Raw genomic sequence first — 134,514 nt, 5'->3', positions numbered from 1 at the left:
ATGATTAATTCTATATTTTTTATATTTAAAAGGCAAAAGGGTATGTAAGAGTCGTAGCAATTGGCGGTCCATTGTATCTGCCTACCCCCATGGGAGACAGGCGTGAAGTTATGTATGTATGTTAAAACTTAAAAGGCGAGTTTCCATTCGCAGAGGCTTTTTTAATATCTGTGCCATTTGACAGCTGTCAATGTCATATACACTTGAACTGTCAATGTCAAGAAATAGTAATGCTATGCTCGTATTTATGTATGTATGTATACAATTTGAAATGTAGTTTTGTTGATATTTTAAGAGGTCCTAGTGTACTGTAAAATGGGGTGAATAGATATGGAAGAGGGGTGAATAAATGTTGGGAAAAACATCTATTCACCCAAGTTGTTCTAACATCTATTCACCCAATTCTTGTGTCTGGTTTATTTGAGCCAGCCAATCAGAGCTCCGAACGCACTACTTTAAACATAAAGCAAACTCATACTACGTATAGTACATTGACCTCTCAAAATATCAACAAACTTCTACACATCATATTATATAAAGATATTATACCATATCACATAAACTCATTTCATATAATATGTCATTATTCCTTAAAAACATTTGACGTAGGATCCGACTTTATGTTGCTATCTCTGTCTCGCTCGCACTTGTATTTTGTATAGTGTGAGAAGGATAGCAATATAGTCAGATCTATCTCTTTTAGTCTCATTTTCACGTACTTAGGTATCGTCATGAGCTAATGTTCACATATAAACAGCAGCTCATGTAGTGCAGAGATTGTCCAGTCAACAAGCATGTAGCGTAGACTGTCCAGGCGACACACGTACTTAGGTATCGTCATGAGCTAATGTTCACATGTAAACAGCAGCTCATGTAGTGTCGATATTTCGTGAAAGCGAGTCTAAATGATAACTTTAGTATTTAACATTACATTTAGGATGCTTTTCCACCAGAGATGTGCTATGAAGCTATGCTACGAAGATGTAATAGCTAAGCTGTGAAACTATGTGACCGTTTCCACTGATACTAAGTTATGTAGCTGTGCGAAGAAGATATGCAGAATCGAGTATGCAATGTATCGAAGGTAGATGGGAAGCCATCCATAGCAGGCATGTTTTCATATAAAAAATATATCGTAATTGAGTCCGTTTCCACCAATGCTAAGCTATGCCGACCAATGGATATGATGTGGAAGCCAAATGCATCTACAGCAACGTAGCATAGCACATCGCTGGTGGAAAAGCAGCCTTTTCAGGTGTAGTTTAATTCGTGAGTAATATTTTAAATTAAAGTTATGCTAATGATACAAATGCCACTATGTATAACTGTAAATCTTGCAAAGTACCCCCTTTCCCCCTGTTACGATGGTTTGGACATTTACAAAGGATGGATGAAGGCAAATTTACGAAAGAGCGCATATGAATGGAGCCGTCGGTAGAGGGCGCCCTAGATGGACATATAGCGACCAGATTGGCGATATATTAAAGAAGGGCCAAATTAAAAGAACCCTTTAACCGACGAGCATGCATTAAAAGACTGATGACTGTTGATGAAGCGAAAGAGGTGTGTAAGAGCCGTAGTAATTGGCGTTCCATTATCTCTGCCTACCCCCACGGGTGATAGGGGTGAGGTTATGTATGTTTGTATCCCCCCCCTCTGAAAAGGGGGTTTGTAATAATCCCCATTCTTGGCAGACGGCTTAGGGATCACAAATAAAGGATTTTTGACATCGCAATGCATTTAATATCTTTAGTAGAGCATTAATTTCAAATATGTTACTCAAAAATTAAATTACACGTCCTCTATATAATCATCTTATATAAAACACAATGTATCGAGTATTTTGTATATACATATATATAATATTGTGACCAATGTACTACCTAAATATAAAAATTTACACCTTAAATGCAAAAACTGATGAGACGACTTTGTACTTTAACTCTATAAACATAAAACTCATTTTCGATTAGCAACACTTAAATTAGGACCTATTCAAAGAGCCATCAGACCACCACAGATGGGGCCCAGTAGGGCTGATGCCTGATCTGGAGCTGCGGACTACCTAGCGGGTTTACCGAGGCTCCGGCTCGAATAGCAGGGGTAGGAACGGGGTGGTTTTTAGTCAGTAACAGTCTGACACTCCCTCTCGCCTCGCCCTAGGCGAGAGAAGTCATTGGATGATTTTCCCCCCCTCAAAAAAAGGACGTATTAAAAGGATTCTAGACTTTATCTTGTAAGCGGTAAAGTTGAAATTAGCTCTTGATGCCTCGTCTCGTTAGTTTTTGTTAAATAAAATATGTAGTAGATATTAAATCGTGAAAAATGTTCGCATTAACAATATGCATTTTGTTTTCAGCTATGAAAAATGGAACCGTTATTTTATTACTATTTATTATATTAGTTACTTTAAATACTGAAAATAATTAAAAATTATAATATATAAAGCACTCATTCATTGTTATATAGAAGAAATTTAATTATATTCAAATCTTTTATTTACTTATATATTTTATCGTAAGACAGTAGGTAAACAACAAAAATATCACGGTTTACTCACGTACATTAAGAATGTAGTGTGCGCGACGTCGCTGCGTCTGCGCACGTACTGCTACAGAGGGCGCTCCTTATCATGATAAAGAGTCCCTCTGTGTCTCGAAACTAGTAGAGCTTTTCTCCATTTATTTACGTGAGTAAACCGTGATCTGATTAATTTCGTTGCGGGATCCAAGACAGTCATTCATGTCCCTGGGACGCGCCGGACTTCAGTGTTCCGGTGTTTTCATGTTTGTATCTACTGTAGATCCTGGTGTACAGGAGTTGCGGTTTTGGGAGGTTGTGGCGGGCTTATCCTATAAAAAATGTAGAAAACATATATTTTCCTGTGGCTTTTCTCGCACGAATTTGCATTTCTCATATTTCATATAACATATCATTAAAAAATCTATAATTTATACCATATCTTAATCTAGTCGTCCATTTTCGTCGAAAGCGCCCTCTATGCACAGAAGAAATGTAATTAATTTTGTGCCTTATCTTCTTGAGTTTAAAGTCGATTTTAGTTTGAATTATAACAGTTATTTTTGTCGGTTTTTCTATGTAACACTGAATGGGTGGAGTGTAACTCGTTTCCTAGTTTAGTTATGAACTATTATCAAATTTTCGTTGTAAATTATCATTGAAATAAATATTTGTTAATTACTTATGTGAATATGTTGTTTTTATTCGTCTTAATTATAAAAAGTACCCTTAACCCCCTTCCCCATCTTCCCAATCCCCGATCCGCCAACAATCCGACACAGAAAACCGACGTGAAACAACGCTTTCGTTGTGTGAGTGAGGTTACCGGAGGCCCATTTCCCCCATTCCCAATCTTCCCAATCCCCGATTCCCCGTAATTGGACCTCCGGTAACCTACACATTACGCAAGCGTTGTTTCACGTCAGTTTTCTGTGAGGCCGTGGTATCACTCCGGTCGAGTTGGCCCATTCGTGCCGAAGCATGGCTCTTCCAAATAATGATATGTAATTACAATGTATAGTGGACAACATATTTTCAGTTTAATAGACAACTAACTTTCAAATGTAACGCCGGCATTAAAATGAGTAATGGTCACGCGTTCACGCAAGCATCGTGTAAAGAATAAATGGTGAGATTTCATTGAAGATTATTGTGGTTTCACTTGAAATCTAGCGATTGAAATCTAGTTTTTTTTAAACGTTTGTACTAATGTTAATGATCTCTTTTCTGAGTAATTTTCATAATACGTGGGAGAGCCATGCTTCGGCATGAATAGACGGCTCGATCGGAGTAATACCAGGAAACAGTTTTTTATGTTATAAGCCTGTAAACGAGCTTACAGATCACTTGATGGTAAGCAATCGCTTCCTCCCATAGACACCCGAAACACTAGAGGCGTTATTAGTGCGTTGCCGTTTATGGGAGTAAGGAATTGAAGACTTGTCGACGAATCGGGGATTTGGAAGATTGTCTCGTTTACCCCCCAGATAACCTCGCTCACACGTTTCAAGCGTTGTTTCACGTCGGTTTTCTGTGAGGCCGTGGTATCACTCCGGTCGAGCCGGCCCATTCGTGGTGGTGCACAGCTCTCCCACATCTTTTACTATACAATATCATAAATGCGAATGTTTATATGTATGTTCGTTACTCAATCACGATCAAAACGGCTGAAGGGATCAAGATGAAATTTGGAACATGGGTACATTATGGTCTGGAATAACACATAGGACATTTTTTATCCCACTAGACCGCGGGCAAATCCGCTGGCAGAAGCTAGTTTAACACATTGAACGCCGTGGTGGTCACCGGTGACCGACGTTAGCGGAGGATTTGCCTTCAACAGTTTTCTATTGGCAGTCAAAGACTTAAACATATTTCGATGACTACCTCATATTTACATGCAAGAACATCTCCGTCTCCTAAGTTATTGCCCCGAAGGAGAGCAATACTCTTCACCAGTCAACCGCGACACACGCGAGCTGCCAACGACTCACTGTTTTACTTTTATAGTCTCTGCTAATTTATTACTTGCGCTTTCGAACTCCAAGTGAGATAATGATCTGTGGTAATTAATACTGTAATCACGGTTTACTCAAGTGCATTAACATGTTGACTGTCCGTGCATTAGGGTGTTACCACACCTATCGATCGATAGTCCATCGATGCCATCGATAGCATTTTTTTAAACTTTGCCCCACACTAGGGTTTTCTCCTGTGTCGTGGGTGCGTTTACAAACATACAAGTTCACATACACATGACACCCAGACCCGAAACAACAATTTGTGGATCACACAAAGAGTTGCTCCGTGCGGGAATCGAACCCGCTACCCGTTGCGCGGCAGCCAGTTGCCCAGCCACCGCACCAACCGTGCAGTCAACGACATTGATCGATTGGTGTGGTAGCTTTAATTGATCGACGGATACCGGTCGACTTAGCAGTCGATCGACTGCTGGTCGATGGCAGTGGTCGGTAGATTTATTATATTCCGGCTAGAATCTATCGATCGACATCGACTAATCCATTCCACCATCGATCGATGGTATCTATCGGCTATCGATCGATTGGTGTGGTAGAAACTATCGATCGACGTCGACTAATCCATTCTACCATCGATCGACCATCGCTCGATTGGTGTGGTAACACCCTTACATTTAATGCATTGTTGATCGGACTGTGACGTCTGTGCATTATATGTCATGCACTAGTCAGTAGCAATTGAACTGCGTTTACAGCGTTGTGCGTGTGAGCTAGAACTTAAATTTATCGCATCAAAAATTTTTGCTTTTTTAATCAGTACAACATTTTAAGTTCCATTGGACATACCACGAGATTATCCTAAATAGATGGGACACTCAACGTATTAATAGAAAAAAGCTCTACTAGTTTCGAGTCACAGAGGGACTCTTCATTATGAGCAGCGTGCGCAAACGCGACGTCACGAAACTAGTAGAGCTTTTCTCTATTAATGTACGTGAGTAAACCGTGATTTTTAGTTAATTTAGTATGTCTCATGATAGTTATTTTAAAAATACTGTCTTGTTTGTTGGATTTTCGAGCGGTCATTAGTGCGACTATCGAGAAAGAGGTTTCGTATTCCGTTCCTGTGTTGGGTAAGGTATTTTTGAGGTTATTGTTCCTATATCTCTTTTTTCCTTTTCTTTTAGTTTTAAACGAGGTTAAACATATAAATTCACATTCACATCACACCCGGATCCAGAGAGAGTCGAACCCAGAACACGTAGCGTAGCAGCTGGATTTCCAACCTCTGTCCCTAAATGGAATTAATTGTTATTCCTATTCGCTGCAGCCGTTTAGGAGTTCACATACATATTCACAGAGTAACAGACAAACAGAATAATTGTTACAAATCCATGCAAGCTACTGAGATGGTAATTTACGCTAAATGAAACTTTCTACAAAACATTGTGGCATGTGGCCGTTTCTCGAAGGAAGAGACACGATTTGACTATAAACATCTTGTTTAACTTTAAATCCTCTATTTAATTAGGTTATAAGAGTGTAAATCCCTCTTCTCACACGGAAAAGGTTTGGGCATTAATTACCACGCTTGCTCAATGCGGGTTGGTCATTTGGAAATTACAATTCGAAATTATAAGTCCAAGTTTCCACACGACGTACACGTACACAAGTAGCCATCAGACCACCACAGATGGAGCACAGTAGGGCTGATCCCTGATGCGGACTACCTAGCGGGGCTCTGGCTTGAAAAGCAGGAATGGGAACGGAGTAGTTTTTAATCAGTAAGAGAAAACTCTTACGGAGTCTTAGGGAGTGTCAGAACACTCCTCACTTCACCCAAGGTGAGAGAGAACATTGGATGATTTTCCCCCCACAAACCCAAAAGGTTTCCTCACGATGTTTTCCTTAACCGTTTGTCAGTGATGTCTAAATAATCTTAGAAAGTACATATAACTTGGAAAAAGTCACATTGGTACTTGCCAGGTTTCCAATTCTCATGCTTGAGAAGCGAGTGCCTTAACCTCCGGGCCACCACGATACTAGACTAATATTTATGACGTCAAAGAGAAGAGTGCTACCGATGTACCGAATGGACATATCCTGTGGTGGGGTCCGAATGATTTATTTTGATTGATAGTGAAGCGATCGCGGTCGCCTTATGCAGGGCCGTATTTAGCTCAGAAATAAAAAAATTACGTTATTAAATTATGTATGGACTGCCTTGTTGGTCGATAATAAAGGGGTGACACTATTGCCTTATACTGGGCACAATTCCAAACTCCATGCTACTCCAAAGAAATATTCGAAAAGCCAAAAATGCCCAGTAATAATTTGCTAACACGGAAATCGAACCCGAGACCTCTTGTCCGGCAATGCAAACGAGGTAATCGGATGATAAATTTTATTTTGTGTAAAAAGAGGAATTCTACATAACTCTATTACATGGGACCATATTAACATAATTGTTAATGGAATGTGCCTGACTTTGACTGCACGGTTGACGTGGTTGCTGGGCAACCGGTTGCTGCGCAACGTCTAGCGGGTTCAATTCCCGCACGGTGCAACTCCTTGTGTGATCCACAAATTGTTGTTTCGGATCTGGGTGCCATGTACATGTGAACTTGTATGTTTGTAAACGTACCCACGACACTAGAGAAAATACTAGTGTGTATTTACTGCGGACTACCGCGAAGCTGCGGCCTACTGTTATGCATGTCCACATTTTACCGGTTTTGACTAACGTGAAAACTGGTAAACAAAGTATATCTTATTGTTATGAAATGTAGTAATTAAACGGCAACATGGTGTTGAGATGAATGTTCACAGATAATGTCTAGATGGAGTCCGCGATAATAATTAAAAGAAAGTGAGATTATGTTCGATTCAAGCAAGATACAAGATACGGCCTTTTGAGGGTTAGTAATTTAATGGTTATTGGGGAATCAGGGATTGGGAAGATTGGGGTAATTGGGCCTCAAGGCGAAAGGGAGTGTCAGACTCTTACTGACTAAAAACCACCTGTTCCTACTGTTTTTCGAGCTGGAGCCCCGGTGACACGCTAGGTAGTCCGCAGCTTCGACTCTCATGGATGAGAAGCTGTCTTAAACGTCCGGGCTACCACAACATTTTTTCTGTCTATACCTAATGGAAATAAAAGGTGCATTGTGTGCTGTCTCAGTAGTTGATTTTAGGACAAGCCCCCACAACCTCCCATACCGCTGCAACTCCTGCATGTCCTGCAAGTCAGGATATACAGTAGACATAACCATGCAAACACCGGAACACTGAAGTCCAGCGTCAGGGACCTGAATGACTGTCTTGGATCCCGCAACGAAATAAATCAGAAGATATTATTAGAGGAGAAGAAATAGAAAATGATGTTTCAATAGTTGTCAAAAATGTATATTTTATGTAAAATCCACGCAATGGTTGCGAGTGAAATTAAATTAATAGGATTAAATAGAAGTATTTATTTATAAGAATCTCTAATACTTTAAATAGGTACTTATCAATTGCAAAAGCAGATTACTTTTAATTCAAGTATAAGTTGACATTTAACATTTTTAACAGCGCAGACGCAAACTGCACGGTTGGTGCGGTGGTTGGGCAACTGGCTGCCGCACAACGGGTAGCATGTTCGATTTCCGCACGGAGCAACTCTTTGTGTGATCCACAAATGGTTGTTTCGGGTCTGGGTGTCATGTGTATGTGAACTTGTATGTTTGTAAACGCACCCATAACACAGGAGAAGATCCTAATGAGGAACAACGTTTATAAAAAACCAGAAACTAGAAAGTATTGGCTTCTATTGCGTGTTTTTCGTGTTTAATAAAATCCTATAGACTCACCCTTATTTTCAAAATGGGGCCTAAAATTTGGCATAAAATAAGTGCACCTGCCTGCTTTTCTTCAATATCTAATCTAAAATTCTTTTACCAATCATATTCATTGATGCGTGCTATGGATGACTTCCCTACTATACATCGTACACTCGAGCTATGCCTCTTCCTCGCACAACTACATAGCTTAAAACCAGTGGAGACAGTCACATAGTTTCACAGCTTAGCTATTACATCTTCATAGCATAGCTATATAGTTCATCTCTCGTAGAAAAACAGCATTAAGCCCATTCATAATTTCTGCTACAATTTGAATACATACCTGTACCTACTCACGTGTCATCTGTCAAAGTTGATTTTTTCTTTTATCAACAACGAGATAACTATTTTCTCCACTTTCTAACATTTCCTAACATGTCATAAACATAATAATAAGTCAAGTATTTCATAACGTTACTTACAAGTTAGTTAGCGTAACTGACGGACAAAATACAGCTACGGTCAGTTGACTTCACACGCGAAAATAACTCTTAATACATTGTAATAAGGACGCTATTATTATAAAAGAATAGTTTAGTTGATTGACAGAATTTTTAAAAACAAAAGATGTAAGCAAAAACAATATCGCATTGTTTTGGTAATTTAAATAAAAAAACGGTTGAAAAAAAGATGGACGCGTTCTCAAAAAAATAAACTTTCACACATTTTCTTTCTTGCCCTCCAATTTCCATTAAAACATCTACATTTTAAAGTTTAAATCGGACAGGATATGAATTGTTAATTTGTAAAAGGGAAAGTGACTCGCGTTGTTTTATTTTACTCAGCCAAACAGCCAATGAGTCAACCATCTTGTTTCGACCATAGTGAAAGAAGAAATGGGTTACCGACCTCTTCGCGCGCTCAGTTTTGACCGCGCGTTTGGCGCGAAATGTCGCTTCACGGTGCTATTTTCCCGCGCGTATTTATTTAAAATTACGATTGTAACACAAAAATAATACAAATGATGGATTTAAAAGAGATAATAAAGTGGTTTATCCCGTGTTTTCATATATTGCTAATGAAAAAAGTGAAAATGTGCCGATTTATATTTATTTGTTTGTTTTTACTTTTTATTTTGCGCCCCAGTTATGCTTCGGACGCGAGTAAGTTAGTTAGTGGTGGTGATGATACCAAAAATGCATTTAATTATTATAATTTAGACAATAAATTAAACCAAAGTGATTATTTTGATGTGAAAATGGAGAGTGGAGAGAGAAGCCATGATACGTCTGTCGGTTAGTAAACAATTTTACATTTTAAGTATCTTTTTGACAATTATAATTTATAATAATAAAATATTTACTACTTAAAAATAGGTACCTAAGAAGCAATAAAAACTAACTTAAATCGTTGAAAAAATTAGCCTAATCGGAGTGGTGAGGTATGGTGCCCAAAAGACTGTCAGCATTTCCACATTGTTATATTTTAAATTATAAGATTCTTTTTGACGTGATGTTTTAATTACTCGATATATTTATTTAAAATTCTCTTCAATTATATTCTTAAATACTACTTACAAAATCCAAAAAAATTCAAAATATAAAATTAGGAGCCGACTAGTAGCGGGAGCATGGTCCGAGCTACCGGTGGTTAGGGCTCCAGAGACAGAAACCTCCTTATTAATTATTTATTCGTATTATTAAGGAGTTTGGAATTATTATATCTGGTACTTATATTGCAATAAGCTCTCTAAGGACTCTTGCAAAACTAACAAAAAGATAAACAAGTGCAGATCACCTCTTTTAGGAAATACCACGCATTTGGTTATGGTCAACTTAAACCTATTTCTGAGACATTGTTCTGCCAGCGGCTTCGCCTGCAGTCCCGTGGGATAAAAAGCCTATGTGTTATTGCGACAAGCAGTAGGAACGGGGTAGTTTTTAGTCAGTAAGAGTGTGACACTCCCTCTCGCCTCGCCCTGGCGAGAGAAGTCATTGGATGATTTTCCCCTTAAAAAAAAAGACCATAATCAATATCTGGACCAAAGAGCCCGATCACTTCAACCGTTTTGACGTGATTGAGTAACAAACATACACGCAAACATAAAACTCACAATTTTCGCATTTATAATATTAGTAAGATTTCATCTTTGAGTTTAAAATTTTCGTTAACACGTATTTAACTGAGTACCTAAGTACATATTGGGATTGTGTGTGTATCATTGATTCAGATTTCAGAGGTTAAAAGTACGGTTGTTTAACTCAACGTCCTAGAGTCTCCTAAATATTTTGTTAGTTATAATGAGGAAAAGTGTCCATTTTACAAATATTATAAATGCAAATGTTTTTGCCATCGACTCCGTCCGTGGTCCCGTGGGATAAAAAGTAGCCTATGTGTTATTTCAGATCGTAATCTACCCCTGTTCCAAATTTCATCCCGATCACTTCAGCCATTTTAACCTAATTGAGTAACAAACATACACACAAACGTTAAACTCACAAACTTTCGCATTTATAATATTAGTAAGATTCAAAGAAAAATACCATGCGAAACACAGGTTCTTTTGTTATTTTTTTGCAAGGGCTCATCTTTTGAAATAATAGCTAGGTATAGGTTAGTTTAAATAGCAGCGGTTTAATTTTATTTCAAACAATATTTTTGTTTGTTTTAATAACTTTATCTTGAGAAAGGTCGTTAGACATGTTTGGAGTAAGGACTCCAAAACTGATGGTGGATTTTTTATTGTATAGACCTAGGGATCTGATGGTAAGCAATCGCCGCCGCCCATGGACACCCGAAACACCAGAGACATTACAAGTGTGAGGCCGGCCATTTGGGGGTTAGTAATTTAAGGGGAATCAGGGATTATTAGGAAGATTGGGAACCCCTTCCCACTCTTCCTAACTCACACAACGAAACTCAACGCAAACGTTGTTCCACGTCGTTTTTCCGTGAGGCCGTGGTCGAGCCGGCCCATTCGTGGCATAGCATGGCTCTCCCACACTTGAAATGAGTTAGAGTTATTAAGTTATTATAGGTAACTTTCATGAGCCATACTAAATTGATTATTATGTTTTTCGGCTCACTTCACATAACTATTTGACGAGGAACTCGACTAGTTTCTAGCCATGCTAGAGGCTCATATTCATTAGCAGATTTCCGCCACAGTCGCGTTGCTGTCGCCGCGTCGTGTGTTGCGGAATGCATGTGGACAGCATGGCTTGAAACCAGTCGAGTTCCTCGTCAAAAAGTTACGTGAAGTAAACCGAAAAACACAATAATTACTTAAGTTTTCTTGTGTGAAAGTTTAAAATGTACCAAATCAAATCATCACACACTTTCATATTTAGAATTACACCAGATAGAATCTAGACAGACATACATATATTCTTATTTGATACGGTGAATCATTACTTCGCGGTTAAATCCTTTCGAAACGGTCTTCACATACATATACTATGTTCTAGGTACCGATCTACGCCTTTTTGCTTTTCTCCGGTCTAGATTTTAATTTAATTTAGATCACGGCCAGTTTTCACTAGCCTAGCTTCTACAGGAGCTATTACAGTCTACAAAAGTATGTGTTGTTAACTGTTAATAATACAGGACAATAGGCTAGTTTCCTACTAGTCAAATTCAATACTTTTTTCGAAACGTCAATAACGATATTTTCTATGAACTTTGTATGAAATACTCTATTATGACGTCATAAGTTTTTGACGTCAAATAGCAGACTTATTTCTAGAAATTTAGCTAGAAAAAATCGAAAATTAAGTAGTTCATCAAATTTATGAGTGAGAGTGTGATTATTTTTAAATATTTTATTGTATTGAAAAGTTGTAATAATTTATTTTTGACCCAGTTATCATCCCTATTCTCCCTTCCCTCACTCTCACGACATGTTGGGACGTCATCTGACAGAAGAGGGGACAACCTCCTACTCCTAAGTAGCTAGCCCAGGAGATATTACAGTACACAAGTCACAATTTTTTTATCATATAAGCTGGTAAACGAGCAGGTGGATCACCTGATGGTAAGCAATCACCACCGCCTATGTACATTATTAGGGGTTAGGAATTTAAGGGTTGTTGGGGAATCGGGGATTGAGAAGATTGAGAAGGGGAGTAATTGGGCCTCCGGTAACCTCACTCACACAATGAAACACAACGTAACGTGTTGTTTCACGTCATTTCACACTATAACTCCGGTCAGGCCGGCCCATTCGTGCAGAAGCATGGCTCTCCCAAACTTTTCTCTTGCTTGATAATAACATTTGTGATTACATTAAAAAATCTTAATAATTAATAAACACTCATCAACTTCGCTCTGGTGACTTGGACAACGACACAGTGAACGTCCAATTGTCCAAATATGTGACGTCTCGAATAACGGGGCAAAGACATTGAACTGTCAAATAATCCGTTAGTTTTTCCTTCTCATTGCTAAAACCGAATTCGTAGCTAAGTATATTAAGATTAGGTTTAAAGGTCCTAATATGACGCTTATTTTATGTAATTTTCAATTTTCACCAGTTATGTTATGAATTCCTGTCAGGGGCGTAGCTAGCACCGTATCTGCCGTATCAATTATGCAAGGTCCCCGGGCTCCAGTGATCTCCAACGTGCGTTAGCAAAATATAAAAATTTACCAATTATTTATTTCATTTCATTCAAATAAAAAAAAATGCGTAAAGCATCATTTCCTTCCTTTTTCGCGTAAAACATGCGTTCAAAAGTTGGCAGCAGCTTTCGTCGTCGTTAGGGCCCTCAAACATGGGCTCGCTGTTATAGCATCGGTAAGTCCCCTCTTTGAGGCTTGAGAGACAGAGCGAGAAAAGTCATTGGATGATTTTCCTACCTCAAAAAAATGAGACAAAGGGGGCCACTTTGTTTCACTGTTCCCCTTTTCTAAGCATTTTTATACGGAGCCCAGTCAAGTAACGTACGCCACTGGTTCCTTAATAATAGCGGCACAGTTCCAAAGCTATTAGATAATGAGAAATATCTGAAGAAAAAACTAATGCTTAATACAGGAAATGTACCCATGACCCTGTGCATCATTTGCACTTTGTGTTAAGATGCTAATCACAGTCAAAGTCAAAGCTTTTAATGTTAGACCATTAATTTGATTAATTTTGACAGTCAACATTGTATAATATACCAACAGCCTGTATAGAACTCCATGGTTACTCTTTTTCTTCGACATTCACAGCAATTCTCAGGTTACCATTGTTTCGATTTTCATATGTAACACATATATCCGAGACACAGGGTTGAAAATGGCAAATACCTAAAGCCTAAACTTTTTGTCCTCGAGGCTGGAAATCGAACGCAGTCTGGAGCTGACCAGTCCCAGTTGCACAGCAGCCCGTTCACCTAACCTGACACGCACCAGCACCGTGCAATCCTCAACCATAGGGCATGGAATCGAGCGGATCTAATGCCAATGCCACCGCCAACCGCCATGACAACTCCAAGCTTGAAAAGCATTCCAGTAGCGACACAGTTACAGTTTTAAGCTATTAGATAGTGAGAAATATCTAAAGAAAAAACTAATGCCCAATACAGGAAATATACCCATGCCCTTGTGAATCATTTGAATATTTGTGTTAACATGCTAATCATAGTCAAAGCCAAAGCTTTTAAACAATGGTCTAACACCATTAATTTGATTAATTTTGACAGTCATCATTACACATATATAACTAACTACCAACAGTCTGTATGTGGAACCTTTCCCAAGAAGTTAGTAGCTCATTTCAAAGTTCTAGAAATTTTCAAGTGTGGGAGACCCATACTTCGGCACGATTGAGCCGCTCGAAAGTGAAACCACGGCCTCACAGAAACCCGACGTCGAAACAACGCTTGCGTTGTGTTTCGTATGTGTGAGTCAGGTTGGACAAGGAGGCAAGGGTTTGGGTCCGAAACTGCCAACGACAAGTACCAATGTGGCTTTTTCTCGAGAGAGCGGATAGTAATCTAAAGATTAATTTGTAGTTCACTAACAAACGTTGAAGGAAAACATCTTGAGGAAACCTGGTATTTAGTAGCCAAGGCAGTTAGATGGTAGTTTTAATCAGTAAGAGTCTGACATCACCTCTTGCCTTGTCCATAAGGCGGGAAAGAGAAACCATTGGAAGATTTTCCCCCCTCAAAACAAAACTCAAGTCAAACACAGCTAAATTAAAATTAAAAATGGGTCGAGTAACGTTACGATAATTAAAATAATTTAAATATTGAATCAGTCTGTTGGACACGGAGGCAATTTCTCCGCTGCCACAAAACAATTGATTACACTCGAGAGAGCGGATAGTAATCGAAAGTTAATTTGTAGTTCAGTGTTATCATTTCTCCTGGCCTTTTGCCAATGTAGTTGATAAGCCTCTAAAAATAAAGGTATCTTAAAAAAAGGTCTCGGCCAAGGTAACTCGCAATTTTACCGCTACAACTAAGCTGTGCACCAGAATCTACAGTAGATACAACTATGAAAACACCGGAACACTAAAGTCCGGCGCGTCCCAGGGACATGAATTTTGTGTCTTGAGTCCCGCAACGAAATAAATCAGAAGATATTATTAGAGGAGGAGAAAATTGTTGTAATATAAAATGTTTGATTTCTTTTTCTAATCTCAAGGAAAGAAGGAGAAAAAATCTTACAACATTTTATACTTAACTACCTACTCCCGTGCGGTTTCAGCCGCTCTACTCGGTACTTATTAATTGTAGCGTATGTTTTATAACCTTCCTCGATAAACGGACTATCCAACACAAAAATAATAATTATTCAAATCGGATAAATTTGGCTTCGCGTTTAAACAGTACCTAACCAAACCTGGTACTTTACTCACCAGCCTCTCTTGCAGCAATTAAACCCACAACACGACTAATGATATAAAACAAAAACTTTAACACACAAAGTGATATCTCTAATTTGACGCGAGATCCAACTTTTTACATAAAGTGTAATTAAGGCCAGTGGACCACGGTTCCTGGTTTGATTCTCGGTTGGGGAAAGCTACCAGACGGACTGATAGTAGACAATACTATTAAGTTTTTCTATTTTATGACAGTCGTTGTGGCTTAGGTGTAAAAAGAGAGGTAAAGTTGTTTTTTTTTTATGAAACAAGCCGGTAATCGAGCAGACGTATTACCTGATGGTAAGCAATCACCGCCGCCCATAGACACTTGAAACACCAGAGGCGTTACAAGTGCGTTGCCGGCTTTTTGGGAGTTAGGAATTTAAGGGTTGTTGTTCGGGAATCGGGGATGGGGAAGATTGGGAAGGGGGGAATTGGGCCTCCGGTAACCTCACTCACACAACGAAACACAACGTAAGCGTTGTTTCACGTCGGTTTTCTGTGAGGCCGGTATCACTCCGGTCGAGCCGGCCCATTAGTGCCGAAGCATGGCTCTCCCACACTTATAAATATAAGGTTATAAAGTGGAGAAATAACACAAATTGAAAACGACCCGGACATCAAACCTGTGACTATCTTTACTCGACAATTAGTCCACCCGTGGCAGTCCACTGCTGGATAATATATAAGCCTCCTCTACATCATAAAGGGGTTTGCACTTACGACACTTATGGAAACGAGTCTTATTTACCCCCTTTCCAAGCTCCAATACCCGAATCAACAATCCTCTAATTCCTAACCCCAAAAAACCGGCAGCGCACTGTCCGTAGCCGGTGCTTACCATCAGATGATATCCCATATAAAACTCACGTAAATATATTGAGAAAACCAAACTATTTTCGAGTCACTCTAGTCGAGTACTCTGCGCGACATCGCCGCATCTGCGCATACTGCTTAGATGACGAGTCCCTCTGTGACTGGAAATTAGTAGAGCTCTTCTTGATTTATTTATGGTAGGCAAATGAACAGACGGATCACCTGTTGGTAAGCAAGGCGCCACATGTGTGTTGTTGGCCTTTTGGGGTTAGGAATTTAAGGAATTGGAAACATTGGGTGGGCAAACAAGGGGTAATTGGGCCTCCGGTAGGCTCATTCCCACAACGCAAGTGTTTCGTCGGTTTTCGTGGTATCACTCCGGTCGAGCCGACCTAGCAGTGCCGAAACATGGCTCTCTCGCACTTAAGTATATTTACGAGTGTGAACTGTCGTTTATAGTTAATTTAGCAGGAGTGCTGATACTTGATGTATTCCACTCTGCTGCCACCACACTACATTTTGCATATCTCCTCACATGATAGTATTTGACCCTGTATCCCATGACCATGATCATTCACGGTTAAGTACCTCGCCAAATAAAACTCAATATTTGTTTTTTACAAAGTCGGTTAAGAATTTAAACACTTTAACTTATCGTGTCATCATTAACCTTTGTCACTGTTCAAATATCAAATCTCGCGAATATTTATTTTATTGGAGTCTTTAGTCAAGTGGCTGTTCAGAATTCGATATGTGGGTTGGGTAAATTGTATTTCGACTTTTTCGAGTTTGAATATACCTTCTACGTATTATAGTATAAAAACAGTTATAAATACGCCCTGGAAATTTATCCTATTGTTTGTGTAACATAGATTTCCACAATATAACGCCTGATTCTATTCTATAAAAAAAAACCTCTACAAAGTTAGGAATTTGTATTCCTAACCCCCAAAATTTCCCAAAATCATCAAACCCCAAAATCAGGGTTTGAGAAACTTGGTAATTGGGCTTCCAGTTACCTCACTTACACAACTAAACACAACGCAAGCGTAGTATTACTCCGGTCGAGCCGGCCCATTCGTGCCGAATCATGACTCTCCCACACTTATACAAACTCTACTTCTAGAATGGGCAAAAACATTTAGTTTTTTGACGTAATAGTAGCATTGTGTGTCCATAACATAGGCAGATCTTATAAATAAAGTGAACAGACTCAATTCATTGAAGTAGCAAACACCGACGTGTGACAGTAACCGGTTCGAATCTGGTACGGCTTGCGAACCACTTTCCTTCCATAGTAGCGTTGTAATAACTTAGTCATTGGGCTATAGGCATTCGCAATAATGATAACAATGTTATACTAAATTAATTAAAATAATGTATCAGAGATATTGTAAAAATAATTTTTCAAAAGAGTAACGATGGAGTTTCTTGCTCGTTCTTCTCCATTCGAAGCAAAACTTTGGAACGAACGCCTAGCTTCACTGACAGACAGACTGACGGATAATTTAATTTAACGTTTCAAAAGTGCCTTATTTAGGATTAATTGAAATAAATGCTTTGACTTTGACTTTGACTTTAAAAATCACGGTTTAACCCACGTAAATAATTAATGGAAAAAAGCTCTAACTGCGTGCGCAAACGCGGCAACGTCACACAGCCTACTGAAGAGTCCCTCTGTGACTCGAAACCAGTAGAGCTTTTCTCCATTAATTTACGTGAGTAAACCGTGATTTTTAGTCAATTTAGTATGTCTCTCGATAGTTCTTAGGGACCACTGCTAACCAAAAGGCTTTTTCTCATACGGAGAAGGCATGAGTATTAATCATCACCAAGCTTACTTAATTGGCGATTGCCGCATTGAGCAGGTGTGGCGGTGATGGTGCTCAAAACTTTTCCGTGCGAGGAGAGGTCTTTGGTCAGCAGTGGCCACTTATAGACTGTTGATGATGATGACAATACTTTATACCCTAAGCGAGCGAAGTCATTGGCAGAATCTAATCAATATCTAAACCTCTACCTAAGTCTTTAACAAAATAAAAACCCACGATGATACACGTCACTCACAAACAAAAATTTTCAAATATGACTGTTATTACAATAGTGATACCTCACTATTTACCTTCTAAATTTAATAGAGCGTAAGCTATATTGTTATGTCCAATATCATGAGGCTTGATGGTACAAATTACTATGGTGTTCTTATAGAATCTGTCATGGTTTTTTGAGTAATGGTGTTAAATGTATGGTTAGAATGATGGTTGGAAGATTATGGGCTGTTGGTTTTTAAGTAGGAAAGTGTGTAGTTGAGGTTTGCGGTTTCATTTTTTAGTGTGTTTGGGATGGTTGTTAAAAAACTATGACATAGGTAAGGTCTACAGAGTCCCAAATCAAATGTTTATATTATCACGAAGGTAAAAAAACCATGACAAATTCTATATATGTACTAAATTAATAATTATGTGATACGTCGGCCAGGCGTTTGCAAATGTTTTTAAATAAAGTAAGTGCGCTCTGACCCCACGGGCTTAAAGTCTTAAATCCAAACGGCTCAAAAATATAATAACCAGCAAGAATATTATATTTGCGCCGTTTGAGGTAAGAATATAACCATTGCCATACAATGTGGCAATACTGCCATCCTCCTGGGCACTTTCCCTGTTGACGTCGATGCGGACGAATTTTTTAATGCATTGTAATTAGTAAATATTTTTTAGTTTTCTTTTACGTTTTAGCAACCCTTAGTGTGATCCACAAATAGTTGTTTCGGGTGTCATGTGTATGTATAATTGTATGTTTGTAAACACACTCTCAACACAGGAGAAAATGGAAGACCGGGGCAAAGCTTTTTAAAAAAAATATTACTATAGTAGATAAAATTCTAATAATGCCAATTTCCATCCATTTACCTTCCAGAGCAAGCAAAAAGACATACCTACTTCACGACTTCATAATCATACACAAATAGCCTAATAAAAACCAATCTTTCCTATCATTTTCCAGGCCGCACCTTCGGTAGACCTCTGAAGAAGATGGTGCAGGCTCTCATCCCGCTGGCGTTCCAGATCGGAGCGGCTTCCACGTGGGCCGTGGTGGCAGCCCTGGTGGGCGTCAAGACACTGCTGGTGGCGCTGGCTATATTGAAGCTGTTGCTCATTGCTGGCGCTGCTAAGGTAAAGTCAAAGTCAAAATTATTTATTTCATATACACTTTTTTTTTGAGGGGGAAAATCATCCAATGACTTCTCTCGCCTTGGGCGAGGCGAGAGGCAGTGTCAGAGTCTTACTGACTAAAAACCTCCCCGTTCCTACTCCTGCTTTTCGAACCGGAGCCCCGGTAAACCCGCTAGGTAGTCCGCAGCTTCGGATCAGGCATCAGCCCTACTGGGCCTCATCTGAGTTCAAATAGACTGGGAACGGACTTTTGAACGTCATAACAATATAATATACAAAACAACAAAATATCTGTCTGTCGCTCAGTCCTCTAGTTGCTCTATTTGCTCGTTCCAAAGTGTAGATTCCTATGGAGAAGAACGAGCAAGAAACTCCATAGGTTACTCTTTTTCAAGAATAAATTTGTCCCATAAGTTTCTTTGCCTTATGCAAAAAAAGGCAAAATAATCTGTGACACCTGACACACTATATTTCTAGACCGGTTCTTAGACAATTTCTAATCAAAATCAAAATGCCTATGTGATGAGATGAGATTATAACGAGTGGCACACATCAATATGATTAACCTACAAGCTAAGGTCATTAACATAATATACGCATTTCGCATGATTTGCGCGTATACGCATGAGCTGATGAGGTCGTCTACGCAGGTGTGTTCCGTAAGTAGAGTAGAGAGATAAAAGTTTACTATAGGCTTCATAAAAATATGCTACCGTTACTCATAATACCCCCTCTTTTTTGCGCGCCCCGAATTCGGCGACAGGGGTCATTGGATGATATTCCCCCATTAAAAATGTTATAATTATTTAGGGTATTATTATTATTTGATCTACCAAGAAATGTATTTGTAGAGCGTTAATCAAAACCTAGCGGTTTTGATTTCAAATTCTTGGTCGGAAGGTATTTTATATAATCCCGATATTCGCAGTCAAAATTCAGTCAAAAATTCTAAGAAAATCCAAATCATAGGTTCAAAAGATGCAAATATGCAAGGAGGGAGCAGTCTGATCTTGAAACAAGCAACAAAAGAATCAATAAAGTAGTAAAAAGCGAATAAATAAAGTAGGAAAAAGTACTGAAAATTTCTCAGCAGTAGCACGGAGGCTGGAAATGTGCCCGGTATATGATAAAAGGCTCGCCCCCTATTAAATGGGACTTTGCAACATACATAGCGAAATGTGGGTGTACATTGTACAGTGGCAATCCGTGCCATAATGTGCACCTCTGCCTATCCCATCAGGGGGCATAAAAGGCGTGACAATATATTAAAAGAATAATAAAAAGCCGATGATAAATAAATCTAGCGTTCCCATCTACATATTTGCAAATTAAAATATGATACGTGAACTTCCTAAAAAACCTACAACTCTACTGACCCACTGAACAACTCAATGAAGTAGACATTCTTCCAACCATTTCTTTAATTCCGTTAACAACTATGTCTATCGCCGTCCTTGTCTATCTATCTCAAGAACTATCTCCATCCCTCTCTGCGATCCGGTTGAATTTACTTTCTCTCGTATCGATGTGCGTGCGCAAATACCTAGCGGTGTTTGTGTTTATAGCATTTGACCTTGAGTGGTATATTTATGTGGTTAGAAGAACGATGAACCTTTTATTCTTTTGTAATAGGACAATGCGTATTACTCCGGAGCTGCGAACTACCTAGCAAGTTTACCGGGGCTCCGGTTCGAAAAGCTGGTGTAGGAACGGGGTGGTTTTTAGTCAGTAAAAGTTTGACACTCCCTCTCGCCTTGCCCAAGGCGTGAGACGTCACTGGATGATTTCCCACCTTAAAAAAAGCCCGCCAAACCCTCCCGAAACCGCTGCAACTCCTGTAAGCTAGGATCTACAGTACAGTACAGATACAACCATGCAAACACCGGAACACTGAAGAAGTCCGGTGCGTAGGGACATGAATGACTGCCTTGGATCCCGCTAGATCTATCACGGTGGCCAGTCTGTCTAACTAAACTAAGTTTGTGCGCAAACACAGGTCACACACTCTCTGTTCCCTCACTCTCTAAACCCGATGGGCCGCATACCGACACGACCGGAGACGTGTCAGGCGCAGGGCAAATAGTTTTACATGCTTTCCGAGCCACGGGGGTGAAAATGCCATAACCGCTTGCTACACATTACCAATGAAACTGCGACACGTTGCACAGCAGCCGGTCACCCAACCATAGCACCAACCGTGCAGTCCTTAGGGTTACCCAGACCTTAGGGTGATTCCGGAGCTGCGGAAGATCTAATAGATTATACCAGGGCTCCGGCTCAAAGCTGGAGTAGGAACGGGTGGTTTTTAGTCAGTAAGCGACTGATACTCCCTCTCACCTCGCCCAAGGCGGGAGAAGGATGGATCCCCATAAAAAAAGGGTTATTCAAAGAAGTGTACTAGTAACTGTACTATAAGATTCTAAAAAAAAAAAACAATTAATATAACTTTCAGAAAACATTAAACAATAATTATAAAACAAAATTACATAATAACTTTTACTACTACTACTACCATTCTAATTTATACTTTCTTCGTAACAAAAATGGAAAGTACCATGATATACATAATGTGTAATAATTATGTATTGTTATTATGTTACAACTGTTATAATAATATATGTTATTCAACGAGAAAGTTTCTCGTTAAACTGTTATTCAACAATATCCAGTTTAAATTCAAAATATATGCAGAAACGACTGCATTCATTTCTGAATACATTTTGTTAGAGAAATAAGTAGAGTGCACGGTTAGCGCAGTGGCTGCCAAGCTGGGCAACTGACTGCCGTGCAACGTGTCGTTTAGATTCCCGCACGGAACAACTCTGTGTGATCCTTAGTTGTTGTTTCGGCTCTGGGTGTCATGTGTATGTTTGTAAACGTCCAAAACCACACAGGAGAAATCCAAGAGTGGGCAACGTTTATTAAAAAAAGTACATACCGTATGGATAAGACTCTTATACAATTTTTTTCTACCATATTTATTATCGTCTATACTGACAATGTGCAAAAAAATGAGCCAAAATGGCCCAGTAGTTAAGCCAAAAATTGCATTTTTCTTTTTGAGCAAATGTAACCACTCTTTGTAAACACGACACGGGTCAATGACTGCACTACGACGCGACGTTGCCGCTCTTCTGTTTTGGTTCGCAAAATGGGAAAAGAATTGGTAGCTATTATACCAATTCTTATAACCTAACTAGACCCAAAATAAGATTATACGTGCATCATCGTCCACCAATCCGTATTTTATACGAAATGATCGCAATAAATCTTTAATTAACATTGTAGGTACCAAATTAAGTTCTTTACTCCATTTAATTTGAAAATAAGAAAACGCATTTCATAACCTGTGTGCACACAACCTGCAACTACAACTAGTTACAATACTTTTATTATGACAAGAACGAATAAAATTACCTTTTTGGGTTACGCCTAATCCGGGCAAACACACACACACACATCCGTCTTTAAAATGTTTTCTTTAAACGACAACGTGGATTTCTCACGTATTTAATTCATTAAATACCACAAGCACAGAGTTTACTGCCACAAATTTTCATAATAATAATTAATTTACAGTTACAATCACAATTTAAGTATTTACTTGCACTCAGAAAACAAATCATAACAAAATTCCGCGTAAAGCTCAAGTTTAAACTGTTTTGTTTTCAAACAAACTACGAAGTAGTTCCTACACCAACCACACGGCAGCACACGAATATCGATGATGTACTTACTAGTTCGGCATTTTTCCATAGATGGCACTTTTACCAATTCTCCAAATTATTAATCAAAATTAACTAAATTATGAATTTCTGTATGTTTGACATTCGTAACGAATTAATGAGTCAAAGTACGTATTTATTTACGTTTCTAACTAAGCTTTTATAGTATAAACTGTTTTGTTTTCAAACAAACTACGAAGTAGTTCCTACACCAACCTCACGGCAGCCCACGAATATCGATGATGTACTTACTAGTTTGGCATTTTTTCCATAGATGGCACTTTTATCAATTCTCCAAATTATTAATCAAAATTAACTAAATTATGAATTTCTGTATGATGTTTGACATTCGTATCGAATTAATGAGTCAAAGTACGTATTTATTTACGTTTCTAACTAAGCTGAATATGACACATGTAAGAAAGAGAAGATAGCGATAGTGCGAATATCGTCTAGTTGACTCGCACTCGTTGTCAGTAAATAATGAAGCGAAGTAGTCAGTTTTAATACCCTTATTCATCATCGGTAATTCAAAATATTATTGCAACCAAATATCGGGTAGATAATAGTTATCAAGAGTAGCCACAACGGCAAATAACACCCATGTCTACCTACTTGTAACTCATTCGGCGTTGAGGCTAGGGTTGCCAACTTCTTAACTTAGGAAAAAAATGTATGAGAAAAAAAGGGATTTTTCAAATTTGATGTTTTTAGCGCTTAAAAACTTTATCACAGTAAATGAATTGTGATAGGTTTACGTTTATTTATTTTTTTGTATCCTAGAATGTAAGTGTTTTGGCTCCCGCTGTAAACTTTCATTTTGATGTTAATAAAAATAAATAAAACTTGTTTGATAATCAACATTTAAATTGAAAAAAATAAACAAATCGTTTTTAATTAAACTTTTGTCTACCTGCTGCCTACTTTAGAATTATGTCTGCACAACTTTTTTAGTGAAAGCTGACTATTCACTCGCTATCGACAAAATTGTACAGAAATGAAATGACGTGGGTTTTGTTTTATTTCATTTATAGCAAGTGAATTGAGTGATATTTGTATAAATGTCACAGTCTAATATCATTCTCAGTCATTCTAATATTTCGTTTAATGATTATAAACTATTAATGCTAAAGAAGAAAAAAAACTTTAAGTAAACATAATGTGTATTTTGTTTATGCATCACAGTAAAGGTTGAAAATAAAGTATTTTTGCAAACTTTATTTAAATGTAAACGCATAAAGTATAATTACCAAAAACAAAGTAAGATACGTTACGTTATTAGAAAGTATGGTAGGCAACCCTAGTTGCGGCGGTTGTTCCTTGGCGACGCCGCCGCGCCGGCGCCAATTGATGAAACGAACGTTCGTTTTCCGACCTATCCCATAAAAAATTGCGAATATTTATTTTTCAAAGATCTTTAATAAATTAGTAATAATTTTACGTAAATAAATAGAAGTATTAACATCAGAGAAACAAAACTGATAGGTAGTAGATACATTGGCCAGCAGATCAACCTACTCCAATATGTCAAATGGATTTTCGACTTTATGTCAATACAATAAAGTTGAAAATGTAACAGAGAAAAGGATTAGTAGAAGCGCTGTGCGGTCGGTTTCTTTTGACGGCTTTTCGCGGAAGACAAGCGGCGCGCGCGGCGGCATCGTAAAAGGGGTATGTACCCTTTCGGTACGCCGCGTTTGTTTTGAGTAAAGCCGCCACGCCGGCGCCGTGAGCTTTTGGCACGCGCCGATTCATCAGTTCACTGCTAGCCTTCCGGGATAGTGTGTGTGCTTTTCGCAACCTTCGGTGGATTACGCGCGCGTTGTGTTCAACTGTTGTTATTAGTTTTTCGTTTAGTTCTTAGTTTTATTATTATTTAGTTTTTTTACTGTGAAATAGACACTAACATTAGTATTTTAGTTAATTGTGTAATTTAGGAAATTTTCGTTTATTTTACTTTTTAGTGTGTGTGTGTGTGTGTTGTGCCGAAATGCCGCGACATTATTACAGTGCTGCAGAGTACACGGACATGATTTTGATGTACGGTGAATGTCATCAGAATGCAGCGTTGACTCTGCGGACTTATCGAGAGAGATACGGAGCATCTCGTCACTGCCCGACTGATGTTCGTACAATTATTAGTGCTGTACAAAGACTTAGAGACAATCAGCCGCTGATGCCTAATACCCATGATGGAGTTGCTGGACAGCAAACTTCATCGAACTTGGAACAAAGGGTTTTAACCCATTTTCGTAATAACCCAACCTGCAGTCTTAGGCAAGCAGGGCGTACGTTTCACGTGCACCATCGGACGATACACCGAATCCTTAAAAAGGACAAAGTACGTCCGTACAAGTACTGTAAGGTGCAGGCGCTGCTGCCACGTGACAAGCCCGTGAGAGAAATGTATTGTCGCTGGGTGTTAGACCGGATTGCTCAAGACCAACATTTCGTGAGAAATGTGTTTTGGACAGACGAAAGCACATTTACTCGAAACGGCATGTGGAACCGACAGACCATGCGACACTGGAGCCATACCAATCCCCACTTAATAAGGGAATCAGCGCATCAGTACCGGTTTTCCGTAAATGTTTGGGCCGGCATTCACGGAGAAAACATAGTGGGTCCGTTCTTCATTGACGGAAATCTGAATGCTCAGAAGTTCTTAGAACTCTGTGACGGTCCAATTTCTGAGTATTTAGATGGATTGTCTGTGGCAGCAAACTCAAGGGTATGGTTCCAGTTGGACGGAGCTCCTCCACACTCCGTACTCCTTGCAAGAGAGCGGCTGAACATAATGTTTGGTGACCAATGGATTGGGCGCTTTGGTCCCCAAAGATGGCCGGCACGATCACCCGACCTAACACCCCTGGACTTTTTTTTATGGGGATTCATTAAAAATGAAGTATACGCGAGGGTATCAGAAAGCGAAGCTGAGCTCCGAACACGGATTGTCGACGCTTTCGATAAATTAAAAACAATGGCCTTGGATCCTGACCGAAATTTATTGCGCAGGGTTCGACACAATATCGTACGGCGATATAGCTTATGTGTCCAAAACCGTGGTGGACACATTGAACATTTAAAAATTTAACTGGGCCATTGCTTAATTGTGGTGTGTGCAAAGAAAGTGGCGAGAAATCGCATTCGCAAGGGTAGCCTCCAAAGATAATCCATGATCATTCATCACAACAACTCAATAAGCAGAGTGAATGAGCCGGCATGTCATCGTGTGTGTGTGTGTGTCGCCCGAACGCAGACGCCACGTTGCCGCTCTTCTGGGGTCAAGGTACGTTGATACACGGAGTGTTACACTTCTTTGAATTTATTTTACTATTTGTTTTGTTTGAAAATTTCACTTTTTTAATTTAAGGTTTTTGTTTACATTTTTGTTGGATTGTACTTCTATGTAATAGTTCTACTTTATAGTATAAATTATTGTATAAGAGCGATACACATACTGTATATTGTTGTTTAGTATAGTGAAATTCCATGGCGTATTGTACTTACTTATTTTTTTTTTTTCGTGGGATAGGATGGGAAACGAGCTTCCTGATGGTAAGCAATCGGCGTCGCCCATGGACACCCTCAGCATCAGAAGAGTCACAAGTGCGTTGCTGGCCTTTTAGGAACATCTGAGGATTGTTTGTAGAAAATATGACAAACTAGCAAACCCGGCGAACTCCGTTTCGCCACCACGATTTACCCTTTTTTTCTTGAAATTTTTCCTGAACTTTCTTTGCTATAAACCCCACGGAGCCCGAGAGCTTTCCAACGAATGCAAAACCGTGCAAATCGGTTCGTCCGTTCTGGAGTTATAGCGTCAGGAAGAAAAACCTGACTTATTTTTATATAATAGATGATCTAATTATTATGGTAACAGACAGCCGAAGTGTACAGATCGTTTCCATGAGAGGCAGTAGACGTCCTGTGTAGCCAACTCAAACTTATTTAAGTCTTTGACTGCCAATAGAATATTGCTGAAGGCAAATCCTCCGCTAACGTCGGTCACCGGTGACCAACACGGCGTTCAATGTGTTATTTATTATTATTTTCTCCATAATTCCAGATTGGAGCCCTCTTCGGCCAGAAAGCACATGGTCACAGCCAAGGCTGGGAACCTCCTCATCAGAAGGAGATCCACCTCCACATCCACAACGGAGGACATTCTGAAGTTCATGATGAGCATGTCTGTGAGTAGAATTTTCTTTTCTACATTGTAATTTTGTAAGAGTAACCTATGTCCTTTTGTGTGGATAGTGGGAATATTGTGTAGAGAGAATCGTTATTTTGGTACAAAATTAACACCACTTTTGATATAAAGCAGGGCTTGATATTATAAATAGGTACGCAATGGCTGTATTTAGGACGAAAAGTCACTCTCGCAATGTCATAAAGTATTTAGCCTTAGGCATGCTAAACTTTGGGAAATTAAGTGTGGGAGAGCCATGCTTCGGCACGAATGGGCCGCGTCGGCTCGATCGGATTAATACAGTGGCCTTACACAAAACCAACGTGAAACCACGCTTGCGTTGTGTAAGTAAGAAGGCCCAATTATCCCCTTCCCAATCTTCCAATCCCCAATTCCCCCAACAACACTTAAAATCCTAACCCCAAAGAGGCCGGCAACGCACTTGTATCGCCTTTGGTTTCGGGTGTCCGTGCCTTCAGGTGATCCGTCTGCTCGTTCATCGATTGATATCATAAAAAATACAGAGAAATCAGTTTTATAAAACTAAAAAAAAAACTACTTTTTTGAATCATCACAATATGATCAGCTATTCAGTTGTAGCACGATTGAATTGTACCGACTTTTGAAATGCTTTCAATTCTAGACTTTGACTTAAAATATAGAAAGTAAGCTACAAAAACATGTCTACGTCTCCACAAATCTTTAGAGAACATTATCTTTTTTTTGTTATAAGCCGGTAAACGAGCAGACGGATCACCTGATGGTAAGCAATCACAACACACTAGAAACGTTACAAGTGCGTTGCCGGCTTTTTGAGAGTTAGGATTTAAAGGTTGTTGGGGAATTGGGGATTGGAGAGATTGGGAAGGGCGGTAATTGGGCCTCCGATAACCTCAGTCACACAACGCAAGCGTTGTTTCACGTCGGTTTTCTGCTCGGCCGTGGTATCACTCCGGTCAAGCCGGCTCATTCGTGCCGAAGCATGGCTCTCCCACATTTATTTATTTACAACTGATGATAAGAAAACTATTAATTTAGATTTTCTGGTATATAATATTGTATTTTAAAACCATATTATGTTTAGTACCTAGTTGGAAGCAACTACCATACCAGGCTCAGGTAAAACCACTGGAAAACGGCTACTATTACAACCCCCCAGTGGCCCCAACGCAGGCCACAAGAAGGATACTAAATATCAAAATCTAGAAGCATCTAGAATGTTCTGTAAGTCAATGGAAGCATTTTCAACCACCGAAGCTTTTGGTCTTCACCTCTTTCTTTGGTTATTTCTTTCAAACTGATTTTTGCTCTCAGTCTCATCTACAAGATTAGCATTCTACTGCCTTAATTCTTTCGTTATCTATGGTCCAGGTTTATACATATGCTACTGGATATTGGCCCCATTTATGTCTGTCATGCTTTTCAAACTTATGTTGTATTCAAGTAAATAAAAATTTAACTAATAAGGATTAATATTGTTAGCCATTTGAGGCCAGTCTCACATATCTCTTTTTTGCAATACGGAATCAAAAATGTGATACTCGTAGGTAGTTAATTGTATAGTTTTAAAAACTTTTGCTTTCTTTACACATTCAAAGTCAAATCATTTACCTATTCTTTTTTCGACGTTTTTAGTTAGTGTTTATTTGTTTTTAGGTATTTTTTGAGTTGCAAATATGTTAGTCAGAGTTGTTATCATTATTTAGTTTATATACTTAAATTACTGACTGCCTCGTTGGCCGAGTGGTTGCAAGTGCGACTGCCGGGCAAGGGGTCTCGGGTTCGATTCCCGGGTCGGGTGAAGTATTACTGGGCTTTTTTCGGTTTTTCGTAAATTTCTCAGTAGTAGCACGGTGTCTAGAAATGTGCCCGGTATATGGCAATAGGCTCACCACCTATTACATGGGACTTACAACATAAATTGTGAAAAAGAGGGTGTACACAGTGGCATTACATGCCACAATGTGCACCTCTGCCTACCCTTTCGGGGATTAAAGGCATGACGATACGTTGTGGTTGTTTACTTAAATTATTGTAATTTTCTGTATTTACAAAAAACTAAACCATATATGGATCTACCATGACAAAGAAGGAAATACTCTCACATACATATTAGGTACTTACTTTACTATTCTACCTATATACATGCCCACACACACACACACAACGTCACGCCTTTTATCCCCGAAGGGGTAGGCAGAGGTGCACATTACGGCACGTAATGCCGATATACAATGTACACCAATTTTTTACCATTTGTGTTATAAGTCCCATGTTATAGGGGGTGAGCCTATTGCCATATCCTGGACACAATTCCAGACTCCGTGCTACTACCGAGAAATTTTCGAAAATCCGAAAAAAGCCCAGTAATACTTTGCCCGACCCGGGAATCGAACCCGAGACCCCTTGTTCGGCAGTCGCACTTGCGACGACTCGACCAATGAAGCAGCTATCTACATACGTTCTTTAAAAAATAACGAAAGTAAACCCAATCTGGGGCTTTTCGCTGACGCATGTCAAAAAAAGACATCGATACGTAACTACTTGTACACATAAGTAGTGAAAGTTCTTTTCGTTGATAAGATTGTGCTACGTTTCTTTACGATAATAATAAGTACATATAAGTAGGTATACACTATAGTTTCACCTGCTTACCTCGATACTTTGTTTACTGCTATCGGAAATACTAAAATGTAGGGTCTTATCGTACTACCTAAGGGAATATCGGGGCTCCGATTTAAAGAAGGAGTAGGAACGGGGTGGTTTTTAGTCAGTAAGAGTCTGACACTCCCTCTCGCCATACCCAAGGTGGGAAAGGTCTAAGTCTAAGTCTACTATCCCCGACGCCCGGAGTGTCTCTCGCGACAGCTAGGGCGATTACTGCTCGCCTGACGTCCAAGACAAAGGCACTTCAATGACGAAGTTAAAAAAAATGTAAGCATTTTACCGCATTAAGATAATAATAAACAAAAAATGTGCTTAGATTCTTTAAAATCCAGGTTTTATTTGAATAAACAAATGTAAACCTAAAGGTAGTCTGTTGACTTTTAAATTAGTACAAATAGTATAGACTAATAACTACTCCTCCATTTATTTGATGCAGGTTTTAACCTTTCCAGGAATAGAGTATTTTCTCTAAAACTGTTATTTCTAAACATTTTACCTTGTTGTTTCGAACTTCTAAGAACTTGATTACGTATTCCGGAGTGTGGGTTAAGACATTTAGCTAAATATAAACTATTTTCTTTACTTGGTGTTTTTTTCCTAAATTATGTTTTGAACAATATTATTTTACCATTTTCCGCCTGACTGTACTTCGGACTTTGGTGTGCATGCGACATCTATTGGCGAATAGCACAACTATTTGTAGCGTATCACAACTGTTTTACTTTTCATGACGTAAGCTAGATGGCGTTGCACGTTTCTAAAAACAAAATAATTTGTTTTTCTTTACAAACTATAAAAAAATCTTTTAACCAATGTCTTCATTAGATATATTTTTCTTAAATTAAACTCTTAATAACTTTTCTGTTATTTACAACAACTTTCTATTACAACTACTCGCTACTAGATGGCGTTTAAACCAACTACATAATGTTACAGCTGCCTGGAACAGAGATGGCGCCGCCACCGCTACTGCTGACAAGAACATCAACTTAGTTATTAACCCTTACGCCGCCGCAGCGGGCCCTCAAACTATAAGCACTCCTTATGGTAATTACGTAAGAGTTGACAATCCTAGTGCGATATCAGCACTATCCAGTCTTAATACGTAGTATTCAAAATCAAAGTCAAAGTCAAAATCATTTATTTCAAATAGACCAGGAAGGCGCTTTTGAATGTCAAAGCAAATATAATAATATTAATAACGTCTGTCTGTCGGTCAGTCCCCTAGTGAAGCTATTTGCTCGTTCCAAAGTGTAGATACCTATGGAGAAGAACGAGCAAGAAACTTCACAGGTTACTCTTTTCGAATCAGATTCACAATACAATACTTGGTTACATTGTTTCGATTGCTTCAACTATGTGAGAACAATGTAAACCTAATATACAGTCCAAGCGACAGAAAAAGAAAATAACCTAGAGGACCTATTTATGCTAAAATGTGCGTATGTATGTATGTTTGTTTTGTCACTTTATGTATGTATTCAAAAACCAGTGATCGCATTTTTGATAATACTTTAGTCTTTAGTACGCTACGTAAACGCTACTCAATTTTAAGTTGTACTTAAATATCGTGCTATCTCTGTCATTTTATAAAGAATTGATAGTGACAGAACTACATTTGAGAGCGTCTTAAAATTGAGTAGCGCTGTGTTCGGGCATAAGTATGATATTTTGTATATAACTAAAAATCACGGTTTACGCACGTAAATTAATGGAGAAAAGCTCTACTAGTTTTGAGTCACAGAAGGACTCTTCATCATGAGCAGCGTGCGCAGACTTGCAGCCTATATTCTTAATGTACGTGAGTAAACCGTGATTTTTAGTTAATTTAGTATGTCTCAAGATAGTTATTATAAAAATATGTTTAATAGCATCAATCTCTGAACGAATTTGCTAATTCCTTTTAATGTAAAGTTAGAAATTAGAATAAAATGTCATTAATGAGTGTTTGTGCGTTTGGATTTAAATTATTTATTTATATTAGTATTAATTACTTAATAGTTATTTCTTTAGTCAACCAATCTCGCTTGATTATAGAAATACTTTCTCTAATAATAATTGTAAAACATATGTATGTTGGTAACATATACAACACATATTACTAAGAAAAAAAGAAACGTTAGCTACGTTAACCGATAACAAAGTCAAAATCAGAGACAAAGTCAAAGTAAAAGTCAGTCAAAGTCAAATCATTTATTCCATTTAACCCTTTAACCGCCGCAGTTGTATATAAACAACTTAATATTTTATAGTTGCTTATATTTAACTGCGGCGGTTAAAGGGTTAAACTATAAATAGGTAAGCAGGTACTTTTGAAATTACATGTCGTAATAAGCACTTCTGCCTACCCCTTTGGGGATAAAAGGCGTGACGTTGCGTTGCTTTACTTTTGAAATGTCAACAAATAAAGAAATTAATAATATACGGTCAGTGAAGCTAGGTGCAAAACATAGTTTTGATTCCCGGATCACACAAACCAGTACCTAACAAGAGGGGTAATTAGGCTTCTAAAAGAATTATTTCAATTAAAATGTTACCAACATAGTATATGTATTGTGCTTAAGCTTATATAGCTTTGTCTAATGTTACCAGTAATATAGGTAAACTTTTATTAAATAAGTCTTATCGCCGTACTCATAATCATTTAAGTCTTTGACTGCCAATAGAAAACTGTTGAAGGCAAATCCTCCGCTAACGTCGGTCACCGGTGACCGCCACGGCGTTCAATGTGTTAATGGTTACTTAACCCAGTCCTTAGCAATTGTTTTCGGGACAAAATCGTTACTAAGGAATAGTTTAAGTAATCATTAATTGTATCTGAGTACGGCAGTTAGTTTATAGTTAAAAAAAACATCGTAAGATTTTTGTAATGTATTTATTTATTTCTACTTTAATGTAGTTGTAATAGGGATATTGACAATAATAGGAAAATAAAACTATTATTAATTGACTGTCATAATCTTTATTGTACATTTAATATAACACATAAGTAATACATAATAGGATTTATGTGAAAATAAACTATTTTTTTTAATGCAATTTTTTTTCATTTTATACCTTTACCTGTTTACCTTTGAATAGACAGCAAAGTTAGCGCAGTGGCTGGGCAATTGGCTGCCGTGCAACGTGAAGCGGGTTCGATTCCCGTACACAGAAATTCTTTGTGTGATCCACAAATTGTTGTTTCGGGTCATGTGTGTCATGTGTATGTGAACTTGTATGTTTGTAAACGCACCCACGACACAGGAGGAAATTCTAGTGTGGGGCAACGTTTAAAACAAGGTGTTAATATTAGAAGTACCTATAATATATCGCGGCAGGCCCAGAAGGAGATGGGGGATGAACTTGACACCTACAATAAGGATTGGCCACAGAAAGCTCTAGGCATAGAGAGGAGTGGAAGGAGGGTAGGGAGGCATTAGCCCTGTACCTCTACCATGACTTTGAAGCAATAGTATTTGTCAATAGTCGCATCGTCGACGTGCATTTTTTGTAAAAATTTTACAACGCCTTTACCGGCCATCTATAAAACTTAAGTCGTCGCTAGCCTAAATTTACGACAAATACTATTGCTTCAAACTCCTGGTAGAGTGTAGTGGGACGATCACGGCTAAAAATTAAATAAATAAGTATTAGAAGAATAGTTGAACAGTGTCCGTTGTTGATCTACGTAACTAGCGAACTGTCTGCAAATATTAAAGTTAAATATTACCAATCACTGTCTATTTATTCTCCAATAAAGACTAATAGAAAGAGTAAGACATTTTATTTTCTCAAACATGTGAACTCATTCAGAATTAAAATAATCTAAACTTACAAGAGAGGTATACTTATTTTATTAATTTTAATAAGATATTAAATTATTTCTAAATGTCCTTTTGCGAATTTTTATACTTTGCTGTGCCCGACAGGGTTCATAATTGTGACTAAATACTGTATTTTCCAACATCTGTGTTCATTATGGATGCAATAAATACTAGAATTCTTTCTGTACATAGGACTCACCATATAACTGGTGAAAACTGGGTATCACAATATATGCACCTCTACTTACCTCTTCTACATTTCTGCTTCAAAATATACATCTCTGCTAACCTATCGTTGCTCGAAACAGTCGTGATGTCATGTCTAGCGTCACCTTGATAGTCCAACTAGCGCCGGCTCTATCAGCGGTCAGACCGGCTCCCCTTGACATAATCACCTTGAATATATATCTATGTACTATTTATATACCTAGTACGATCAAAAAGTTCAGCTCGCCTATATTACCTGTTTTGTATGTACTGGGTTTTATTATACTTAGAAATATGAGATTATTATATGTACTACCATTATTATATATGTATTATGCAACGTCACGCCTTTTATCCCCGAAGGGGTAGGCAGAGGTGCACATTACGGCACGTAATGCCGCTGCACAATGTACACCCACTTTTCACCATTTGTGTTGTAAGTCCCATGTAATAGGGAGTGAGCCTATTGCCATATACTGGGCACAATTCCAGACTCCGTGCTACTACTGAGATATTTTCGAAAATCCGAAAAAAACCCAGTAATACTTTGCCCGACCCGGGAATCGAACCCGAGACTCCTTGTCCGGCAGTCGCACTTGCGACCACTCGACCAACAAGGCAGTAATTTAACAAAAAAAAAATATTAGAATAAAAAAAATAATGTCGAAAAGTATTCCTAATTCGTCCCCACCTGGAGATTAAACCTACAACCTCATAAATACCCTATTTATCTATCAATAAGTTATATCCGTCACTTCCTCTAAGATATCGTCAGTGGTCACTGTATCATCACATTAGTCATACCAGGTAAAGTACATATTACCAAACTCTAATATACCAGCATCGTTATGTCATCATTGTGACATTGAGTAGCTTCTACTTAAAGCTACGAAAACTGAGCCTTTAGCCAAATGCCGCTATGATGCTTATTTACTATTCGGGGCTACGGACTACCTAGCAGGTTTACCGGGGCTCCGCTCCGGCTCGAAGGCAGGAGTAGAACGGGGTGGTTTTTAGTCAGTAAGAGGCTGCCGTGCGACGGGTAGCGGGCTCGATTCCCGCACGGAGCAACTCTTTGTTTGATCCACAAATTGTTGTTTCGGGTCTGGGTGTCATATGTATGTGAACTTGTATGTTTGTAAACGCACCCACGATACAGGAGAAGATCCTAATGTGGGGCAACGTTAAAAAAAATCTGACGCTACCTCACGCCTCGTCGAAGGCGAGAGAAGTCACAGGATGATATTCCCACCTCAAAAAAGTTCGCTGTAATCACACGGTTTGCGGAAGATGTGTAAATATCTCCAAAAACAAAGGTATTTAAGTGAATATTTTTGTAACAGGATGTGTGGATGTGTGCTCAGCAATCATTTCTTAATTGTTAGCAGATAGATAAACCAAAGGAAGATTTCTAGTTTGAGTGATGTAATGAGAAGTGACTATGCTTAGGCAAATAAATGGCTAATTTGAAATTGTAACTTGCTTTACAAATAGTAAGGTACGAACTTGAGCCGCCTCGTTCCTACTCCTGCTTTTTCAGCCGGAGCTCTAGTAAACCCGCTTGGTAGTCCGCAGCTCCGGCTAGATAGACGGCAACTCACAGTGCGCTAGAGTAGAATCTTGTCACCACTCCTTCTCTTCTCGCGGGTATAAGCGACATTACATTATTATGCAAGAGGCTGGAAGTCGATGTCGTTTCCTATGAAGGAATTAAAAGAAGATTGGTTTTGCTGTTGATGTTTTCCAAAACTAATAATTGTGCTGTGAAATTAAAATGAAATCAAAGCTTAGTATTTAGGTATCAGTTTTACTTTTACTTTAGAAAAATATATTATTTTAGAAAAAAATAAAAAATCGAAATTCTGTAAGCAGATGTTATTCTACGCGGACGTAGTCGCGGGCAACACTTACTAGTCCAAAATTATAAGAAGCTGGAAGGCAAAATAAATATACTTATATTAAAAATGTCTATCTGTCAGTCCTCTAGTTGCTCTATTTGCTCGTTCCAAAGTGTAGATTCCTATGGAGAAGAACGAGCAAGAAACTCCATAGGTTACTCTTTGCACTCGTATAAACAATAAATTATGTACACCTCTGGCCTCTTACACTCTTTCGGAGAATCACTACGGTCACAAATAAAATCAAACAAACAAAAATAGTTTTATTACATAACATAAGACCGCCCATGGACACCTGCAATACTACAGGAGTTACAAGTGTGAGTTACACGGAATTTGGGTGTACAGAATTTAAGGGTTGTTGGGGAATCGGGATTGGGAAGTTTAGGGACATACGAAGGTACTTACCTAATATCACAGTTTCGCTTACAGTTTTCCACCGCTTAGAATTGACTAGTTCTTTATACCTTTAGAAATACTTTTATTAAATGTAGCCTTTTTTGAGAGGGGGAAATCATGCCTAATAACTTCTCCCGCCTTGGGTGACAGTGAGTGTCAGACTCTTACTGACTGAAAGCCACCCCGTTCCTTCTCCTACTTTTGGAGTCGGAGCCGCAGTAAAGCGTAATAGAGGCTCCTTTTAATGCTACCCGCTAGGTAGCATTAAATGGAACCTATATTACTCCCTGAAAAATAAGCTGTACAAAGGTGAATTGTTGAAATCTGTCCAGCAATTTCGGAGCATATTCTATACAAACAAAATTAAGTGATCAAACATTTCATCTTTACATTAGACATAGATACATAGACGCGTTGAAAGCAAAATAATAATAATTTGTGAACAGGTAACAAACTACATATTTGACTTTTAAATTATCACTGTTCATGTGTGCTCCAAGGGCGACTGGGGGCGTGACGTCATGCGCCCGCGCAACCATCGATCTTGATATTTAAAAGATTCCAAAATTAAAACGTTTTAAGATCAAATCGTTTTTATTTATCTGAAGGTTACAAAATGACAGTTGATGTAACAAATGTTGTTAGTTTATGGTTGTTTGTGAATAATTTTGAATATTGAATAATTTTTTAAAATAATATATAAAATGTTCAAGTCGTTTCTGTTGTCACGAGAAGTTCGCGTGAGTTTCTTGCTGTCGCGCTCAGAGACATTTAATGATTACTTAAACTGTTCCTTAGTAACGATTTTGTATTGAAAACAATTGCTAAGGACTGGGTTAAGTAACCATTAAATGACTCTGAGTGTGTGCGGCGGTTCAAGTATCAAAGTATCATGAGTCGACTGAACTTTTGTAAATGTTAGTTAATACTGTCTGGAATCACGTATAATAGTCATATTATAGTAAGAGCTGTGCCCGCGACTTCGTACGCGTAATAATGTTTTACCGCGTAAATCTCAATACCGCAGGAATTCTGGTATAAAAACCCTTTTTTATGCTCCAACACCTCCTTTTCTACAAAATTTGGATATATACCTATGTTACCTACGTCAAATTAAAAAAAAATCAATTAGATAGAAACAAAGAAGACATAAAAATACCTAAATACATCATACCATATTAATCATAATAAATAATTAATCGATACCTTAATTGGCAAACCAGCTAACTCCTTATGAGCAAAATTTTCAGGAGACACCTAAAACTCTATCTTACTTTTTGTCCCATACGATGATTTAAAGATTTTTTTGTCGAAATGTAGAGTTGGCTGGTTTGCCAATTACGATATCGTAGGTAATCATACTTTAATTAAATTCGTACAGCGGCCACCATAGAATTTCTAAACAAATTAACAAAAATTAATCTTCTTCACACAAAAATATCATAAAACCATAAAAAAAAACAATCTAAAACTATTATTCTCTTAATTCTTCTTCATCTTCTACTGTCTTCTCTTCTTTTCTATTCCACCGTAGAAACGAAGGGATAAAACGTAACCTCTATCAGGCTATGTCTGAAACATCGTTCCGATACAGACAAAGCCAAGGAGAGGCTAGGTCAACATCCCAGTGTTGGCCGTGGGCTTGTGATGGTGTTGGGCGTGGGCTTGTAATGTTGGGCGTGGGCTTGTGATGGGGCTTCGGTCTTCTTGATGGTGCTGGTGTTTGTTTGTAAGTTGCGTGCAATAATGAGTAAGGATTTTGCTAAATAGAATAATAATATAATAAAATAAAAATACAGACTAAATACATTTAATGATTACTTAAACTATTCCTAAGTAACGTATTTGTACCGAAAATTAATTACAAAAGACTGGGTTAATTACTTAACCCATTCCATGGCTCTGAGTACGGTGGTAAGTTACTTGTAGACTAACGGTCTTACTAATAAACATTTATACAAGCTGTATACACGCTGTATACACGTGTTATAGCATATTCATTACTAATAATCAATGTATAGGGGTTGTCATCTTATACACCCGTTATAACAGTTGTATAGTGTATGTCATTTTACACAATCCTTATTCAGTCAAATAAGCTTGTTTAGCGTGTGAATAACCAACAAATAACTTATTGTCGTGGTTTATCTCGTAATATATTTTAATTTAGTGGTTATGATGGATTATTCGAATATCTGCGCCATTTTAATATTCTTGAGTTGGACAATGAGGAACGACCAAGAAAGACAAAACCTTATAAAACACGTATTGATTTCTTTTCTTTCGAAAAAGATGAATGTAAACGTAAATACAGGTTTACTAAAACCTTATAAAACACGTATTTGATGCCTTTTTTCGAAGAAGATGAATGTAAAGGTAATACAGGTTTACTAAGAGATATGTCAGAGAAGTGGTGGACTTGATCCGAGAAGACATAGAACAAACAAAGAAGGTTGGCTGGCGGCTTCTTTGTGGAGCTTCAAGTTTGTGTAGCTCTCAGGGTATGGGCGCAGTAAGAAGTACAAGACGATGCAACCAACATACATGGCAAGAGTCAAAAATTAAACATTTACTTCCTCTTGCTGTACTGTAAATTCTTTAAATGTTTGAAACTGGTAATCAGCCACCATTTCATCAACAACAGAGTCAGGCATCATACGATATTACTGGACAAATTGCAAGACAATTGTTTATAAGAACACAGTTTTAACAAACATTTCCTTAAAATAAAAGAACAAGTTTATACTGAGAATGTATTTTATTTATTTGAGTTTCTAGTCAAATATTTTGTTATTTTAAATTTCTTAGGTCTTGTTCAGCTCGCGTCCACTCATAGGCTTCTAGCATGTGTTTCTTTGTTACCTCATTTTCAGTCTACGACAGTTCTCATTGAGGACTTGATTTCTTATCATCTGCTCATCCTTATGCTGAAACAAATAGGTAGTAATTTAAAAAAATATATAGTTTTGAGAATTAACTGGACTAGAATTTGGTAAATAATACTTACTTTACACCTAATCACAAGGGATCCCAATTAGTAGCACGCTTCCTCTTCTTTGCTACGATACAAACGACTCCATTTCCCATTATTATCAATAATAAAATGAATGCATAAGAAATATAAATACGAAAAACAACACGACCTGGGTTTGTATTTATCTTTTTACATTTCTTGCGGAAAATGACATTTGACGTTTCACAGCGCGTTCAAAACATGTTCTTCTTTATAGATGACATTTTACTGATTGGAAAATGTTAAATAATATAATTTAAATATCTACACGTATGTGTACTGAAAATATTTTGTAATAAACAGAAATAGTTCATTTCTTATTTTCTAGTCACTGGTAAATAAAATCATGTAAATATGAAAGAAAAATAGAAAAAGAAAATGTGGGTTTTTTACGTTTTATGGTTTCGGAACACTTCTCAAAATGTTACCAGCGGTTAGTGTTATAACAATTAAATAGTTACTCAAGGCTTATACACTGTTTATTAGTAAAGTAGTGTATATCTAGCTATTCACGCCTTATTCATTGAATAAGTAATTAGACGTTAAACAGTTGTTTAACATATTTTTATTAGTAAGACCGTAAGTTATTAATAAATATCTACAATATGTAACGATTTACAAATTGCAAATTGGAAAATTCTAACAGACGATAAACTTTTCGAACTTAGAAATACATAGTTGTAGTACATAAATTAAAATTAAAGTTTTTTTTCATAATTAGCTATTTTAAAATGTAGGTAGAACGTGGGTGAAGTCGCCGGCTGAATCTAGTAAATAATAAAAAGAATATGTATAAGCGGAATTAAAACTAAAAATCGAATATATTTTTAGTGAATAAAAAGAATGTATGTCTAAATTCTCAGTAGCGTTTTAAGTTAAGTTTAATGTTTTTATATAACTATTATAACTAGGTACTTATTATATTATGTACTACTTGTCCTTCAATAGGTCAATGTACTCATGTGTACAAACAAACAATATTTATCATTGAACTAAGTATTAGGTATATGTATAACCGCTCGACGGATTACAATATAATGTTTAAATTTATAAATGTTTAAATTTTAAATTCGAAATACTAGAATTTTTTAGCTTATTTTTTTAATAAAATTCTAAATGTTTTGGTTAGCAGTCGTGGTTTTGAAGAGGACAGAAATCAATCTAATGGCTTCTCCCGCATTGGGTTAGGCGAGAGGGAGTGTCAGACTCTTAGTGACTAAAAACCACCCCGTTCCTACTCCTGCTTTGAGCCGGAGCCCCGGTAACCTGGAAGATTGTAAGTATCCCCAGTAACAAAAATAATAATATAGACATTTTAAGCATTTTATACAACGTTTTAAAATTAAAATAAACTTGAATTAATGAACACATAGACTTATTTACACAGACGTCCAGTCTCCCATATAAAAGATTTCAACGCGTTATTAATTGAATTAGTACATACATAATAAAATGTATCTTACTACTTTTATATACATGTTTCTTATTAAAATTTTGCTCATTCTCAATATCACGGAGGTTGAGATTGTTCTTTGTGTATAGCAATAGGTTTACCCCCTATAAAGGTAAGTTTCAAGGGAGAAGGAAAATATCATGAGGAAACCTGGGTTTATAATTTCTTATTATAAGTTTGAAGTCGCATTGAGCAAGCGTGGTGATTAATGCTCAAACCTTCTCCGCGTGAGAAGAGGCCTTTGGTCAGCAGTGGTCACTTATAGGCTGTTGATAATGTGTATGCGCTACACATTATCAACAGCATATGTCTGTTTTACATTTTTTAACATAAATATTTCTGTCTTCCCCCACAAAGCGCAAGCACAAGAAGCGCTATACACTTACAATCAATAATTTTATCATCAACGCCATCTATGATCACGAACCGGAATTAAATTCTTAAAATATCTTAAATATAAATTTAATCAAGTCAAGTCAGGATTCGTAGACATTTGAATTTAGCTCATTATCATATATTAATAATGACCAATTTGGGTTGACATTTTGCTCGAACTTGGTTTCCCCCCGCGGGGGCCTTAAAATCTATGAACAGAGGGGGGCAGGGTATGTTAGAATAACTGGTTGAGCTAAGAATGACTACACTCAAGGTGTACCAGTACTTTTCCACACAAACTCAACGTTTTTTCTTCGTTATAAGAATATTATTCTCTTGAATTTAATAAAGTTTGTGATTTTCGTCAACTTAGAAGGGATAGGCAGAGGTGCATATTACACGTAATGCCGCTACACAATGTACACTTACTTTTCACCATTTGTGTTATAAGTCCCATGTAATACAGGGTGAGCCTACTGCCATATACTGGGCACAATCCCTAACTACTGAGAAATTTTTCGAATAAAGCCCAGTAATATTTTACCCGACTCGGAAATCGAACCCGAGATCCCTTATCCGGCAGTCGCACTAGCTACCATTAGACCAACGAGGCAGTTTGTGATTTTCGTTTTGTATATTACAGTTTTATTGGAAAAATTGATTTAAAAAAGATTAAACATAAAAATCAAAACTAAAGCGGTTGGACTCGTCTTCAGCTAACGCTGGTTTTTCATCTTTTCCAGTGAAATTAACTAAAAAATCACGGTTTACTCACGTACATTAATGGAGAAAAGTTCTACTAGTTTCAAGTCACAGAGGGACTCTTCATCATTAGCAGTGTGCTCAGACGCGTTGACTGAGTGACATACATAATTACCATTAAATATCTATTGTCCGAATACTCAAACGCTACTCAATTTTAAGACGCTCTCAAAACTAGTTCTATCACTATCAATTCTTTATAAAATAACAGAGATAGCACGATATTTAAGTACAACTTAAAATTGAGTAACATTTCAGTATTCGGGCATATTATGTCTGAAAAGCGCTAGAGTTATCACTCGAGTACGCTCATTTGGAGATTGACCCATAAAAAGTATTGAAAACTCGATTTCAACATCTAAATCGATTTAAACTTCTACATACCTAAAAATTCAAATCCGGATTCTCTATGACATCATAAGCTGTGTAGGCAGATAGCCTCAAAGTCACTTTAGCTCAGGTCAAACACATTATTACACCTTTTTTTAGAACGGGTAAGGACAAACCGTTCTCCTGACCAAGGATATAAACAACTTGAATTTGTTACCGAAATATTTTTGACTCTTGTCCTTTAAAAGTGCCTTGCCGAGCCTTTTGGGAGTTAGGAATTCAAGGGTAAATAATTCCCCAGCAAAAATCGGGGATTGGGAAGGGGAGAATTGGGCCGTCGGTAACCTCACTCACACAACGAAACACAAAGCAAGCGTTGTTTTACGTCGGTTTTCTGTGAGGCCGTGGTATCACTCCGGTCGAGCCAGCCCAGCAGTGCCGAAGCATAGCTCTCCCACACTTGTATTGTAGTAAAATATTAAGGCGCAGAAAAGTAGGCTCATCTAATGTAGGTAAGGTATTATAGTAATCTATCTATTTTTCTAGACTGTATTGTAGGAAAAAAATGCCGCAGAAATGTAATATTGGGACAAAATGTAGTACAAGTATTATTACAGGCTGTTTACCGGGGCTCCGGATCGAAAAGTAAGAGTAGAGACGGGGTGGTTTTTAGTCAGTAAGAGTCTGACACTCTCTCTCCTCCTTACCCAAGGCGGTAGAAGTTATTGGATGATTTTACGCCTCAAAAATAAAGAAAATGTATTATTCCAAGCTATAAACTATCACAATAACCACAGTGGTTATTTACATCTAGATTAGTTTAGCTGTTTCAGTGTAAATTAGTGACAAATATACATTTATATACTCTTATCCTGTTATACTATAAGTTACATTGTAATATTGATATATAAAGTTTAAAACATAGTGATATAATTAATTGTTATTATATAATCAGATTATTATTCAACAAATCACATATATATAAAGGATATTCATAACTTAAATAGTTCTAGTAAATATTAAAAATAATTTGCACTTAAAAATCAGATAATTTGAATTTTCCTTAAAATAAATTAAATAAGTATTTGAACATAAAATCAAAATGTTAATAGATACTTGTATATTGCATAATACCTATACTAAAACGTGATTGAAATTAAAATTTTATATGTCTTTGACAGACACAGAATGAATGATGACCGATGTGAAATGTCAATGTCACATTTGAAAAATTAAGATTTCGAAATGGTTTCAGAACCGGTCCAGTGGCGGGGATTTTTGCTTATTTCAATATTGGTCACATTTAAACTATAATTGTTTATATTTGAATAAATTTAGAGAGATATTTTTAGATAGATAGACCATATATATGGCATATGGCAATAGGCTCATCATTATTACATGGGACTTACAACATATATTGTAGTTGTCTGGTAGAGAATGCCAAACTGGCATTAAGTCCACCTTTGTATAAATAATGTATATAAAGATTAAAATAAAATAAATAAATATAAATTGTGAAAAGTTGGTGTACATTGTATAGTGGCATTACATGCCATAATGTGCACCTCTGCCTACCCCTTCGGGGATTAAAGGCGTGACGATATTTATTTATGTATGATATTTTTAGATTTTTATTTAAGGAGTTTCTATGTAGATAGAATCAGATTTAATACATGAGTTTGTATGAATATATCAGTTTGTTACACAACACATCAACAGCCTATAAGTAGCTACTGCTGGCCAAAGGCCTCTTCTCACACCGAGGTTTGAGCATTAATCACCACGCTTGCTCAATGCGGGTTGGCGATTTCAGACTTATAATTAGAATTTCCACACAATGTTTTCCTTCACCGTTTGTCAGTGGTGTCTAAATAATCTTAGAAAGTACAAATAACTCGGAAAAAGCTACATTGGTACTCGCCATTGGTAGGTTTCACGCATAAAGAGCGGGCGTCTTAAACCTCCGGGCCACCACGGTATCAGTTTGTCAAGGTTCTAAAGAATGTCTATTGCATAGAATAATAGAAATAATAGAAATAGATAGAATCCAGTAGGAACGGGATGGTTTTTAGTCAGTAAGAGTCTGACACTCCCTCTCGCCTCGCCCAAAGCGGGAGAAGCCATTTGATGATTTTTCCATGCTTACAAAAAAGATTGGTATATGTTTAATGAATCATACTGAACAAATATTAGACACAATTATATGATGATAGTCATTCATCAAAGTCGTATATTTTTCCTCAATGACTTGTCCAATAGGTATTTTATTATAACTGTAGGCGAAGACAGGCAAAGGTGAGCATTACGGCACGTAATGCCACTTTAAATGTACACCCACATTTCACAATTTTTGTAATAAGTCCCATGTAATAGGGGGTGGTGAGCCTATTGCCATATACTGGGCACGATTTCAGAACTCCATGCTACTACTGAGAAATTTTACCAGTATTACTTATTTACTTAGCCCGACCCAGGTCGACAAACCGGCAGTATGGGGATGAAACTGACAAATGTGAAAATTTATCAATCCTATAGAATTTAATTTTTAATCTCTTTGCAGGCAAGCGTAGATTAAGACAAAATCAGGCATGATAGCCATCTCAAAACTATTACTCAGAGTAATTTAAAATGATTACTTAACCCAGTCCTTAGCAATCGTTTTCGGAACAAAAACTAAAGAATAGTTCAAGTTACAGTCAAGTAATATTAAATGTCTTTGGTGCGGCAATTTCAATATTGAACTTAATTAAAACAAAACCAATTTTAATTTCCACAAATCTGCTTAAAACCTATTAACAATCACACTTCCAAGCAATCTACCAATGGACAAAAGTCCAGACAGAATCAAATTAATACTTCTATACATATAATAAAATCGTAGAAAAGTGCTGTCTGTATTGAAAATAAAAATAAAAAAAATAGCAGGAGTTATTGTTATGTCGATGTCGAACCCAAAAATGTAATCTTTTTTTTGATCAGATTGTCTGTTTGTCTGTTTGTTGTTTGTACGAATATATCAGTTCGTCTGTGCGCGCTACTCAGAAACGGCTGATCCGAGTTGGATGCGGTTTTCACGAATATATTGTGGGATGCTTAAATTTACACACATCAATCGGTTCATGTTTGTCCAAAGAATCACGTCGAACATTCTAGGTTATGAGCATTAATCACCGCAACTATTTGACGGATTGGTTGAAATTTGGTACAATATTGACGATTTCAGAACTTAGAAATGACATAGGACAGCTTTCCTTTCAAAAATCGATAAAAATCTATATCTATATCCTTCACCGTTTGTCTAGTGTCTGTACTTATAATAAATCTGTAGAAAGGTACAATAACTCGTACATGAAAGTCGCATTGGTACTTGCCGTTGGTAGGTTTCATGCATGAGGAGCAGGCGTCTGAAACCTCCGGGCCACCACGGTATCAGTTTGTCAAGGTTCTTAAGAATGTCTATTGAATAGAATAATAGAAATAATAGAAATAGATAGAATCCAGTAGGAATGGGATGTTTAGTCAGGAAGAGTTTGACACTCCCTCTCGCCTCGCTCATAGCGGGAGAAGACATTGGATAATTTTTCCACACTTACAAAAGAGGTAGGTACGTGCTTAAATGAATCATACTGAACAAATATTAGATTTCACAATTATATGATGAAACCGTCATTCATCAAAGTCGTATATTTTTCCTCAATGACTTGTCCAATAGGTATTTTATTATAACTGTAGGCGAAGGGGTAGGCAGAAGTGCACATTACGACACGTAATGCCGCTATACAATGTATACAACACTTTTCACTATTTGTGTTATAAGTCCCATGTAATAGGGGTGAGCCTATTGCTATAAACTGGGCATAATTCCAGACTAGGTACTACTGAGAAATTTTCGAAAAGCCGAATAAAGTCAAGTAGTATTTTGCATACATTTAGTGATATAATGGTTACTTAACTGTCCAGTCTGTCTAGTCAATCTGTATGTTTAGGCATCACGTGAAAACTAACGGTACGATTTCGATGAACCTTGGTATAATTATACCTTATTATTCTGGGCATAAAATAGGATACTTTTTATCCTGGAAAAATACGTAGAAAAAATTTTTTTTTTCACTTTTATACTACAGAACGCTAAGCTCAACAGCAGTAGAGGGATATCCTTAATTATTATGGGGCTCACCGTATTTGGCTCCAATAGATATTTATAAAATGTCATTATTAGAGTTACTCAAAAAGGAGAAATATAACATCCACGCGAAGACTGACATCGACGTCCAGACAGAGTCGCGGGCTAATTAGCTACTTATATCACAAAAAAACAACATCAACTTTTGGTCAGACAAATTAACGACCAGTAAAAGACAAAAATCTAAATCTCACAATGTTTGCCGCGGTTTTCTCAGAAACGGCTAAACCTACCTTGATGAGATCACCACGACTTATTTATAAAGTAGACACATTCAAACATATTAACATTCGTATGAGAATTATTTATTTCAACAAATACATTGCAATAAAAGGAAAAAAAATCAAATGTCTGCCTGACATATTGAAATATGGCGGGAAAATGTTATAGTCTATGGTGTAGGCAAAGGTACATCAAACATAATGCCAAGGGTAATGAAAATTGTTAGAAAAAACTCTAAAGTAGTAAATTATAATTGTTATAAAAAGTAGAATAATGGATAATTAAATGTCTTAGAACAAGTAATTAAATAGATAAGTATTTATTAAACGAGATGAACACGGAAGGCCTCTTTAAAACCAAGTAACAAGTAGACCCATTAAATATTTAAATTAACATGTTACAAAGTACATTTTTATTGAGTAATAAAATCTATTTTTAATAACACATTTATTTTAATATAACACAGAAAATATACAGCTTAAAAATTAAAATTAAAAAACTCACCGTTTATAAAATGTTTTGGGCACCACAGCGTAGAAAAAATGTTTAGAAAAAAATATATATAAAACTAAAAACAGACCTCAAAACACGTCCGCACACACAGGCACACTAAAGAAACTGAACGATTATCGCGACGGAGCGAAATATCGATATGAGAATCGATTAAAAATATCGACAAAACAGGTTGGAAGTTTAATTATGTGGCATTATGATGAGACTCCTTTGCTTAGGACTGTTGGCGGATTTTAAAAAACGAATCTCGAAAAAATATGGCGCGAATTCGTAGACGGACGGAGTTATTTTTATTTTTATTTTTTGGTGGGAATCTTTAGTTTTGGGTTCTGTAGGTAGGTGAAAACTTCAGGACACTGTTTATTACTTTACGTATATTAAAAAATTACGTGGATTATGGAATTTTAAAAGGACCTTATTATGGTTTATTTGGAATAACTGATTTGACTTACTTTCCAGATAAATTATAGTTCTCTAAGAAAAGGAGGATCCTCTGAAGAGATACTCCGTGTGATGGTGCGAAAAAGTATAAAAGTTGAATAAATAAATATAAAGTTTCAGATTTTCCGTATGACATGTATGAATTAAATTAAATTTAATTAAATTATCATCGCTAAACGTGTTTTTTTTATGCTGTAAACTTTTTATTTTAAGGGACCGAAATCATCCAATGATTTTTCTCGCATTGGGCAAGGTGAGAGAGAGTGTCAGACACAGACCGGCAGCGGACCTGTGACTCCTCTGGTGTTGATCGCTTATCATCAGGTGACACGTTTGCTCGTCTGCCTATTCCATAAAAAAAGAATACATGCTAGGTAGTCCGCAACAGCATAAGTAGATAAGAGCATGTGCATGTAGAAAATTGAAATCCTTTTAGATCCTGGACTAAGGGCCGGTTTTACATGAGAATGTTTATCGTAATCTTCGACTGCAGCTTAAAAAAGGTTCAAGTTTACAGAGAGTACTAGGGCCAGGTGTTCTGATTGGCCGGCTCGAGTAAACCAACCACCATTGGCGCCGAACGCGCCCTCGTTTCGTTTCGCCGCACTCTCATTTCAATTACGGTATTTTAAACGTAAAGCAAACTCCATACTAAATTTACCGAAATAGATGTTTCCACCCCAGAAATGGATTTAATCATTCACTGTTTCTAAACCTCACACACTGCAGCACAGAACACTACTTATATATTCAGCAACGCACGGTTTCTTCAAGCAAACCCGCGGATCTCCAAATCCCTTCTCTTAAATGTCATCGTTCAAGGACAACCAGTCGAAATGTCAAACAATTTATTACATTATGAATAGATATTAGCTATGGACGCCTAACTGGTTGTGAGCAGCCGTCTGTATATCGTTTACATAATGTGTATTTAATGTTCAATTTTTAATGCGGGGTGGGCAGAAGCCTAGGTAGTTAGTGGTCTTAGTATTTTCAAACTAGAGCTGCGGACTACCTAGCGGGTTTACCGGGGCTCCGGCTCGAAAAGCAGGAGTAGGAACGGGGTGGTTTTTAGTCAGTAAGAGTTTGACATTCCGTCTTGTCTCGCCCAAGGCCGGGAAGACATTGGACGATTATTCTTCCTTAAAAACAAAGGTATTTGCACTCCAGACCTTTTTTAAGGGAAATTTATCCAAGGACTTTTGGCTGGCTGAAGTAACACTCTTACTGACTATAAATCACCTCGTTCCTGCTCCTGCATTTCGACCCGGAACCTCGGTAAACTCGCTAGGTAGTCCGTAGCGCTGGTGTTTTGCACACCACATAAAACCTAGACCACTACTACCTAAATTTCTACCAATACCTGAAGCTGGGATAATAAATTTGGTACCTAGTCCAATAGGGTTTTACCAATTATATATAATATCATTGACCTATTCTATGTATGTATACTTGTCCTTATTTGCCTGCGAAGCGATTATGGTGAAATCTATGTAGAGGATACTCATAGTTCGGCGATGGATTGTCACGGGCTGTTGATGTTGGCGTAATTTCAATATTTTATTATGGAATCAGACGCACACGAGTAGTTAGTAGGTACTATCCATCACCCGTATGGTCGATAAGAAATAGCCTACGTTTGTATAGGGGTGTTACAACGGGTAGTACTATCACCTCTATAGTCGATAAAAAATATCTTATGTACGTACCAGGGGTGTTACGAATATTCGTATCCGCATCTGCAAATGCAGACAATTCGTATTAATTCACACATTTGCATCCGCATTCAGATCTGTAATAAATTAGAAATATGTTTGAATCAATAAAAAGTTAATATTAAATTGATTTCCTGTTTATTGTGCACTTAAAATGTAAATAACCTTTTAAAATCCCAAAATCCGCATCAAATCCTCATCTGCGAGTGTCATTTTCTAATAATCAGCATCCGCATCTACATCTACCGATGTCTAATTTTTGCAACCGTAACTACCCTAATGCGTACTTATATCCCTTTCCATTCTTGTTACTACCTGTAAGGGAAATGGAAATTGGAAAATGGAAAGGGAAATTAGATCCAGACAAAGGAGGCACAAACACACTTTCGTAGGTATTAATGAAGACCTCTAAGACAGAAAATTCATAAAAATTATTCTTTTTTTAAGAAACTATGTCTAAGAAAGATATAGCAATGTTAGCATAGTTGAACTGTACAGTTTCGACTGCTTTGGATCAAGAATAGATAAAACTGTACAGTTAAATCTGCACTGGTAAATCGTAAGGAGTGTAGTCTTTATGAACCTACGATTTAACTATACAGTCTGACTGTACAGTTAAACCTGCACAGTTAAATCGTAAGGTATGTAAGTATGTAGCGTTCATTAGGAAACTAACTCACGGTATCTAAATGTGGCCTTGGCAAATAGATGAGTTTACCAAACATACAAGTTTTGTAGCAAGCAGGTAAAGCACAGGGGCGGACTACGAAATTGTAGGGCCCAAAATTGTCACTACAAATGGGCCCATACAATGTTCAGCATAGGAATTGTGCCTAAAAATTTTATTTATCAATCGACTTCAAAAAACTGAGGTTCTCAGTTTGACATGTATGTATGTGTGCGATAAATCTGGTGATTGGCTGAACCAATTTGGATGCGGTTTTCAGACTTAGGAGAATGTTTTAGGAATATTAACGGTCTTCAAAAAATTTAAGCAGTAAAGAAAATAAATTTCGATTCTATTTATTTTTTAAGTTATATTATGCTATATCTCAAAGTCATTATACCTAATTTAGTTCTTAAATGAAAAATATTGATTTAAAAGACATTGTACCTTCTCTACACTACTGCCTAAACCCTTTTTTAAACAGGACGCGTGATATTAACATATATGTATATACCTATTTATAATTACAACACGTGTAACCCATAGACAATTTAGCCACCATAGAGGCTCTAAGCGCCGGCGCCATTTTTTGCCAATACCGGTTTTTTGCCGGCTACAACTGGTTATAATTACCAGTTACCGGTTTCCTGATGTCATCAGCACATTCCTTGTTAAAACGTTTTGATTGATAACCGTCATTTAGGATTTAGTTCTTGAGATCAGACAAATGAAGCTCCGAGACTATGAAGTACTTATGCCTATTTTTTTTAATGTTAAATGGGTCGACATTTGGCCTACGATGGAGCACGTCTGCCCATAAGCAACCTATTCACTCGGGCTTTGAAGACACCCAGGTTATACCCATCAGGAAACACAGACTCCGGCAAGGAGTTCCACTCCCTAGCAGTTCGCACAAGGAAGCTTGAGGCGAAGCGCTATAAGTGGCCACTTACTTATAGTCATAAGTGGCCACTGCCTAAGACTGTTGCTGCTTCCTGCTCAGCTGAGTGCTGACCAAAGCTTCTTCTCACATGGAGAAGGCTTGAGCATTAATCACCACGCTTGCTCAATGCGGGTTGGCGATTTCAAACTTATAATCAGAAATTATAAGCCCAGGTTTCCTCACGATGTTTTCCTTCACCGTTAGTCAGTGGTGTCTAAATAATCTTAGAAAGTCCGCATAAACTCGGAATATGTCATATTGGTACTTGCCGTTTGGTAGGTTTCGAAGCCAAACTCTCATGTATGAGAAGCGGGCGTCTTAAACCTCTGGGCCGCTACCATTAATTAGTGCTTTTTTTAAGGAGGGAAAATCATCCAATTACTTCTCCCGCCTTGCGCGAGGCGAGAGGCAGTGTCAGACTCTTACTGACTAAAAACCACCCCGTTCCTACTCCTGCTTTTTGAGCCGAAGCCCCGGTACACCCGCTAGGTAGTCCGCAGCTCCGGACCATTAATTAGTGCTTAATATTATAAAATTCTAGTAAACTTCTCCTCAAAAACAACGCTTTGATCTTCCACAAACTTAAGGAAAACCGCCTCGATACAAAGCCAAAGTACGAATCAGAAATACTGATCAATATAATAGGTCTCCAATCAATTAATTCTAACCTTGTTTTTTCCAATAATCCGTAGATTACGAGGCGAACAGACAACGTAATTAAGTTCATAGTCACGAACTATGAAATTATGTAGCGACTGACCTCTGTGGTGCCAATAAGTGGTTGTACTGTAGGACTTTGAGCGATAGGCTAATAAATGGGAGACGCACGTCTCCCTAGGGATGTGCCGTAACAGGCGTTACCCTTACAGGTGTTGAGGGTGGCCACCAGGGTGGTTTTAGTGAGGTAAAAATCCCACACTCCCTAGTCTTTTATCCCCAAAAAGCTTGGCGCCTTTTGAAGGTTTCCCCCGTCATAAAAAAAGGACTGCGAGTGATGGTCCTTACTCATCCCGCAGGGTCTAAAGAGCCGACTTTAAGTGTGAGAGAGCCATGCTTCGGCACGAATGGCCCGGCTCGACCGGAGTGATACCACGGCCGAGCAGAAAACCTACGTGAATAGACGCTTGCGTTGTGTGAGTGAGGTTATCGGAGGCCCAATTACCCAATTCCCAATCTTACCAAATCTTGGTTCCGCAATGACCCTTAAATTCCTAACCCCCAAAAGGCCGGTAATGCACTTGTAACGCCTCTGGTGTTTTGGGTGTCCATGGGCAGCGGCGATTGCTTACGATCAATTGATCCGTCTGCTCGTTTACCGGCTTATACCATAAAAAGTAAGGGTCTACACATTTGACAGAGACCATGCAACAGCGTGCTGTCTGATACTTTAAAACTTGAACCTTTAAATTTTTAAACTGCTCTCTTCAATCCGTCTGCCAAGCATGATTATGTCAAACCCCTTTCTTAGTTACCTGAAAAAGAGTAACCTATGGAGTTTCTTGCTTCTTCTCCATAGGTATCTACACTTTAGAACGAGCAAATAGAGCAACTTCCAGGTTTCCTGACGATAATTTTCTTACCGTTTGTCAGTGGTGTCTAAATAATCTTAGAAAGTACATATTACTCGGAAAAAGTCACATTGGTACTTGCCGTTGGTAGGTTTCGAACTCGCACTCTCATGCATGAGAAGCGTTTGTTTTAAGCCTCCGACGTAATAATACATTAATAGATACTAAACATAAAACATCATTTTAGAGTTAATAATATTCCAAATCAGCTGTTACTGTGCCGCCATCTTGCTTAGACGCTTTTTTTTTAATGAAACGGCAAAGGAATGCAAGGTTATGCCTGTCGCGGAATATTTAATAATATACATCACATACATACATACATGTGTCTGATTGTGTGTATGTGTGTGTGTGTTTTAGAAACTAGTTTCAGTCCTGGGATTTTGAGGTTTTGAAAATTCTCAATAATGTATCAGGCTCGCCATTAGGCCCTTATTGCATGAAACACTTACGTAAATGGGTACCATGCTTGAATATTTATAATTGAAATCAAAATATTTTGAGGTTTTAAGTGTAGGCTCGAGCATGCTTCGATCACCTGATGGTAAGCCATCGCTCGACTGCACAGTGGATACCCGAAATCACCAGAGGTTACAAGACGACCCGAATTGACGCTTGCTACTTACACAACGTAAGTGAGGTTACCGGAGGCCCAATTACACCCCTTTCCAATCCCCGATTCCCCAACAACCCTTAAATTCCTAACCCACCGGTGACCGACGTTAGCGGAGGATTTGCCTTCAACAGTTTTCTATTGGCAGTCAAAGACTTAATTTTGAAGCTGTATTGTCGTTATTCTGAGTTTGTTTCGACATTTATTTTCAGAGTAGTTCGTTAGGAAAAGCTGACCTAATCTAAATTTATTTGAAATGTTAATGTGCTCTTTTGTAGCCTATTTATAAAAATAATTCATTCAGTACTTCAGGCATTCTGATAATAAAATGTTCTTCCATCCATCCGACTATACGTACTATACTATTTTATATAAGTATGTATAAATAAATACCATTAGAGCTAGATTCTAGCTCTGTCAGTCTAAAGTCTAGACTTCGTGTTGTAAAGGTCAGTTGCTAGTCTAGGTCATGTAGCGGCGTGGGCAGGACACCTAGGTTACCTAACTCTTTTATACGACTAGCTTTTGCCGCTAAGGAAAAACATGTTTAGGCCTTGTTTCATGAGCTGCGGACTACCTAGCGGGTTACCGGGGCTCCGGCTCGAAAAGCAGGAGTAGGAACGGGGTGGTTTTTAGTCAGAAAGAGTCCGACACTTCCTCTCACCTCGCCCATGGCGGCAGAAGTCAATGGATGATTTTCTCCCCTTGAAGAAAAATAAAATAGAAAAGTGTTTGTTTCATAAGCAAAATTGCCGTGGTGATTGGTGACTGGGCTTTTCCTAGTTGTGCAGTCTCTTTTGTGTCTTTATGCTTAAAGTTATCCTGTCCCCAGCATTAAATTCACAGAGGGAAGTTGAGACTATCGTTTTCTTTTTCTTCTCCTCTAATAATATCTTCTGATTTATTTCGTTGCGGGATCCAAGACAGACATTCATGTCCCTGGGACGCGCCGGACTTCAGTTTTCATGCTTGTACCTACTGTAGATCCTGACTTACAGGAGTTGCAGCGGTTTTTGGAGGTTGTGGCGGGCTTGCTAGATAGCCGCTATGTACCAGATAAAGAATAATTTCGGTAGATGTTAATTGTATTTATATTCACGTGCATATGCATGTAGTAAAAAGCGGTTACATCAATATTACACTCCAATTTTATTTATTAGTCTAGAAATAGAAATAAATTAATAATTTATGAACACACAAACAGAACAGAGGCCAATACATTTATGAAAATACGTATTTATACTTAAAATTACGTAGTGTATAAATAAGTTTTTTTTAATTTAGATGTGTTCACATTTTACTTAACATTTTCATGTATTAATTTATAATATCATCAATTGACATTTCGTAGCGGTTCTTATATTATGATGTTATGTAAGAAATAATGAATATCTTGGAAAATGTCAAAATGTTTTAATTTGTTTTCGAATGTCAGTTATTTTATAATCAGACATTAACGGCCTTACTTATAAACGATCACTAAAGTTAAGACACAGTTAAACTACGTATTAAAAAATATTTTAACTCATAAACGATGATTAACGCTAATTAATGTCTTAGCGACTGCTTAAATAGCTGTCAACTTAATCAGTGTCGAAGCCTTGTTTAAAGACCTTAATTACCAAAATGGCGTCCGAAATTCGTAAAAGTCACAGCTGTGGTATATTTCAACAATAACACCACATGCAAACTTCGCATTGAATTGTGTTCTGTTTGCTGGGCTTTGTTCCGCTACTTAGGAAAGTGAAGTGGATAAATATTAAAAAAATGGATATATTTGACGACGATAATGAATTACGCACATACCGTGACGAGATAGAAGAAATAAGAAATTTCAGGAATATTGGTTCAAGAAGGAGAGTAAAAATATATAATTCAAGATCGAACCCAATGGAGGAATTGAGTGAAAGCGACTTCAAGCATCGCTACAGATTCAGTAAAGGAAATATGGTAAAAATTATAAATATCTTAAGAAACGACTTGTCCATGGATAGCCGGGGCGGCAGTATACCTGTGGAGTTGCAAGTAATGGCAGCTATAAGATACTGGGGTCGCCATGAGATTCAAGAAGACTGTACGGAAATTCATGGCATGAGCCAACAGACTTTATCAAGAACTGCTAAAAGAGTTGCTATTGCATTGGCTTCGAAAAGTTCCATTTATATTAAAATGCCTTCAAATTTAAGAGAAGAGACTGAAACTATTCGGAAATTTGAAACAATTTGTGGGTTTCCACATATTACCGGTGCAATAGATTGCACCCATATTAAAATAAGAAAAGTTGGAGGAGATGTTGGTCAGTACTATATAAACCGTAAAGGACACTATTCTATTAATACTCAAATGGTGTGTAATGCAGATTTGAAGATCTGTGATATAGTTTGCCACTGGAGGGGTAGTACTCATGATGCAAGAATATGGCGTGAGAGTTCCATTAAAAGGAGATTTGAAGAACGAGAATTTAAAGGAAAACTTATAGGCGATGGTGGATACCCTTGTACCCCATACTTACTGACTCCAGTACTGAGACCCCGCAACCAAGCAGAACGGCGGTACAACTATGGCCACATTCGCACCAGGAACGTAATTGAGAGATGTTTTGGTGTACTTAAGGCAAGGTTTCGGATACTTTTGGAAATAATGAGAGGGTCTTTCAATACGATTAAAACGACAATTGTTGCATGTGCAGTATTGCACAATTTAGCAATTGAATTTGATGACACTTTAAGCTATGAAACCCCTTACACAGACAGTGATGAAGACACTGAGGCCATTGAACAGGACTCTAATAATTTGACACACATAACCAGAAACATTTTTATTGAGAATTTCTTTTAAAATACAAATACATAGTTTTATTTAAACATTGTTTAATTTTTTTTCCTAATATTGCTGCTCTAGATCCAAAATTGCCATTCTTTTCTTATGCAATTCATCCTCCCGTTTTTCTTTATTTTCTTTGCACTTTTTTGTGAGTAGAAATAACTGTTTCTCATAATTATCAGCAATCTGAAAAAGAAACAACAAGATGTATACAGGGTGTACCCTGAAGTCGACGTCCAACGGGCACTAGATGATCAGCAAGGTTCCAATTATCAGAAAAATATAAAAAAAAATATAGTACATATAACTACAGTTTTTAAATTATAGTGACTTATGTGTTAGTCATGAAAAGGTACAGCCTGTGCCAGTCTTTTGTCTCTTGTTGCTATAAATCTTAATTTTTTCGGCTGTAGTCTTCCTTACATTAACCTGAATAGTGCTCCAGTAATATGGAATCATAAATTCTTAGCCAACTGCTTTAGATTGGAAAACATTGTTAGTTTTAGAGGAACCAAAGACTCTGAATAAAATTTTCACCTTACTTTAAGTGACTGTACTGAATAAATTATGTATGGCGCTAGTAATGGCAAATTTCACCAAAGTTGGCGCATTTAATAAGGATTATAAAATGGTATAGCACTTTGCAAATTATTTCTTAAATTCGACACAAAAAAAGATTTTTCAACAAAACTCCGTTTCGATGAATTTATTTGAACTTACTAATATTTCTTCTAGTGTACTCAAATCATAAGTTACAACCTCGTATGCACTAGACAGCACTTTGCACGCGATTTGTTATCATCATGTTGAAAATCAGCGAGGATCTCTTGTAAAACAATATTGTCTGTCTACTCATGATTTCGCTTACAGCTTTCGTCGGCAATATTACTAGACTTACTAGAGGGACTGATGTTGTGTATCATGTTTCACTAAATAATATTGAATGATTGCAATTTGATGTTCATAGTGCATCAAACACATTATCAAATGTGTAGTACCTAAAATCAAAAGCAACGGATGCGGCACATTTATGTACACAGCATATCGACGCGGTAGTGAAATCACGGGTAAACAGACAATGTTGTTTGACAAGAGATCCTCGCTGATTTTCAACATGATGATAACAAATAGCGTGCAAAGTGCTGTCTAGTGCATACGAGGTTATAACGTATGATTTGAGTACACTAGAAGAATTTTTAGTAAGTTCAAATAAATTCATCGAATCGGAGTTTCGTTGAAAAATCTTTTTTTGTGTCGAATTTAAGAAATAATTTGCAAAGTGCTATACCATTTTATAATCCTTATTAAATGCGGCAATTTTGGTGAAATTTGCCACTGCTAGCGCCATACATAATTTATTCAGTACAGTCAGTTTTGTCATTTATGAAAAAAATCATGCAACCATCAGGCATAACCATAAGTACTGTGATTAAGATGTTACCTTGTTATTTTGTTTAGGTTTGTGTTTAGGCTTATATAATTCCCTTTTTATTGTGTGTTTCTCTACTTTTGTTGCTGCTAGTAGTGTTGATAAAATTGGATTTTCTTCCACATCAGGAGTATTAGATAACTGAAAAAGGAGAGCGTATTAATGAATATTTTATTATAATGATTTCATTCAGTTGATAGTTGGATTACAGTACCTGAATTGATTTCTCAGAATCTACAATAATTGCTATTTCTGTGGTGGCTAACCCAGATTCTGACATCATCTTTTCAGTTGCTGTTGACTGTGACTGCAATGGACGATTATTATAATGTATAAATAAATAAATCATACTATGCGACAATATGAAATCAAACTATACATGCATACCTGTTTTATTGTTTCAATAAATATGCTATCACTATCAAAAACATTACTGTCAATCACAAACTCATTAGGCAATGACTGAATTAGTTCGAGATCTTCTTGTGGCGGACTTGGTGGTGGAGGTCCTCCACCAGTCATCTGCCTGGCCCGCCTATACTCCGACTCTCTAGTTTTAGCTAGGCCTTTTGTATTACGCCACTGGGTGACAATTTGTGTCATATCCCTGGGCTTTTTATTAAGGCTATTAAAACTGAAAAAGGTTAACATTTATAGACATGAGTGCTCTCCACTTTGGTAGTAGAGATAATGAAAGAAATGAAAGAATTAAAATAAAACAATGCTACCTAGACAATATTTCTTGCCAAGCAGCTTTTTTCTTTGCATTGGTATTTGTAGTAGTGTCTTTTTTTTCTATAATATCAATTTTCTCCATTATAAGTTGTCTTAAGATTCTCTGCAAGAAAATAACAAAGTTCAGAGTTAGTACAATTTGGACAGGTATTTTGGTGCAACAAGATAGATACAGTACAAGTAACAATAAATTTAATATGACAATAACCTTTTCTTCTTCATCCCAGTTTGAAGATCGGGCCCTTTTCTTAGCGGATTTCAATTCCATTATATCACTAACACAACAAAAACACCACACCGCTGTATATTTATACAACACCAAAAAATTTGAAATTACCACTCTTTTGACAATATTTGACACAATTTAGAATTTTGACGTTATGATTTTTTAATTTCTCTTTGGATAACAGGAATTTTACCATCACAATGTAGCTTTACGTTTGGTATTGGCAGCGTATAAAATAAAAACGTTATTTAACCATTGCTTAGTTAAGTGACGTGTAAACAGTGTTTATAAGTAAGAAATAGTTAATTGATAATTAAGGAGTTAATGAGTTATTAGTTAATTAGTTGCTTAGCTGTTGATTAGTGGATTTTTATAAGTAAGGCCGTAAGTTATTACAATTATTATTTACAATATTCTCTGTTGACATTCAAAAATAATAAGTTACGTCTCTTTTTTCATCATATTCATTGGTACACCTAGTATCGTACTGGTGGAAACGGTGAGTCCGTTGCTATGTTTTTTATATGGAAAGATGAGTGCTATGGATGGCTTCTCTACTATCGATACATCGCATACTCGAGCTGTGCATCTTCCTCGCACAGCTACATAGCTTAGTATCAGTGGAAACGGTCACATAGTTTCACAGTTTAGCTATTACATCTTTGTAGCATAGCTACATAGCACATATCTGATGAAAAACACCCTAAGAGAGTGAAGCATTTAAACAGTTTTCTATTGGCAGTCTAAGACTTAAGCAAAGAAACTCCTATACTCCTGCAAATCTGGTCAGCCAAGTAATTATTGTATGATAAGGTTTTAACTGTTAAAGTATAAAGCTACTGTAGAGAATTATCGTGTGAGTATCGTTTTGATATTCAAAATGTAATGTGGGGCCGGATGTGTGCGGATGCCAGTGAAACAGACTGATTAGGGATCCTTGCGAGCGTTAGATACGTGGCGGTCAAATATTATTAATGTTCGGTTCTTTGTAATATAGTGGATCCATATCGTATCGTCAAGCCTTTTATCCCTTAAGAGAACAGAGAGTAAAGTTCCCTAAGAAAAGAAGGATCCTCCGACCAGGCGAGGTGATCATGCCTAGCAGGCCTTCTGCCCAGCTGTTGCAGTGTCCCAGCTGTCGTTGGGATTTTCTATCCATGTTTATTCGTATATTATGTGCGATGTTAGATTTTTATGACGTCATCCGTTGATTTGCTCGTCTATAGTCTATGTGCGACTTCTATCATCTGTCACTTGTCATGTATTGTGTCGCCACATCCCCGAAGGATTACCTACTATACTTATTATACTCTTTGGAGTACTTAGGCACTCATGCAGAGAAGCGAGAGACTTAAATATCGACGGGCTACCACGACATTTTACTAGATCCCCCCAATAGGAGGTAATTTGTAACAGTTAGTTAAGTACTGCGTAAATGAAATAAAAAATATTAATTGCTGATACCTACCTACACTAAACTTTAATGTTTTAAAGCTCCAATTAAACCGCGGAAACCGTTAATATATTAAATGTAAAACTATTTCAGGGTTCCATTTCAGAAATTACTTCTTTATTTCAAAGACTATAGAGTTCGAATTAAGATTTGACTGGACAATCTCTGCACTACATGAGCTGCTGTTTACATGTGAACATTAGCTCATGATGATACCTAAGTACGTGGGTCGCCTGGACAGTCTACGCTACATCCTTGTTGACTGGACAATCTCTGCACTACATGAGCTGCTGTTTACATGTGAACATTAGCTCATGACGATACCTAAGTACGTGTGTCGCCTGGACAGTCTACGCTACATGCTTGTTGACTGGACAATCTCTGCACTACATGAGCTGCTGTTTACATGTGAACATTAGCTCATGACGATACCTAATTACGTGTGTCGCCTGGACAGTCACCGCTACCATTAGTTGACTGGACAATCTTTGTACTACAAGATGTTTTACATACGGAACCATGTACTATTTCTAAGCAAACGTTCCTCACCGTTTTTTTTCGTCCACGTTTAAGCTCTGGCATCTTAATGGCCAAACATAAAATAAAACTACAAGACTACGCCATTTCGGTGCCGAAAATAAAATATTCCTTATTATAAGGAAACGGGGTAGGCAAAGATTGAAGCCGTAACTAAATCAGATTTTAACTGACATATTGCTGGACAAAAGCTTATTTTTATACATAATCTCTAATTGTAGGTATATACTATTTTCAGATAATCCAAATACATAGCTTCACCAGAGGACTGACCGACAGACAGACGTTATTAATATTATTAAATTTGCTTTGACGTTCAAAAGGGCCTGCCAGGTCTATTTGAAATAAATGATTTTGACTTTTACTTTGACTTGAGAAATCTAGTCCTAAGGATTCAAACCTTATTTTTTTTGAGGGGGGAGAATCATCCTATAACTTCTCCTGCCTTGGGTAAGGCGTGAGGGAGTGTCAGACTCTTACTGACTAAAAACCACCCCGTTCCTACTCCTGCTTTTCGAGCCGGAGCCCCGGTAAACCCGCTAGGCAATCCGCAGCTCCGATTCAAACCTAACGCCTCAAAATAGGATATCGTGACCACCGAGGCAGTTACACAATTATAATCCGTTAAGAGCGTTTCGTGCAAGGCTGTGACGTCACGCCCTCAGCCTGCGCCGGCGCAGGTTTTTATAACCACGCGAGACACCGTTGCGATGAAGTAGTTTAGGAGCTGGTGGGTTTACTGTTGTGCTATGTGTTGTGTGGTTAGTTTTGAAGAAGTGTGGGTAGAGCATACCTTTTAAATGTCAAGTCTAATAAAGACAATGAAATCTATGCATTTATTTCAATTACATCATTATCAAGTACTTTTAAAATGTCGACAGATAAATAGTCCGTCAGTCTGTTCGTCAGTGAAGCTAGGTACTCGTTCCAAGTGAGAGGGCTCCATGAGGATTTCCCAAGATGGGGTTAAAAAATAAAAATAAAAAAGGTGCTCGCCGGCTGCGTATAGTAGATTATAATAACCTCTTCTTATAAGCGTTTGCAGGCACGTTGGAAATCGCAGTATAAAAGGTTTATCAGAGTCACTTAGTTGGGTATACGACACCCACGGGAATACTAGATGTGGTTATTTCATCATTATCACTATGTATAAAAAAAGTATGTATTCTGAGATCTTTAAAATTGCCTAACAGATTTTGATAGAATTTTGTTAACTGATACATTGATTCAAGAGGAAAGTTTAAAACGTGGGTGAAGCCGCGTACAAAAGCTACTTAAAACCTAATTATTTAATTTAACTAACATTTTTTTTCATTACAAGATGACAAAAAACAAACATAATCCGCCTCCTAGCCTACAACATCCGGGACATCTCATGCATATAACATAGCCCGTGTCAGCTGTTACACTATATCTTCAAGCCTCGCGCGGTGGTGTCAGCAGAATACTAAATAGATACCAGATTATATACGGTAACACAAAGTTATATACAGCCAGTTTAAACTGAGCTTCGGATGTGAGAAATGGTTATAGAAAGCGAGGCCATGTTAAACTGGATGGTGTACCTCATTTTATAGCTATGTATTAGAGGTTGAAATCTTGGTAGTTGTGAGCTAACCTCTTTTGATGAGAGGCCAGAAAGGTCAATTATTAATGGTTGCAGATGCAGATAGTCGCTAGATGCAGCACAATACGATAGTTGCCTACTAGTCAAATTCAATACTTTTATTGAAATGTTAAAAAAGATACGTTTCTATGAATTTTAAAGAAAATAAATAATTAAATAAATCCATATAGGTAGTATTCAATTCAGTGAGATCAGCTCTATATTCCTCGACCACAGAAAAGCTGCAATGTTGTAGATTGTCTAGGAATGTTACGGACATGCGGCGCGGCTGTTATAATGCCGTATTTGTAAAGAGTGTCCAAATTAGCTATAAAACAACGTCGCTTTCTCCGTCCCTATGTCCCTTTTGTATGCTTAAATACTTAAAACTACGCGACGGATTTTAATGCGGTTTTGTTTTATAGATAGAGTGATTCCAAAAGAAGCTTTATATGCATATAATGCATGCATAAAATATCACCATTGTACCCTTGCGAAGCTGGGGCGGGTCGTTAGTTTTGAATACCGGGGCTCCGGTTAAAAAAACAGGAGTAGGAACGGGGTGGTTTGTAGTCAGTAAGAGTCTGACATTCCCTCTCGCCTCGCCCAAGGCCGGAGAAGCCGTTGGATGATTGTCCCCCCTTAAAAAAAGCTAAAAATATCACGTGACTCCTGCATGGTGTATGCGGGTATACATTGGCACCGCTGATCGCGAAGCGTGGGGTGACTCGTTTGCTCGTTTGCCACCTATTCCAGCTAAAAATATCACATCTAAACATTCAGTCAGACATTTTTGAATGTTTGAATGACCATAACGTGCCAATCCCTTTAGAATCAGAGATAATAATACTGCATTCTTTAAGCTTATGTTTGTATGTATGTATGTTGGGTATGCATGACGTCAGTCTACCTGGACGGCTTCTAAGAACTAACGACTTAGATCAGACCTGGTTGCATAGATGTAGGAATGTTTGGATGCGTTAGTTGATGTGTTGTACTGTTGAGTTAGGTACGAGCTGTGCGGAGGCGGCAAAATGTAATTTCCTACCGTAAAGAGTTGTGAGATCCATGTAATGCGAAGGTCGGTTATTTTATTTAGTCCCTACTTAAGGAATCTGCTGTCTTAAGTTATTATGTATTATCACTCATTTATTTATTTATTTTACTTGTACATTTTTAAATAGGAAAATAAATTTAAAAATATCAAAATCAGTAACCCACCAAAAACCAAGTTAGGCAGTCAGGGTTCAAGAGAGAGGAATTTCCGGACAATACGTGTCGTGTCCAGAAGAACCGCTTTATGCATCAGGCTCTTGATCCAATCATATCATTATCAATATTACATTACTTTTAGAAATTAGATCATCTTGGTCATCGCACATAAACAAGCAATAGACAAAACAATATAATACGATTAAAACAAGTAGGTATACTAGTGATAAAAGTAGGTATATTTTCCTGCGATGGCCATGCCACATCTATGTTTAATGCCTCCATGTATCCGACCACGCGTTCTTCGGTCATTCGTATTTTTGGGACAAATACGCGTCTTTGATTCGCCATGTCGATACGTGAGGCCGCTGTGTCACACAAACCTTTTGTACAAGCTACGCGCTTATTTAACACCAAATAACCAACAAAATGTACTCAAATCCACTTCGTAAACTAGTTTTATACACCAAAACTTGAAATCAACGGATTAATAACGATTTAATGATACCTTTTTTATACGTTTGTGAATGTTAATTCGTTACTAGAATAAATACTAATTGATGCGGTGTGATGTAACTCGGAGATTGACATTGAACTGTTCTTATAGCAGTTGTAATTATTAATTAATTGATGTGACCGGAGAGTGGTTGATTTGAAATTCAAATTACCTTACAAGTCTTGATAATTTTTTATAAACTTTTAATGCCATCTAGTGATGAAAGTTTGAAATAATGAATACGACATCTGTTGTCGAGTAGCAGCATTTTTTTCCAATCTAGTCATAGTTGAGTGAAATGGTGTATGAAGACAGATGTCGCTAGCTACGCACAATGGAGTGCGCATGTCAAAATTTCATGTCATTCACACATCATTTTATTTTGTGATATCGTAAAAACGAGGTGAATTTGTGAAAATATAAGGACGTGGTGTATTTGGGCATGAGCGCCTCATTTCAACGAACGATTGAGTTAAATAAAATAACGTGGACAATGTATTAGTGGACGTTAAAACTTCAGTGTACCATGGTGTTCGAAAAACTGAAAGGAAAATCGACAATTTTCGCTGTTTCCCACTGAATTTCCGTGCGGTGCGTTTTGTTAATTATATATATTATTTTGTTTTACATTCCGATATTAATGTGAATTTATTACAAGCAGTGTGTATGGTGTACAACTTTATCTATTTTCGACTACGTTTTGATCTATATTTAACGTCAGTGACTCTTGATTTAATGAATAACATTTATGAAAACGAGCAAATTGCGTAAGTTTTTACTTTTATTTTGTATTATTTAGCGTCGGTAGGACTTGGACCTGTGTTGGGTGCAGTGTAGATGCATTAAAATTGCAATTTACCCCAAAATATGCTTATGTTTACATGCGAAACTGCACAGCGCGGTGACAAAGGCAGACTGATTTTCACAATTATTTTTATGTGTTTATAGCTAAAAAACATTACATTTTCTTTAATTTACTGCAAATACGTTTAATAAAATATCTCACTAAGATAAAAAGAGATAAAATGCATTGTTTTTCGCGACAGAAGTTGCACGAAGATGCATAGACGCTCAAAATTTTATGATATTTTTTTAATGCTGTCAAAATCAAAATTTGTTGTCTATGTTTGTTATCTCGTAGGCCGTTTTTAGGCTTAATTTTACCAATACATGGGTCTTTTAAAATAAATAAATAATAAAATTCTTTATATTCTTTATAATTTCACGTTTTTATAGTGCTACATTTATGAGACTGGTTAGGGGTTGAACCTGTGTTTCTGATCACCAGTGGACCTGGTGAAACACAGGTGACCCCTGATGACAAAAAGTCAAATAAAACAAGGTACCTAGTAGGTACTTAAATAATAGCTACTAAATATTAGATTGTAAATCTATTGCTCCCCATAAAGTGTCATGTATTATGTTAAAGGGAAATCCAGTTATGACATATCTTTATATTTGCTTCATGGTTTTAAGAATATTCTAGATTATCACAATATTACCTAATTGCATCATAGACTGCATCATTGCTTACAACTAGGTGAGATAGTGGCCAAATGTCGATCCATCAAATATCTAAAAAAAACTATTTTAACAGCCTACAACAGTCCACTGCAGGACTGTTGACCTCCTCTACATAAGAGGGGTTTGCCATAATCTGCACATAGGGCAGGTCTGTCGAAGATTGCAGTTTAAAAGGTTTTTTTTATATTTAATGGGTTGACGTTTGGCTGCTATCTCACCTGATTGTCAGCGATGATGCCGATGAAAATGGACAATAGAACACGTCTGCCCAAAAGCAACCTATTCATTGCGCCTTGAAGACACCCAGGTTATACCCATCACGGCCTAGAAGTTTAAGAGGCCTGCTTCTCATACAACTACGGTGCAGGTTACCGGTTGCAGCAAGTGCCAATGTGACTTTTTCCAAATTAACTATATGTGCATTTTAAGATTACTCAGAAACCATGGAAACCTGAGCTTTTAATTTCCAAATTATGAGTGTGAAATTGCCAACCCGCATTGAGCAAGAGCGGTAATCAATGCTCAAACCTTCTCCGTGTGAGAAGACGCCTTTAATCAGCAGTGGCCACTTATAGGCAATTAAAGTAACTATGATGTACGATTTAACATAAAAAGCCATACTGCCATACTGCCATACTCAGAGACATTTAACTTTGCTTAAAATATTCCTTAGTAACGATTTTATTCCGAAAACAATTGCTAAGCACTGGACAACCATTAATAGTCATGTAAAACAATAATGTGGTTTAATTTATCAGTGTTCGTCGTTAACCGCATATACATACAATTAACATGTGTTAATTAAAATTAATTTGTACGCAATATGAACAAGTGTTCATGGCCCTGTAACCGAAGGTTACTCTGACGCTGAAATAATTAGTTGTTTTCTGTAAAATGGCTAAAATATTGATAACGGTATTGTTTTTATAGTGAGACTAGCTGTTGCCCGTGACTTGATCTGCATAGAATAATGACTTCTGACTGTCCATTGTTGATTTTACAATCAAATTAGTTCCTAATAGGTATTGAAGTACAAAAGTCATCCTTATCACTTTGTCTTAGGGTTTGTAGTTATTAAAATTGTATAACTAATTTTGCGATGTTACTCGGATGTTACTACTTACACTAAATATGTTACCCGGAGATGTGGACTGCCTCCCTAGCAGATTATCGGGGCTCTGGTTCGAAAAGCAGGAGTAGGAACAGGGTGGTTTTTGGTCAGTAAGAGTCTGACACTCCTTCTCGTCTGCAGGGGAAGTCATTAGATGATATTCGCCCCTTAAAAAATCTAGTTATGTTGCAATTTACAAAAATCATCCTTATCACTTTAACATTAGAGTCTGTTTTACCAAATCAAAATTATTTCCTAACATTCCTAACTATGTATTTCGAAGTTGAAGATACAAAAATCTACCTTATCACCTTTCACTACAGTCGATTTTACCAAATCACATCAGTTTCCTAACATCTTTGGCATTATAATGCCTACAAATCCATGAGTAATGTTTTATCATCTAATCTAACCTTTAGTAAGCCATAGTCATATGGGGGGTGGAGTCTCAACCCCCTTCCTCCCTTAAAGGGGGTGGGGTGCTCTCTCACCCCCTCTTTATGAATCAGATGCATTGTATTGTATCTTATGGCCGTGACATTTTGTTTTAATTAGCATTTAATGGTTGAGCAGACTACAATACATTTGTGACCTCCCCTACTCTTCCCGCGGGTGTAGTAACGACTAAGGGACTACACATTAGACAGAGAGCGAGCAGCAGCGCTCTCTGATAAACCTGAACCTTTTATACTGCGATCTCCAACCCAGTTGCAAAACAAATCAATCTCAATCAAAAGATTTTTGATTTATACGTACTTCGTAGAGTTCTCTTCTTCTTCTTCTTCGTATTTAAGTGTAGGAGAGCCATGCTTCGGCACGAATGGACCGGCTCGACCGGAGTGATACCACGGCCTCACAGAAAACCGACGTGAAACAACCACAGCGTTGTATAAGTGAGGTTAACGAAGGTTCGATTAGCCCTTCCCAATCCCCGATTCCCCAACAACCCTTAATTCCTAACCCCCAAAAGACCGGCAACGCACTTGTAACGCCTCTGGTGTTTCAAGCCCCTAAGTCAGGTCGTGATTCAGTCATGTAAATAGACAGATATACTAAGAAAACACTAAATCGTAGAGTTAGTAACTGAACGCAAGCACTAACATACAACACTGGATTTAGGCGCTGACGTCACGCTTCCCGGATCTTAACGAGTGCTACGTAAACCAATTATTTATATACTTTACAATGCATTGAACTGTAAACTAACTATGATAGATCTTCATGTAACTAACATAATAAATATCATACCCTTTTTAACAGGAGCCTTAGTCTGCTATTGTGTCACTGCTCAATGATCGACCATTCTGTCACAATTGTAATAGCAAACTAAGGCCCCTGCTGGTCGGTAAACGAACAAACGGTTCACCTGATGGTAAGCAATCGGCGCTGTCCATGGACATCTGCAGCACTAGCGGAGTTATATGTGCGTTGCGTTTTTTAAGGGTTAGTGATTGGCGGATTGGTGACTTGGACGTTGGACTGATTGGGGTGTTGATGGAGAGTTGGGCTTTCAGTAATCTAACTCACACAGAGAAACACAACGCAAACGTCGTTTCACGTCGGTTTTCTGTGTCGAACCGGCCCATTCGTGTCGTTAGCAAACAAGCTGATGGATCACTCGAAATTGGTGAAGGGCTCACCAATTTCCCGAATCCCCAACAATCTTGACATTCCTAACCCCCAAATGCCGGCAACGCACTTGTAACGCCTCTGGTGTTTCGCGTGTCGATGCGCAGCGGCGACTACCATCAGGTGATTCGATTTACCGGCCTATCCCATAAAAAACCCTCCTCGGGTTACTTGTACAATATTTTAAACCAAAATGGCCCTCTGACGTCATTCTCTACATAGAACAGCTCTGCTTTGCCATAAAGATTTTTCTTCTTTCTGTAACTAGTTTACACAGAGCGGCGGCGATTGCTTACCATCAGGTAATTCGTCTGCTCGTTTACCGGCTTATACCATAAAAGGGGTTCTTTAAAATTTAAGAGACGTTATTTTGTTACTTAATCACGTCAAAACAGCTGTAGGGATCGGGATGAACAGGGAAATGAGGAACAGGGGTAGATTATGGTCTGGAATAACACACATAGGCTAACTTTTTATCCCGGGCGCAGCCGCCGGCAGAAGCTAGTCGAAATATATTTTTAATTACAACATATAAAAATGTTGTTTACCCAGTTTTAATTATAAACGCGCGAACAATTGTTTACGAAATGTTTTTCATTATCAACATTAACATGTAATGTATTACTATTTTTATTTTTTGACTTTCGTCGTGGGTTGTGCGAATGACTTTATGGCTCAAGGTTAGGGGACTGCTATGTAACGGGCTTCGTGTTTGAGTCCCGTGCAAATATATTGGTATCGTATCTACTTCGTTAGTACTAGTTACTCCCGCGCGGTTTTACCCTCTCTACTCGGTTCCTATTGATAGTAGCGTAATGTTCTATAGTCTATAGCCTTCCCAGATAAATGGACTATACAACAAAAAAAGAATTATTCGAATCGGACCAGCAGTTTCGGAGATTAGCGCGTTCAAACCAACAAACTTTTCTGCTTTCTAATGTGGACCTGTATCTTCTGATGACGGCAGAGTATATTTGTCACCACCTCTGTTCTTCCCGCGGGTGCAGTAGACTCGACTAAGAGACTACACAATAGATAGAGACCGGCCAGCAGCGCTCTTTGATAAACCTAAATATTTTATATTGCCTTTCCAACCCGCCTTTTTTATAAGGGGGAAAATCATCAGACTTCTCTCGCCTTAGGCGAGGCGAGAGAGAGTGCCGGACTCCTGCTTTTTGTTTAAAAAGCACCTGGAGCTGTGGGCTCCGGTTTCGGAGCCCACAGCTCCAGGGGTATAGTCAGCAGCTCCGGAGGTAGTCCGCAGCTCCGGTTCCAACCCGCCTGCTAAATGTCGAAATTATAGCAGATCCTCTTTGCCGTTGGTAGGTTTCGAACCGCACCCTCATGCATGAGAAGCGAGTGTCTTAAACCTCCGGGCCACCACGTTATTTATCGCATCAAATATAAACTAATTTGACGATTGTTTATCGTTACTCTTTTTACGATACTCGAGTCTCTTGACGTGCATTGCTTTTTATGCGATCTTTCCGCTGTTTATGATGTAGTGATGTGCTGTGTTTTTGTCGATAGTCGATAGTGCATTATGTAACTGTGGTTTTCCACTAGTAAACGCAGTTATGCCTTTTAATTAAACCACTAACTAAGCTTGATGACATGGCTTGATCATGGCATTTTTTTATTATAAAAAAGAAATAAGTCGGATTTTCCTTCCTGACGCTATAACTCCAGAACGCACGAACCGATTTCCGAAAACAGGGAAAATTATTGGTTCATAAAATTTTATTAACTATAATTTTCGTGAGACATCCTTAATTAATTATTATGTTATCGACTTACTCACATAACTGTTTGAAGAGGAACTCGACCAGGTCAGACTAGAGTAGCAGCGCGACAGTCGCCGCGTTATGTGTCGCGGAATGCTGCTCATGAACATGAGCCTCTAGCAAGGCTTGAAACTAGTCGAGTTCCTCGTCAAACAGTTACGTCAGTGAGCCGATAACAAAATAATTAGTTATTTAATTTTTTTATTGTTTATGGAATGGATGCAATTTGCACAAAAAATATTTATTCGACCTACCTCAATCTATTTTTATTTAAGACTTGTACAATATCTTAGCGCACTAGATAATCGGCTGATTCAGTTTGTAAATATAGAATTCTGACTCCATTTTGTATGGGTTTTGTATCGAAAATCTATCTCTAGTTACTAAATCCATTGTCAGAGAACCTATTGCTTTAAAATTACTGATTTTTTTATGGCTCAAGCCGGTAAACGAGCCGACGGATCATTTAATAGTAAGCAATTAATCACCGCCGCCCATGGACGCCCAAACCACTAAAGGCGTTACAAGTGCGTTGCCGAATTGGGAAGATTGGGAAACCCTCCCCTACCCCCGGTAATGGCATGGCTCTCCCACACTTAAACTTGATAATATGTAGTATACATGGCATAGTGAAACCATGATATGTAGTCGTTACTTAGCTCTCAGTGTCGATAAAAATGTCATCGACTCTCTCTCATCACTAGCAGCTCAACTATCGACATTGACCGCTGTTGTTGTTATTTCTGTCAGTGATGTAACACTAACGATATTTGGTTTCTAATGGGTCAGAATACGTCTTGTGTTTCCCTTAAATAACTATCTTATCGCCAATTTTCAAGAGTTTGGCATAGAGAACTGCCGATTGCATGGATTCCACGTGGCAGAGCCATGTTTCGGTTCGAATGGGCCGACTCAACCGGAGTTAAGCCACACCACGTGTCATGTTTGTGCGGTTACTGGAGGATCAAACGCAAAAAGACTGACAGCGCATTTGGTGTTGCAACTGTCCACAAGTGATGCTAATCACATCATCATAGTGGGTATGCCGCTGTGCTGGAGAATCCTTTTCCAAGGGTCAAAGGAAAAAAAAATAAGGCCCTAAAGTAAAAAGGCGGACTGCACATTCAGTGTTGCAGGCGTCCATAAGCGATGCTGATCACATCATAATAGAGAGCCCTCTGCCGCCTCTGTCCCCTAAAAATGTTCTTTGGTCTGCCTTGTTCGTCGAGTGGTTTCGGGTGAATTTCTGGGATAATGCCACTTCCCTCGAAACTTTCTGCCTCGCACAGCAAAACTGTGGAATGAGCTGTCGTCGCCGGTATTTCCGAACCGATGCGACCTTCAAACCTTCAAGAAAATACCGCATTCCTTTTTGATAGGTCGGGAACCTGTGACTCATTTGGTGTTGCAAATGTCCAAGTGCAATCTATCTCTTCCTATCAGGTAATGCGTCTGCTCGTTTGCCTCCTATTCCATAAAAAATGGCAAAACCTTTGTAATTCTCAAAGTTGGAGACCAGTAAATAGTGGGATAGATTGGGTATATTAGTTACTTTAGATATTGGACAGCCTCGTTGGTCATGTGGTCGCAAGTGCGACTGATTAAAGTGGGCAAAGCATTGCTGGACATTTTTCGGCTTTCCGAAAATTTCTCAGTAGCAACACGGAGTCTGGAATTGTGCCCAGTACATGGCTACAGGACTATTACATAGGACTTATAACACAAATATTGAAAAGTAGGTGTACATTGTATAGTGGTATTGTGTGCCGTAATGTACACCTCTGCCTACCCCTTTCGGGGATAAAAGGCGTGACGTTCTGTATGTGGAGCTTCTTCTATCAAAATTGTATCTCCGATAAGCCAATCTTCAGCTAAATAGGTTATAGAGTCTCGTAATGTCCCTCATTAGAGATTAAAAGCCGTGTCATTATGTATGTCCTAGGTAATATTACGTCTAGTCTTAGTCACAGTATGGCTGAGTGCCAGAAATCTGTCACAGGTTCGGCATTATTATAATTTTTAATACATTGCGTTGGGCACGTGTTCTCAAGTAAGCTAGGCGCGTGGTCCACTCGTTATGTCGAGGTTATTATGTTGTCAAGCCGAAGAAGCTGTTGAGTTTGGGACCATCCATTAATTACGTCACACGTTAAGGGGGTAGGGGGTCGACGAAGTGTGACTTTATGTGACAAGGGGGTGGGAGGGGTCTTAAATTTTGTGACGTCACATTTCAATTATTATAATCTAACTGTTAAAACACGAACTTGAAACTATTATCAAAAAACTCAAAAAATTCTAGATGTAAAATTATAAAATGTGACGTCACACTATCCCTAGTGTGATGGGGGGTCTCACAAATGTGACCAACTGTGACAAGGACGGAGGAGGGGGTCAAAAATCATGAAATTCGTGTGACGTAATTTATGGATGGCCCCTTTGTCCAAAATGCAATACTGAAATGCTGTAGAAACTTACAATCCGCCTGTGTATATAATAAGGGTGATTTTCCACCAGAGACGTGCTATGTAGCTATGCTACGAAGATGTAATAGCTAAGCTGTGGAAGCTGCGGACTATCTAGCGAGTTTACCCCGGCTCCGGCTCGAAAAGCAGGAGTAGGAACGGGGTGGTTTTTAGTCAGTAACAGTCTGACACTCACTCTCGCCTCGCCCAATGCGGGAGAAGTCATTGGATGATTTTCCCTCATTAAAAAAAGGTAGAGAAGTTGTTGGGTTTATCCAAAAAAAATGTTTTACTACACTGAAATGCTTTAAAACCTTATAATCAGTCTATAACGCCACAAATGTGGTGAGAATTGCTAGCTACTCCGTAAATATCTTCTCAAACCTTCGATGAACTCCATAAAGGTGTTTTTCTAACAGAGATGTGCTATGTAGCTAAGCCGTGAAACAATGTGACCGTTTCCCTTGGTACTAAACTATGTAGCTGTGCGTTGAAAATGCGTAGTTCGAGTAAACGATGTATCGATAGTTGGCAAGCCATCCATAGCACGTATCTTTCAATATAAAAAACAGCTTAGCTGAGTCTGTTTCCACCAGTACTAAGCTGTGTCCTGTCTGTGTACCAATATATATGAATAAGCTTAATCACGTAACTGTTTGATGAAGAACTCAACTAGTTTCAAGCCACGATAGGGACTCATATTCATCAGTAGCAGCGTGACAATCGTACCGTCGTGTGTCGCAGAAAGCTGCTCATGCAACTGAGCCTATAGCATGGCTTGGTACTAGTCGATAGTTCCTCATCAAACAGTTACGTGAGTAAGTCGATAACATAATAATTAATTTAGTATGTCTCACAAAATCTAGTTAGGTAGTTTCAATATATGCTCTATCGTCCATTTTTCTCTTATCGCCATTCTAAACCCCCCATTCTTTATCGTAGAACAAAATTTTTCAGGCTAATTGGCGATCGTAAACCGTTTTGTACTACATTCGGGGCACCGTTCGCTCGTGACGTCACAGTACATTTGGTTTCCTATAAATAAAATGCGTTCACCGGCCCGATGAGCGTGCCAACTATGTATGTACTGGGATACGTGTTTACAAATACCACGACGCTACCATTACGTTTATAGTTATAGCAGAATTGGTTAGGTTTGGCTACCATCATCTTCATTTTCATCATCAGCCCCATCATAAGTCATCTGTAGTAACTTTACCATGAGTTTCAAGCAATAGTACCTATTTGTCGATAGTCGCTAGCGATGGCGTAAATTGAACCACAGTTGAACCATTAGGATTATGGAGAGCAGAATTGGTTAGGTTTTCTAAACATCTTCATCTTCATCATCATCATCATCAGCCCTATCATAAGTCCTTTGCTGTACCTCTACCGTGAGTGAAGCAATAGTATGTCGATAGTCGCTAGCGACGGCGTAAATTTTTTGTATGGCAAGCTTTAGTTCCACAGGTGAACTATTAGGATTATAGTTATAGCAGAATTGGTTAGTTTTAGCCATCATCTTCATTATTATCAGCCCCATCGTAACCTCTCTGCTGTACTTCTCTCGCCTTGGGCGAGGCGAGAGGCAGTGTCAGACTCTTACTGACTAAAAACCACCCCGTTCCTACTCCTGCTTTTCGAGTTAGAGCCCCGGTAAACCCGCTAGGTAGTCCGCAGCTCCAGATCAGACATCAGCCATACTGGGCCCCATCTGTGGTGGTCTGATGGCTCTTTGAGGCGCGCGTAGAACGCGACATTCCGAGAACATGTAAGTAATTTAGGAGATGGAAGGGGAAGGCAGAGGTGCACATTATGGCACGTATTGCCGCTATACAATGTACACCCACTTTTCACCCTTTGTGTTATAAGTCCCATGTAATAGGGGGTGAAGATGAGGATCGGATAAGAGATGGTTGAACCAGAATTTCTCGAAAGTCCCTCCCATTTTTTAATAATTCAGAAGAGTCGCGTTTAAAAGCCAATAACAAGTACTTATATCATAATGGTTAGTAAATAAACAAGAATACATAGACTAAACACAACAAAAAACTGAACAGAAACAAAAAAAAATATTTGGATCAAGAAACGAAATGAATTAAAGAGTTTCCGAGCGTAATCTCCCGATGTTTACATACGGGACAGAAATAAGATGAGATTGTCTGTAATACTGTGTTCTAACGTAAACATTACGGCTTCTTGTTCCTTGGGGAGGTGGGCACAAATATATCTCAGAGGCTCGTGACCGATTTTCTAATATTACTTACTACCTATTTCATTATCATCATCATCATCATCAGCCATAATACGTCCACTGCTGAACAAAGGCATCCCCCTTAGTCCCCCACGTAGAACGACGAGCCACCATCTGCTTTCACTGGCTCCCCGCGACTCTGACGATCCTGTTTTATTACATTGGTCCTATGGTCATGTCAAGGGAGAGGTCTTTGTCCAGCAGTGGACGTCTACCAGTTGTTGATGAAGATGTCATAATTAGTGAACACGATAGTTTTTCTGAACCTAGTTATACGACCTTCAAATCGGGTGTCCATAGGCAAAAACATCTATGATGTTTCGAGTGTCCATGGGCGGCGGCGATTACTTATCATCAGGTGATCCGTCTGCTCGTTTACCGGCTTGTACCATAAAAAATATTTTGGTTGGTGCGGTGTTAGTTGCTGATTAGGTAATCTGTCAGCTCGTTTGCCCCTATTCCTGTCAAAACTATCTTTCAATCATCAGCTCATTTTCATCCATTGCTGGACTTAAACCACTCTAAAAGAACGCCACTAAGCATCCAGAACAGATGCTTTTATTATGTAATTAGTCTTCCATGACATTGGTACGTTCTGTTAAGATCTCGAAAGAAAATCCCATTTTCATTTGAATTTAGGAAAATCTTAGTACCTACTAAGGGTGCTTAGGAGGATGTAATAGCTAAGCTGTAAAACTATGTGACCATTCCCACTGATACTCAGATATGTAACTGTGCTATGAAAATGCACTGCTCGAGTATGCGATGTATCGATAATAAAGAAGCCATCCTATAACACGCATCTTTCCGTATAAAAAACAGCCTAGCTGAGTCCACCAATACTTAGCTATATGTGCCAATAAATGTGATAGATGGAACTCAAACGCATCCACAGCAACGTAGCATAGCACATCTCTGGCGGAACAGCACCCTGCCGCGCTACATGTCACAAACACTTGAAACACCAGAGACGTTACAAGTGCGTTGCCGGCTTTTTGGGGGTTCGGATTTTAAGGGTTGTTGTTCAGAGATTGGGAGATTGGGAAGGGGGGTAATTGGGCCTCCGGTAACCTCACTTACACAACGAAACACAACGCAAGCGTTGTTTCACGTCAGTTTTCTGTGAGGCCGTGGTATCACTCCAGTCGAGCCGGTCCATTCGTGCCGAAGCATGGCTCTCCCACACTTACATTGACGTTATCACTTACGTTGATTGCTACGTTAGTTAGTAACAGATTACACCTGTGTACTATCTGTCTGTCTCTCAATTCGGTTGCGGAAGTCTCAACCATATGAAATATGAATTGATTCACAAAACAAACACAAGAAGAAAATTTTCATTCATCGAATGACGTTTCAGCAAATGTAACAACTGTATAATATGAAAATACTGACGTCAAAACCACGACCAATATTACTTGACACTTTGAAGTGGCGCTACTAACTATGAAAACGTCCTCAAATCGCCCACAATTTATGCAGTTCCAATTTTCGCCGCGTGTCTATTTATGTTGGTTGACTATTTGTCTATGTGTGTGTCGTGTGACGTGCATGACGTTTGTGTTGTGTGATGACCTTGTGCGTGTGTGGGTGTCATGCTGTATGCATGTAGGTACAACAGGCATTTCCTGTCGGCAAATGTTTTAAATAGCTACGGTGAAGAAAATTAATGGGCGGGTCACGATTTTTCAATGTTACGCATGTTAGAAGCATCATGCCGGGTTCCCTCAAGTGTATTCTATATTTTGTCTGTTTTGAATTCCATTGTAACATGTCATTGCTAAAGACAGGGCGGAATTTTAAAATCTGCTCTAAAACGCTGTCGAAAATCGGATTTTTTTTTCTTTCGAAAATCTGATGATTTTTTCTTTTCGGAAATCGGATTTTTTTTCTTTTCGAATATGTGTTCGAACTAGAGATTTGTGTTTGTTGAAAAGCGCTTACAGATCAACGAGGCATACTTTTTAATATTTTTCTAAGATAAAATGTATCCAGTCTTTTCATGCATGCTCGTCGGTTAAGGGTAAAGACTAAAGACTGATGACTGTTAATGAAGCGAAAGAGGTATGTAAGATTCGTAGCAATTGGCGTTCCATTGTCTCTGCCTACCCCCTTGCCAGGCGTTAACTATGTATCTAAAATGTACCCCAGAATTTTACGTAGCTTTTTTTATAAGTAACAAAGTTTATGAACAAACTTTCTTTTTCAAAAGTAGTCTTTAAAAAAGGCGTCAGAAATAAAGTCTATTATGTGAGTGAGTGAGAGCGGGCACCGGTGTCCGGTCGGCGATCCAAAAGTTTCGCTCCCATATCCATACAATAGTTATCAAATACAAAATACAACATGACCAAAAAAAAAGAGATTGCAATTTATTTCGACAAATTCGCATTCCCAACCCTAATTTATACGAGTAATCACCCCAGTCGCCAGCTAAAATACCGTGAAGCTCATTCACAAGTAAATAAAAGGCTTACGTACCCCTTTTTGGGGTTCCGTAGTTCAAAAATCAATGTGGTGTAAAACTGGAGATCATAGTGGTTTGACAATATGGGCGTAAAAAATGGAAATAAGACGACCGTTATAGGACCATTTGGTAGTTACCTAGGTCAAAAATAAATTATCCCATTCCCATTTTACAATATAATAAAATATCCCAAAATAATCGTAGTTTCATTCATTATCTTTTTCTAGCTAATTTTAGAGAAGTAAGTATGCTATTTGACGCAAAAAATTATGACGTCATAAGTTGCGATCTCCTACAAAATTCATAGAAAAGTAACGTTTTTGACATTTCAATAAAAATATTGAATTTGACTAGTAGGAAACTAGCGTTTTGTGTATTATCTGATTGTCTGTCAATACGTATTTCAACAAGAATGCATAAAATATCGAGTGCCGTTCAACGTGTAGGAGATTCGATTCCCGCTAGGGGTAGTTTTGGGTAAGGGTGTGATGTATATGTGAACTTGTATGTTTGTAAACGCACTAAAATGCTAGTGTTAAGAAACGATTTTTTTTAAATACCTATTAAATTAATATTAGTTATATACAATGAGGTATATGGTCCCTTGAAAACTGAAATGGAATAAAAATGAAAACATAGATAATTGTATTATGGTACTTTCCATTGACCTAACCCAAATGTTTACGAAATAGTTAAACCATCCTTAACACTTTGAACGCCGTGGTGGTCACCGGTGACCGACGCGACGTTAGCGGAGGATTTGCCTTCAACAGTTTTCTATGGGCAGTCAAACACTTAAATAATTATTTTTTACGCTGGTGGAAATGGTATAAAAATCCATTCAGAGGTTTTTGAGTTTCTCGTCGACAGACGGACGAAGCGTTTATATTAATACTAGCTACTTCCGCGCGGTTTCACCCGCTCTGCTTGGCTCCTATTAGTCAAAGCGTGATGTTTCATAACCTATAGCCTTCCTCGATAAATGCGCTATCCAACACAAAAATAATTATTCAAATCTGACCAGTAGTTCTGGAGATTAGCGCGTTCAAACAAACAAACTCTTCAGATTTATAATATTAGTATAGATTAATGTAATTTAGTATTGTACGGAACCCTCAGAGTTCGCATCCGGCTCGCAATAAACGAGACACGGATCTTTTTTTCAATCTACCCTCGTATTATGGATGCTGGAGGGGTGCCGATCTAGACAGACAGATGGACCGACTAACCGGTTATCAGAGATCATTGTGTACCAGTTAAAATAACCGTTATTTTACAAGACTGACTAGTTATATTTAACTGAAATCCTCGCATTGTTAAAGATGTTTTTTTTTAGTATAAGTCTTTAATGTAAACGAGCAGACGGATCACCTGGTGGTAAGCAATCGCCGCCGCCCATGGACATTCGAAACACCAGAGGCGATACAAGTGCGTTACCGGCTTTTTCGGGGGTTAGGAATTTGTGGTGTTAGAGAATTTGGGATTGGGAAGATTGGGAATTAGGCCTCCGGTAACCTCACTCACACAACGCAAGGGTCCTGCTCGACCGTGGTATTACTCCGGTCGAGCCGGCCCACTAGTACCGAAGCATGGCTCTCCAACACTTAATAGACTAAAAAAATATGTTTAGAGCGTATTTTTGCGCTTCGCTTAAAGTACGTCAATACTTTTACACCGGCTCCAAAGGTCCGAAATACCTCGAGGGGCAGTAAAAGGTCATGGAAGGGGGGCGTTTATAAAATCGTCGCTAGCTTCGAACCGACTTTTATTTTTAGTCTACGAGGGAGATCGCATACGTCACCGCTGTTTGTGCATGGACACATTGTTTTATGTACTTTTTAGTCAGTTTTCTGTGTGAAAAATCTACATATTCTGTACCTAGATTTGGTTAAAAGTGATGGCAATTTGATATAACTAGGTATCTAAATTAAGATTAATAGATAAATGTGTAGATATATTTTTTATGTAAAACGGTAAAGGGTTTATTTGTATAGCCGTCAATTCCCAATCTTTCCAAACCCCGATTCCCCAACATCACAAATTCCTAACCCCCAAAAGGCCGGCAACGCACTTGTAACGCCTCTGGAGTTTCGGGTGTCCATGGGCGGCGGCGATTGCTTACCACCAGGTGATCCGTCTGCTCGTATACAACACTATACTATACATATTTTGCCTATAAATTCAGATCGAACACATCAGATTAAAAATCGTGACGTCAATAATGTATCTGATAATCTAATGACGATATTGTCCACTCATAATCAAGAGCCAATTTCGTAGGTCTGTGATAATTTTCTGATAAACGTACATAAGTACGTAATTAATCTGTAACTAAACGTAGTTACAGATTAATTATAGGTACAAGTTTAGGTTAGATTGACAATAGACTCATCTCCTATTGCATCATATGCGATTTCTAACATGACTGGTGAAAAGTGGGTGCTACATTTCTTTTTAAAAAAAACATTGCCCCACATTCGGATTTTCTCCTGTGTTGTGCGTACGGTGCGTTTACAAACATACAAGTTCACATGCACATGGCTCCCAGACCCGAAACAACAATTTATGGATCACACAAAGAGTTGCTCCGTGCGGGAATCGAACCCGCTACCCGTTGCGCGGCAGCCAGTTGCCCAGCCACCGCACCAACCGTGTAGTCAAAACATTTACATTTTATATTGTTTGGCGAGAGAGAGTATCAGACTCTTACTGACCAAAAACCACCCCGTTCCTACTCCTGTTATTCGAGCCGGAGCCCCGGTAACCCGCTAGGTAGTCCGCAAATCAGAGAACGCTTTTGCCCGGTCTTTGTAAAATATGAAGTACCTTAGTCGGCACTTACGATACCCACGGGAAGAGTAGGGATGGTGACATGTATCCTACTCTGTTAACTACTATTCGATTATATTTTATACATTATGTATGTCTATACAAAGTTTGAAATCGTAAAATGTGACAATATTCGCATCCAATACATTTAACTCTCGACGTTCGGTTCGGCAATGTTCGGCGATCGTCGTGAGAGCCGAACGATCCGGTTTCATCCGGTTATCAGGTCATTGGGGCACCGCACACGCGCGCAGCATCCTACCGGCCCTTTGTCCTGTGACTGCAGTTTCGATGCAAGGGATTGATTAACTTACTTTAGGTATCCAGGTCTTTTTAAACTATTAAGTGGATTGACAAGTTTAAACTACCTTATTATGAGACCCATGATGTATGAAGTATCTTTGAAATGCGCTGTAAAGAAAATTAGTTCGCAAATTTTCCCTGTATTTGGTCGTTAAAACATACATTATTGGTAGTTACTTATAAAGTAGTGTAGTTTATAATTTTTTTTTTTTTTCGTTATTAGTTTGAAATCGCCAATTCGCATTGAGCAAGCGTGGTGATTAATGTTCAAACCTTTTACGAGAAGAGGCATTTGGTCAGCAGTGGCTTCTTCTTATAAGCTGTTCATGTGATGTGATGATTGTTTGATGATTTTTTCTTACTTTACACCAAACATACTACATAACTAAATCAAAAACAATCATGTCACTGCAGAATACAAAAAAGTCAAGAATAAAATCCCCTAAAAGTTTACCCGACCTTGGAATCGAAGTAACGACCCCCTACACAGCTGTTATAAACACCACCACTAAAGTATGACCTTGATAACCCACATAGATTACTACGAATCTCCTTATCGAACCCAAATCACGGGCTCGCCCTAATTTTACAAGCTGTTTCACCCTAAAACGGCGATTTTTCTCGGAACCACGACTTTTATTACGCCCCATGACTAATTCGTCCCCCTACTAAGGTTAAGGCCGCACTACACATAGGCCCAGGCCAGAGCTATATTATCCCTAGGCAAGCTAAGTAAGTACCTAAGCCGCCAGGTTACAGAGGGGTGTCGCCAGACGCGCTTGCCTAACTGCCCTTAGAGTCGTCAGAAGAAGACCTAGTCGCGTTCCGCGAGCCTCAAAGAGCCATCAGTCCACCACAGATGGGGCCCAGTAGGGCTGATGCCTGATCCGGAGCTGCGGACTACCTAGCGGGTTTACCGGGACTTCGGCTCGAAAAGCAGGAGTAGGAACGCAGTGGTTTTTAGTCAGTAATAGTCTGACACTCCCTCTCGCCTCACCCAAGGTGGGAGAAGTTATTGGATGATTATTCCCCCTCTAAAAATGGCGCCGCGAGACGCGTGTGTCTAACTGCCCATATAGTGAAGACCCAGACCTTTCGTATTGGTGAAAACGGACTTAACTAAGCTTTGTTTCTTATATGGAAAGATGCCTGATATGATGGTTTCCCTACTATCGATACATCGTATAGCCGACCGCAAGAACCGATTTCTACGGTTTTGCATTCGCTGAAAAGGTCTCGTCCCCGTGAGGTTTATAGCAAAGAAAATTCGGAAAAATTTAAAAGAAAAGCAGGAATACAGGGAAAATCATTGGCAAAACGGAGTTCGCCGGGTTTGCTAGTTATACATACATAAACCCACCAACTTGTTAAGACAGTTTGAAGGCGTGAATAGTACTCATAATAAATTGCAACTGTAGTGCGGATACCGCCTAAAATGCGACTTTTTTATCACAATCCATGACTAACATGACCCCTAAAAATCTGTAATTTGTGAGCATAAACCCCCCAGAGTACGCCCCCATCGCTGGTTGGAAATCAAGGTCGCCACATGAGTCAGTTGTTCAAGGTTACAATAGAGTCACCATAATTTCTTAGACTAAGTCTTTATGTCTTTATATCTACTGATATTTGGTTAGAGGTTGGTTGTCTGTTGTGTTTTGTGGAGTATTGGAGAAAGGATTTGTTTGATTGTAATTGTCAGTGTAGTTATGCGAGTTGTTAGTTTATATAAGCTATGTTTTTATATGGAAAGATGCGTGCTATGGATGCGTGATATGGATGTGTTCTATGGATGGCTTCCCTACTATCGATACATTGCATACTCAAGCTGCGGATACGGAGTTTGGAATTATGTCCGGTGTTTGACAATAAGCTCAACCCTTGTAACATCGAACTCGTAACATAATTACCCCTACCCTTTCGGGGATAAAAGGCGTGACGATGTGTGTGTGTGTCAAAACTAATTAGTGAAAAGCTGCTGTTTCCTTTATAAGTGCTACCAGGGATACAAAGGCGTGACGTTAGCGTTGAAACAACACGTATCATATAACTGCATGCTATCTACAATTTCAAGGGAAAACAGTCCATATGTTAGCTTAACCTATATAGCCTAGATGTAGTGATTCCTGTAACTAGGTCACTTGCAGCTCACCCCACCCCGCCCGGGCATCGACTCACTCCCAATATAGTCCTATGTGAAAATTAACGCGGTTGTCTATGCAAAAAGGGAAATAGGTTTTGTTAATTATCCTCTGTTGGACGTAAGCCTATTCCAGGGAACTTTTTCTAGTTGATGAAGGGTATTAAAGCATACATCAGTCACGTGTTTTGTCTTATAGATAGATGTGTACAAAATGTATATCATAATATGCCGTTAAATTCTCGAAAGAGAAGGTAGAAATGCACATTAATGTAATCAGAAGTGTGGGAGAGCCATTCTTTAGCACGAATTGACCGGCTCGACCGGAGTGATACCACGGCCTCACAGAAATCCGACGTGAAACAACGCTTGCGTTGTGTTTCGTCGTGTGAGTGAGGTTACAGGAGGCTCAATCAACCCCCCTCGCCAATCTTCCCGATCCTCGATTCCCCAACAGCCCTTAAATTCCTAACCCCCAAAAGGCAATGCACTTGTACCGTCTCTGGTGTTTCGTGTGTCCATGGGCGGCGGCGATTGCTCGTTTACCGGCTTATACCATAAATAAAGAACAAAGGCTTTTAGTTTATTTACTTATAAAATCTCATCAACCAACAATTTGTACGTCATACTCGATAACCTAAATAGGGTCTAGTCCTGCAATCAGGTCACCTATCCCCCCCTCCCTCTTGCAGTGCGCAGGCTACTAGGTGACCTATATCAGGGGGTCAACGCTACGGAGCCCGGGAATAACGATAACTGCCTGAAAAGTACTGAAAATTACACTTTTCAGAATGATTTCTGTCGCTTGTAGAAACCATTACCAGATGGTTTGGTGTTTTCAGTTGAAATGTCTTGCTGTAATGAATATATAACTAATTAATTGATGTTTTTGACTTGTCATTATATGTTCTTTGAAAATTAATAGCTAAAGTATTATTATGATGTTTCTGTTTTTTGAAAACTAAGTAAAATACACCAGAGCGGCTCCTTGTTGAGTGATCTGTTTGCGTTTACAAACTTACAAGTTTACATACATATTATGACACCCAGAACCGAAATTACAATTTTTGGATCACATAAAGAGTTACTCCGTGCAGGAATCGAGCTCGCTACCGCTGCGCGGCAGCCTGCACCAACCGTGCAGTATGTCATATTTTAGTACAAAATCAGGTGTTTTAATCCGTAGTAGGAACGAGGTGGTGTTTCGTCAGTAAGAGTCTGACACTCTCACGCCTCACCCAAGGCAAATGAAGAAGTAATCGAGTGATTTTCCAACCTTAAAAAAACTGTCTTACTATCATCACTAACCAAGCACTGACAGAGCACCTAACTTCACTAACAGACAGACTGACGTACAAATCAATATGACGTTTCAAAAGTGCATAATTGATTATTAATTGAAATAAATGCTTTGACTTTGACTAACGTATGCGCCAATAAACACAATTTTCTTTCTTTCTTCCAACTTCTCCTGATTACAATCGAACTTGAGACCTTTCTTGATGCATTAAAGGCCCTCTCTTTTCCCTGTAAAAGTACATAGTTTCAGACAGTGATGACTCACGGCTCTGAACTTGTAACAAGGTCAGAGGGTCATGGTTGTGTGCCTTGGTGTACCCGTGTCCATTGTTACACGATAGAAATGGTTGATAATTGCCGATTGGTATATGTTTATCTTACTACAAATTTATACAATTTGAGTGTATATTCGTTACCTCGATCACGTCAAAACTGCTGAAGGGATCACACATGACATCAACAGCCTCTAAGTAACCACGCTGACCAAAGCCTCTTCTCGCATGTAGAAGATTTTGAGCATTTCACCACGCTTGCTCGATGCGGGTTGGCGATGGTTCAAACTTTCAAACATACTAGGAAACTATAAGCTCAGGTTGTTTTCCTTCACCGTTTATTAATGGTGATAATCAAGATTATCAAAAGAAAGAAAGATAGAAAGTAGTTACATATAACTCGGGAAAAGTCACATTGGTACTTGCCGTATGGTACGGTTTCAAACGCTCGCGCTCTTATGCATGAGGAGCGAGCGAGACGTGCCTAGTGGATTACCGGGGCTCCGACTCAAAAAGCAGGAGTAGGAATAGAGTGGTTTTTACTTAGTAAGAATGTGACACTCCTAGCCTCGCCTAAGGCACGAGACGCGAATTTTCCTCTCAAAAAAAAATCGGAGACGCCAGCGAAGCCACAGGCAGAAGCTAGTCGAAAATAAACGTGGGCATTGCATATAAAACATGCATAATATCATGAATGCTTTATTACTACCTATAATCATTTCCAGATGTATTATGAATTCAATTCTGTGTATTAAAATTAGCAGCGTAACAAACATACTATGAATAAAACTCATAAACAAGGAACAGTGTTACTAATACTTCATCTAGCATACTGCCAGAAGTTCCTAGAAAACATTATTTTATGATACTAATCAAAATTTTTATTCTTAAACAGCTAACATTAACATTTTTTAAACGAAAACTAAACAATGAGTCACTGTTTGTTCTACGCGCTACGAGCTACGATCAACTTGCTACGCTAGGCTACGCCGTAGTCAATGTTATTCGTAGCTGTCAGATTTTATTTGCCGATTTTATTTATTACTCATTAAAATATGTTATTATGTAGTGTTGGGATTAGTCATAAGAAATGTGATTTATAGATATAGTCAAATTATCTGGTATTAGTTAGTAATATGACTGATGTAGATCTTTTGGAAATCTGAACCTCAACTCTCTTTGGTTCTCGGAGCGCCGGCTCGAAAAGTAGGAGTAAGAACGGGGTGGTTTTTAGTCAGTAAGAGTCTGACACTTCCTCTCGCCTCGCCCAAGACCGGAGAAGTCATTGGATGATTCCCCCCGGGAAAAAAGGGTGTTTTTCATCAAAGATGTGCCGTTATACGTTGCTGTGAATGAGTTTAGCTATTTTCATTTTTCACCGAGCATTAGTCGACATTAGACTAGAGACAATGCAACATTGGTTTCATTGTTCATCGTCAACAGTCTTCTTCAGTCCTCTGCCCTCCAATCATTAGGCCCGCTGTATTATTATGAGACTCATAACTGGTGAAAACTGTTGAATTATCAAACATTGAATATGCGCTCCTTTAAAATAGCGATACCCTTCGGGAATAAAAAAGTGTGATGTGATATTATGTAAAAAAATCCCATTTAACTAACTCGTCCCAAGGAACAGCACTACCCCCATATTTCAACCAGGGTCACCGAAGCCCACCTCTGCACTACATAACTCCTCAAGCCGGTGACTCACTGTCGTAGCCCCAGCGTAGCATCTGATGTAGCGGCCGTGACATTTGGTCATGGCTACCGAGGTGCCGTTTCCATTGATTCACGTCATGGATAGATTTTTATGGTGGTGTGATGTTAAATGTTAGGCTAGGAACTGGATATTTATTGCTTTTTGTTGGTTTTGACTATAATATGAGTCTGAAATTATAGTATGTATTAGCAAACCAGGCGGACTCCGTTTCGCCACCAAAGATTTTTCGTTTTCCTGCTTTTCTCTTATTTTTTCTTTGCTAAAAACTTCACGGAGCTTTTCCACCGAATGAAAAACAGTGGAAATCAGTTCATGCGTTCTGGAGTTATAGCTTCAGGAAGGAAAACTCGACTTATTTTTATGTTATAGATCGTACAATCGTACCAATGGAAATGTATTTATTTCAATTGATATATATACCTACATGTGGCATGGCATGACAGACGATTACTTTTGAAATCTCTAATTATAAAATTTTCTGTCAATCAATCTGTCAGAAAAGATAGGTCAGAATCAATCAGTCAATCTGTCAGAAAAAATAACGACAACAACGATTCAAGATGATCATGACGCTTTTATAAGACCTAGGTATTTTTGAAATAAATACCTAAATTAAAACAACCATCATTCTTAACTGAATTGGTGAAAAGCCCCTATATCTTCAACCAATCTTCCCCTTTTTTTGAACGGGTGAAATTTATCCAATGTCTTCTCTCGCCAGGGCGAGGCGTGAGGGAATGTCAGACTCTTACTGACTAAAAACCACCCCGTTCCTACTCCCGCTTTTCGAGCCGGAGCCCCGGTAAACCCGCTAGGTAGTCCGCAGCTCCGGAACCAAAATACCCCTACATAACAAATATTTATTAGATTTGTGACGTGTAATTAGAAATGACGTGTCGTGCGACATTGGAGCCGAGCTACAGATCGTTCGATAAAGGTGAATGATTGCCGCATTTCGTTCCGGCTTACATAACTTACTGACGGGTACAACTACGGTTACTTTTACTGCTTAAACACTAGGATGTTATTGTATACTAACTAATCTTATTAGAATTAAGTTTGTCTGTTATGTCTTACCCCGTTGTACGCGAGACACAATGTGTTTTCTTTTGTGTCTCATGTACGAACAGATAAGAGGTTAATGGGTCAATCTCCAAAACGCATTAGTATGGTCACCCTGGCGTTTTTCAGATATATAGATATTTAATTGTAATTGTGTATTGAACAAAATGATATCTAAATAGTTTTTCTTTTTGTTAATACACAATTATCTTTAAATATCTATATCTGAAAAGCACCAGAGCGACCACACGAATTTGTTTGGGATATTGACTTTTACTCACTTTACCCATCTTCTTAAAATGCACTTTGAAGAAGAATTTTATAGGCTTTACCCACAAGAAATAGATTTGATTCAAAGATGTTTTGATCTTCTTTAAAGAATGTAACTTTTCCAACGGTGAGATATTATTCAAAACGATTCAGCAGTTTCGTAGGTTACTCAATCCAAATCCTGACACGTACTAAATTAATTAAAAAAATCACTGTTTACTTCCGTACATTAAGAGAAATCCGGAGAGAGAGTAGTTTCGAGTCACAGAGGGACTCATCAACGCAGCCTACGTTTTTTTTTTAAAGGGGGAGAATCATCCAATGACTTCTCCTTCCTTGGGCGAGGCGAGAGGGAGTGTGAGACTCTTACTGACTAAAAACCACCCCGTTCCTTCTCCTGCTTTTCGAGCCGAAGCCCCGGTAAACCCGCTAGGTAGTCCGCAGCTCCGGATCAGACTGCAGTAGATAATACAATCGGCATTAATTTGATCTTATATTACACTGTTCGTGGTCACATACATACTGTTTTATTTACTACACACTAAGAAGGTTAAGGTTTTATTCTACAATGCGTCACCCGCTAAGTCGGTGACTCATTGTAATTATTGGGCTTCAGTATACCAAACAATTTCAGCGGACATGTCGAAAGGAGTACTTTATATTGTCTTTAATTCGTTTTAATTACTAAACTTTGTAACATTATTGCAGATATAAGAACTCAAAACGGGATATTTACCATATTTTTCTATTTTGATGAGTTTCCAATATTTCGGCACTTCAAGCGCCATATCACGAATTAACTGAAACTCATTTTAATGAATAAACATTTAAATATCCCGTCATAAGTTCTAATAATGGCGTTCCATTGTCTCTGCCTAAAGACAGGCGTGAGGTTATGTATGTATGTATGTAAGTTAATAATAGTGTTAGTGACCATGTCAGTTTAAAAACTTATAAAACTTTGTATCATTTCTATCGATGACTAATCGTTGGTCGAGTAGTCGCAAGTTCGACTTTCGGACAAGTGGTCTCGGGTTCTAATCCTCGAGGCTCACCCCCTGTTATATGGGACTTATAACACAAACGGTGAAAAGTGGGTGTACATTGTACAGTGGTATTACGTGCCATATCGTGCTCTGCCTACCCCTTCGGGGATCAAAGGCGCACGTTATTGTATCTTTATTAACAATGATAATTAACCTTTAACTAGTGACGTGAAAAATTTATAACACTATAGGTGACGTGTCGTCTCACAGGCTACAACTTTTAATGTAGATTTTTTCGGAAACTATAATTGGAATGTTTTGAAACTATATATGTATTATACCAGTAGTATGTAATAAAAGACATATTAATGAATTTATACGTTTTTATATATATATATATATATAAAAACAATAGGAACAAATAATAGTGAGGGCATTTCAGACTTTTTCGACATGAGATCTTTATTTTAGTTAAGTGAGATCTTTATTTTACTTTAATTTTTATTTTAGGGAAGTGCATTATTCTAAGAATTGGTAATGTGCGCGACGCCTGTGAGGCTACACGTCACTAGTTAAAGGTTAATATGGTCGTAATAATGATGATTCGTTGTTCAAGTGCGAATTAGAAGTTAGTCATCTCATATTAGGAATAAAAAAGTACGTGTCTAATATTCTTTCATTACCCAACTGATAATATATTTAATAGATTTTTTTTTTTATACCCTGTTATCATCACTACTGTGTTTTAATGTATTTAAACTTTTTACCAAAATTGTGATGAAACTATTGTAATTTTTGTTTTAGCAAATGCTGTTCTTATGACAAAACTAATCAATTGACTAAATACATATCTAATAATGATATTCTCTATTTGTTACAGATACATGGCGTCCGTGGCACCGAAAACCCTAAATCTAAACCAACGCGCACTCTCCCACATTTCAACCATATTGAATTAAACGAATTTATTAAAAAAAAAATGCGCTCCGTCACAACCCGTCCACGTTATCACACGGCAAGAGTCATAAAAAAACTAAAAATAAAAAAGAAATACGAGCTTACCAACATAAGAATATTGTGTTCTAAACTTTTAATATAAGTTACCAACGTAAGAACGCGAATTCTTTTTTTTTTATTTGAAAAATTTTTTCGAGTAAAGAGGCTTTAAACTCTGTAGATTATTATTGATGTGAAGTGGAATAGTTGCCTTCTAGTTGGTAGTCTGTTGGTCCAATCTCCTTAATAAATAAATAAATAAGTAATAATTTTTCCCCCTTTTATATAATATAATAAATAATAAAAACGGTGTTTTAGATTATTGTATTAAAGTGTGATTGAAAGGTTAGTATTTGTGTGTTTTTGTCTCTTTTTAGTCTTTAGTAAAAAGTTGTAGATAGTTTTTTAAACCCAAATATATTAGATAGTTTGTGAAATTATTGTGTTTGAAGATTACAATAGTGAAGAAATTTCGTACCCCGGACCAGTTAATTCAATTTGAAAACATAAAGAAGTTAAATAAACATTGACTCTTCTCTGCATAAAGTGGTTCACAAATACGCACGAGAGACGGTGAAAGAGATAGCTCTTTCATAACAAGAAAGAGAGAACAAAGACGTCGAAAAATTTTTATGAAAAAAAAACCTCATAATCAATCATTTATACTTATTCTTGTAATCTTCAAACACAACACTATCTCCCACTGGCCTGTTCTAAATCACGACATTGATCCCCGTATTAAGTATAGTACTTAATTCTAAAATTCGTTCACAAACTAGGTCATGTGTTAAAGCCTACTAAATAAAAACTTAAACAGTCACCATCAGTCTGATGTAATATGGCTACCTCTTTAGTTAGCACCATCTGCTCTAACTGCCGTACTCAGAGTCTGCTTACTTAGCAATTGTTTTGCAAACAAAATCGTTACTAAGGAATACTTTAAGTACTCATTAAATGGCTCTGAGTACGGTTAAGAAAGACATTTTCTACAGAGTTTTCCTGTATTTCAGTGTGATATCAACAATGGAGAATACTGAAGTGGAGAAGAGCCCCAGCTCTGAGGAGACTACGCAGCTTAACAGGAACAGGGTAAGCAGACATTGTTGTTTTTTTTTTAGATAGGCTAGGAATTTTTTCTGTCGAGTAGGTCCTGATTGCTTTATTAGTAGGTAATCATAAAGAGTGCTTTAGCGCCTGAAAAGAATATTAGATAAAGTTTTTTTTTCAAATCCTTTTTAGAATCTCAGAAACATTTAATGATTGCATAAACTATTCCTTAGTAACTATCCAATCCAAAACAAAATGAAATATTCAATTCGGACCTGTAGTTCCAGCGCGTTCAAATAAATAAATTCTGCTTTATACAGATATAATATCTCAAAAATCTAACCACTTTCGGACCAACGACCTCAGAGCTAATTTTGTAGGATAGTTTTTATCACCTCCCGAGAGGGATACGTCGAAATACAAGTCACTCGGTTTATTAATATAGATCTATATCTAGTATAGTACAATATACAGGAAAAAAGCTAGTCTAGTACACTATAAATAGACTCTACATGCAGTACATACTAGATTTACCATAAACCTGCCCACCATTACACCCTCCCTCAATGTCAAGGGTATGCTGCAGAAGGCTGAAGGTCTCCCCCCCTCCCCCCTCCAACTATCTAACAAGGCTACCGGCGTTATACGTCTTGTTAATTAACAAGCAACCTTAACGATGCTTGTCCATCAGATATGTACTACGCTTTTTTTTTTTTTTGAGGGGGGAAAATCATCCTATGACTTCTCCCACCTTGGGCGAGGCGAGAGGGAGTGTCAGACTCTTACTGACTAAAAACCACCCCGTTCCTTCTCCTGCTTTTCGAGCCGGAGCCCCGGTAAACCCGCTAGGTAGTCCGCCCCATCTGTGGTGGTCTGATGGCTCATTGAGGCGCGCGCAGTAGGTACTAAGCTATGGTATGTTTTTTATATGGAAAGATGCGTGCTATGAATGACTTCAGTCATGAGTAGACAGACAATGTTATTTAACAAGAGATCCTCGCTGATTTCGCGAGCAAAGTCTTTTCTATGTTATTGTTTCCATCAGATATGTGCTATGCTACGTTGCTGTGGATGCGTTTGGCTTCCACCAATCATAATAGCTTAGCACTGGTGGAAACGGACTCAGTTAAGCTATTTTTTTTTTTTTATATGGAAAGATGCGTGCTATGGATGGCTTCTCTACTATCGATACATCGCATACTCGAGCTGCGCATCTTCCTCGCATAGCTACATAGCTTAGTATCAGTGAAAACGGTCACGTAGTTTCACAGCTTAGCTATTACATTTTCATAGCATAGCTACATAGCACATCTCTGGTGGAAAAGCACCCTTATTATGTTGAGTAATTAACGTTGCTTTTTGAATAGCTTGTATGATAAGATAGAACAGCTTTCTATTTTCTATGCAGCTGGTATGATAAGTTTGGATAGGTGGTTTTTTATGGTATAACCTGATAAACAAGCAGACAAATCACTTAGGCAGGCTTTACACTTGTAAAGCCTCTAGGGTTGCGAGTGTCTAGGGAATCGGAGATTGGGAAGAGAGTTAATTGAGCCTCAGGTAAACTCACTCACACAACGAAATACAACGCAAGCGTTATTTCACGTCGGTTTTCTGTAAGACTGGTGTCAAAAGACCGGCAATTTTTTGCCGGTAAATGAAAGGACCGATCACCAGATGGTAAGCAATCGCCGTGTAATTGTGATTCCTCTTTGTATGGGTAATTACCTATTTTATTAGAAACCCACGCAAAATACGTCAGAAGACACAAGAAAATATGTCGTAAATAATGAAAAAATTTTTCTTACTTTTTCTGTTTGTTCACAGAGTTTCAAATCAAAACAGCTGGTCCGCAGTCAAGCGATACGCGAAACCCATTCGCCTCCCCGCGCCCTATCCCCCGCCCACCCCACAAACATAACCCCATCTCCCCCCAAAATCACAAACTCCTTGCCTAACATGAACAACTCCACCCCAATCAACAACATAGGCAAAACCAATTCCGTAACAACCTCGCCTAGCGTAGGAAACTCATCTTCAAGTGTCGGTAACTCATCTATAAGCGTCGGGAATTCTTCTCCGAGTGTGGGGATTTCTTCTCCGAGTGTCGGTAATTTATCTCCGAGTGTCGGTAATTCGTCTCCGAGTGTGGGGATTTCTTCTCCGAGTGTGGGTAGTTCGTCCCTTAGTGTCGGAAACTCGTCCCCGAGTATGAAAAATGGAGCTACGGAGAAGAATGATGTGAGAACTGTGAGCGTGAATGCCAGTGAGGACTCTAGTCATGTTAGTGTTAGATGTAGTGATGTGATTAACAGTAGTGATGTGAAACATAGTGATAGTGATGAGTTTAAGAAGAAATTGCCGGTTGAGATTCAGGTGAGTGTATTGTTGACTCTTTTGAATAAAAAACATGGTTACCAAACAGCAGTGTAAGAATGACCTCACGGATAAAGTGCTTGTGTGCACAATTTGCATTGGATTCTATTCCCGAAACGGGCATAACGGACAGGCACTTCTAAAATAAAATTCCAATATCTGTATACTTTTGGATTTGGCCAATCGCCGCTGCATTAACAGTGGTCTTTAAAAAGTAATTTCGTCATAAACTGAGTTTAACTTTTTCAACTTTATATGTCTCAGTCTCATTCCCGAGACGGGCTTTACGTTAAGACACTTCTGAAACGAGAGCGCGTTCGGCGCTCTAATTGGCCTGCTACAAACTAACCAATCAGACCACCGAACGCGCTGGTCGTTTCGATTACTTTAAACGTAATTTCAAACTGATACTAAGGTTAACTATATTCTTCGACTTTAAAACAGTACCATTAGTACTCATATCCTTAATAAAAAGTAATCGAAACGAGAGCGCAATCACCAATTAGTAGCGCCGAACGCTCATTATAACGTAAAGCAAACTCATACTAGTAGTACTATGTCTTTTATTTAAAACATCCATATAATGTTATATCCATGTATTTCATTCCGCAGATAACATCAGGCAGCTGGGACGACTCGCACGCCGAGCGGCACAGGACTCGGCGCTGGCACTCGGAGGCGCAGCGAGACTTGCTGTCGAACAACCCGAGGGTGTCCTGTGTCTGCGGCAACTGCACCGCCTGTGTACATTGCAGGTACGTTGCGCTAATGTGACTGTTGTTAGCGCAAGTTTGCGCAAAGGTTGCGCAAGTCTTTATATGGTGTAAGTCGGTAAACGAGCAAACGGTTCAGTTGATGGTAAGCAATCGCTGCCGCTAATTGACCCCCGAAACACTAGAGGCGTTGCCGGCCTTTTGGGTGTTAGGAATTTAAGGGTTATTGGGGCATTAGTATAGATTCAAAAAAAACAATACAAGCTGACAGTAAAAACCAAAACATTTATATGCTAACAATTAATTCGTTTGAATAAAAAAAAACATGAGAAATAAAAATTAAGAAAAATCGATTTTGATGCATGTCAAGTATATGTCAAGTGGATGTCATACCTACATAATGATACAAACACATAAAATGTCAAAAAATATAGATATCTAATGTCAAATTACATAAGTACGTTGCGCTAATGTGATTGTCGTTAGCGCAAGTTTGCGCAATGATTGCGCAAGTTTGCGCATATCTTTTTTAATGGTATAAGCCGGTAAACGTAACAATAATAATTATAGTTATGGTTAAATTGTAGTATGTAACGTAGGCATTAAAATTGTGAATTAGATTTATATTTAGATTAAAAAAAAATGTATGACAAGGGCACGGACTAAGAGTCCGTGGAGAACAAATATAAATAGGAAAAAAGGCGGTTAACGATCAGGATCACCTGATGGTAGGCAATCGCCGTCGCCCATGAATACCCGAAACACCAGAGGCGTTACAAGTGCGTTGCCGACTTTTTGGGTGTTAGGAATTTAAGAGTTGTTGGGGAATCGGGGATTGGGAAGGGGGTAATTGGGCCTCCGGTAACCTCACTCACACAACGCAAGCGTTGTTACACGTCGGTTTTCTGTGAGGCTGTGGTATAACTCAAGTTGAGCCAACACAAGGCTCTTCCACACTGAATTTGTTACTACTAACTTCAGCCATTTATTCAAGTAAATAATATTGTTGTTATGTAATTTGTTACAGAGGTCGCCGCCGCCGCCACTACTGCGCAACGAAGCAAGACTCGGGCATCGTCTGCCCAGACGACTGTCCAGACTCCTCGGATAATGACACAGGTTCGAATACTTAATGATACTAAGCTTCGCTAGTGTCCCCCATCGTCTCACGTCCCCCATCGTACCCCGTCGCCCATCGTGCCCCGTCCCTCAATCCTAACTCTACCCAACCTCTAAAAGGGTTTGGGGATCTCCCAATAATCCATATCGCATGACGATTGGGACATTTGTCTTTGGTGTAGTGGGTGTCCACAGAACAATATTGGGGAATTTGCATTCTAACAACTGATGACTAACCACCCAAAATAGTTATTAATCAGATAATATAATTACAGGCGCATCTAATAGCGACACAATGAGGAAATCAAACAGTCTGGATGTGGACGAGCCACACTATTGCAGGTAAGCTTTCATGAGTTTCTCTGTAAATAATTGTATATTTAAGATATAAATATGTATTTTGCACTTCATTATGCTATGACTGAATACTGAACGGATCGACATTTTGTAACACCTTTTATGTAACTGTATACAACAGCAAAAAAATCCTTTGACTTTGCCTTTGTTCAGCTATCTAATTATAGTTCAGACTGTTAATAGAATGATTGTTTCTGTGTATGTGTCCAAATCTAATATATATCCAAAAAGCTAGTTCCGAGTTACAGTCACATCTGCGCGGGCTGCTCATGATGAAGAGTTCCTCTGTGAGTCGAAACTAGTTGTAATGTATGTATGTAAAATTGTGTGTTATTTCCAGATGCCCAGAAAGGAAACCAGATCCCCCAAGACCGAAGAATCCACAGCTTAGTAGAAACGATTCAGGTAAGTTTCATTTTATCTTTCAAATTCAAACATCATTTCGGAGCCGCGGACTACCTAGCGGGTTACCGGGGCTTCGGCTCGAAGAGCAGGAAAATAGCCTGCTCATAATGAAGAGTCCCTCTGTGACTCGAAACCAGTAGAGGTTTTCTCCTCCTCCTGATTTTTAGTTAATCATCACTTTACTAATTATTATGTTATCGGCACACACGACGGAGGATTTCTGATTCCGCGGAATGCTGCTCATGAATATGAGCCTCTAACACGGCTTGAAACTAGTCGAGTTCCTCGTCAAACAATAAACTAGTTTCCTACTAATCAAATTCAATACTTTTTTTAAAACGTCAAAAACGATATTCTCTATGAATTTTGTATGAAATAGTGCGTCATGACGTCATAAGTTTTTGACGTCAAATAGCAGAGTTATTTCTAGAAATTTTGCTAGAAAATATCGAAAATTGAGTAGTTCATCAAATTTATGAACGAGAGTGTGATTATTTTTCAGTATTTTATTGTATTGAAAAGTTGTAATAATTTATTTTTGACCGAGGATACTACCCAATTACATGAGTAAGCCGATAACATAATAATTAATTTAGTATGTCTCTTTTCTTCAGCAGTGGCCATTTATAGTCTGATGATGAGGCACCATGTTACAATGATATATTTCTTCCAGACGATCGCTACGAACCGACGGGCCCAGAGCTAGTCGCCTTCATTAAAGACACCCTCAACAAGAACATGCGAGACAGGATGGCACTCCTCAAGATCGAGAGGGAACTACACGCTCTAGTCAACGATACGGGGTGAGCAGAACTATCCTGTTTTTGTTTATAGATGTATCACCTGATGGTAAGCAATCGCCGCCGCCTATGAACACCTGCAACACTAGAGAAGTTACAGAAACGTTGGCAGTTTATGTGCTTTATTTTTGTCTTTGTGTGTGGTCTATGAACTCTCTCTCCCTCTATCTCTATCTCAAATCAGAAACAACTATACCTTGGTAATTTTGTTTGAAAAACAATTACTATGTTAAATTTGTGCTTAAAACTAAGAGTAATCGCAAACATTATTCTGAAGAGGTTCGACCCTTTTCAAGTCAAACCGGGACTCATACCCGTCGTACTCGATCTCAATTATGTATATAATTACATATTATATAATTTACAACAATATAATAATCACATAAAGCTTTGGCTGGTAGAAAATGCCTACGGCATTAAGCCCACCTATGTACACATTCATGTGCATATAGAGTTGAATAAATAAATAACAACGTATATATTTGTCCGCAGACGCTGCATAGTCCGGTTCCCGGTGATGACGTCGTACGGGCGCATGCTGGTGCACCGCTGCGCCGCGCTGTTCCAGCTCTCGCACCACCTCGACATGACCAACAAGACCTCCGTGCTCGTCTCCAAGAGCGGTACGTTCATATGTTATATATTGCTTTCCACCAGCGATGTGCTATGTAGCTATGCTACGAAGATATGAAACTGTGACCGTTTCCACCGATACTAAGCTATTTAGCTCTCCGAGGATGAGACGCAACTCGAGAATGTGATGTGTCGATAGTAGGGAAGCCATCCATAGCACGATCTTTCCATATAAAAAACAGCATAGTAACTGTGTATACTAATGAATATTATGATTAGTGGAAGCTAAACGCATCCACAGCAACGTAGCATAGCACATCTCTGGTGGAAAAGCAGCCTTAAGTAGAGACACATTATAATAACAAATTACACATTTAATAACAATTAGACTGCACAGTTGGTGCGGTGGCTAGGTGACCTGTAGCGGGTTAGATTCCCGCTCGGAGAAACCCTTTTGTGTGATCCACAAATTGTTGTTTCGGGTCTGGGTGTCATGTGTATGACACGACACAGGAGAAAATCCTAGAATGTAGCAAAGTTTCTTTTAAAAAAATAACATTCTAGGTTTCAAGAATTGTGACTATTATACTTTTCAAAATAGACTTTGTTACAGTACAATTATAGATTATAACAATTATACATTATATTAAACCATATTAACTTGTAGTACGCATTAGACGGTATGACAGAAGTTAATAACTCCGTGATAATTGTATGTCAGGGTGTTGCAATAAAAGTTTACATGCGAATTAACAGTGTTTTGGGCAACCAACTTGCGTACGTTTCTTATTACACATATTAAAAACTAAAAAATACTTTTCCAAATAATTCTAACACAATGTCCTCCCAGGCACATCGGGCGGCCGCATCCCGTGCACGAGCTTCAAGGAGTGGTGCACGGTGCAGTTCCCGCCCAGTCCGCAGCGACACCAACCCGACGCTACACACGCCAAGTAAATACCACCCTTATGTCGCTTTGGAATATGAATATTAGTTGAAAGCAATAGCGAGTCTCCAACATTATCAGTAAACAATTGGCGCGGTGGCACATGGGCACCTGACTGCCGTGCAACGTGTAGCGGGTTCGATTCCCGCACGGAGCAACTCTTTGTGTGATCCACAAATAGTTATTTCGGGTCTGGGTGTCATGTGTATGTGAACTTGTATAACCTTTGTAAACGCACTCACGATACAGGAGAACATCCTAATGTGGGGCAACGTTAAAAGAAATATATTTATTTTAAAAAAAATTAATGAATGAAACTAGTACCGGAATTCAAAATATTGTATTAATTTTAATTTATACGACGTTTCGCGTGAGCGAGCGAACGAAGCGAACGCGAAGCGGTGACACGCGAATGCAACGCGGTGCGGTGTGACGGCAGCTATGTCCTACGTGCATGCGAATCGTTTCAATTTGTTTCTGTTTCCGACATTATAAACTAAAACGTGAACGGCACCGCGTCCAGTTCACGCGACAATATCAAGCCAATTCGGATCGCGTTCGAAAGTAGCAAAAAAACTTATCAACTACATATTATAACTCGGACACAGTCACATTGGTACTTGCCGTTAGTAGGTTTCAAACTTGCTCTCTCATGCATTAGAATGCGGGCATTTTAAATACATCCGAGCCACAACGACGGTATAACCTCTTGTCTGTTGGTATATGAGACACAATAAAAACACAGCATATCTCGCGTAAATCTGCGTTCCGACTTACAATGGGGGTAAAGATCGCTGCTCAAAGTTTCAAGCATATCAATGATTGCTGTTTCTCATTCTTTACCAAACAAATAAGTAATCCCTCACTCGAAAATACGACACCCATGGTAAGAATAGCGATGGTGACCATTTATATTCTCCTAGAATACAACATAACCCCACATGACCAAAGTTATGATAAAGTTATGGTATTTATGTAAGTATTTTAAAGCAAAATAGTAATACTTGAATTGAAAACACAAGTATACCTACTTTTGTTGACGTTGACATTCCTCGTATTGTTCATTCTATTTCATGATTACGAATTACGATGGTCAAATGCATAATTACGTTCGATGGTGAAGTTGATCTATGTATTTTCCCTCCCCCCCTTAATCCCCCCTACAAACAAATACAAGCAGCATATAACAAAGTGCAGGTGTACCTCCGACAGGTCGATACTGAAGCGAGACAGTCAGTCCATGGAGGAGCCGGGAGTGACCCTCGCCAGCTACAGGAGCAAGTCGCTCGAACAGAGGGAGAAGGAGTACGAGAGGGTGCGCCGGAGGATATTCAGCTCGGTAAGAGGGGGTTTGAGATTTTTATAGAGCATCTGATGGTAAGCAATGTACATCCGCAACACTAGAAGAGTTACAAGTGCTTTGTTAGTCTTTTGGTAGAATACAAACGACATAATGCAAGCGTTTTTTGACATTGATACCCTTAGTATGAGTTTGCTTTACGTTTAAAGTAATCGAAACGAGAACGCGTTCGATGCTCTGATTGGCCTGCTCAAATAAACCAACCAATCACAGTGCCGAACGCGCTCTCGTCTCGATTACTTTAAATGTAAAGTAAACTCGCACTATACGGAATACTTTTTAGTTTCATTTGCGACCACTTGACGAGGTATTTGCAAAAAAAAAATGTTTGATTGTTTACTTACGGCGCGTTCCAATAAACTACCGATCGGTAAATTTGCTTACGAGCCGTAGAATTTTGACATAAGCTCCATACAAAATGTGTCAAAATTCTACGGCTCGTAGGCACATCTACCGATCCGTAGTTTATTGGAATGCGCCGTTAGCCTACATTTAAATTATCTTTCGTAACTTTCGAGGATGCTCGATTGATTTCACGTTACACGGGCCTCACAATCAGGATAAACAGTCAAGCAATCACAAACAGTTTAGTTAGTTAAGCTGCACATTTTAAATAGATTCTAAATATCTAGAACTTACTTACGAGTGTATTTAGTAAATTAATCGTTTGTGTATGTGTCCACAGCAAGACGAGGCGCAATGGCCGTGGTTGACGTCGGGGCCTATCAAACTGCTTACAGCCGAAGGCAGGAATAAACTACTCAAGGTAAAATCACAAATTTATCTTTCAATCGTTCATGGCTTAAACTTGCTAATGTTATAAATTTGCGAAACAATTTTTATGTATGTTTTTTACTCAATCGTGTCAAAACAGCTGAAGAGAACAGAATGAAATTTAAACAGGGTTAGATAATGAACCTAAATAACAAACCGCGTTGTCATTTAAATCAGATTTTTCTTAGCCTATGTGTTAATGGGCTACGTGTATCCCACGAATAACACGGACTGAAGTCATTAGCAGAAACTTTTATTTTTGAGGGGGAAAATCATCCAATGACTCATTTGACACCTCACCCAAGGCTAGGTGTAGGTCTGACACTTCCTCCCGCCTTGGGTACTGGCTGCAGGGAGTGTCAGACTCCTGAAAAAACCAGAGGTTCCTACTCCTGCTTTGAGCCGGAGCCCCGGTAACCTTTTACGTTGTCCGCAGCTCCGGACTGGCAGAAGCTAGTAAGTAATAGAGTTATGTCCCCCTTAGGTCCAGTCGCTAGAAGGCAGCGGTCCCCCGGGCGGGTGGCGCGGGGCGCGCGGGCCGGTGTCCAGTGACTTATAGAGTTATATTGTCCTTAGGTCCAGTCGCTAGAAGGCAGCGGTCCCCCGGGCGGGTCGTGGCGCGGGGCGCGCGGGCCGGTGTCCAGTGACTTATAGAGTTATATTGTCCTTAGGTCCAGTCGCTAGAAGGCAGCGGTCCCCCGGGCGGACCGTGGCGCGGGGCGCGCGGGCCGGTGTCCAGTGACTTATAGAGTAATGTTGTCCTTAGGTCCAGTCGCTAGAAGGCAGCGGTCCCCCGGGCGGGTGGCGCGGGGCGCGCGGGCCGGTGTCCAGTGACTTATAGAGTTATATTGTCCTTAGGTCCAGTCGCTAGAAGGCAGCGGTCCCCCGACCGGGTGTGCGCGGGGCGCGCGGGCCGGTGTCCAGTGACTTATAGAGTTATATTGTCCTTAGGTCCAGTCGCTAGAAGGCAGCGGTCCCCCGACCGGGTGGCGCGGGGCGCGCGGGCCGGTGTCCAGTGACTTATAGAGTTATGTTGTCCTTAGGTCCAGTCGCTAGAAGGCAGCGGTCCCCCGACCGGGTGGCGCGGGGCGCGCGGGCCGGTGTCCAGTGACTTATAGAGTAATGTTGTCCTTAGGTCCAGTCGCTAGAAGGCAGCGGTCCCCCGACCGGGTGGCGCGGGGCGCGCGGGCCGGTGTCCAGTGACTTATAGAGTAATGTTGTCCTTAGGTCCAGTCGCTAGAAGGCAGCGGTCCCCCGACCGGGTGGCGCGGGGCGCGCGGGCCGGTGTCCAGTGACTTATAGAGTTATATTGTCCTTAGGTCCAGTCGCTAGAAGGCAGCGGTCCCCCGGGGGGTGGCGCGGGGCGCGCGGGCCGGTGTCCAGTGACTTATAGAGTTATATTGTCCTTAGGTCCAGTCGCTAGAAGGCAGCGGTCCCCCGGGCGGGTGGCGCGGGGCGCGCGGGCCGGTGTCCAGTGACTTATAGAGTTATATTGTCCTTAGGTCCAGTCGCTAGAAGGCAGCGGTCCCCCGACCGGGTGGCGCGGGGCGCGCGGGCCGGTGTCCAGTGACTTATAGAGTTATATTGTCCTTAGGTCCAGTCGCTAGAAGGCAGCGGTCCCCCGGGCGGACCGTGGCGCGGGGCGCGCGGGCCGGTGTCCAGTGACTTATAGAGTTATATTGTCCTTAGGTCCAGTCGCTAGAAGGCAGCGGTCCCCCGGGCGGGTGGCGCGGGGCGCGCGGGCCGGTGTCCAGTGACTTATAGAGTAATGTTGTCCTTAGGTCCAGTCGCTAGAAGGCAGCGGTCCCCCGGGCGGGTGGCGCGGGGCGCGCGGGCCGGTGTCCAGTGACTTATAGAGTTATATTGTCCTTAGGTCCAGTCGCTAGAAGGCAGCGGTCCCCCGGGCGGACCGTGGCGCGGGGCGCGCGGGCCGGTGTCCAGTGACTTATAGAGTTATATTGTCCTTAGGTCCAGTCGCTAGAAGGCAGCGGTCCCCCGGGGGGGTGGCGCGGGGCGCGCGGGCCGGTGTCCAAGTCGCACAGCTTCGGCGGGTACACGCACGCAGACCCCGCGCAGCCACGGGTGCTCAGCAGGCAGGGTGCGTATTATATTCAACAAAACTAGGAAATTATATTCAATAATATTATTTTTTTCTCAAAAAGAAAATTTCTCAGTAGTAGTAATGTGCCCAGTATATGGCAATAGGCTCATCCTCTATTGAATAGAGGATGAGCCTATCCCTATAGCCGATGTACCTAGCGGGTGTTAAAAAGAATAGACTCTATTCTTTTTAACACCCGCTAGGTACATGGGATTTACAGCATAAATGGTGAAAAGTGGGTGTATATTGTATGTACAGAGTCATAATGTGAACCTATCCCAAAATTATGATAATATGTATTTATGTAAGTATTGTAGACCAGATAACAACGCTATGTCTAATATTCCAGGCGACCTGGCGTCCAGCAGCTGGCGCCTGTCCCCGTCCAGCTCCGGATACAAGACGCTCAGTCTGCGCAGCACCGACTCCGTCACCCCCTCGCCCACCGGTCAGTAGCATTTACCAATATAAACGCCAAATTGTTATCATTGTCTCTGCTTACCCCCATGGGAGACAGGCGTGAGGTTATGTGTGTATGGTTAAATGCCAAAAAAAAAGTTTTTGATACTCGGTCAATTCATGATTGTTATACAGTTTGTGCTTTTAAATTTGATCCTGATGAAATGATTCAATAGAATAGGCATGTTTCCTACTAGTCAAATTCAATACTTTTTTCGAAACGTCAAAAACTATATTTTCTATGAACTTTGTATTAAATACTCTATTATGACGTCATAAGTTTTTGACGTCAAATAGCAGACTTATTTCTAGAAATTTAGCTAGAAACAATCGAAAGTTAAGTAGTTCATTAAATTTATGAATTAGAGTGTGATTATTTTTGAATATTTTATTGTATTAAAAAGTTGTAATAATTTATTTTTAATCCAGTTATCGTCCCTATTCAATAGAATTATTTCCTTCCCAGGTTTTATTATAAAATCAAACATTGTCTATTCCAATAACGATATAATGTAACTATAGCTACTTTACTTGTGTGTGGCAGGGGGCGCGAGTCCGGAGCCGTGCGTGGGGGGCGGGGGCGCGGAGGGCGCCGTGGTGTGGTGCGTCACCGACATGTCCGCCGTGCCGCCCGGCGCCATGGTCATACACCCGCAGGTACGGACTAAACTAACGGTTGGATTGAAATCTAATTATACAATGTGATAGGGTTCGGACTTCTAACCCGTTAAGGCTGAGTACTACATCTAATTTTATCGACAAAAGTCGGGGGTCGAAGGGGTCGAATCCCCTCCCGCTAAAAATTATGGCTATTTTAATATTTTTCTTACTTTATGTGATATCAAAGGCTGTATGCGTCGTAGAAACAAAAAAAAAACGACAAACGGTAGCTAATAACCTTGGCTAACTAATTCATTACTTTTTTCATATGTTTGATAATGTTTTGGTGAGAAAAAAATTAATTTCTGAATAATCTTTACCGAAAAAATCGCTAATTTTCAATATTTTCAATTGGGGTTTCAAACCCCATATTACTTTTTTGTCGATAAAATTAGATGTAGTACTCAAGCCTTAACGGGTTAGAAGTCCCACACCTATCACATTGTATATGATTCTACAATAATACTGTACCCAGCGATCTATATTGCTTCGACTCTGCAATAGAGGCAAATACCCATGATTATGTTAAGCTAAAACTAGTGAAACATTCTCTTCGAATGATAATGAGTTTGATAAATAAAAATATATCGTAACATATCATCGATATCACGAAAGCTTAGGGTGAGGCATACCTCTTCCTACTTTTTAAAGGGGAAATTCATCCATTGACTTCTCCCGCCTTGGGAGCTGTGGACTGCTTAGCGGCTTGCCGGGGCTCTGGCTCGAAAAGCCGGTGAAGGAACAGGGTGATTTTTAATCAGTAAGAGTCTGACACTCCCTCTCGCCTCGCCCAAGTCGAGAGAAGACATTGGATGATTTTCCCCCTTAAAATAAAAGTTTAATCTTATATGTATAATATTTCAGACGGGACGTCCACTTACCAACCCGGATGGATCAATATACCAGTTTGATCCGGCTAACCCGCCCGTGTTGTACGACCCGGGCATCGAACAGGATGAACAACAGAAAGTAAGAACTGTAATATACTATCTTGTTTAATTTTAAAATATTGACTTGCTAAAATACTATTTTATAGGCTTTTGCAAAAAGGCTTTTTTTATAGGCTTTTCGGTAAAAAAAAAATGATATAAGCCGGCAAACGAGTAGACTTATCTCCTGATGGTAAGTAATCGCCGCCGCCTATTGACAGCCGAAACACCATAGGCGATACAATTGCGTTGCCTGCATTTTCGAGGTTAGGAATTTAAGGGCTGTCGGGGAATCGCGAGATTAGGAAAGGAGGTAATTAGGACCTCCAGTAACCTCACTCACACAACGCTCTGGTTGTTTCACGTCGGTGTAATTTGAGGCCGTGGTATCACTCCGGTCGAGCCCACACTTACACATATTCATTTGAACGTGTTTCTTGTTTTATTCCCTGTCATTAGACCTGATGCATTTATTTGGACCATAACATAGTTACTTTATACATAAAGAGATTAAGTTAATCATGTACGTATTATTTATATTACAGTTGGATTCAAATAACGAGAAGCGTCGAGGAAGGTTGGAGAAACAACATTCATTTATTGATAACGGTAAGTTGCCTTATCTATACTTTTATAATAATACAATATAGGGTGACTGGTAATTAGTGAACGATATTTAAACACGTGATTGCACTCATGGTTACAAACTACTTTCCCAAAGAAAGTTTTTATGTAAGTGTACTTATACTCATTAGTTTTATATTTATCACAAAAAAACGAAAAACAAAATATCTCTTTTTAAATATTCTTCACTAATTACCAGTCACCCTATATAAAGCTGAAGAGTTTGTTGTATGTTTCAACGCGCTTATCTCCAGAATCACTGGGCCGTATAAATTGAATAATTATTTTTTGTATTGGATATTCCATTATTCAAGGAAGGCTATATGATATACAACATCACGCTGCGATCAATAGGAGCCAAGCAGAGAGGGAAATCGCGTGTCAGCAAAAATATTATCACTACATAGTATAAAACAAAATCTTTAAAACAAGGCAACGGTTTTTGGTGCGGTTTTTTTTAAAAGATAGAGTAATTCAAGAGGAAGGTTCATATGCATAATACATGCATAATATATCACCATTGCACCCATGCGAAGCTGGGGCGGGTTGCTAGTAATTATTATAACTAAAATATACATTTCCCTCAGATTGCGATTGCCAGCCGAGCGATGAATGTCGCGGCAAGTGTTGCTGCGAGTGTCGCCGGCATGATGCGAGTCAAGGAAACACTGCTGGAGATAAGGTAAGGGGTGTAGATACGACGATTGCTTACCATCCAGGTGATCCGTCTGCTCGTTTACCGGCTTATACCATAAAAAAACTATTATATTATATCATCTTTGACTTTGACTGCACGGTTGGTGCGATGGCTGGGTGACCGGCTGCCGCGCAACGTGTAGCGGGTTCGATTCCCGCACGGAGGAACTCTTTGTGTGATACACAAATTGGGCGCCTTGTTCCGGAAAGCACCGTCTAGGTGTCATGTGTATGTGAACTTGTATGTTTCTAAACGCACCCACGACACAGGAGAAGATCCTAATGTGGGGAAACGTTTTTTTAAAGAAGAAAAGATATAAAGAAAAAATAATGTTATTTTAAGTAATTTTATTAGTACCTTAATCAATAAAACCTACGGCCGAAGATTAAACGAAACTTCGTATTCGAGAACCAGAATAGACCTACAGGTGATCCGTCGGCTAGTTTATCGACTTATACCATAAAAAAATAACTAAAAAATATTTTCTTCATCCAGGAACAAATCCCAAAACCAGTAACACCAATAGAAACGAACACACAAACAAGCACAAACGCACAAGACACACAACACGAACCGACCAATCAGCAACAAGAAACATACGAGCCAGCCAATCAGCAGCCAGTATACGAGCCGACCAATCACAAAGCGTACGAACCGCCACGAACGTTTGAACCAGCCAATCAGAACGCGCATAGCAATATGATGAATAATCGACCTATGAAATTGACCAATGAGGGGCAAGATATGCAATATGCGCAGTATCAAGGATATAGGACTGATGAGGTAAGGAATTTAATAATTTATCTATACATATAATAAAATCGTAGAAAAGTGCTGTCTGTACATTGAAAATAAAAATAAAAAAATTAGCAGGGGTTATTGTTATGTCGATGTCGAACCCAAAAATGTAATTAACTTTTTTTTTGTCTGTTTGTCTGTTTGTCTGTTTGTCTGTTTGTCTGTTTGTCTGTTCGTCTGTGCGCGCTAATCTCAGAAACGGCTGATCCGAGTTGGATGCGGTTTTCACGAATATATTGTGGGATGCTTAAATTTACATTTAGTGTTTGTTTCATGTCAATCGGTTCATAAATAAAAAAGTTATGTCAAATTAAAGAATCACGTCGAACATTCTATGCTTATACCATTAATCTCCGCAACTATTTGACGGATTTGGTTGAAATTTGGTACAGATATAGTTTAGAACCTTAGAAAGGACATAGGATAGTTTTTATTTGTTTTCTATCGTTTTTATTATTAGTATTTGTTGGGTATGGGCCGAGCGCTTCGGTACTGTTGTGGAAATAGTGTACTATAAGTCGTATGATTATTTGTCTGCAGTGGTCCTGCTGTTTCGTATATTCTAAATTGGTTTCGTTGTATTTGTCTATTAAAAAGTTTATTTGTTGGGTTTTCCTGGTTAAATTATTTAACGTAGGTTTAGTTTGATATCGATTATTAGTAGTTACTGTAGTTAGTTTGTTTAATAAAATTGTAAGTCTATAATTTATAAATTAATTAGATTTAAGTCGTTTCTTTTAAATTATTTAGTTTAAGCTTGGTTTGGCTTGGTATTATAGCATTGAGGATAGGTTGTAATATAATTTCTTTTTTAATTGTTATAAATTCGTAATTCGTAGCTTTCTTTAATTCTTTAGTTTTAAGTTAGTTTTCATCTTAAGTTCGGAAAGATTATAATATTTCTTTAGTTTAAGTCCGTTTTTAAACTATTTTTTCAATGCCCTAAGTGAGTATACATCTATTAAATTCAAACGCAGAGCTCATTATGTTGATTTTTGAGGAGTTCCCTAGAATATTTTCTACATCTCATTTTTGAAGAGATCCCGCGAAATCGGGAACTATGTGGTTAAAACCAAAAATTTGCCGGAAGTCACTATTCCACACGAACGAAGTCGCGGGCTATAATAAATCTGTAGAAGGGTCAATTCTGTTCATTGAAAATATAGAAAAAATAAATAGCAGGGTGCTACTGGGTCGATACCAAACCCAAATATGTGATTATTATTTTTTTGTCTGTCTGTCTATATATGTTCAGGCATCACGTGAAAACTAACGGTTTGATTTCGATGAAACTTGGTATAATTAACTTATTATCCTGGACATAAAATAGGTTACTTTTTATCCTGGAAAATTATTTTATTTTTCAGTTTTATTCTGCTCAACAGCAGTAGCTCAATAGAGGGATCTCCTTAATTATTATGGGCCTTGCCGTATTTGGGTCCAATAGATATTTATAAGATGTCATTTTCACAGTTACTCAAAATGAAGAAATAAAACTTCCACGCGAAGACCGACATCCGCGCGGACGGAGTCGCGGGCAGAAGCTATTAAAAATAAAATATTAAATATTTGTTTGTATTATAAACTGCACGGTTGGCGCGGTGGGTTCGATTCCCGCACGGAGCAACACTTTGTGTGATCCACAAATAGTTGTTTCGGGTCTGGATGTCATGTGTATGTGAACTTGTATGTTTTAAACGTATCCACGACACAGGAGTAATTACTAGTGTAGAGCAATGTTTTAAAAAGATGCGTGCGGTGGTTCAATCAAATCAAATAATATGAATGCACCCATAGTGTTTTTTATGTTAAATGGGCCGACGTTTGGCCGCTATCTCGCCTGATTGTAAGTGATGATGCGGCCTACGATTGTTAATAAAATTATGGTCTACAATTATAATACAGTAATATGTTCCAACTATGGGGCCTTTTGGGCACCGCAAAAATACCTTATCAAGTATTAAATAAAAGTTATTAATCCCCACTATTGACAAATCCCCAGCTGACATCCCCGCAGCAGATGGCGAACCACTACGTGTCGCACGACGTCAACATGCAAGTGATGCAACACAAGATGCAACCCATGCCTATGCCAGACCCTAATATGCGTGAGTATTTTCATTAAATTACAATGTTCATAGATTTTTCGAAAAATTAACATTTTTATAGCGTTTATTTTTAAATGGTCCGAAATTTTAATTTGCCTTAGAATTTTGGTACTTTATCTACATAAATTCTGAAATCTTTTTATCTCATTCTCTTTGCAACTTCGAATTAATGAGAGGTAGACTCATTATTTGGTTACGTAGCAATCATTTTTCCATTCGAATGTGCACTAAATTGTATTGATTTAGTTCGAAATATAAAGAGGAAAATCTATTATAAAAATAGGGCGATAGGCCTAATATAAGGGCCTCCTGATAACTTTGAATTATCGAGAAGTTGGATTCATCGAAAGTTTGAATTAACGAGCTCTATGTTTATTTATTTATATATTTTATATTAGGAGAACCAACGACTAATACAAAATTGACACAACAATAAGTAATTATAGCTACTTGAAGCCAGTAATAGGTTCCCACAGATGAACATAGAAATAGTGGCACAAAACTTAGGATCTAATAAATAGAATTAACCATTAACTTACTATGATAATTTAATAAATGATTAAACATTATGTATTCTATCGACAGGAGCGATGCCGCTATCGAACATGGGCAACATGGTGTACCAGGCGCCGATGCCGCAACCCTACCCCTACCCGTGCAGGGTGGTGAGTATTGTCATATATCTCATATTATTTACTGTTAGAGTGAGCTGCGGACTACCTAGCGGGTTTACCGGGGCTCCGGCTCAAAGCAGGAGAAGGAGCGGGATGCTGTTTAGTCAGTAAGAGTCTGACTCTGCCTCTCGCCTCGCCCAAGGCGAGAGAAGTCATTGCATGATTTTCCCCCCTCGAAAAAAAAAGCGTTATAGAGTAACGATACCTCTGGTTTAACGTTTTAAGTGTGGGAGAGCCATGCTTCGGCACGAATGGGCCGGCTCGACCGGAGTAATACCACGGCCTCACAGAAAACCGACGTGAAACAACGCTTGCGTTGTGTTTCGTTGTGTGAGTGAGGTTACCGGAGGCCCAATTCCCCCCTTCCCAATCTTCCCCATCCCCATTCCCGAACAACAACCCTTAAATTCCTAACTCCCAAAAAGCCGGTAACGCACTTGTAAAGCCTCTGGTGTTTCAAGTGTCCATGGGCGGCGGCGATTGCTTACCATCAGGTAATACATCTGCTCGATTACCGGCAAGTCCCATAAAAAAAAAAAAAAAAAAAAACTAAAGATCTCATGTAAATATCTGGAGAAAAAGCTCTACTAGTTTCAAGTCACAGAGGGACTCTTCGTCACGAGCAGGCTACTGATTTCGTGCGCTGCGCGATGTCGCCCCGTCTGCGCACGCTGCTCATGATGAAGAGTACCTACGAGGTCTCCAAGTTCGAAACCTACTAACGGCCAAGTACCAAAATGACTTTTTCCGAGTTACCGAGGTGAAGGAAAACATTTTGAGGAAACATGGGCTTATAATTCCTAATTACAAGTTTGAAATCACCAACCCGCATTGAGTAAGCGTGATGATTAATGCTCAAACCTTCTCCGTGTCTGCCTAAATGGCTTTGATCAGCAGTGGCCACTTACAAGCTGTTCATTTAATATGTGTAAAGCATTGAATTCTCAAGCAAATATTTTCACCATTTTTATAGAAAATTGTATGTATAAATACTCGTTGTGTCCCCAGGAGCCGTCTCTGCAGATGTACCCTCCGGTACTCCCGCCAGAGGAACAGAAACTCGCGCCCTCGCCGCACCCCAACGAAACCGCTTTCAGAATCGGTGAGTTATATTCCTCCTCTATTTATTTCCATACATTTATTTAAAACACTCTAAAATTTTATTTTTCAACATTACTTATAAAAATATAAAACTAAATAACATTTAAAAATAGCAGCCGACCAGTAGCGGGGGCATGGTCCAAGCCACCGGTGGTTAGGGCTCCAGAGACAGGAACCTCGCTCACAATACGTGCCGTTTCGAGGAGTACTGCCTTCTCTGTATTTATTATTATTACAGTCTTATACATTAAGTCTTTGACTGCCAATAGAAAACTGTTGAAGGCAAATTCTCCGCTAACGTCGGTCACCGGTGACCGCGACGGCGTTCAATGTGTTGACTAAATATTACGGTTTTCTCACGTAATTAATTGAGAAATGTTTTACTGGTTTCGAGGCACAGAGGGACTTTTCATCATGATTATCTACTCATTATTGATTAGTTTTATCATGATTGTTAATTCTGAGTATATTTCGATTACCAAAAGTTCAAAAACAAATTGGTTACAATTTTAAAATGTTTTATTCGGTGTCCAGACCCGAGCTACCCGTACGCGGCCGTGGACTACACGGGCTGCGGCGCCTGCGTCGATACTTCCATGCAACGCAGGTATGTACATGTATACATTAAAAAAATATATTATCATAATATACTTTTTTAGTTACCCCTAAATATACACTTTAGAACGAGTTCACTGACAGACAGACAGACGGACAATAGGCATGTTTCCTAATAGTCAAATTCGATACTTTTTTCGAAACGTCAAAAACGATATTTTCTATGAACTTTGTATGAAACACTCTGTTATGACGTCATAAGTTTTTCACGTCAAATAGCAGACTTATTTCTAGTAATTTAGCTAGAAAAAATCGAAAATTAAGTAGTTCATCAAATTTTTCATAAATTTGAGAGTGTAATTATTTTTGAATATTTTATTGTATTGAAAAATTGTAATAATTTATTTTTTACCCAGTCATCATCCCTATTGACTTTGACTTTTTAAAAGTGCGTAATTTAGGATTAATTGAAATAAATGCTTGTTCCAGCTACAGCGTGGGGTACGGGCAGGTGGAGGTGGGGGCCCCAGTGCTGGCCCCCCACTACCCCGTGGGGAACGTACTGCTGCCGCAACCCCATGTACAGCCATACCCGGTCAGTTATACTCCATTATTTTTGTCCATTGGCCACTGAGCATTGTTCAGTCCACTATTCATTTTGGAAGACCGTAAGATGTTTCAGGCTTAAAATTTTCTTACTTCACTTTCACTACATAGAAAGCGACTTTGTTTTATACACAAAGTCGCTTTCTCTGTCCCTATGTCCCTTAATATGCTTAAATGTTTAAAACTACGCAACGGATTTTGATGCGGATTTTTTTAATATATATCACTATTGTACCCATGCGAAGCTGGGGCGGGTCGCTAGTATCGGATAAAATGCAATATTTATGTTAATAACACTACCCTTAATCATATGTATATCAAATAAACACATGTTTCTGTTCATAACACATGAATTTGTGTTCTCAACTACATTTTTTAATTAATTATTATATTCTTCTCCCCAGCAATACCAAGAACAAGTCCCCTGGCAAGTCCCCCCTGGAGTGGGGGGTGTAGGGGGAGTGGGGACGGTGGGGGGCGTGTCGTCAGTCCCCCACAAGTTGGTGGTCCCCGAGCTGTACCCGCTGCAGTGTGTACAGTACCCGCCGCACTCGTACCCGCACTATAACATTGTGTACCCACAGGTAAACACTATTTTTCTTTTTAAAACGTCTGGGGGGGGCCCCTCCCCGTAGTTTTTCTCCTGTGTCGTGAGTGTGTTTACAAACATACAAGTTCACATGCACATGACATCCAGACCCGAAACAACAATTTGTGGATCACATAAAGAGTTGTTCCGGAAATGGAACATGCTACAGGTTGCGCATTAGCCAATTATGTCCAACCACTGCGCGGATAAAGCGGGATGAATATTAAAGTATTGTTAAAAGTAATCATGTCAGTAAATATAGTGTCACCTATAATCCTATACCTATAACTATTTCGAATTTTACTATCGCCAGAAACTGTTGTGACTAAAATAAATGAACACGTAAATTTTAATAATTTTAAATAATATTTATAACACAAACTGTTTATATGCGACTAACGACACACTGATCATAACTTTGCGACACATCCACTCACATACATCGACTAAAACACCTATACAACACATCTGTGTACGCAGACATAAGCTCACAGATCTCCATACACCTTTATAATCTTAGTGTGTAGCGTGTTATACAATAATCTCTTACAAAACTTGACACTAAAGATTGACTTGTTAATAAAGATATTATGAAAGCCATCTTAAAAAGACAAGCGTTTTTTTTGTAGATGATTAAAATTATACTTGACATATATTATATATGTCGCAGGTGATCCAACAGCCCTACCCAATATGCCAACCAATGTACCCAGTCATGGAGAAGCAGCCTGAACAGCGAAACTCGAAACACAACTCTATATCAAACTCGGCCTGCCAAACTCCCTTCCAGGACGACAAAGCCGAAGACGAGAAAAAATCCAGACAAAATAACGAAATCGCAGCCAAAATACAACAAATTAAGACTCAAATGGCCCAGTTGAATACTAAAGACGGAAAGGAAAGGGATTATAGGAAACGCGAGGATTATAGCAGGCGTAGGAATAACGGGAATGGGTTGTTGGGTAATTGTCCCGTTAGTAATTATAATGGAAGGGTGTTCGGGTGAGTTGGGTTTTGGATTTTTTTCTTGTTATTTTTGAGTTATGTTGTGATTGTAAAGTCTTTACGGAATAAGGATGGTGACGGAGTATGAAAATTAAAAATGTATTTAGTCCGTCAGTTAGGTTTTGAAAAAATATTAGACACATATTTCTTCAAGAAAAACGGACATTAAAATAAAGATTATTTTAAGTAGTAGACATATTTATATATTTTTTATTTTCTTTCGGAAACAAATACTTTCTATGATATATCGATGTGAAATATAGGTACATTTAATACGTAGAAATGACGTATTTGCTCCCAGTCCTAAACTTTGATTCGTTTTATCTAAGTATTGTTACCTTATATGACAAAATAAAAAAATACGTGTTTAATATTTTTTCATTACCTAACTGACGGACTAAATATATTTTTATTTTCATACCCCGTCATCATCCCTATAGTTTATAGTACTATTCCCTTACTTAAGATGATAAGAATGATGTTTGACTATATTTATCATAAATTAATTAATCTGTTTTACCGACCAGGCGCGGTGGTACTGAGGACCGACACCTGAGCTCGGCGGCGCGCGCCATCGTCGACTCAATCCGGAGTATGCAAGCCAAAAATACATGTAAGTTACTTTTAATTAATAACAATAATTTATCAATAATCATTCAATCAGTTCATCCGTGATCATGGCGCTTGCAACAGTGCCGAAATATCGGAAACTCATAGACACAAATAAACATGGTAAATATAAGTTCTAATAATAATGTATGGTTTGATTTGGGGTATATGTCCCCAAACTTTTCGTCCTAAGTAAGCTGCTTTTTCCAAAATTGTACGTCACGTCCAATATGGGAGAGCCATGCTTTGGCACATGTGGGCCGGCTCGACCGGAGTGATACTACAGCCGAGATGTACACCGACGTGAAACAACGCTTGCGTTGTGTTTCGTTGTGTGAGTGAGGTTACCGGAGGCCCAATTACACCCCTTCCTAATCTTCACAATCCCCGATTCCCCAACAACCCTTAAATTTCTATCCAAAAGCCCAAAAAGCCGGTAACGAATTAGTAACGCCTCTGGTGTTTCAAGCATCCATGGGCGGCAGCGATTGCTCACCATCAGGTTATCCGTCTGCTCGTTTATAAGTTAGGTTAATGGTGAAATACTCAAACGTCACTTAATTTTAAGACGCGCTCAAGAATAGTCCTGTCCCTACAAATTCTTTGTAAAATGACAGAAATAGCACGATATTTAAATACAACTTAAAATTGAGTAGCATTTCAGTATTCGGGCGTCAGTGAGTCGATATTTTGAGTATTTCGAAAAGCTATTTTAAACAAAAATACTGCTTAACCATAATTTAAACATATTTAATTTTTTCACAGATCACCAAGACAACCGTCGCGACTACCAACGCTTCGATCACAAACCGGAGCGGCCGGAGTTCCGGCGCCGCGACCGGGACGACGGTACCGCCGGCGGTAACAAGGCCGACGGCGACCGGCCCGGGGACGGCCCGCAAGCCGACCGGTACGACGCCCGGAATAGGGGACTCAACGTACCCGTGTACCGGCAGCCTTATTTATTCAGACAAGTACGTATTGTTTTAGTATTAATAAATTTCAGGGAGGTCACAGGTGATTCTGAAAAAAAATCAAAAAAGTTAACGGCATCATTTACCTCAGCCAGAAGTTAACAATTCTGTCGATTGGAACACAACATTTTGTTTCAATAAATTGAGCTGTGACACTGCTCTCAACCAATCCAATCAAAATAAGGAAGGATGATAATAAGCTACCGCGATGCTTAATAACGCAGGAGATTAATGGTTTGTTAAATAAAGTTTAAAGTTTTTGAAAAATCACCCGGCAGCTACTGACCAAAGGCATGGAAAACGTTCAAGCACTAATCACCACGCTTACTCATTACGGATACGCAATTTCGAATTTGTAATTTGAAATTGAACATTCAAGAAAAGAGCGCATTCCATTTTAAAACGTGACTCCTCTGGTGTTGCGGGTGTCCATGAGCAGCGCTGATCGCTTACCATCAGGTGATCTGCCTGCTCGTTTGCCGCCATATTCCATAAAAAAATATATATTATATATTGGAATACGGCTGTTGAGGTTTCCTAATACCTAATAAGTAGTTCGCTGAACCTATAGACCACAACGATATGACATGACTTAGCTTATATCGTTTTCTAAATTCTAATTCTAAACGACTATTTCAGGAAACAATATAATATTACTTTTGCCAAGAACATTCAACATATTAATAATTCTATATCATACTGTATAAAATCCTAAATACAATATGTATGTATGTATGTACATTACAGATGACGCCCGGGACGTGGTGTCGACGTTCACCCGGGGCAGTACATCCAGGTAAGTTGGTCATATTTACAAAAAAACATATTTTCTACACTCACTAGGCTGCGCTGGTGTAGTATAAAGTCAATGAGAGATTTGGACAGCAAGATTACCCATGAATTTCGGGTACCTATGAAACCTGAAATTCCTAATCCTTGATTATAAAAAAAAAATCTATGGATCAAAACTGCGAAGAATTATAAGTAAAAGAAAGAAAGAAAGAAAAATATTTATTTAACACCAGGCACGATGCACCGAAAAATATAATACAAAAAAAACAAAAACGGTACAAACATATTAATCAGTAATTTTATCAGATCTCTCGCTCACACCTATACAAGTTGTGAGGGATAGTCACATTCCTTTGGCGTGACAGTTCGCATGTTTGTAATGGACCAAATATAGCATAATTTAGTTTGTTTAAAAAATATTAATTTGAATTTAAAGTCCATATTTAAATTAAAATAAGGTATAGATATTGTCTGGAATAAAACATGGGACACTTTTTACCCAAGAAACCGGGGCTCCGGCTCGAAAAGAAGGAGTAGAAACGGGGTGGTTTTTAGTCAGTAAGAGTCTGACACTCCCTCTCGCCTCGCCCAAGGTGGGAGAAGTCATTGGATGCTTTTTCCCCTTAGAAAAATAATAATACTGTAATTTATTTATTTGTTTGTTTGTTTGTTTTCCAGTACTGAACCCACAGCGGCGACCACACCCGGACACGCGGAACCCTCGTCGTTAACATATTCACAAAGCAATAATTATATGTACATACTACCTATACACACACGGGGTAAGCAGAGATATAGGTCCCTAAGTCTTCGACTGCCAATAGAAAACTGTTGAAGGCAAATCCTCCGCTAACGTCGGTCACCGGTGACCACCACGGCGTTCAATGTGTTAACCGATGTTATTTACCTCTCACTACATGGCAACTGTGAATGTTGACTTGTTACATTGGCATGACTATAATAAGATCTAAATTATTGAGAACACAGAAATTATTAATTTCGGCAGTTAAAAAAGCTATTTTCGCTATTTTTCATCCAAAAATATATTCAAAATATATAGTCAAATATCACTTTTGATAGTCAAAAATGTCTGTCTGTCGGTCAGTCCTCTAGTTGCTCTATTTGCTCGTTCCAAAGTGTAGATTCCTATGGAGAAGAACGAGCAAGAAACTCCATAGGTTACTCTTTTTCAATTAGGTTCACAATTTTGTAATATAAAGGTTATTTAAATAAGGGGGACTAAGTAGAAAAGGTGCTATTTGTGTTACATTAATTGTAATGGTTGTGTTTTCTTCGAAGTATATAATCCTGAGTGAAGAAAAATATAAAATGTCATTAGTTTTCTCCAAATCAAACGTAGGCGCAAAGGCGATGCGGTACGGCGCAAAAATAATAAACTTTCAAAATGTATTGACGTGGCCTACGTCACCAACCGCACGTGGGATGCTTCATGGTAGATATCCACCCACTCGCACGAAGCGCTTCGCTTCAAGCTTCCTTGTGCGAACTGCTAGGGAGTGGAACTCCTTGCCGGAGTCTGTGTTTCCTGATGGGTATAACCTGGGTGTCTTCAAAGCCCGAGTGAATAGGTTGCTTATGGGCAGACGTGCTCCATCGTAGGCCGCATCATCACTTACCATCAGGCGAGATAGCGGCCAAACGTCGACCTATCAAATATAAAATTGGCTTGATATTGTCGCGTGAACTAGACGCGGTGCCGTCATATTTTTGTTTATAATGTCGGAAACAGAAACAAAACGAAACGATTCACATGCACGTAGGACATAGCCGCCGTCACACCGCATCGCGTTGTATTCGCGTGTCACCGCACCGCTTCGCGTTCGCTTCTAGATCGCTCACGCAAGACGTTGCTTTAATATAGATAGAATGTAATAAAAATGAGCAATAATTACTATACGTTTAATGTTTTATAGTTCCCCCTTTTTTAAATAACTTTTTTATTATTACTACCTGACCCGACAAACTTCATAAAGCCTCAAACTTTTAAATCTTCCCTGGACTTCCACAAATAATTCAAGACCAAAATTTGCCAAATCGGTCCAGCCGTTCTCGAGTTTTAGCGAGACTAATGAACAGCTATTGTTTTTATATACAGTATATTAACTAACAGAGGGCGTTCCTTTAAACTCGTTAATCTATATCATTAATAGATTAAAATAAAAATATCAGCATAGAAAAATAAGCAATAAATTGCAACGTTGCCTTCCTTCAACTACGCGTGCACAGAGTGTTTCTTTTACGTATCGATTTAAAATTTTTGGTGAATATTAATTTTTTTTTTTTAGCATGTATGGATGCTATATTATTGCGGGTTAACAGAAACGCCCTCTGTTAGTTAACATACTGTATATAGATTATTTTGATATAAAAAGATCAATGAGTCCAGTATATGGCAATAGACTCACCCCCTATTACATGGGACTCATAACACGACTATATGTGTGTATCTCTGCCTAGGCATTCGTAAAATAAACACGACCATAAGTTAGCTGAACATATTTTAGTTTTTCATCAAATGGACAATTTAAAATAAGCATCATGCAATCAGCCAAATACTATCCACTGCCTCACACAGTCCTCGCCCAATGACTAAATAAATATCAGTCAGTTGAAATTGTACCTTTTTAATGCAAAGACCTCGATCTCTACTTACCCCACTAAGTCAAAACGTCAAAGGAAAACGAACGTAGTCGAAAAGATCTCATACACGCATGGATCTAGTCATTCATTTTTTTAAATAATAAATAAATAAATAAAATAAAAATAATAATTAAAAAAAAACAAAATCATAGATTAGTGAACGGCAACTCGTTACTTTTTTAAGTCGTTTTTTTTTAAACTACGAACCTCCTTTGACTCTATGGTTGACCATAATTTACGAATAAGTTTAACTTATTTAAGTATTATAGGTTTTTCTCCGATTTTTTTTTCTCTTTTTTAGTTTGTGACCACTATGGGGGCTTACATTTTGAGAATAATAGTCAATTGATTGTAATAGATAGACTCACCCCCTATTACATGGGACTTATAACACAAATGGTGAAAACTGGGTGTACATTGTATAGCGGCATTACGTGCCTAAATGTGCACCTCTGCCTACCCCTTCGGGGATAAAAGGCGTGACGTTGCGTTGATTGTAATATCATCAACAGTCCACTGCTGGACTATGTGTCTAGTCTACATAAGGGGTATTTTACCATTTTGAGGGTGGCAGCGAGCCGTCCGCTAGGCGCAAGTGAAACATCGTCGCATCGGCGCGCTTGCGCCTAGCAGTCGGCGCGCTGTAAGCACGCTGACAGCTAGCAGTAACCACAATTTGAAACCGCACCGCGCCGTGCCTTTAATAGGCTCTATCTACACCCGCGGGAAGAATAGGGGTGGTGACAAATACATTCTACTCTACCTGTCTAAATATATACAGGCTATTAAAAAATCTCAAGTTTTGATTCCCGACAATTATTCTCAAAATGTAATTTTCCATAATTTCAATAATTAGTTTTAAGTTGTAATAAATAAGTTCATGCCACACTTGAAATTGTATTTTGTTCAGTAAACATTGAATTAATGAACTCACCCCCTATTACATGGGACTCATAAAGAAAAGTGGGTGATACATTGTACCTCTGCCTACCCCTTTTTGGGATCAAAGACAATACAATGAAATGTTTGCTAAATGAAATATAGTTTTAATTCCAAAAAAACAAAATTGTATGAGAGGAGTAATAGCATTACTTTTGTAATAGCTATCGTGAGACATACTAAATTAACTAAAAATCACGGTTTACTCATGTACATTAATGGAGAAAAGCTCTACTAGTTTCGAGTCACAGAGGGACTCTTCATCACGAAACTAGTAGAGCGTTTCTCCATTAATTAATTATTCAATAAATCCGTGCAGTAGGCTGCGCATTGTCACTTACCATCAGGCGAGATCTCGACCCATTAATTTACGTGAGTAAATCGTCATTTTTGTTAATTTAGTTATAGCATTATTTGATACTAAATATGTATTACATGGGACTTATAACAAAACTGGTAAAAAGTAGGTGTTACATTGTATCACAAACCTATTTCGAACCTTAAACTCTCAGCACTAAATACGAATATCGTAAAGCAAGTTTTAACAAACAATAATTTTAAAGCTATTACTCTTCTCATAACTCTACAGTTGAAAAACATTAATGGACGTTATAAATAAAAATATATTACAAGAAAAATGTAAAAAAATATACAATGAAATTCAATATGAATGACTGTTTTTGTCAAAAAATTACATATATTTGACTCCTATACGACGTAAATCGATTTTAACGCCATCTATCGGGTCTAATTGTAACTATAAACCAACTATAACTTTGTTGACTGTATAAATAGGCTGAAGTTGCTGCTTTTCAATAGGCAATATTTAATTTTTGACAAAAACAGTTGTTTATAATACAAAATACTGATTGATTGTCACGAAATTTCTCGTTTGAATTATATCAGGAAAAGGATTCTAATAATTATGATAACATGGCTATATTATTTGTATGTTCACATGTAAACAGCAGCTCATGTAGTGCAGAGATTGTCCAGTCAACAAGCATGTAGCGTAGACTGTCCAGGCGACACACGTACTTAGGTATCGTCATGAGCTAATGTTCACATGTAAACAGCAAATTTCTTAACCATGTTATCATAATTTGTGTTCATATCACAGTAATCCATTTCTATGGGAACCGAAATGCAAAATGTTATGAAATAAAATGTAAAAAACGGTGTTGGTAAAAGATCAATTGTAAAATATTACTGAATATAAAAAATCTGTCAGTTAGGCTATCAGAAAATGTATAAGATGTTTTAAAACAGATTTTTTTGCCTCAATGTTGCTGGTGTATGTTTGAAAATGTGACTCCTCTGGTGTTGTGGGTATCCAAGGGGGCCGCTGATTGTTTACCATCAGATGACTCGTTTGCTCGTTTGCCTCATTTTTCTTTTTTATGGAATAGGTTTCCATAAAAAAAGAAAAATAATCTTATGGAGTTTAAATTCTCAATTATTCCTATAATAATATGGATTTGTAGGTTTCCGGTGTATGACAATAGGCTTGCTCCTATAACAATGGGTCTGATAATATAACTGGTGAAAATCGACACTAAAATTCACTCGATTTTATTCCTTTGCAGTTAAAGTTATAGACAAAGCATTTGAAGTTAAGATAAAATACCTACTTAACCTATTTTCTGTCGGTATATGAGACACAATAGAAAACATATTATGGTATCAATTAATTATTATGTTATCGGCTTACTCATGCAACTGTTTGACGAGGAACTCGACTAGTTTCAAGCCATGCTAGAGGCTCATATTCATGAGCAGTATTTCGTGACACACGACGCGGCGACTATCTCGTTATTTCTGTTCTCAGTATAAGCAGAATATGAGCCTCTAGCATGGCTTAAAACTAGTAGAGTTCCTCGTTAAACAGTTACGTGAGTAAACCAATAACATAAAAAATCATTTAGTATGTCTCACGAAAGTTATAGTAAACATCGTCTGCCATTGATTTGCGTTCCGACAGACAGTGGGTTAATAGTCGATCTATTATAAGTAGTTAAACAAACAAATGTTATTATTGCACCTTTCATTCTCAGTAAAGGGATCGGCAGAGGTGTGCTAATAAGAACTTTTCGCCAGTTATAATATTAACCTCTTTAATGGCGCGAAATACTTGATTTGTAACAACAAAATTCTTTAAAACCTGGTTTTCAGCATTGCACTAGCGACTAAGTACAAACAATATGTAAAAATAATATCGATAAGTAATCATTTTGTCCGTTTATCGTAAATTTAATAGCAGAGAAAGAAATATTCAGTAAAACATAACCTAAATTGATCGTTGCCGCCAAAAACTCGTGTTTGACAGATTTGACAGCTGAAGTGTCATGGCGTATGACTTTAGAATGCTATTTGTAAGAGTTTATTGTAACCTGTAGAGTATATTATTGTTAATAATAAAGATTTTAGCCTATATATACTGGGGTGTTTTATTTATTTATCTTATTACCAACAAAATTGACCTCACTCTTGTATCAAATTAAATATCAGAATTATGGAATCTGGAACTTAACAAGCTAGATTAAATCCTAATTAGAAAATTATAATAATCGGTACAGCTTTGCTTAGAAGTACACAAGACATCAGTAAAACAGAATTGTGAATTACGCCATCTGTTGCTGAGTAGTTCAACTAAAATAAGTAGCGACATCTAGTTACTGAACTAGTAAACTATTTCAGCAATCACAAAACAAATGTATTAGTTTTACAAATACACCAATAGATGTCGCAATAATCTCCTCCATGTTATTTTTTGTGAAAAGTCCTCATGACCTCCGCCCATGATATCGGTCAAATAAACAAAGAGGGATTAACCCAGACAGGATTACTTTCAGAGATATCTCTTTTTTTGTAACGCGATGAAAACTCTCATGGACTTCCCACCTCGTGGGCTCTTACTGGCTAAAACCATCACGGTGTGGCAGGCTTCAACCTACCGCTATGTTTGCGGCAGATCCCGTCACGTTAGCGGCCTTTGAAGGCTGCTTCCCTTCCTCGAGTGGCAAGCGTGGAACACTACGCTAACACCTACTCTCACTTAAAAGAGAGATGTCTCTGCACCTACCTATAATAGCATTAAAAAAAGTAGAAAGTAACTCTCCGTTTAAAGACACTGGTTGTATGAGCTTACTGTCTAGGTCTAAGCTTTTCATTGTATGGGGCCCAGTAAGGCTGATGCCTGATCCGGAGCTGCGGACTACCTAGCGAGTTTACCGGGGCTCCCGCTCGAAAAGCAGGAGTAGGAACGGGGTGGTTTTTAGTCAGTAAGAGTCTGACACTCCTTCTCGCCTCGCCCAAGGCGGGAGAAGTCATTGGATGATTTTCCTCCTTAAAAGAGTTCTCCATTGTTTTCAGCTAGCATTGCTTTTTGCTGTTTCTGAGTGAGTTGGCTCTTAAGACACCCGCGTAAAGAGAAAGGGTGCTTTTCCACCAGAGATGTGCTATGTAACTATGCTACGAAGATGTAATAGGTAAACTGTGATTTTCCACTGATACTAAGCTATGTAGCTGTGCGAGGTAGAAGCGCAGCTTAGGCATCAAGCCAGCAAACCATACACATCTTCCCATATAAAAAAAAAAAAAAGCTTAGATGAGTCCGTTTCCACCAGTGCTAAGCTATGTGTACCAATGAATATGATGGAAGCCAAAATCCACAGCAACGTAGCATAGCACATCTCTGGGAAAAGCACCCTATGGAAGGTGACATACGTCATCACGCAACACAAGTACTTTGCCGGCCTTTTGGAAAATAGAAATTGAGGATTTTATAACAAAAAAAGTCAGTACAATATCATAACTCCCTCTTCCCTCACAGTCGGTTAATCCCTCCTCCCAAGTCCGTCCCAGCGTCCTCACAACAACACTCAGTTGATTAACGCCGCCACCGCATCTATCTCGCTCACTCACATACACGGTTTGTTGTCTATCTCACTCGCACGGAGGTAGCTTCACTACAGGCGAAAGTATTTTTTATTTTGACTGAAAAATATACAAAAATATATTGTATTAATCTTGGATTCTTGAATTCAAGTACTTAGTCTTAACAAAATCTAAAATGCTGAAGAGTTTTCTCTGTTATACTTTGATAGCGGAGTTTGTTTGTTTGTTTGAACCGCTAATCTCCGGAACTACATGGTCTGATTTGAATAATTATTTTCGTGTTGGATAGCGCATTTATGAGGAAGGTTATGGGCTATAAAACATCACGCTATGATCAATAGGAGCCGAGCAGAGCGGGTGAAACCGCGCGGAAGTAGCTAGTATTTCATAAAAACCAGCTCGTTACAGTCCACTGCTGGACTATGAGCCTCCTCTACATAAGAGGGGTTTGCCATAATCTCTTTTACTAGGCGGGTTGGAGATCGCAGTATAAAAGGTTCAGGTTTATCAGAGAGCTGCTGCCCGGTCTCTGTCTAATGTGTAGTCCCTTAGTCGGGTATACTGCACCCGCGGGAAGATTGACGGTGGCTACAGTTCTCGTATATGACACTAACGCAGGTAATAGTATAGGGTGTAGCTACAAATGTATACTGTCTGTCACTATTACTTCTAAAATCGGCGGATAACAACGTACTCGTAATAACTTATATGGCTGATTTTTTAACTTAACTGAGTAGGTCATCGAACCGCCACCCCACGGTGACCACAGCGGGCCCGTGTCAGACGGTAAAACTCGTCAGTTTTAGAAAAAAGCAAATCTTATCTTTAATTTGTTTATCGCTACTGTCGAGACTACATTTTTATTGTGCATACGGGAGCAAAAGTATAGCTTATTTTGACATGTTTCTATAAATACTAAGTTTTGAGCAATGATAATTTCCATAAAACTAATCCAAATTTGTCTACTACCTCTTATATAAAATCCGGTGTTACCTACATGTCGGGTAAAGATCCAGACAAATAATATCAATTCGAAAATGGGCAGTGATTGTCAAACTTTTGTTACAAATGATTTTAATTTATAAATAAGTTACTTAGGTACTGATTTTCCAATCTTCAGTTGCCACGTAAATACTCCCGAACCTCTTCGCGGGCCACTTCTTATACAAAAGAAGCGCTGGAATAGCCATGCAGCAAATAAATAATAAAGAACTCACGTATGCAGCCGCGCGGCTTCCGTAGGTGAGAGTTTTCAAATGCTTGTATAAATCTAAACTTTGCTAATCAATTTCTTTGAAATTTGGTATGCGGGGTAAGATCGGACAAATTAAACGAAAAAAAAATAGAATCATTTGGAACATCTAGGCCTATTTGTTGTATTAGGTAAATGATAACAAATATGTAAGAGGTTTCATGCACTAAAGCACTATCAGACCCGGCAAACTTTGTATCGGCGATACCAGATTTATCTGCCAATTTCAATACACCTTGATCTTACACTTAAATCTTTGGATTTTCATTTTAGAATCATCTCATAAAACAAATGTCTAAAATCGATCTTAATCTAAAGATTTTGTCCGAACTTACCCCATGATGGCCAAATCGTCATCACATCAAAAAAAATTGTCCTGATTTTATAGGCTTGCAAAGCAAAAAGTATTGAGTATTTATAAATAAATTAAATTGTAAATAACACTGTGTTTAATCATTATTCGTTTCCACTATTTTTCATTAATCTACTGTGTACCAAAATTGAGATAATAAAGTTTTTGCAACATCCTTGCAACTATTCGAAAATCCGTCCGATGTTACCCCAACGCACCCTATAGCCTGCTATGATACTTGAGATTTAATCAATTTGAAGAATTATAACAAAAATTCGGTGAAGGAACACATTATACTGTCATTATATAAAACAAGAAAGAAGTAAAATCATTTATTTCAAGTAGGTACAGCAAAAAATTGACAATGCATGTATTTTGTTTGCGCTGAAAATATATAAGCCAATAATACCAATTCAGATATATAATAATATATAAAAATAAACATCAAATTTAACGGTAACTACCAAATACACCAAAAATATAACTACATAATATAATATTTATTTATTTATCTATCTACAAAAAATACGATCAAAAATATCAACGCTTCCCAACTCCCAGTCCCCACTCGCACACCTACTTTCCGACTGCCGACTGCTAATTACAACAATTACTGAAAATGTTCTCTCATTGGGCTCTCCCCCCACCCTGTAGGGGGGGCATTTAGGCAGTAATGTCACATTATATAGACTTATAGCCGCTACAATGGCTAGATCTCTGCGGTAACTCGCAGAGGCTTGGATTTGGATGGGTGGGTGGAAAAAATGTGCGTTTTACGGATTTACAATTATTATTTTTAAGGGAGTCGTAGTTTACTCTCTCTCTCTCTCTCTCATGCATAAGGCTTCGAAACCTACCAACGGCAAGTACCAATGTGACTTTTTCCGAGTTACATGTACTTTCTAAGATTATTTAGACACCACTGACAAACGGTGAAGGAAAACATATTTAGTCTTACCTGAAAATCGGATCCAAAAGAATATTTATACATAACATACATACGGAACCTCACACCTGTCTCCCATGGGGGTAGGCAGATACTATGGAACGCCAATTGCTATAAATCTTACATACCTCTTTCACATCTATATACTCAACTCAAATATTAATAATATTACCTGATACGTAGCTGCGGACTACCTAGCGGGCTTACCGGGGCTCCAGTTTGAAAAGCTGAAGTAGGAACGGGGTGGTTTTTAGTCAGTAAAAGTCTGACACTCCCTCTCGCCTCGCCCAAGGCGGGAGAAGTCATTGAATGATATTCCCCCCTTAAAAAAAAGTATTAATATTGCCCTCACAAAATTAAATAAAGACAATTTCCTAATTGCTATATACTTTCATTAAATATGATAATTAGTTGTCCCCTCCAAATAGGAGGGGTATAAATTAATAGCAGAGGGAGAACAATCGGATATAATGTAGTTTTCCGAGTGGATTCACTGTAGAAAGACATTGGGGGAGGGCTGTGTGAGGCAGTGGACAGTATGTAGCTGATATGATGCATAATCAATTAAATAATGAACATCCAATTTGCTGAAAATAAGACTTGGGCTCAAGGGTAAATAAGACTGCACGGTTGATGCAGGTGCCATGCAACGTGTAGCGGTTATATTCCCGCACGGAGAAACTCTTTGTGCAATTCACAGACTGTAGTTCCGGGTCTGGGTGTCATGTGTATGTGAACATGAATGTTTGTAAACGCACCCACGACACAGCCTACTGACGTCGCCGCGTCTTCCCACGCTGCTCCTGATGAAGAGTGTCTCTGTGACTCGAAACTAGTAGAGCTTTTCTCCATTAATGTAAGTGAGTAAACCGTGATTTTTAGTTAATTTACTATGTCTCACGACAGTTATCATAAAAATATCACTTAAATCTTTCTTCTTGGCTGGTTTCAATTAGTTTTTTGTTAGTTTTTAACTATTGGTCAGTTAACACTGGGTGTGGACCAAAAAACTTACCTAAGGTAAAATTACCTACACTATTTAACCTTGAACTCTTACCATACTTTCTTTAACTCTTAAACTCAACTCTTTTCAACCAACAAAACACATCTTGAACACATTACAAAAATCACTCCAAAAAAACCACTTTCCTACTCTAAACATTACGAAAAAATACACAGTTTTCCCAAAGCCACCCCCTTGCAGTCCGGCCCTGGCCGCCATCCAATTAGCGACGAGATTAAAGATATGCCGGGGGAGCTATTACGTAACAAATTACCTCTCGACGGTGGAACAACCGCGCCTGCCCGCACCCCCGTTCACAAACGTGTGAGGTACAAGCGATAGCGGATAGAAAAATTTGGAGCTTTTTGATCGCTACAACATCGTTACCATCAACAACAACTTGTAACTATTATATTTTAGAGAATAGGCCTCTTCTCACACGGAGAAGGTTTGAGTATTAATCACCATACTTGATTAATGCGGGTTGGCGATTTGAAACATATATTATTAAAAACCTGGGCTTTTAAAGTCAGAAATTATAAGTCCAAGTTTCCTCACGATGTTTAGTGATAATAGTGACTAAATGGCTCTCCATTACCGAATAGAGTGACAAATGTATTATTTTCAGCTTAGCTTGGCTTATCCATATTATCATCATTATACTAACTAGAAACAACGGTTTTCTAAATTATAATATAGTATTTCTCACGATAGTTATTATAGAATATCATCAATATAATTAGCAACCCAGATTTATTAGTTTTGTTTTTATGAAACACGAGTAAACGATGGTATGATGGTAAGCAATCAGCGCCGCCCATGGACACTTGAAACACTAGAGGCGTTACAAGTGCGTTGCCGGCATTTTGGGGGTTAGGAAATTAAAGGGTTGTAGGGGAATCGGGAATTGAGAAGGGGGATTGGGCCTCCGGTAACCTCACTCACACAACGCAAGCGTGGTTTTCGATGAGGCTGTGGTATTACTCCGGTTGATCCGGCCCAGCAGTGCCGAAGCATGGCTCTCCTACACTTAAAATATAAAACCGCTCCCCGCTCCCACCTCGCGCCGCGCCCGAAACACTGTTCGTTTCATTCCCTGTTAATTGTTTTAATCGCACTCACCTACCGATATATACGAGCTACATTACTACATAGCGACACTATGTACTTGTATACCCACAGACAGACACGGCTTCAATGCCCGGGTGGAGCAAATCACTATTTTTAAAAGTAGGACTTTTATTATTCAATCCGTTCAGGATTTTTAGCATGTAATAAAGAATTTTCAACATATATGTTTAAGTATACTTACTTTGTTATGTCTATCACATCAACAGCCTATAAGTAACCTTTGCTGACCAAAGGCCTCTTCTTACACGAAGAAGGATTGAGCATTAGGCACCACGCTTGCTCAATATGGGTTGGCGAATTCAAACTTATAATTAGTAATTATAAGCACAGGTTGCCTCACGATATTTGCCTTCACCGTTTGCCAGTGGTGTTTTAATAATCGTAGAAAGTACATGTAACTCGGGAAATGACACATATTAACATACGACTATGAACCATTAGACTTTATACTTATTTTTGGAAATTTTGAGTAAATTTTAGAGCCCTGTTATTTGCCGCCTTGCTGACGTCATAAGTAACGATCTCCTACAAAATTCATAGAAAAGTATCGTATTTGATGTCAAAAACGAATTTGAAAATTCATTGAATGTTAGTATTAGAACTTGAGACGGGATATTTACCATGTTTATTTATGTTTATGAGTTTAGGATATTTCGGCACTGTTGCAAGCGCCCTGATCACGGATGATAACATGATAAACATGGTAAATATCCCGTTTCAAGTTCTAATACTTATCTACTAGTGTGAGTGACCGGTTTAATAACTTATATCATTGAAATGTTTCAATAACAGTATCGAATTTGACCAGTTGGAAACTACCATATAAAAACACACCCTTTCTTGTCCAACAACCACACACACAAACATACAATTGACAGTAATTTCAAGTAGCAATATAAAAATACGTAACTAATATCAGCGCCCATCAGCAGGCGAGATACGGCGCCACATGCGATAACCTAACAGTAGCAATGTTTGCCATCACTCCGATCACTTACCGTCACTTACTGTCAATTAGCGAGCTGCTGATAACTGCTGATAGTGATAAAAACATTGAAAGCCAGCTTTTAGAGTTCCCTGAAATAACTTCTAGGTATATACCGTATGGGGAAACCTCTTATGACTTAATTATAATCTTTAACGTCACGCCTTTAATCCCCGAAGGGGTAAGCAGAGGTGCACATTATGGCACATAATGCCAATGTACACCCACATTTCACAATTCATGTTGTAAGTCCCATGTAATAGGTGGTGAGCCTATTGCCATATACCGGACACATTTCCAGTCTCTGTGCTACCACTGCCAAATTTTCGAAAAAGGGAAAAAAGCCCAGTGAATACTTTAATAACAAATATGTGGTTTAAATTGTGACTTAATTTAAACCACATATTTGTTATCATCTTGGCTGACGACGGAATTCTGAGGTTAGAAATTCCCAGCTGTTAAATTCCTAACCCCTAAAATACGAGCAACGCACTTGTAACGCGTCTGGTGTTTCGAGTGTCCATGGGCGGCGTCCATTGCTTACCATCAGGTAATCAGTCTGCTCGTTTACCGGCTTATTCCATAAAAAAACTACCTCGTTTTCTCCTGCTTTGAGCCGGAGCCCCGGTAATTAATCAGCTATGTCGTCTGCACCTCCGGTAATTCCCATAGCCCAGCTACCCAGTCTCTAACAAATTGTGTTTTTCGCTAAATCAGCTCTTACACCCACGGGATAAATACAGTACCATATTTGATTGTTCGCAGCGAGATGGAAGGATGTATGTGTCGTGAATGTTTAAGATTTTGTGAGAAGAAGGCTGACTGAATTAGTTTTAAGTACTTTTTTTACATTTGATGGGTCGACATTTGTAAGTGATGATGCGGCCTACGATGGAGCACGTCTGCCCATAAGCAACCTATTCACTCGGGCCTTGACGACACCCAGGTTATACCCATCAATAAAATTAAAATGATTGCACTTGTTTTTGTCAAATAGTTAATTACATAATGTGAAATATTTTTTATCAATTTAACTGTATAAGGTATTGGCTTAAACTGTATACTTATACATGTGATTTCTACTAAACAAATAAATAAACTTGCGATATATGGTTTGAAGAATTTCTACTACGGAACCACAGCGTTTATATCCAGATTCGAACCTCAACTGGACAATTTAACCACAGTTGATCCGTTGGACAAGTATCCGTCGAAATCGTAAAGCTTTTATGTAACGAAAGTACACGATCTAGATAAGTTAATAACAATAATAATAGGTCCGCAAGGCAGCTTGTTTAGCGAGCTGTTGGACAGTGGCGACCCCACGGACCTGACTCCCGGGAGAGGCCCTACTTTTTAACTCCGGTTGGTACTCGTGAATATCCGGAGTGGCCTCTCCTACCTCACTCTTGCCTTAATCCTGGTTTGAGTGGAGATTCGCAAGAGTCAGTTGCCTTCAGCTCCACTTGGGGGAAGGACGTATCCCAGTAAGATGCTGGTAGGGGTCACACCTACTTCCGGGATTGCTCTGATATATGCCTCCCCTTCCTCAAGCAACTCAACGGATGTTGCTTCCCTTGGCGCTAATGCTAGCGGCCAGTTTCCGGGGGCCCACTTATGAGTTTGCGAGTCACCCTCTGCCTGTTTATCCGTATTTTTCAATATTGGTCAGGGGCAGGGGCCATAGTCCCCATAGTTAACCGGTTAACTATTCCACAGACTCTTACTGAGTAAAAGCCACCCTGTTTTTCAAGCCAAAGCTCTTACAACACCTTCCTTGGTAAATACAGTAACCATATTTTGTTTGAAGAATTTCTACTACGGAACCACAGCGTTTATTTCCAGGTTCGAACCTCAACTCAACAATTTAACCACAGTTGATCCGTTGGACGAGTATCCGTCGAAATCGTAAAGCTTTTATGTAGCGAAAGTACACGATCTAGATAAGTTAATAACAATAATAATAGTTAGGGTGCTTTCTATCAGAGATGTGCTATGCTACGTTGCTGTGGATGCGTTTGGCTTCCACCAATCATATTCATTGGTACACATAGTTTAGCACTGGTGGAAACGGGTTCCACTAAGATATGTTTTGTATAAGGAGATATGCGTGCTATGGATGGATTTCCTACTATCGATGCTATTTTGCGGCGGCGTATCGCAAACTCAAGCTGCGCATCTTCCTCGCACAGCTACATAGCTTAGTATCAGAGGAAACGGTCACATAGTTTCACAGCTTCGCTATTACATCTTCGTAACATAGCTACATAGCACTTCTCTGGTGGAAAAGCACCCTGACAGTCTAGTAGCTGGTACTTATTATAATAATTCCACGCAATAATCCTTTGTCATGTACCATTTATCTATGACTATGAGTGATAGTTATTTATTATATTATCTGTCAAATGGCGTTCACTTATGAATATTCCCAAGGCGAGCAAAGGTAGCTCGCCGCCCGATCAGAACCAGACTCATGTGTATGACTCGTTGCGTTCTGCGGGAGCCTCAAAGAGCCATCAGACCACCACAGTTGGGGCCTGATGCCTGATCCGGAGCTGCGGACTACCTAGCGGGTTTACCGGGGCTCCGGCTCGAAAAGCAGGAGTAGGAACGGGGTGGTTTTTAGTCAGTAAGAGTCTGATACTCCCTCTCGCCTCGCCCAGAGCGGGAGACGTCATTGAATGATTTTCCCCCTTAAAAAAAGGCGTAAAGAAGAGACAGAGTCGTGAGTTACTTTCGTATTTATATAATTTATCACCCACTGCTCGGTTCTAATTATTGATGTTTTATAGCCTATAGCCTTCCTCAACAGTAGTTCCGGAGATTAGTGCGCGACCGTGGTATCTCGATATAGAAGAAAAATATAGCATGGGGCAACGTTCTTAAAAAAAAAAGATAAATTGTTTGAAGAATCTCCAAAATCATTTGCCCAACCCAGGAATCGCAACTTTTGCTCAACACTACCGACTAACCAACCAACGAGCCTCATAAAAAACCGATTAAATAACCAATGAATACCCAACAAACCATAGACTAAATACAGCTAATTACTTTCCCACCGCGATACCACCACATAATCTGTGTGCCTCGCGTATTTGCTCGGCACTGATAAGCGAGCCACACAAACAAACAGCACTGGCCATGTTTTACGAATTAGATATATATATTAAAATATGATTATGGGAATCGGGGCGCGCGAGTCATGGGAATATCGAATGATTTGATGATAGGTAGGTACTATATCTGTCATTTCGATAAGATTTTCTTAAAGTGTTTTACAAATGTGATTTGAGAATGTGATTCGGTTTGTACAGGAGACCCATGCTTCGACACGAAAGGACACACCATTTGTCTTATTATTCCCATGTAATAGGAGGTGAGCCTATTGCCATATACTGGGCACAATTCCAGACTCCGTGATACTACTAAGAAATTTTCGAAAAACCGAAATAAGCCCAGTAATACTTTGCCTGACAGTCGGACTTGCGACCACTCGACCAACGAGGTAGTCTATTATAAACTAATACGTATACATAAATAACCTCACGCCTGTCTCCCATAGTGGTAGGCAGAGACAATGGAACGCCAAAAATATTTACTAAGTACCTAATTATTCTCCTATCAACTACAGAAAATAAGAATCTACGTAACATTCACACGAAGATAAAATCATCACAAATAGGTACTTTACTTGCTTACCTACACGTTAGAAATAACATATTTATCAATTTTTAAGAGTTTCGTCAACAAATCGTAAAGATATTGGAACGACACTAAAAAGTAAATAATTCATACTTAGGCTGACGTTATCTGTGACACCTGTCAATTTGCCCGCCTTTACTGACATGTATGTAGTTGCCAGCTCATAAAATACCCTAAATACGGGGTAAATATTGAGGGGCAATCGAATCCCCCCGCTTTTTATCTTTATTTGAGCTGCTGTTTACATGTGGACATTAGCTCATGACGATACCTAAGTACGTGTGTTGCCTGGACAGTCTACGCTACATGCTTGTTGACTGGACAATCTCTGCACTACATGAGCTGCTGTTTACATGTGAACATTAGCTCATAAGTACGTGTCGCCTGGACAGTCTACGCTACATCCTTGTTGACTGGACATCTACACTACATGAGCTGCTGTTTACATGTGAACATTAGCTCATAAGTACGTGTCGCCTGGACAGTCTACGCTACATCCTTGTTGACTGGACATCTACACTACATGAGCTGCTGTTTACCTGTGAACATTAGCTCATAAGTACGTGTCACCTGGACAGTCTACGCTACATCCTTGTTGACTGGACATCTACACTACATGAGCTGCTGTTTACATGTGAACATTAGCTCATAAGTACGTGGGTCGCCTGGACAGTCTACGCTACATGCTTGTTGACTGGACAATCTCTGCACTACACGAGCTGCTGTTTACATGTGAACATTAGCTCATGACGATACCTAATTACGTGTGTCGCCTGGACAGTCACCGCTACCATTAGTTGACTGGACATCTACACTACATGAGCTGTTGTTTATAACCTAAATAATGGAGAATGTTCTTCTCAAGTCTAGCAACACAAAATATCATACAAAATACCAAATAACTTGGAAATTACAAAGTGATTCATTTCATCCGAGTGACATGAGATGAAATTATCAGTAGATTAGATACAGGCGATGTTGCGACATGCTTTACTAAGTTAAGTTGTTTAAATAGGCTAACATGAACATGTTTGTTAGAAAATAACTCACAAATTGATGTTTTCGTGACGTGGGGTCATGTGAATGGGAATAGTTCAAAATGGTTTGATTGACATGTTTATTTTGGGGTTTTTTTTTAATGATTGTCAAGGTGGTTGAGGGTTTGTAAACATGGCTATTAGGCAAAAGGTCTTAGTTTAGATTGTGAAATGGGCTAAAGCGATATGATATGATATTTAATTCTGTCAGTATCACTAATCTTGATGAGTGCTTAGAGAACTTTTTTGGGCGTGGAAAATCATTCAATGGCTTCTCTCGCCTTGGGTGAGGGGAGAGGGAGTGTCAGACTCTTACTGACTAAACACCACCCCGTTCCTACTCCTGCTTTTCGAACCAGAGCCCCGGTAAACCCGCTAGGTAGTCCGCAACTCTGGATCGGCATCAGCCCTACTGGGTCTTATATGTGGTGGGTGCTTAGAGGACTAAAGAATAAACAATATCCTTAAATTATACGTAAGTATTCTAAAGTCTGGACACTTCTTTAGAAAAATAATTATCATTATTTATTTTTTTATATGTGACTAGTTATAATAGTAATATCTCGTAGTCTTGGATTTGGTGCTCCTGGGTACATACACCTCTACCTACCCCTTAAACGAAAGAACAGAAGTCATCTACTTAACATTGACAATTGACAAAATACTAAAACAACCCTCTAACAAGTAAATATAATCACAACGCCATATACAGCAAACATCAACACTCGACACAAACCTCCTTAGTCACCCCACCTCTATAACGACCTACGATTGTCTATGGCAATCCTCTTAATGGCGCCAATTTAAGTTGAAATGAAATTTTCGTCCATATTTCTCATTTCCCTCACATCCCTCGCTCGTTCCCTCTCTCGCTTTTATTAATTACGGCCCGAGAGGACTAATTTCTGAGACATTATATAATTTTATGCAAATTGCGATTTGCGCGCGGAAATGTATTTTGAAATGAGTTGCCGCCATGTTGGTTTTTGCTTTTGACGTTTTACGTTGTGAGGTTATAAAATTTATTGTATGTTTCTTTGATTAGAAATCTCTATGTATAAAAATCTATTTCTGTTCGTAAGTCTCGCTGAAACTCGAGAACGGCTGGACCGATTTGGCTAATTTTAATTTTGGAAGTCCAGGGAAGGTTTAAGGAGTTACGGACTACCTAGCGGGTTACCGGAGCTCCAGCTCAAAGAGCAGAAGTAAGACGGGGTAGTTTTTAGTCAGTAAGAGTTCAGGAGACACTTCCTCTCACCTCGCCCTAGACGGGAGAAGTCATTAGATTTTATCACCTTAAAAAATTGTTGTTTTCTATAAAAACATGACGCAATCGAATAAATTCGCTTTGCAACTTATGTAGTGTTGCATACATGTGGCTATATTGGCGACGATCATTGACTCCTATTTTAAAATATGCTGTCATTTTTAATGGCAAGCCTTTCAGTTTTTTACAGGATCCATTTCGGAGAGTGTGCGTCAATCAAGTTGTGCCATTCCCCATATTCCTTTCCATCATCGAACCACAAGACAATCGGCGAAGCACCACCGCTTCATGGTGGATGTCCCTCCAACTCGCACGAAGCGCTTCGCTTCAAGCTTCCTTGTGCGAACTGCAGCAGTTCAGAAGGAGTTCCACTCCCTAGCAGCTACGGAGTGGAACTCCTTGCCGGAGTCTGTGTTTCCTGGTGGGTATAACCTGGGTGTCTTCAAAGCCCGAGTGAATAGGTTGCTTATGGGCAGACGTGCTCCATCGTAGGCCGCATCATCGCTTACCATCAGGTGAGATAGCGGCCAAACGTCGACCCTAACGTTTGAAAATTATTAGCATCCAGCGGCTCACCAGAAATTCATTTCGTCCTAATAAGTCACTTGCAACAATATTTAAAAGTCCATATTGATACAAAAATAAGAAGAAATACAATAAAACAATTGTTTATTAAAATAAATATTAAAACAAAAATGAAATGTAACACATGACACGATTTCAGTAGCAAAGCAATCGACTTGCGGTCAAACACCGCAATTTTAAATAAAGAACATCGTCTTACTCTTTCTTTAACTCAAATAAAAGTGTCTATCTGTCCCTCTCTCGCACACTGCGATTGGATTGAGAAGTGCCCGCCTTACGTCAAAAACAATGGATGGGGGAAAGAAAAAAAATCGTGTTGACTCACTCGCACTGCGTTCGGATATTATAAAGGACTGTTTTTGTTTTTTTTTTCGTTTTAAAGTGTAATAGTTTTTTAAGTTAGTATAGTTAATATTTTGTAACTTGATAACGTCACGCCTTTTTATCTCCGAAAGGGTAGGCAGAGGTGCACATTAGGGCACGTAATGCCACTATACAATGTACACCCAATTTTCACCATTTGT

General features: G+C 38.7%; 4 protein-coding genes and 1 long non-coding RNA gene across 12 annotated transcripts; 4 read left to right on the top strand and 1 right to left on the bottom strand.

Annotated features, from left to right (window-relative positions):
• Positions 1-9,221: 9,221 nt before the first annotated feature.
• Positions 9,222-31,889, top strand: LOC118279833 (uncharacterized). Of its 2 annotated transcripts, XM_035599644.2 has the most exons (5): positions 9,222-9,615; positions 18,996-19,165; positions 26,960-27,083; positions 28,167-28,306; positions 30,686-30,834. In XM_035599644.2, exons 1-4 carry the CDS (start codon positions 9,342-9,344, stop codon positions 28,286-28,288), a joined length of 690 nt encoding a protein of 229 aa, XP_035455537.2. In that variant the 5' UTR covers positions 9,222-9,341; the 3' UTR covers positions 28,289-28,306; positions 30,686-30,834. The 2 variants fall into 2 exon arrangements, with proteins under 2 accessions (XP_035455537.2, XP_035455536.2); XM_035599643.2 differs by lacking the exon at positions 28,167-28,306 and having other exon boundaries at positions 9,225-9,615; positions 30,686-31,889.
• A 6,099-nt stretch (positions 31,890-37,988) lies between these two features.
• LOC126912109 (uncharacterized) lies at positions 37,989-38,811 on the top strand. The gene is made up of 2 exons (XR_007706747.1): positions 37,989-38,373; positions 38,445-38,811. It is a non-coding gene; the product is annotated as an uncharacterized LOC126912109 (long non-coding RNA).
• Positions 38,812-54,310: 15,499 nt separating this feature from the next.
• On the top strand, positions 54,311-55,726 carry LOC118262069 (putative nuclease HARBI1). The gene has a single exon (XM_035573178.2). The coding sequence runs from the start codon at positions 54,628-54,630 to the stop codon at positions 55,696-55,698; it is 1,071 nt and encodes a 356-aa protein (XP_035429071.2). The 5' UTR covers positions 54,311-54,627; the 3' UTR covers positions 55,699-55,726.
• Positions 55,664-58,473, bottom strand: LOC118262070 (uncharacterized). Of its 2 annotated transcripts, XM_050702569.1 has the most exons (5): positions 58,056-58,473; positions 57,841-57,950; positions 57,500-57,746; positions 57,125-57,419; positions 55,664-55,869 (listed from the first exon to the last, which is right to left on the bottom strand). In XM_050702569.1, exons 1-4 carry the CDS (start codon positions 58,113-58,115, stop codon positions 57,318-57,320), a joined length of 519 nt encoding a protein of 172 aa, XP_050558526.1. In that variant the 5' UTR covers positions 58,116-58,473; the 3' UTR covers positions 55,664-55,869; positions 57,125-57,317. The 2 variants fall into 2 exon arrangements, with proteins under 2 accessions (XP_050558526.1, XP_050558525.1); XM_050702568.1 differs by having other exon boundaries at positions 57,841-58,473.
• Positions 58,474-63,712: 5,239 nt separating this feature from the next.
• Positions 63,713-115,243, top strand: LOC118279781 (uncharacterized). 6 transcript variants are annotated; one of them, XM_050702501.1, is made up of 32 exons: positions 63,713-63,968; positions 88,367-88,827; positions 89,493-89,571; positions 91,357-91,905; positions 92,518-92,660; positions 93,646-93,737; positions 94,013-94,079; positions 94,435-94,499; positions 95,173-95,302; positions 95,792-95,922; positions 96,723-96,825; positions 98,016-98,157; positions 98,864-98,944; positions 99,529-99,595; positions 100,985-101,050; positions 101,403-101,501; positions 102,057-102,169; positions 103,037-103,141; positions 103,647-103,710; positions 104,313-104,407; positions 104,918-105,205; positions 107,223-107,328; positions 107,914-107,993; positions 109,011-109,104; positions 109,638-109,710; positions 110,148-110,253; positions 110,669-110,848; positions 111,524-111,855; positions 112,386-112,471; positions 113,233-113,441; positions 114,189-114,237; positions 114,912-115,243. In XM_050702501.1, the coding sequence occupies exons 3-32, from the start codon at positions 89,506-89,508 to the stop codon at positions 114,962-114,964; spliced, it is 3,834 nt and encodes a 1,277-aa protein (XP_050558458.1). In that variant the 5' UTR covers positions 63,713-63,968; positions 88,367-88,827; positions 89,493-89,505; the 3' UTR covers positions 114,965-115,243. The 6 variants fall into 6 exon arrangements, with proteins under 6 accessions (XP_050558458.1, XP_050558459.1, XP_050558460.1 ...); XM_050702502.1 differs by having other exon boundaries at positions 63,713-64,144; XM_050702505.1 differs by having other exon boundaries at positions 63,714-63,968; positions 98,031-98,157; positions 114,912-115,242.
• Positions 115,244-134,514: the final 19,271 nt, after the last annotated feature.

Source organism: Spodoptera frugiperda, chromosome 22 (assembly GCF_023101765.2).
Source record: "Spodoptera frugiperda isolate SF20-4 chromosome 22, AGI-APGP_CSIRO_Sfru_2.0, whole genome shotgun sequence".
NCBI classification, from domain to species: domain Eukaryota; kingdom Metazoa; phylum Arthropoda; class Insecta; order Lepidoptera; family Noctuidae; genus Spodoptera; species Spodoptera frugiperda.
Note: the sequence above shows the minus strand (reverse complement) of the source record. Positions and strands in the feature narration are given on the sequence as shown.

Bases quoted from the DNA above. Each gene is read 5' to 3' on its own strand.
- LOC118262070 (XM_050702568.1), bottom strand. From the start codon at position 58,115: ATGGAATTGAAATCCGCTAAGAAAAGGGCCCGATCTTCAAACTGGGAT. The intron at 57,747-57,840 runs GTAGCATTGTTT...AACCTTTTTCAG, and splicing joins TGGCAAGAAATATTGTCTAG to TTTTAATAGCCTTAATAAAA. The intron at 57,420-57,499 runs GTATGCATGTAT...CGTCCATTGCAG, and splicing joins TTATTGAAACAATAAAACAG to TCACAGTCAACAGCAACTGA.
- LOC118262069 (XM_035573178.2), top strand. From the start codon at position 54,628: ATGGATATATTTGACGACGATAATGAATTACGCACATACCGTGACGAG.
- LOC118279833 (XM_035599643.2), top strand. From the start codon at position 9,342: ATGATGGATTTAAAAGAGATAATAAAGTGGTTTATCCCGTGTTTTCAT. The intron at 9,616-18,995 runs GTTAGTAAACAA...ATCATTTTCCAG, and splicing joins AAGCCATGATACGTCTGTCG to GCCGCACCTTCGGTAGACCT. The intron at 27,084-30,685 runs GTGAGTAGAATT...ATAATGTTACAG, and splicing joins AGTTCATGATGAGCATGTCT to CTGCCTGGAACAGAGATGGC.
- LOC118279781 (XM_050702503.1), top strand. From the start codon at position 89,506: ATGGAGAATACTGAAGTGGAGAAGAGCCCCAGCTCTGAGGAGACTACG. The intron at 95,303-95,791 runs GTGAGCAGAACT...ATTTGTCCGCAG, and splicing joins GCTCTAGTCAACGATACGGG to ACGCTGCATAGTCCGGTTCC. The intron at 109,105-109,637 runs GTGAGTTATATT...TTCGGTGTCCAG, and splicing joins CGAAACCGCTTTCAGAATCG to ACCCGAGCTACCCGTACGCG.